Source organism: Marmota monax, unplaced genomic scaffold (assembly GCF_021218885.2).
Source record: "Marmota monax isolate L192 unplaced genomic scaffold, Marmota_monax_Labrador192_F-V1.1 WCK01_AAM20220418_F8-fsc00002, whole genome shotgun sequence".
Taxonomy (NCBI): Eukaryota; Metazoa; Chordata; class Mammalia; order Rodentia; family Sciuridae; genus Marmota; species Marmota monax.
The window spans coordinates 10,967,544-11,111,722 of record NW_026693571.1 but is presented as its reverse complement, the minus strand read 5'-3'; the positions used below and the strand labels follow the sequence as shown (position 1 = coordinate 11,111,722).

General features: G+C 36.0%; 1 protein-coding gene and 1 non-coding gene across 2 annotated transcripts; one reads left to right on the top strand and one right to left on the bottom strand.

Moving 5' to 3' along the window:
• Window positions 1-26,994: 26,994 nt before the first annotated feature.
• On the bottom strand, window positions 26,995-125,491 carry Dkk2 (dickkopf WNT signaling pathway inhibitor 2). Its single transcript, XM_046458958.2, has 4 exons — window positions 124,544-125,491; window positions 33,690-33,840; window positions 32,024-32,179; window positions 26,995-29,648 (listed from the first exon to the last, which is right to left on the bottom strand). Exons 1-4 carry the CDS (start codon window positions 124,763-124,765, stop codon window positions 29,398-29,400), a joined length of 780 nt encoding a protein of 259 aa, XP_046314914.1. The 5' UTR covers window positions 124,766-125,491; the 3' UTR covers window positions 26,995-29,397.
• Window positions 76,400-76,515, top strand: LOC124102775 (U5 spliceosomal RNA). Its single transcript, XR_006854974.1, has one exon. It is a non-coding gene; the product is annotated as a U5 spliceosomal RNA (small nuclear RNA).
• Window positions 125,492-144,179: the final 18,688 nt, after the last annotated feature.

Genomic DNA, 144,179 nt, shown 5'->3' with positions numbered 1-144,179 from the left:
AACAGTTTGGAAATTTCTTAAAAACATAAAAATATACTCCAGCATGTCTCAGTTCTTAATATTACACAGTTATGTAAAAATCTGCATTCATTTAAAACCTGTATGTCGGTATCGATAATAGTTTTATTCATAGACACTCAAAATGATAACTAGCACAAATGTCTTAATTGCAGAATGTGTGAACATACACTGGGATGCCCAATCTATGGCTTGTGACTCAGCAATAAAAAAAGAACACTCTATTGTCTCAAATAAAAGTATGAGAAACAAAAGAAGCCATTCCCCCAACTCTGCGCACTACATGATTCCACCCACATGATGCCATGGAAAAGGCAAACTATAGGGACAGAACAGGTCAGTGGGGGCCAGAGGCTGGGTTAGAGCTAAGTGGCCAATACAAAGGAAGATGAGGGAATTTGGGGGTGGGGGTGAATTTGAGCTACATATCTGTTAGAGTGGAAGTTACATTGAAAGTGTGTTTGCCAAAAATCATAGAATTCTGACTCAAAAGGGAAACTTTCACTGCTTGTAAATTATACCCTAATATACCTGACAAAATGTACAATATAATAAAGCTGTAGTAATGGCAAATATTATGAAATCAGCATAAAACAGAAAACTAGACAGAAGAACACCAGTGAGAATATAGAAAAAGAGGTATATATGTAAAAACTGGATTGATGAATTATCCCTCTAAAACAGTTGGGGAAAATAATGCTGAGAACACTGTTCACGTGTGTGGGGAAATACAGCTCAATCCCTACTTCACATCACATAGAAATGGTGGGCTTCATACTTACAGGTGAAAGGTAAAAACCACAGGCAAATAGAAAATATAAAAATATCTTATGATCCAAGGTTAAGAAATTCTTGAAAGAGACTTCAAAACAGAAATCTTAAAGTGAAAATAGCACTTTATCACACAAAAATCAATTATTTTGGAAGAGTGCATGGGAAACTCAAATGGCTAACAAGTTTATTATGGATTTTGAATGTTAGCAGTGAGCAAGTGCAAAACATAGGCACATTTAATACATATTAAAATATAAGCTTGTGAGAATGTGGGAAGCCAAGAATTCTGCCTGTGGCACATCTGTAATCTTAGTGGCTCAGGAGGCCAAGGCAGGAGGATCATAAGTTCAAGGTCAGCCTCATCAGTTCAGTGAGGTGTAGGCAACCCTGTATCAAAATGAAAAATTAAAAGAGACTGGGGATATATGTCACTGTAAATCACCCATGGATTCAATCCCCAGTATAAATAAATAAATAAATAACAAAACAACTCTCTGTAAAGCTACAGACACAAAAGCTACTTAATCTGGGTTCCTTCACCTACAAAAGAGGAAATAAGAGTTATTGAGAAGACAAATAAGTTAATTCAGTATACATAAAGACTTTAGTTATCTGACAGAATGATAAGTACTCTAGTATTTACTATTATATTATTGCATAAATATTATAACACAATGATTTCTAATAGTGTTAAATGGAAAAATTAGAATTAAAAAGTTAAAAAGAAAAAGAAAAAAGATGCATAATTCCTACTACTCCAAAGTCAGCTAATTTTATAAGTTGAAGCTAGAGTATCTCAGAAGTTCATTTTCTTCCTTTCTTATCCTTCTATCACCATCTCAATAAACCCTGAAACTTCTAAATAACTTATCACTCTTCAGTCACAAACTCTGAAACTGTTTACAATAAATTCTGGCTGTATTGTGCTTGTTTCCCCACATTTGTTTCCCACAGATTCTTCCACCCACAGTTGTGACTGCGTTCACAGCGGAGCTGTAAGTGCACACCATCGCCCTCTGCTGGATGAACGTTCGGTATCCTACTAAGGGAGGGGCCTCTGAAGTTAAAGGATGTTATGATTAGCTCATCAAATAATATCGATGATATTTAATCTCATCCTTTAAATAGAACTTGGACTCTGGATTACTTGGTTCTTTTTTTCTTCGTTTTAGAAAAGAAAATTTTAATGAATTTCAGTGGAATATAATCACGCAGTGAATTTATCTGCTTCAGATGCTCATGCATTTATGTGGTGAATTTTGTTTTGTGACTGTTTGGGATGTTGATATTTTCCCCTTTATACAGAATTGTTTTAGATGACCTCTTTAAAAAATAACATCCACACTAATTACAGCTTTGAAATCTGAATTTATTCTTCCCATCTCATATGCATTAATGTTTAAAGCAGTATGTTCTTTATCTTTCTGCTTCTTAAATTATTTTCTGACACTGAGATTTGTTCAAAGATGGCATTTTGTTTCCTGAGAAAAGCTAATTTTCAGGAATGATAGTATTCATCACGCTTCACAACTATTTCAATCATAACTTTTCTTTGGATTAGTGTCAGCTGCTTATCTAAGGCAGAAAAATTCTATTGTATTGGCTATCAAATACTATTTAATAAATGGATTGAAAGGTAAAGAATTTTGACACTTTGGGGACTTTATTTATTTATTTATTTATTTTGGGACTGAAAATTTAATCCAGGGCTACATCAATAGCCCTTAAAATAACTGTTAGAATATGTTACGCTAAAACATGTTAACTTGAGATAAGTAGATAAGTACATAGTTTTTTCACACAGGTTGCCCATTGGCTTGCTGTACTCCTTTTTTGGCATATAAAATAATTTATTTATTTATTTATCTGTTTATTTATTTATTTATAGATATTTTGTTTTAGTTACACGTGATTATAGGATTTATTTTGACATAATTATAAAAGTATGGAATATAATTTGTTCTAATTCAGTTCCCCGTGCTTCTCCTTCCCCTCCCCTCCTTCCTTTCCCTGTTCCCCTCCCTCTAACCTACTGATCTTTCTGCTATTGATTTATAGGTGTTTTTTTTTAATTAGTGTCTTAGTATACAGATGGTGAGATCCACTGTGGTATATTTATATATGTACATAGGAAAGCTGGGTCAGACTCATTCCACTGCCTTTCCCTATCCCATTCCTCCTCCCTTTCCTTCACTCCCCTTTGTCCTTTTATCCAAGTTTTAAGAAAGGCATGTTTTGAGCTCCTCTAGCAATTACATTGTAGGAAAGGCTTACTCTTCTCCCCTCCCACACTCAATCCACAGTGTCACAGTTGATGAGGGTTCTCAACACAGTTGCTTTAGTTCTATTAAGAATTCATTATAAAGAAATAGTTCCAAACCTCTTCCATGAGTTGGGAGATGATCAGTGCTGTGGTCGGGAAGATCCATCCTCAATAGATATACATTCCAAGTACCCAGAAGCAAATCTCCTTAGCAACAAGAAAAAGGCAGAAAGGGCTGAAAGGGCTCTGAGGGGGAGTGGAGTGAGAGTGTCGGAGGAAGCTCCTTTGAGAGGATGTTGTGTGGGCAAATAGGAAGCCTCTTTTCCAGTGTGATGCCAGGGAAACAGCACTGGGAATGAACAGTTATGAGATGAGACATTAAACTTCCCACAGTTGTGAGACAAAGTAAGAGAGGTGAACTTTGAATCTACTTGATAGAGATCTTTCTAGGGTGTCCGCATGAAGTTCTATCTACCTAGCAAAAGGAAGATGATTTTACAAAATCCATAAATGTGAAAATAACACATTTTAGAAGTCACCTATCACAGATCTCTGACTCTACCTCAGTATACCTGAAGCTTCATTGGCTGACAGCCAGGACAAAATGAGTCTACTAAAATTGCCAGAGATTTATTTGCATAACTTTAAAGAGGGAGTGGCAGAAATCATACCTTATATAATATTCTTGCTGTTGTTTGGGTGACCCCCTTTGGTTATCTAGCTTGATATTGCTTACTTATTGAAAGGCAGAACTTGGGGGACAGCATCCATACGCAAATGTTATGATTTTAAAAGACATTATTTTTGTAAAAGGCATTGCATTTATAGAAAGAGTATTTTGATGTCATACATTTTTTTTTTCCAGTATGTCTAGCAACAAGCTTCCTAAAGCTAGGGGAGGGAAGCTTGAGAGAGAAGGAACTGAGATTTCTTAGAAGTCAGGTGAAGGACTCATCTAAGAAGGAGAATTCAATGTTCCAGTTTCCTTGTCATTAGCAACAGAGATACCTGGCATTGAATTTACTGACTCTTCTCATACCTTCTTATTGATGGTCAATTTGTATTCCTAAGTCTATAAGATAAATATAAAATGTCTAACTTACTGTGTGTGTGTATGTGTGTTTCTAGAACTATAATGGAAACCCAATTTAAGCATTTTTTGTCTTTTATTTCTTAGTAGCAGCTATTTCTGAAACAGGATTATGACTAGATCTTATTCTTTCTTCCATATTCCATGACATGAATTTATTTGTTGTTCCATTCGCAACCAGGCCTCCTGGCATTTCTACCTGCTCCTTTGCACTACAGTTGCTCAGGGTAAAGGGCTCTGAGTGAGGGTCACCCTGCTCTACAGTAGCTGAGTGTCAAAACTTTCTATTATTTTTCCAGATTCACACCAAGTGGAAAGTTAAGTCACATGAGTCTCTAGCATCAATAGAAACCCTCTAACATCCAGTCCCTGAATTGATACTGGTCAAACTTGTTAAATTGGGAAGTGTATTTCCCAGAATCTCCTTCCTGTGTGGTGCAGATTAGAATTGTATAAAGGAAAAACTTTTAGTAGTAAGACCTAGAAAGCAGAAATCAAGCAGATCTCTTTGCAATCGGGTATAGTCAGGGTCATATTTAAAGATGCGTGGTGGATCCAATTTTCCTCTCTGTTCTCTCCTCTATGTTCATATCTTCCCCATTCTGGGTCACACTGAGCAGCAGTGGGTTCAGCCCATCAACAGATGCTTGATTGTAAACTGGGAATGCCCGGGATCTCGTGGCAAGCCTGCAGGGCATGAACTTTCTTTAGCTGCTCGTCCTTCACTCCATCTTCCAGATCTTCATTTCCCAATTCCTCCCACAATTAACTAAAATACAGTCTCTATAATAAATGTTCTACAACACCCCTTGCATCTCTGCTGCCCCCAGAGGAACATTAACCAATAAAATGGAAATTTGCCCATCTTGATATTTTGAAAAACTGGCCCAACTATCTTTTCACATTTTTTCTTCCATTTCTTCAGAGTTTCAGATTAGTCTTTGTGATAACTCCTACTCAATATTTCCCAAGAGTTAATTAACTCCCTAAGACTAAAATAAACAAATGAAACAAAACAAATTGTCTTTCCTAAAGTCTACACCTGTTCTGACGAAACTTTTTACTACATAAAGGTTAAAAGTCAGAGTTTTTAGATTCATGGATCTATATTGATGTGTTGGTTGACTGACTAGGATGAACCAATTTTTGATTGAGCAGATAGCAATCAATGAAGACACAGTCATTACTCTCATGGAATTTAAGATCAAAGGATTGATTACTGACAAATAGATGAGCATGTGCAATTTGAGCACTGTTATGCTGGGGCAGGTACAGAGGAAGAATAGTATCCTGGACTAGCAGAGGAGAGGGTCCAAGGTATTTCCTAAAGGAAGTGGGACCTTCCCTGACATTTAAAAGATTTGTAGACATTAGCAAGATAAGAAAAAAAAATACACATTTTCCATGGAGAATAAATAAAATATGCAATAGCCCACACTGAGAGGGAAATGATAAAGTTCTTGGAGAAACTGAATATATTTAGTATACTGAGAACATGGTCTGAGGGGTGACAAGTAACAAAACATTTAACTGGAGAGGTTAGCAGGGACTTTTCAAACTGCATTATTTTAAATGTAAGAAAGAACATTAGTCCAAGAAATTAAGCAATTGTATTTTGTTGTAGAAATATCGCTGTGATAAGAAAAATGAATTAGAAGAATGGATAACTGGGGGTGAGAATAAGAACAAAGCAACAAGTCCTCCTGATAGTCATCCAAACTAATAGGTATTCAGGATCTGTGGGACTTAACAATTCATTTGATATAGGGGATAGTAGAAATGAATGCCTTCCCAGTTGTTTTACTTGGGCAAATGCAGATTTGGTGATGCATTAAGAAATACAAGAGGATATCTAGTATTGGCCAGGAGAAAGAAAGGAGATGAGAGCAGTTTATGTGTTAGGCTGGGAGTGTCTATGAGGTATCTAAGGGGTATTATCCTCAAGACACATGACATACGGAGATCTTCATGGGAGATAAAGACTTTAGATTTGTGGTGGATGCATCTTATTTTGGCTCATCTAACATCCATTCTTCCCACTCTTGTAACAGAATACCCATTTCTCTTTGAGGAACCACCACGGCTCCACTCCCAACTTAACATTACTCAAATTGACTGGTCAAATTCACAGGCTTTGAAGTTGAACAGCATCTAAAACTGGCTAATCAGAGCCATAATAACTGGTTCTAGAATAGGCAAAGAACTTAACTAAACTAATGAAAGACATCCTAAAACTTCTAATAAAACTAAGGAAAAAAGGATTTTCATTTTCCATTTGTCTGTTAATCTAGAAAGATAGATGTTCCTGAAGCTGAAGCTTCAGGTGACTTTTTTTTTTTTGCACAATATGCAGAAAGCCTATCCATAAAGAAATCAGAGCTTGGAGATCAAATCCTGCTGTATGAGGGAGAGGACAAGTTATTTCTCCTACTGCCACCTTCTCTTTTTAGGATATTAGCAACTTCATCTTTCCGGTTACTGGAGGCAGAAACATTTGTGTGAATTTCAATGCTTCTTTCTCTCACATGCTACCTTTCATACTTCAGTAAATTCTCTTGGCTCAACCTTCAAAATATAGAAATTTATTTATTTAAAGAAAATATTGTTGTTCATTGACCTCCCTACATAACTTTGCAATATGACTTTGCAGCTTTTCCCATAAATTGGTAGAATGATTCCCTGTCTTTTGTTGAATTGTTGGCTGACCTTGTGACTTACTTTGGTTACCAGAATGTGGAAGTGGTGACTGTTGCAGTTGTACCACTGGATCACAGAGGCTTTGTGCACTCTCACTCCCTCTTGAAATTTGGCCACCACCCTGTGAACCAGCTGGGGCTAGCCTGCTGTGGATGAGGAAGCTCGGAGAGGAGATCTCAGTCATTGCAGCTGATGACCTTCCAGTTGGGTTTACAGTCAGCCAATCTTCCAAAAGGAGGGATGGCTGAGATGAACAGAGTTACCTTGTGTCCAACCACAAATACACCAAAGTTCAGCTGAGGTCATGAAAAGAAGACATCCAGATGACCTGAAGATGCCTGAGTGATAATTAATGCTTCTAGCTTTTAAGTCCCTGAGTTGTGTAGTGATACATCCATCAATTAGTCTTCCTGATTCCAACTTTTCTCCCCTTATTTTAACAACCAGAATAATCTCATCAAAATATAAGTTATGTCATGATGCTCTTTTTTTTCCCTCAAAATAGCAGTGGTTTCAATTTCATTCAGACTAAGGACCCAGGTTCTCACAAAGGCCCCTCAGGCTGCCCACTAGCAACCCCGCTGTTTCCATCTAAAACTAACTACCTCCGTCACTCCTGCAGTCACCTGAGGACTCCTTGCAATTCTCTCACTCTCTAGACTTACCCGACTCTAGGCATTTGCACTTGCTGTGTCCTCTGCCTAGAACGCTCTGCCATTGTCCACGTGGCTCGCTCCTTCAGCACCTAATGATTTTGTCTCAAATACTACCTTCTCAGTGAGATATGTGCCTATTTACAATAGTAGCACCAATCTCTCCTGGGCCTCCCTATCTCCTCTCTATGCCTTATTTTTCTTCTTAGAACTTACCAGAATCTAACCTACAACATTATTTATTTATGTGCTCTTTAAAAATGTGTTTATATTTGTTGATCAATCGTATTTCTTCTTCTGTGAAGTGTCCATTTATTGATTGGGTTATTTGTTTTTGGGGTGTTCAGTTTTTCGAGTTCTTTATGTATGCTAGAGATTAATGCTTTATCAGAGGTGCATGTGGTGAAGATTTTCTCCCAATCTGTAGGCTCTCTCCTCACTTTACTAATTGTTTCAATTGTTGAGAAAAATCTTTTTAATTTGAATCCATCCCATTTATTAATTCTTGATTTTACTTCTTGTTAAGGAAGTCAGATCCTAGGCCAACATGATGAAGACGGGCCTATTTTTTCTTCTATTAGGTTCAGGGTCTCTATTCTAGTGCCTAAGTCTTTGATCCACTTTGAGTTGATTTTTGTGCAGGGTGAGAGATAGAAGTTTAATTTCATTTTGCTACATATAGATTTCCAGTTTTGCAGCACCATTTGTTGAATAGGCTATCTTTTCTCCAGTGAATGTTTTTGGCACCTTTGTCTAGTATGGCATAACCATATTTATGTGGGTTTGTCTCTGTGTCCTCTATTCTACTGGTCTATAAGTCTATTTTGGTGCCAATACCATGCCGTTTTTATTACTATAGCTCTGTAGTACAGTTTACATTTCACAGAAGAAATACAATTGATCAACAAATACATGAAAAAAATGTTCAACATCTATAGCAATTAAATAAATGCAAATCAAAACTACTCTAAGATTTTATCTTGCTCCTGTCAGAATGGCAATCATCAAGAATACAAGCAACAATAAATGTTGGCGAGGATGTGGTGAAAAAGGTGCACTCATACATTGCTGGTGGTACTGCAAATTGGTACAGCTCATATTGAAAGCAGTATGGAGATTCTTCAGAAATCTGGGAATGGAACCACCATTTGACCCAACCATCCCACTCCTTGGTTTATACCCAAAAGACTTAAAATCAGCATACTATAGTGACACAGCCACATCAATGTTGATAGCAGCTCAATTCACAATAGCTAGACTATGGAACCAACCTAGGGATCCCTTAATAGATGAATGGATAAAGAAAATGTGGCATATATACTCAATGGAATATTACTCAGCTTTAAAGAAGAGTAAAATTATGGCATTTGCCAGTAAATGGTTGGAGTTGGAGAATATCATGTGAAGTGAAATAAGCCAATCCCGCAAAACCAAAGGCCAAATGTTTTCTCTAATATGCAGATACTATTTCACAATAAGGCAGGGGGCACTAAGGAAGAATAGAGTTATCTTAGATTAGGTCGAGGGAAGTGATGGGAGGGAAGGGGAGGCCTGTGGGGATAGGAAAGACAGTAGAATAAAACAGATATTATTACTGTATGTGTATATATGACTGCATGACCAATATGATTCTGCGACACATACACTCAGAAAAATGAGTAACTATATTCCATCTATGTATGACATATCAAAATGCATAAATGTACTCTACTGTCATGTATAACCAATTAAAATAAATTAAAAATTTAAAAATGTATTTATGTACTTATTTATTATAAATGACATGATGACAGAGATTATTGTCTAATTGGTTCACTTCCCTCTCCCTAATCTTTAAATTAGTTCTTGGTGCAGAGTAGGCCTCAATTTAAAATATTAAGTGAGTGCATACATTGAGCACCTTTGTATACTTATGCCTAGAATTTTCTTTTGTGTGAACCAGTGAGAATACATTTTTTAAAAAATTAATTCATTTGCTTTAATTTGGGTTTCTGCCACTAGTCTTTGGCAGATTCTTGATAAAGTGAGAAATTACTCAAGTGAATGGAATCTAAAGCCAAAAGGAAGTGCCTGGGTCACTAAGGGGAAGGAAAAGGATCTAGATATTTGAAGCCCAGCAGATTTTCCAGGTACAGGGGTCTCAGTATAAAGGCCTGGATAGGAGATTGTAGTATATATAAAAGGAGAAAAGAATATTCCAAGAGAAAAGTTTGATAAACCATGTCAGATTTTACCAAAGGGTAAATAAAATAAGACAAGTTGGAGGAGAGGAGATGACTAAATTTCCATCTTTCACCTTCTCGCTCAGCATGTGACCTTTTCTTTTTGTGAAAATTGTCCAGGGGCTCTTTCTCCTCTCTATTATAGAATCAATTTTGTGATTTGTTCTCTGATCGCCTGTATCTTTTTCACATTAGGATTGAATCCCTCCAAGAACTTCTGAGCTCTGCACCATTCTATTTTAGATCATCTATTTGGGTTGGAACACCAGTGGAATGGTGCAACTATAAAGACCAGAATCACTTCACCATAATCTAGCCTTGCATTTTTTCCATATATATTTTTGGAGCTTGATTCATGAACAAGAATCATTTACCCTAGCTGCTTACAATGACTTCAGGGAAGAGTTTCTTCCTTTAGTAATTTTAGAAGCCATGGGGACCACATAAGGACTTTATAGATGAATACCATGAATTAAAAGAAAGAGGAAAGCCAATGGGGGTGCAGGATGGGGGGGGACACTTTATAATGGAAAGTGTTAGCATTTTAAAGATGAGCAGCTGGGATTTCTATATCAGGCAATCAGAGCTAAACCCCTGTGTATTAATGCACTAATGCATTCTAAAGATTTTCTAAAAGTGTTTTAGAGTCAGGCTGTACATGCTCTCTCACTCTGTCTGGGAGCCTTCATGTGCATAATTTCTAATAAAGATGGCCGCGGCTCACTTTTCCCCATACCCAAGGGAATAGTTCTGCTGAATGAAATTTCTCAGTTTATTCATCACTCTACCTTGTGGACTCTGATATGAAGGCTGCACATGCAATCATTCTATCTTTCCAAGTGATAAATTTTATGTTTCTTTGTGTTCCCCAAAGATAGCATTAGGCCTTGAGAAGGAATCCTTCAAAACTGGAGTCCTCTACAACCTAGGGTCAGAGTGAGAATAGGGTCCTGGCCACCACTTCTCTAGAGGTGACCACTAGAGTCCCGTCCACTCATTCAGAGATGAAGCCTGTCAGTAGGAAGGAAAAAATGTGTCCCCATGGCCCATTTCCACTCTGAGTCTTTTTTGACAGAACGAAGACTGCCATTTGGACCAAAGCTGAAGTCCTTTTGTTATGTGCTGGGAACTTGAGTTCTCTGGGAATAGTGCCAAGACCACCAGACATATTGAACTCACAACTTTTTACCATCACATCATCAGAATGAGTTCCAGTCCCTCTGGTCAATTTTGGATTCTGACCAATGTGAGTCAGGTGAAAGGTTACTAACTTAAAAATTACTTTGATTTTTTCCCCCTCTCCCTCCAACCCTTTCTCATTGTCCTGGTAATTAAATCGTGTTTATCATTCCTTAATACAAGTTTATATGTCATTGTACACTGCACTCCAGGCTACTGGTTGACAAATGTTTGCTTATCTCTAGATGACTATAATGGTTGACATGACCATTTTTAGCCTTATTTAAGAGGGTTTAGTTTATAGGAAACTGTATGGATAAAAATTTAAAAGTAACTTTAAAATCTGCTTCTCATGTTGTATATGTGTGCGCATATATATACACACACAGACACACACACACATACATACACATACTTCTGACTCCTCTTTTGGTCTTGCCTTTATAAAAATAGAAATGGACATGCCAGTTTCATTGCTTTAGCTAATTAGGGTTATGCCAACAGGGAATAATTACACGGGGTAGGAAAGTGGAGTCAAATTCAATGACACATTAAATTCAATAGTGACACCCATATCTGCGTGAGTGATGATATATTTCAAAATGCTTTCTGTAGCAGATGTTATCAAATATTTGTTCAGCATTTCATGAACTACCACCTTTCTCATTAATAGTCCACTTTCCCCATAAAATGAGGATGAGAAATAGTCATCCTTTGTAGGCTTCTGTTTTGACAGAATCTGTTACTGTTACAGTCAAGGAGTATTTACTGAGAACCTATTTGGGGTCAAAAATACATATGGGAAACCAGTTGTTTTTTCTCTTAATGGAATGTTCTCCCCCCAGCACCTACTGGTGAAAGATTAACAGGCAGAGTGCGGTTATACTGAAGCTTTCAGATTCTGTGACTTGAATAATTTCAAAATAATTAAGTTTAATAGTTCCAACCACAGTAGTTGCCCCAAATTGCTAACACAAAGAATAGCACCAAAAACATATTAATCCCTCAAAGTAAAAGGTAAGTATATTTTCTCTTGATGTTCATAGAGGTACATATTTGGGGTTTTGTTGATTTGTTTGCTTGTTTTGATTTATTTTGTAAGTCAAGGAGTATATTTATTATTTTCCATACAACGCAATGCTTCTCTTTCAGTCTTTCATACTCTTTTTTAAATATCAATATCACCTCCATATTATCATCAAACATGGAATGGAATTGTCTTTACATAGAAACAGTTACTCAGCAAAGGTCACAGCTGCCTAAGAACCAATACAAAGGGTTGTATCTTAAAAGGGGCTCTCTTAGAACTGAGGAAGCTCTGACTTGTGCTCTCCCCAGCCAAATCGTTGGTCTCCAAGAAAGTGCTTTCTTCCCTGAAGAAAACAGGCCAAGCATTTTCAAGTTGGGACACTGTAAAGAGTTGGGGGCTTTTGGCTTCTATTCCCAGTGACACCATCAGTTCATAGAATGACCTTCCATAAGTCAGCTTCTCCATGGAGCTGAGTACCTGGTTAACTAAATTCAAGAAAGAGATAGATGCATGTGCAATATTTGCTCCAAGCATCTTGTCTGAAAGGTGTTGCATGCACTTTGAGAGAGGAAGGTTAGCGTGTGATGTCATTGCTTCCAACATATGTTTAAATGTCAAAGAAAAACACGGGGGAGGGAGGATAACTAAAGCAATACTATTTTCTTTGAGGGTGTTGTCAGGGATTGAATAAGGGGCGCATAGATAAGTAGGTGGCAGATTGTTTTCCTACCATAAAGCACAACTTGTGTATCATGTCATTCTGACAAGTGGAATTTAAAGACTATTTCCAGCAAGGTGTGATGTACACTGGAAATGTTTGATGAAAGAACATGGGGAAGTGATTGGGGACCTAGAAATATGGACTTGATTTGAACCCTTGGATGAAAAACCCCTTTTCTGGGTTGTTTCCATGACTTGTAATATTACAGTGATGACATTTGCATTCTCCAGCCCAGGATTAGCTGGAGGGGAAGGAAGGACTCAATCCAATTGCTTTAGTGAACACATAAACCATGACATCTCCCGAAAGATAATTCTAATTAAAGGATAGCAAACCCTAAGACTATTTGCCTCTCAACATGGGTAACGAAATTATACACAATTGTGACATTTGCCTGAATATGAAGAGGAAATTTTTCTTCATTGTCATCTGCATCCTGGTTTTCAGTTGAAAGAAGTCATAATTTTCAGATGGTGATGTCAGATCCATTCCCACAACAGAGATTAGACAATACCACAAACACAGATTTATGGTTTCATGGGAGAAATCTCCTGTTTTCAAATATTTTTATCTTTAACAATAGGCTACTGGCAGGGAGTGAAAGCTACCAGTCTCACGTGAGAGGTGGGGTATCTTGTTGTCAATGATAGACAAGACACAGATCACTGGTTCCTTTCTTTGCTCCCACTTTTGTCCAAGACCAACACTTCTCTTACGTTGGCCATTTTACACCAAACTAGCATAAAATAAATGGCTCATTTGCATAGAAGAATTATCAAAATGTTTATCACAGTTAAAAAAGCATGTAAAGTTACCCTGTATTTCTACTAAGGTAATTTTTTTTCTTGCCATTTTTTTTCGGTACTGGGGATTGAAACCAGAGACACTTAACCACTGAGCCACATCCCCAGCCCTTTTTCATATTTCATTTAGAGACAGGGTCTTGCTGAGTTGATTAGGGCCCTGGCTAAGTTGCTGAAGATGGCTTTGAACTTGTGATTCTCCTGCCTCAGCCTCCAGAGCTGCTAGGATTACAGGAATGTGCCTAGTTCTACCAAGGTAATTTCTATATCAAGGCCTAAAAAACCCTTTTAAAATCCATATTTGATAGTTGAAGAAACTAAAGCAAACTCATTGTAACTTTACCTTCCTTCTCTATGATGGCAGGATTTGGTTAAAATACTAAAACTCCAGCTAGCTTTAGAATTATCATCTTACAAGTTTCTAACTTGTTATAAGTTGTATTTTCTAATAGTATGATAGCACTGCCCTGAGTAATTTCACAATAAACAGCTATAAGAAGTCACTGTCTCCATCTCAGCATTCTATGGTGATCTAGTGCTTTTCTGTTATTGTTTCTTTAAATACTAGATTCTTTTTTATTCTCAAAAGGATTCAAAGGGATCAGTAAATAGGCACAAAATAATGTAACATGAAATAAACTTATAATGAAAGTAAAGGGAAAAGGAAATAAAGGATGGAATTAGAAAGAGGGTAGTGTGGCTGATTAAGACTTTAATAAAGTTGGCTGTTTCCCAGACATGAATCTCATAATTGGATCTCATCTTTCCAAATGCTGGAAATTTTGAATAACACTAATTGTAAGATTCTAGTTTCTCTAAAGCAATAGTTCTCAAAATGTGACCTGAGAATACATGAGAGACCCGCAGGTCCTTTGAGGGTCTGTAAGATGGAAATCATTTTTATTCAAAGACTTGATGGCCTTCACATTCCCACTCCTTCATGATGGTGTGGAAGAGCTTCCCAGAGGACAAGTGGCATGCAGTGGCACTGTCACCCTGAGGGTCAGTGGAATGTATGCTATATCTGATTACTTTAAAATTTTTCTGTTTCAAAAATAATTGTCTCAAATCCTAGCATGGCAAATATTAATAGAGCTAACATAAGCAGAAGCACTTCAGGGGACCCCCATCATTGTTGATGATATAAGGGTCCTGAGGACAGTTTTTAAATGAATGAACAATTTCTTTTTTGTTTCCACTTTCCTGAAACATTTCCTTTGCATAGTTTGATATTAGTGATTCTATTTGATGATGAATAAAACAAAAACTGGGGTAACTTATGATGAATTATAATCATTGGAAGTGTGATAGATCCCATTGTCCTCTGGTTTTGAGGCTATTTGACAAAGCCCCTTTGAGGAACTGATGAAAACTATGAACCTTCTCACTTCAACATAATGGACACACAAAATCTTCACAATGTTTTTGAACACCCTAGAGTCTGTTTGTTGACACCAGAGAGTTCTAAGACTCCTGCATAAGGACAAAGAAAGTAACAGATATCCTGGTTTCCTATGACTGACTTGTTTGAGTTGCCTTAAAACACACTTTTAGAAGTCTAAAGCACCAGTGAAACTTAAGCAATAAGAAAGACTCAGTAAATGGTGATTACTTTTCTCTTCTCTGTCCTGGGATTCTTGTTTCTCTCTATAGCATCATTTAAAGTGAAGTGCATCTTTGTTAAACTCTCACTCATTATATAGCAGAAAGAAATAGTGGTCTGGTCATGTTGGTGTACTGAAGCTTTTGGAAGTTCAGCTTTGCTTTTATTGGATTCTGAAAATAATTATCTCAATTAGATAGCATAAATCCATTTCCTTGGAATACTGCAATGACCTCCAAATATTAATGCATAACTTTCACAGATCATATAAACTTGTCCCTATTCAGTGAAGTATGCTAGTGTAGGACTGTAGAGATGGTCATCTAGACTGCTAAATTCCAATTACAGTTTATGAATTCATTAAGATATGTGTACTTAGTGTCTACTAGAGTATAGAACTAGGCACTGAAAGGGCTGAGTATAGTTAGACATTGGGCTAAGACTCAAATAATTTATAAAGATATAATTAATAAGTGAAAATAAACATGAATACATACAGATGCTCTTTAATTTAGGATGGAGTTACATATACTGGTAGACCCATCATAATTTGAAAATATTATAAGTTAAAAATGCATTTAGGCTGGGCATGGTGGTGCATGCCTGTAATCCCAGCAGCTTGGGAGGCTGAGGCAAACTGAGGCACTAAGTAACTCAGTGAGACCCTGTCTCTAAATAAAATACTGAGGATGTGGCTCAGTGGTTGAGTGCCTCTGTATCAGAAAACAAAATGCATTTAATACTCCTAGTCTACTGATCATCACAGTTTAGCAACACAGTACCCCATAGAGTGTTTGTCATTTGCCCTCATGATGATGCAATCCACTAGGAGCTGCCTCTCACTACCACTGCCCAGCATTGCAAGAAAGTGTCCTACTCCATATCACCAAAGATCAAATTTCAAAACTCAAAGTCTGATTTCTGTTGAATGCATGTTGCTTTTGCACCATGGTAAAATGGAAAAATCTTATGTCAAACCATGGCAAGTCAAGGACCATCTGTAGATGGGAAATTGTGGAATGTGATCAAGCAAAATGGCTAAGGAAAAGGTCTCCAAATTCAGAAACTTGGGTGGATTCTAGCATTTGCTGATAATGGCTTGAGAAAAATACTCAAAGCTGGTGTATTGAACTGGCATAAAGGCCATATCTGATGCACAGTTATGGTGAGCATTAAACTAAGTAATATATATTAAATGCAGAGAAAAGCATGTGTCATATAACAAGTGCTCAGTCAACGTTATTACAGCAAAGGACTGTGGAGTGGAGTTCAGTGAAAAATGCAATATGAATTTAGAAGGAGGAAAAGCTCACCAGGGGTCAGAGGGTCTAGGGGAAAGTTTGAGGGGGAGGCAAGTCTTCAGCTGTTAGGCTACTAAGTGAAGCGGGGAGTTATAAAGTTCTTGGTGCACCATAAATTTAAAGTCTAATGGAGGAGAGGGGATCAGCCCCAATATGTATAAGCACAAGTGTCAGAAACATGGAAAGAATGCTCAGGTCTCTAGAGATATACATAGAAGTGCTAAAACGCAGGCAAGTGAAAAGGATAAAGAGTGGGTGTGAGTTATTAAAATGATTGGAGTGGAGCTAAGTATATTGCACTACTTATGGGACCAGATTGTTCCATTCATCCTTCCCAAATTAAATTTCACTTTTCTCGTAGGAATCTTTTGAGGGTAATGGTTCCAAAGGGAGGATTTGTCTTTAATTTTATTTATTTCTGAGGAAAACACACCTTATGCAAATGGAATACACACACACACACACATACATACCCCCCAAAAATGAAGCATCAAACTCTATGTTTATGTGCTTTTAAAGTCATTTATATTTTTTGCTCTTCATTGAAAGAACTGGAAAAAAATAAAAAGATTTCGGAAGGAATTTTGGAAAAGACTTACAAGTATATGTTAATGGAAACATTTCTACAGACAAATTTCAAGGATATTCTAAAGTAATGGTTTTGTGATTCTTTGTCAATTTTTTTTAATGGTCATGATGATATATCCTGGCTTTGTTAGTGCACTTTCCCTGATTAAGAACCCCCATTACTCTAATTAAAATAATACCATCTGGTTTTCATACTGCACAATAAGTCTTATACCCCTTAATCCCAGGGCTGAAGCAGTATTCACAATCTGGACCATACTGAGGTCATACAGTGTTAGTTCACTTGCTGCTACAATTTATGAATTCACTGGTAGATGTGTCTGGGAAGTAGTGGAGCTGGAAATTTTTAAAAATGTCGAGAAGCCGGAAGAAAGAAAGATCAGGACAAAATACTGGAGTCCTATGCATAATACTAGATTCTTCTGTCAAAATGGAGACCTTCGGGTTTTAGACCCAGGACCTTTTACAAAGGTAACACAGGATTATCCTCAGGAAGCCAGTCATGACATTTGAGTAGAGATGTGTTTGTGGAAACTATACCAGGCTGGAAGAGCAAAGAAGAGATGAGTTTGATGAAGCAAGCCTGGTGAAATCAAGGAACAGAGGAAAGAAAATAAGCTTGTTCAGAGTGGAGCAAGAGGAAATGGGAGAGATAGGAAACAGGTCGAAGTGATGAACCAGGTCATGCCAGACTTACAGGCTATCCTAGGAGAATGGGAGGCTGTGGAGTACTTGTAGGTGAGGAATGTATGGCAATTAATTTTTTCCCCTTAATATTCAAGAAGAAAAAGCCTGTACTTGAAGAAAAAAAAGTGGTAAGGCAGGGGAATGAATACACAAAACATCAGGGAGTGGTGGAAACTAAAAAGGAAGAGAACCCTAGCTCTCTTAGCATCAGTGGATTATCCATAAACAGAACTTCAAACCAGAATCTTCCTAGAATTTGGAGTGTTTTGTTTTGTTTTGCTTTGCTTCACTTTTCAGGAGAATCTAAAAATCCACATCTTATACAGTGAACTTTCCATTTTTTAAATGTTGGCAAATAATTAAATTTTTCCTAGAGTCAGTATATAAGCCAGCCCTCTGACAACAAAACTGAGCGTGTTTGAAAGCCAGATGAAGCCCTGACTCTGATCACTTACCACTGTTACGCTGTTACATCCCGACTCTCACTGATTGCAAATAACAGTGAGAAGGAAAATCAGATTAACAGGTCAAGTATCAGTCCAGTCTTGGGAGGACATAGGTGACAGACAGTGGTAGGGTGACTGAGGGGAGATGGATGAAGGGACTCCTTATGATGGCGTCAGCAGACTTAGGAAAAGGCAACAGGAATGTTGAAGCCCTGGACTAGGATCTGTAGGCATTACCACCTGAAGGGGCTTCTCCTGAAACCCAGAACAGCTGCTCGTCCCAATCCACAGCCTGGGTGCAGAAATACAGCCTCTGCCAAAATGTGCAGGGTCAGTGCAAGAGCCAAGAGGATACATCCTCTGATCCCTGTGTCCTCATTGTGAGAGCTTCCTCAGGTTTCTTCCTTTGGACAGACCCAGTGAGGAGCTAAAGGTATAGGGAGCCCGACCACTGAAGCAGTGTATAGAAGATAATCTCCAGAGACACAGGAGGACAAAGAGAGAACATCCCACACAAATCAGGTACCTTTTTAATTTTTCAATATATTACTTGTATTTCAAACATAAATGATTTCAAATATATTACAACATTAATAATTATATCAATCCAGTAAGCAATAAAGATCTCTCCAACTTGGGCCATTTATATGGAAACAATTACAAACTGCTTAAAATCAGTAAAAAGTTACAATCATTTTCTTTAAACTTGCTTATTGCTAGTAAATTATAGTCATTATGCATTTTTTTATTCAAGTTGTTGATTTGTTTAAAAGAAAAAAAAATTGTTCCAGAGAACATTTCATAATTTGGTAAAAATCACTCTTCATATCCATGTTGTTTTTTAATGACCAATAATCAGCATCACTTTCCTCTTTAAGGACCTGAACACAATGAGTTGATGACATTAGCGAAGCCTTTGTCATATAAGTAATCCATGTCTTCCAGAAGCTTATAAAATTCATTATACCACACTACACAAAGAAATAAAAAATAGTAATATTTTTAAAAAATACATAAGAAAACTTGGTCAACAAACAAGCACAGGTGTGAAATGAAATCTTACTGGTCGTGGTTTGGGCAAACCTCCACCTCTATTTCTCTGACCCCCAGTGACCTTGGCCAGTCTTTTTGTTCAGTCTATTTTTATATTTCTATCCCAGGTGATTGGACATTTAAAAATAGAGATTGATGAACAATTTCATCATGTTTAGTAATTATGTATATTATTATAACAGAAATAGTGTTTTGGTAAGGGGCAAAGAATAAAGTAAAAGGTCAGAATTTTAAACTGACTTTAAAAATTTTTTTTTCAAAGAAATGGTGGTTCACTTTCTACTCTGACCTCTGTTTTCACAGCAGAATGTGAGTTGGGGTGGATTGGCAATTTGATTGCTATCAGTGTGTTAATTATACTAAGGCTAATTCCAACCACATACTCCCCATGTCCTGTTTGAAAAAAAAAACATTTCTCTTCTTATTCACTTAGTAAAATGTTGAGCTTTTATCTTTTTATATATACATAAATTATATATGTGTGTGTGTGTGTGTGTATAGTTGGATACAATTCCTTTATTTTATTTATTTACTTTTATGTGGTACTGAGAATGGAACCCAGTGCCTTACACATGCTAGGCGAGCACTCTACCACTGAGCCACAAACCCCAGCCCAATTTTGAGCTTTTGAATCACCTTTAAATTGCCCACATATCAAATAATTATAACCTGCAGAATGTTACATATCCATGAACCATTCTTATTAACATCATCCAACTAACAGGGGAATTTGTCCCCTAAAAAGAAACTAACAGGGAGAAATATCTGCTGGGGGAGAAAGTGATATATTAGGCCATTATTTCAGCACTAGCTACTGTGATTTTGGAGAAATTTAGGGAAGTGATTTAGGAAAGAACCCAAAAAGATTGTAGTGAATAAGTGATTACCAAAGATAGCTGTTATTCTCTGTTCTAATTCTCATAAACTCTGTGTCATCAAAAAGCTCTAGAGTACTCCACATTATAAAGGAACAGTTAATGAAAGCAGCATATACTAATGTTTAAGAGTGCAAACTAGGGCCCCAGGCTGTCACAGCCTCAAATCCTGACTCCTTTCCTCTTGGCTATAGAGTGGCTGCCGTAAAGAGTGACCCAGGATGATACAGAGGTACCAGTAAGCCAGCACCTGGCACACAGTATACATTTAAAAGAGACAGGAGTTACAAGGTTATTGTAAGAAATAAAGTGTGGAAACACATTTGGTGGCACTCTGAGGCAAAGCAAAAAATCTCAATAAATAAGATTATTATCATTACTATTATGTTTGTATCCTACAGGAGAATTCTTAGGAATGATCTTTCTTGGCAACTGACAAAATAAGAGCTAGATTCTCAGTAAAATATTGGACTAGCACAGTATTATTTAGATAGTCCCTAAATCACTGGCTTTTCTGTGATGCCTTCACTCCTAAAAGTTAAGTTTTTATTGAATAGATTCTAGGAACTTCCTTTATTTGTCTTAATTCAAGGCTAACGAAACTGTTTTTCTAAGAGGAAATTCCATGTCTCCTGCTCTATGAACTTTTTTTCCATATTTTTATTGGTGCATTGAATTGTACACAATGGTGGGATTCATTGTGGAACAATATAAATTGACCAATGTCATTTCCATGAACATTTTCTTGCCTTTACCTGCCCCTTTCTTCCAGATGGTCAGTCTTTTCAACCTATCCTAAACCTAACACTGAGTAGTGCTTTCCTGGGGTGCTTTTTCCCCCCTATGAAATCACAGATACCTATTCTCTTCTAACCTTGAAATAGTATTTTGAGCAACTTCATAATTTTTTAAAGAAATAGATCCTAAGCACTACAAGTTTTCTTTACCCCTTTTATTTTTTATTTCTTCTAATTAATTATATGTCAACAGAATACATTTTGACACATTTTACATAAATGGAGTATAACTTCTCATTCTGCTGGTTGCACATGGTGTAGAGTTACACTGGTCATGTAATCACATATACACATAGGGTAATAATGTCCAATTCATTCTACTATCCTTCTTACCCCCATACCCCCTCCTCCTTCTTAACTTCACTCCTCTCTGTCTAATCCAAAGTACCTCTATTTTCCCCTAGCCTCCCGCCTTATCATATCAGAAATATGTGGTTCTTTGGGATTGGCTCATTTCACTTAACATGATGTTCTCTAATTCTATCCATTCACCTGCAAATGCCATAATTTCATTCTTCTTTAAGTTTGAGTAACCAAGTTGGTTCCATAGTTTAGCTATTGTGAATTGAGCTGCTTAAACATTGATGTGGCTGTGTCACTGTAGTATTCTGATTTTAAGTCCTTTGGGTATAAACTTAGGAGGGGAATAACTGGGTGAAATTGTGGATCCATTCCAAGTTTTCTGAGGAATATCCATACTGCTTTCCATAGTGGTTCACCAATTTGCAGTCCCACTAGCAATATATGAGTGTACCTTTTCCCCCACATCCTCATAACATTTATTGTTGCTTGTATTCTTGATAATTGCCATTCTGACTGGACTGAGATGAAATCTCAGTGTAGTTTTTTGATTCACATTCCTCTAATTGCTAGATCTGTTGAACATATCCCTTTTTTTAAAGAAATATTTTGCATAGCATCTCCACATTCCTCCACAGCTAACATTGATTTTCATGGTTCCAAATTGAATCCTCTGGTGTACTTGGAAGTTTATTCCCAATAGAAAATTCAAGGTTCCTTGAAATATATACAATGGAGTTTCTCTGTGTGTTCCTCTTAGGAATTATAAAAGCCAACATCACTTGGGAAGTTATAAGGCATGGACACATGTTAAACAGCTTGAACATTACCATTACCAGGGGAGCTCCATAGATGTTACTTGGTCTTCATGTTATCTAAAGCAACTTTAAGTATGGCATACAACTGGGCACAGAATCAGTAACTGTTGGGACAGATGAGAACACAGCTGGAGTGAATGATAGACAAGGTAGAAAAAGAAATGGAAGACAAAAGCATCTCTATTTCAAGGTCTGTCTGAAAAGCTTAAGTAGGACTGAGAATATCTTACATGTGCTAGCTGATCTGATGTTCTCCATCTGTTATGAGGCCCTGGAGGCTGACTGGCCATTAAACACAGAATGATGACTGGTGTAGCAGGTGCAGTGAAGTGGGGAGGTGTGGAGCAAATAAAACAAGTCCATGGCATCTATAAGAAATGTTGACCCCAGGAAATTTTAAAAGGTTGTGTGCTGTGTTATCCATGACGTATGTGTGAGAAGTATGATGGCAAGTGCATTTCTCATGCAAGTGCTTCCATTATATGCATACTGTTATTCCTTTAGAATTCCCAGGCCCTGTCCTATACGATTACTTAATTCTCAAAGAGAACCATGACTGGCTTTGACAAATAGGTTTTTAATGCAACTCACTGGCCCAATGTCAATGGGAGCTTTTGCCTGAGCTACACCCTTTGCTAAAGTAATTTTCTAAACCTACTGCTGTGAGTCAACTATTTTCTTCCTGTCAGTTTTCCTTGACATCTGTATCAAATTGAAGCTTCTTATTAGCACCTTTTATGACTTCCAGCATTCCACTGATGCATCTCTTTCTAATACTCCCTCTTGAAACTTTGCTCAGTCTCATTGCTCCGTCGGTTCTCTTCTGCACACCATCCTGCGGTCCTCTCATCCCTACACTTCAAAACCTCTTCTCCCAGTGCAGCGAACAAACTCTTTTTGTGAATGTAATCTCCTCTTCACAGAGTTCCTTCTTAAGATCTCAAGATGGCTGGTGAAACATGGAGGGCAATCTTGTAAAAAATTATTGGCATTCTGCTGAGGACAATTCTTCCTTCAAAATAAAAGGACACTATGCAAAAGAGAGATTTTTTAAAAACTTTTCTTGTCCGAAATTTACCTTCCTGTGCTCCTGTTGTCATGCTATACTTAGACTCCTTTTTTTAAATTTCACAGACTTTACCTATTCCAACAGCAAATTAAGTTGGATCTATCACCAACATACCCGAAATCCAGTCATGTCCCAGGGTCTCTACCATCCCTCCCTACTCCAAGCCACCAGAGGTTCTTGCCCAGATGCCCAAATATCTATCCTTCACACAGCAGCATGTGTGATCGTTAGAAAACATAAGTCAGTTAATGCTGCTCCCCGAATCAAAAGGCTCTGCCTACTCTATACATCTTTCAAGATAAAACAGGATTGTCAATAAGGTTCTACACAATCTGTCCTGTCCTCATTCTTGCCATTCCATTCTGCACCAAAAAAATTGTACCTATTGTCAAGTTTTTGCCTTTCTCTTCTTCTGCCTGGGTTGCTGATTCTGTAGACATTTGCATTGCTAACCCTTTAGTTTGCTCAGGTTTCAGCTCAAATCCTTCCTTCTTTAAGAGACCTTTCCTGACTAGAGTATATAAAATGACACTAACCATTCTTTTATTCTCCTTTATCCTGCTTCAGTCTTCTTTACAGTGCTCAACTCTGTCAACTATAGTATTGATTTGTTTGCTATTTAGCTTTCTCTTTTCCATCAACTGTGCTAAAAAATAACTGAAGTGTAAAAATGAGAGCATGAATTTCATTGGTTTGATTCTCTGCTTTTACCCACTGCATGTACAAAGTTTCTTAGCATGTAATCGGTGCTTGGTGAACATGCAAAATGAAGAAATGTAAGTTAGGAGTTGTATTAATATGTTTTGCATTATTATAACAAAATGCTTGAGGTATGAACTTTACAAAGATAAAAGGTTTATTTAGCCCACAGTGTAGGAGCTTCAAGGCTATGGTGCTTACGTTAGCTCAGTTCTGATAAAGACTTAATGGCAAATGGGAGCTCTTCAGGTAGGACCATCTGTCAGAGTGAGCAGTCACATTTTGGGCCAGGAAGCTGAGAAGATGACAGGTTTCATACAACCCCTTCTGAGGGCATGCCCCCAGTGAGCTAAGGACCTCCAAGTAAACTCTACCTCTTAAAGGTCCTTACCACAGCTTGAGGACCAAGTTCCCAACACATGAACATTTGCAGGGGACATAAAGCATATTTTAAACCATAGCATGGGTAACTTCTGGGCTTTTAGGAGTGTATCCTTAGCTAGTATCAGTCGCAATTTTGGCTCAGGAATCTGTTGATGTCCTTCTACAATGAGAACAAATGCAGGGAAGAAGGAGTAAATAGTTCCACACAGCATGAAGCAATGGAAACCACACTGTGACACAGACCTACAAAATGCTAGCTTCTAAGAGACTATGGAAGCGACATCACTGGACAGAGCCTATTCTCAATTAAGCACTAGTGGCACTTGCATATGCTAGGTATGTAAAAGAAAAATGAGGCTAACACCATGATGAATTTCTAAACTTGACCAGTTGTACATGAAAGAAGCAAAACCTCAAATACCACTCGTCCTGTAAAAAAAGACAGAATGCACAGGTGGAGTATTCACCCACACTACCATGTTGAAATAACAGTGCCATATTTAACTTCTTGATGGGACATTTTTCCCAAGTAAGCTCAAATTCATAGGCCACATATTCCATATATCTGGTTTAGATTTTTCTCCATCTGTCTTGCTTCACTTGGATTCTGTACATTTCTGCTATGGTTTTGGTAATACTAAGTCTTACGTGTATTAATAGCAATTTGCTTAACATATCTGCTCTAAGAACAAGAGATTAAATATGGTAGCATCTTTTGCGTAATTTTTTGTGTCCTACACATCTACTGTACTTTGTTAAAGTGAGCAATATCAGAAATTGTTGTCAAACTAACAAATCTTCTGAGGCCCTATGGAACCTGCACTCAGTCCAGTAAGAGACTGTCCAGGCATTGTTGTGGAAGGAGTTCCAGCTCACGGAAGTACCAGCACTCCTCTTGTTGAGACAGAGAAGACTATGGAATAATGAAGGAATATAGTAGCCCCCAAATGGAAGATTTTGAATTTTGATTCCTTTGGATTCATTTAAAAGAGAAAGATAACAATTACAGACTTTAATTCCTTTGGACCTCAACTTATTTTGACTTTAATGAGCAAGAAGATTTCATTTTTGTAGTTCAGTTTCTCCTTATGGAATTGTCAATAGAGGAGGAGTTACATTAAAATGAGGGACATTTCTATATTATTGAGACTTTATTTTCTAAATGAATTTTTATATTGTATTATCAGATACTCAACATGTCATTTATTTTCACTGAAGAATCTTTAGTAGGATAAATTAGATAATATGACAAACATAATTGAAATGGTAAAAAGAAAGAGGAATTATTTTCCAGACCTGGTTAAAAAGAAAAAGGTCTTGGAGGTGATTTAATTTATATGCTATTTGTTTTTACCCATTTTGCAAATTCTTGGGAACAAAAATCTTCCTGAGAAGAAACACAAGAAGGAGTGATTGGCTGTGAGAGGATGATCTTTTGAGAGACAGCCTGTGTTAGTCAGCTTGCCATTACTATAAAGAAATACTTGACACAGATTATGCATGAAGAAAAGGGACTTATTAAACTCGTGGTTCTACAGGCTGAAAGTTCCAATGGTATAAGAAGGTTATATGGTAAGGGTATAGCCTATCTGTTGGGTAGATTACCTCATGACATGGATAGCAATCATGGGAACAAGCAAGTGATTAGATCTCCAACCAGGAGCAGCGAGAAAGACTGGGGTCCCCCCATCCCTTCTGAGTACACACCTCCAATGATCTAAGGACCTCCTGGTAATCACCACCTCTTAAAAATCTTGACCATCTTCCAATACCACCATCAGGGGGATCACATTCCCTACAAACATTTCCGGGGAAACAAATATTATTCAAACCATAGACTGTTCCAGTAGATAGCTGATGAGATATCATCATATATCTACTGATTCTAACCCAATCTTCATCATAAACAAATGGTTATGTATTGACTTAAAAATTGATTCAAAAAAAGTGATTCAAACTCAACCTTCATCATAAACAAATGGTTATATATTGACTTAAAAATTATCTGGGGAATGATGTATTTGTGTGGGAAGGACCAGTCCTTCTTTTCTAATCCTTAATGTTAGTTAAATGTAGAGTGGAATAATAATCTTGGTTGACCTGCATCCCTTCCTTGTTTTTCTTATATAATAGAAATTGTCTAGTTTGGTAGAAATTTGAACAAGGTTCTTGAATGAGAAATACATACTTCAGCCTCTTCCCTATGACTTCTTCTTTGGTGCTAACTGCCAGAATGAAGTGTGTCATTCTATCCTGCCCATCCATATTGTAAATTTTACAGGGAAACTCCCGTAGTGTAGAGCTGATGTTTTTAATTTGATAAAACAAATAACTAGGAAAATCCTAACTGACTGTTTAAAATGATGTGGAACTTACCTCAGCAATGCTTGAGGTATCTTCAACTCTTTCCTGTAGCTATGGGACTGGTTTAGCTCCATGGCTACACTTAATTTACCCCACTGTGTTACAGAATGTTTAATCTCTACATCTCCAGACCATTGGTATTTCTAATAAATCATGGCTTTTACAACTATTCTTGGTCTCATAATTGATGAGTACTGTTGGTCAAACCCTCCTGATATCTCTAGGTTCCAGGAAGTGAATTTGAATTCATCAGGGCCCTTACTTAGTCTATCACCATCCACATATAGAGACATCTTGTAGCTTCTTTGTGCTGTATGGAAATGAACCAATCCCTAAGCATGATGGCACCCCCACTTTGGAAAATTTTAGCCCAGAGAAGATTATGAGGAAGATGCTATCTTCAAGTATTTAGAAAAAGTCTGTAGATTCCTTGCTCCAAAAAGCTCCAAAAGAAGAATAAATGAGTGGAAATAACAAGCTGGAATACTTTTATTTAAGTAAAAATTAACTTTCCTACAATTACCACTGTCCTACCATGTAATGAGCTACCTCAGTAAGAATAAACTCCCTTGGATTACCTCATGGTGATATCATCCAAAGAATTCCCACTCAGGCTACAGAGTCAGACCAAATACAGTTAAACCATGAAAATTATGGATCCATGAGAATTTTCCCCATAAGCAAAACACAAGGAAATTTGAATTCAATTTTTTTGGAGAGAAAATTTTAATATATTTATCTTATTATACATTTCCCTAAATTACAAAGTCAACAGCTGCAAATATATTCTGCTACAAAGCTTTCTGTAAGAAATATCTCTATAAGAAAATACATCTCATTAACATTTCCTGTAAATAAATTACTTCAAATAATAATTTTGAAAGGGTGAACATAAGGGAAATAATGCAGAAACCAGATTGTAAATGTAATTGCTATATAGGAAATGTTTGACTGAAATGTTCCATTTTCATGTCACTAAGCTTATATAACTTGTTGACACAAACTTTGGCTCTTGGATAAATTAGCTTATAATTTTAGTTTTTGTAGACATGTGCAGAAAACGTAAGTCTTCATCATCCTAGTAAATGTGTGTGGGAAGCTGAAATTCTTAGTAGATATCCATGCTCAGATTCAATTTCTACCAGGAGAACTTAAATTTGAGATTGCAGATGGGGTTTAAGTAAAAGAAAATTAAGGTGTGACTTGCAGTCTATAATAGTTTAAAATAACAACTATAAGATAACTTTCTTCCTTTTATGCTGTAGACATAATATTTAGAACTGGTTAAAAATAAAAGTAGCAAAGTGGTTTTGAAGAATTTAAAACTGTGGTTTCTATAGGTTAGCAATATGTAGATTTTACAGGTTATTATGTTTTTTCAAACCTCAGTGGCTGCAAAACCAGATGCTATATCTTTGACAATAAAAGGCTGTTGCAGAGAGAGGTTGGTGCAGAAAAATTAGATAGCAAAATCAGATGGTTTATCGGTTGATTAGAAGCTTAAGAGGACAAGGAACCTCATGCACTGTCTATCTCATGAGTAGTGAGACATACTCATAATTAAGATTCTTTTAGTACCTCAAAAATATAAAATAAATATTTTGAGGATAGGAAGGGCAAGTGAATTCACAATGAACTCATCTGCATAGTAAGGATTCTAATAGCGAATACCATGGAGAACTTCCATGTAGGTTTGCAGTCTCTGGTTTCAAAGATGAAAAAAGTCAGCTTGTGCTTCAGACATATGATGTATATTTATATAGATCTATGTGTTGCCCAAACCTGGACAATTGACAAAGCTTTCCCCATTTCTTTACTGTGCTTCAGTGCAATATAGATATTACTCAAGTTCCTATTATCAGCTTCACTCTAGTCCATTGCAGAGCATGTAAAAAAGAACCATATTTATCAATCTAATACTATCAAAACTTAGAGTGTGTCAAACTTTTCAAAATAATGATGTCTCCATTAGCTTCATTTCCCACATATTTTGGATATCTTTAAACATTTTGCAATCTGTGAAAACTCTTCTCTGTGCATTTATTGCACTAGTCACAACTAATGGATACAGTTTGGAAAATAAAATGTACTCAGGGTAGGAATCTTATACAATCAAGAGAGATGCCATGTCATTCCTTCAGAATCAAGGAACTGTTTTTTATTTGTGCATTTAATTATACATAAAAGTGGGATTCATTATGCCATATTGCTGCAAGACAGATCATATTAAGGAACTGTTTTTTATTTTATATCAGTTCTTATTAATTACAAGTGAAGTTAAATTTTTGAAAACAATGTAAATAAGCAGTTTGAGGAAGAACAAGTTTGTTTTTTCCAAAGATCTTGATGAAAGACCTGGTGTTATTTTGAAATCATTTGGAAAATATTGACTGCTTTTTTTCCTTCTCTACCCAAGGCCTTTAGTTGAGCATTCAAAGTAGAGTAGCAAATTAAAAAGTGATTCTCTTGCAAATTAACTCTGCTTTATGTTTTCAATTCCTGTTTATCAATTCTTTCCATGTTTTAGAACTTATACATCAAAGTAAACTGGGGGTATTTTGTTAAACTAGAACTTTGAAAAGAAATATGGATTTTAGGTTATTTTTATAGGCAATCACCAACCTGAAGGAACTCTCTCCTCCAGCACAACCTAAACTCTTGGAAATTCATATGGAATTCAGTAATTTCCACTATGTGCTTTTTTCCTTATTAATAGCATTTTCACAACTGTGTACATTATTTACATAAACAAGTTGCATAATGGAAGCCTGCTGGTTGCGCTGAGTTTGACACCCTTCCAATTCATTCAGTCCTCCTTTCTTTCTTTCTTTCTGTGGTCTATATTCTTATCACCTTCATCATCTACACCATTCTTATGCATTCCAAACTTTATTTTCCACCATGCCATAATGCGTTAAATACATGAATTCACAGTCTCTAGTGGTGATTCTCCTCACTGGTGATCAGATTTTCTGACACACGTGGAGTCTGGCTTTGGAAGAGTAGGTGGCATCCTTCCACACTTTGCAAGACAAGCCTTTTGCACAGTCACACCGCTGGAAAATTTCCAGCCCATGAGAGCCCTTCTTGCGCTGTTTGGTACAGACTTCGCCCTGATGGAGCACTGGTTTGCAGATTTTGGTCCAGAAGTGACGAGCACAGCAGAACCCTTCAATGCAGTCTGATGATCGCAGGCAGGGGTCTCCTTCATGCCCTGCAGAGACCACCACCAAAAGATATCACTGTAAAATGTTCCACTTTGCAATCTGAAGCACATAAAATACTTTACTTATAGTATCTTATACAATTTACAATGAAAAGTCTTGGATTCATACCATCTGTCTCTCCCTGTGCTCATATAAATCCATTATTGTCTATTTCCATTATTTGCTATCTGGATATAAAACTTAATGATTAGCCAGGATTGTGCTTCATCTCCCCTTTACTTTATGACGGCCTTTTAGATAGTTCCCTGATCATTAACTATTTTTTTTCCTAGAGGGTAAGTGACAAAAATGTAAAATAACTGATCTCAAACTAACTTTGAGATCCACAAAGTAAGTTTATTCTTCTTGAGAGATCAGAACAAACTTCTGATTCAAGGAGAAGGCTGAGATGCTCAGGGACTCCTCTTAAGACTACTTTACTTATCAATTACAGTCAGGAAAACAGAAACTTTAAGTGTTCAAACCAGAAGATATTGTATGCATAGAATTGGTCACACAGTAGTGGTTGAGCTAAGAATCACCGGAGGATGGTGAGAAGATGCTACTACCACATTTAGGCTGGTTGAACCAAAGGAGGAGGTGATGTCAGAATCCAGAGGCTGGATTCAGATGCTAGCCAAGGCTGGCATCCTAACAGACATACCTATCAGGAGCTAAAGCGACAAGGAGACATAGCCCTGCCAGAAATACTACCTGAAGCAGTAAAAATGGGAGAATATGTTGGCTCAACGAGCCAGGTGAATCTGACAGGGAGCCCAGGCAATGCAGTCTATAAAGAGCTGCGACACAGAGCAGAGTAGAGAAAGGGCAGTTAATCCATCTGAGAGCAAACAGGCTCCAAGGAGCAACCAAGGACCCCTTATAAGAACATGTGGAAATACAAATCTTGGTATTGTATCCAGAAGTCAGCGAATAGCCCACCCATACATGGTTGAATGGATCCGTAATCCATATAAAGCAGGGTTTGGCAAACTTTTCTGTAAAGTGCCATATTGTAAATACATTAGGGTTTTGAGGCCATATGATCTCTGTCACTCCTCAGCTCTATTGTTGCTTTGCAAAAGCAGTCACAGATAAGACCCATATGGACAGATCAATCTGTTTTCCACTGAAACAGGTAGCAGTGCAGAAGGGGATCACAGGACATAGTGAAGTCGTCTCTGCGTCTGAAGGGTTATCTGTTATCCAAGATGAAGCTAGTCCCACTGTGAGATCTGGGAACAACTCATTTACCTTTCAACCTAAGATTTCTATTTGTCATTCAAAAAATTTTACATATTATTAAATAAAAATGATTAATAATTTTAAACTACTGTGAAAAATAATTTTAAACTATGGTGAAATATGTATCTGTTAGAATCAAGAAATATACGAATGTAACAGTAAGTGGATTTGGTGGAACAGAAACAGGAAAAGAATATAGGACCTCAATGAGTGTAGAGAAAGATAACTGAAGGGGGATTATTTGTCAATATGTTTAGCACTATCCATGTGATCATTAACAGTCTGAGTCAGACTAATGGATCAGATATTCTCTGGGATACTAGCTCTACAGTTTTTGTGGTCAAACTATAGAAATACTGTGTTTAAAAAGTTAAAACCAGGTTTTCTCATTGCTAGATTTCTCAGAGACTTTGGTATACCCATGTTTATTATAAATGTCCTGGAAAGGGGAAGATGTATTATTATGAAATTCTTTTAGACCTAGGGCCCTTTTGTTCAGTAACATTTTGAAAGGGGGTACTCCACAGAATACACTTTAGAAATGCTGCATTTTATAATGAATATTGAAAACTTAGGGATTCGTGTTTTCAAAATTTTACTATTAATGATTCAATCTCAAGAATTTCATGCTTTCCAAGCAATTAGGTTTCCAAAGTATTCTGATGCAAGGAAGGGGATCATATGGCCATACAAAATCTCAAAGTAAATCGACAATATGGGATAAGTTGGTTTATAAATAGCACATCATATGGTTGCTTAGTGAAATAATATTCCTGAATCTGCAAAGGTGAGAAAATGGCTCATAAGCTTAGTGGTTTAATCATGTAGCAGCAAAGGATTTTTCATTTATTTTTTAATGTATGTTTGTATAGAATATTTCTCCTAAATTTCATATTAAAAGGAAGGCCTGCTTAGAAAATGATCTGAATCATCAGGGTACTATGATTTTCATAATATTTATTTTCAAACAATTTAAGATTGCTAAAGAAACTCTAGCATCTTCAAAAATAAGAATGAATTCATTTTAAATATTGCCATTACTTTTTTCTGAAATCAATGAAATTAATCACCTATAGTTTTCTTTTACTTATTTATGGAAACAAGAAAAAGTAAGCACAGAGGTACAGATAGACCCTACCTTTTATATGTGACATCTTGGTGTGTGGTCTTCCGAGATTCTGCCATCCCAAGTCATGGTTTGAATAATGACCATGGCCTCGGTCTCTATGCCTAGTGCCATCCAGAGCTGGGATGTGAGGGGTTAAGATGCTCTCAGTGACCGGGATGCAGATACCTGAAGATGTGATGCACACATTTAGAACAGCTCAATTCTATAAACTTGGCACTTACCGAGAGATGAAGTATTAAGTCATTTATCTGTTTACTATCTGTCTCTCTGCATATTCACCCATTCATTCATTCATTCATTCATTCACTTATTTACTAAGGTTGGGTATAGCATACTTTGGCCCTAGAGCCAGGCTTTCTTAATTTGAATGTTATCTCCTTCAAAACCCAAGTAACCTTGGACAAAATGAGAATAAAAACAGAATTGGGGCTGGGGCTATAGTTCAGTGGCAGAGAACTTGCCTAGCACAAGTCACATACTGGGTTCAATCCTCAGCACCACATAGAAATAAACAAATAAAATAAAGGCATGTTTTCCACCTATAACTACAAAAAATTTTTTTAGAAAGAATAAAAACAGAATTATCTTCACTGAGTTACAGTAAATATATGCAAAATGTTTAAGTTATCTGCTAAAGAATTAAATTAATGTTAGATATCGTGTTTTTAAAATCATCTGACCAGATGACCTCCTTGGGGATTCAGGGTTGTTTTTGTTGTTGCTGCTGTTGTTATTAGCAGTACAATCTCTGTCTAAACTGCAAACTTCTCTAATGATATAAGCTTTTTCTCCACTTACTTTCTGTGCAAGGTACGCAGAGTACGTCTATGCTAGAGGTCAGAGCATGCATAGTGATATGAACTAGACTCTGTTATTATGCATGACAAATTATATGTTTCTAACTACCTTCTGCTATTACTTAATATTTTTATGTATTGTGATTCTTCATTTAATTATTAATGCTGAATTGTCTACTTCTAACTTCATTGAAATTGGATGAATTCAGGCTAGGGGATAGAATCTCAAGTCTATTTTTGGAGGAATTTTGTCACCATGCCACATGACATCTTCAACATAAGAACTAAAGCAGGAACTGGCATGAAGCTGGAAGAAGGACTCGCAACTGCATTACTAAATTACAGCAGGTTACCACCTTTTTTTTCTTTTTTGCATGTATTTGCTTATGTGCTTTGCAGAACAGAATATCTATCTATCTACGTGGCAGTTCCATTTTGCAATATCCTAGATCAGCAAACAGCAGAAAATACAGATGGTGGTCAGAACCCAGAAAAACTAAGATTTCAGAGGTTATCCAGGTAATCTTATACTACCTAAAGCACAGGTATTCAGAAGTCTGAGTAAAAAGTTAGACTAAGATGGACACAGTGGCACACACCTGTCATTACAGCTGTTTGGGTGGCTGAGGCAGGAGGATTGCAAGTTCAAAACCAGCCTTAGCAATTTAGGGAGGCTCAAAGTAACTTAGAGAGAGTCTGTCTCAAAATTTAAAAAATTAAAATAAAAGAAGGCTAGAGATGTGTTTCAGTAATTAAGAGCCCCTGGGGTTCAATACCTGGTACTCAGGGATTAAAAAAAAAAAAAACAACTAACTTGTAAGACAGTATTCTTAAATGAAAACCATAGAGGCCCACAAACACTTAATGCAATCATTTACCATTATTGCAGCGGTTACCAGGGCAACACATGCCATCTCTATGACAGCGCTTCTTTTTCCTCCGACATGCCATGCAGGCTGATGACCCTTGGTGAGGACTGTGGCAGTATCTCCCAACTTCACATTCCTTATCACTGCTACAAGGATAGGCCTGCAACACAAACAGTGGAACAACACAAAAAACAAAGGATGAGGTCCTGTTACCCTTATGGTCTTATAAATGTACCAAAACTAAATCCCAATACTTCCCTTATGAAAAGAAATATACCATTGTAAAAATGTTCGGAACAGAGATCCTCCATAGTGACACTTAATTGAAAACTTTATAACTGTTGATGGCTGATGGTAACAGGGATGAAGGTGACACTATTTATGCATTCTCACTGACCCAATCTTGGGGTTAAGATTTATACTTTGTGCCAATTGGTGAAACCCTTAAGAGTGACTTTAAGGACTCAGAAACAGCCATAGTGTTGTATTTTCACTAATTAGTACACATGAAACAGTCATCCCAGTATCTCCAGTTTTCATCCGCTAATGGAAGATGGGGAAGGTAGTAAAACAACAAAGAGATGTGCTAGAAGCTGACACTCAACTCCTGTCCAGTTAGGGAACAAATATTTTTAGAGCAAGTCCTCACAGTCCCAACCTGTGAAAAGCAAAAAGGAGAAGTACTTCCAGAATAGTCTGAAACAATGAACTTAGGGCTACAAATAAACCAATGAGCAGAATCCTTATTCCTGCTGCTTCCCATGACTGGCAGTAGTGTTCTGAGTAACCAGAGAGATGCTTGACACCAGTTGCACCAGCACATTCTCAGGAAGCAAAAAAGCACACTCTTGACCACAATAGTCTATGGGTACTACATCCTCGATTCATGCGGAAAAGACTTTCTCTGCCAAGTGGTATATTCTGAAAGCTACATAAGCAGTGTCAGATAATATCTCAAATATATTTATATATATACATGTATATTTATACATATATATATATATATTTGTGTTTATGTGTATGTATATATATATATATATATATATATATATATATACACTATATATATGTATTTGTCAATATATAACTGGTATGTGTGTGTGTGTGTGTATATGTGTGTATACCAGTTACATGCTCCTTGCCAATTGCAAATTTGGAAACATCTAAAATGACACTGTTTTCCCAGATTTGCATATCATACCAATCAAACTTACTCATATTTTAAGACAGAGAAACTTATTTGTAAGACTTTGTTTATTTTAAGTGAAATTTTTTCCTGATTTTCAGAGTAATACATTACTTTTATTTGAAAAATACAAAATATGTTTTTTTCAAAAGCCATGTGCCTATTTTTAAGCAAACATATATGCTGTGAAAATGAAGATATGGATAATTTTTTTGTAACTCTCAAATACTTAGTGTGACCGGATGCCATAATATTAGATTTGATAGCCTAACATGGTATTCATCGCTCATTCTGCTGTCCCTGTTTTCTCCTTGTCCTCTTTCACTCTCCATTCTTCCAGAACATTTTCTTCCCCTGTCCATCTCATGTATATATGTGGACACATTCATCCCCTACATATTTTCCATTTGATTCTGATCATATTCAGTTAGAAACAGGAACTAAAGATGAAGTTTATGTATGATTCTGGGTGAAAAAATATATATTTGCTCATCATTACAATGACTGGTTAACCCTTAAAAGAATTACACAGAAAAAAGATGACCTGCAAATCAAAGGGATTGTAAAGAATTGCACAGTGGCAATGTTGAATGCATACATTATAATTGAAATCAAATAAAGCTGTAAAATGAGTTCACGTATTATTATTCCGCTCTGCAAGTCCATCATTAGACTTCACACAATCTGAATGAAGTTGAATTCATAGTACAAGGCCATGTTTCAAGAATCCAAGACTGATGAAAACAAAACAAATGTCCCCTCCAGCCCGCCTTACCACACTCTTTCCCTCAAGCACTTCACCCCTTCCTATTTAAAACCAGTAATTCGAATTAAAATACAATTCACATGTTTCTGATTCATTTACATTTATTTCACCAAATTGTTTTGCAAGAAACATTTGATGTCTTACAAGTTTCTTTCTTTCTCAAAAGTAGGACATGTTCTTTCAACGGAAATAAACACGTGCCCCCTAATACATCACGAGCTATTTACAACTCCAACAACAAATCATCAAATGATTCTGAATATAGAATAGTACTTGGCTCCATCCCTCAACAATAGTCTAAATGGTAGAAAGAAAGTTGTTTTTGCTAAAAGTAGCAGTTTGTTTATGCAGAAAATTGTAAAGGGGCATCATCTTTTTCCCATTTTCGGTTGATGAGACATGGAAAATACTGAAGTGACAAATAATTGATACAGATGACATTGAAAAAGTGGTATACACAGTAGTCTTACTTAAATGGGATTACAGTAAAAGTCTCAAAACCTAATTTTTGATAGAGAATCCTATTTTGTCTAAGACAGAAAATATATTAGAGGATATGTAGTTTTATTATGTGTCAACATATTTTATTTAGGATAAAGTCAAAAAGACCCAGGCAAAGACAGTACTTAGGAACTCTTTTTAAAAGTAAAACATTATGAATGTTGTGAACTTGTACTTGGCATTTAATCCCAGAACATAAATTCTAGGGGGGATTTTTTGGAAAATTTCAAAAAGTAAATGTTAATAATTTAAATGCAAAGTTATATTACACAGCTTCTAGTACGCTTAAAACTCCTGGCTCCAATAAACAATTTTCATAGATGAATAAAAACAAGAATGAATAGAACAAATTGATAGAAGCAAGTTTTTGGTAAAAGAAGTGATATTTGGAGGCATACTCACTTTCAGAAATCAGTGTCCCCTGGCACAAATTTGCTCAGCCACAAGGCTTTTGTTCATTTGGTTTTGCATAGCCATGAATAAGAAAACATAGACTATGAGAAAGTGCATATCTAACCTAGTAATAAAAATTCTCATGTCAGCATTAATGCATTATTTTTCAGTAAAGATTTTTAAACAGGGCATTTTCAACTCAAAAATTACAAGGGCTTGGTTTTTTGCCTGAAAATCCTCTTAAAGTGTCTGGGAATGCTATCACCACAGGACAGTGAGAGAGAGACACAAGGAGCCAGGGAGGCAGGCACAGGGTTAACAGTCATTAGGAGAGACTTGGAGGAGGCAATGACAGTGGCAATGACTGGACCACTTGGTGGGAACTATGTATGTTAATAAAGTTGGCATTTAGGAAATTCTATATGGGGGCTGGGGATGTGGCTCAAGCGGTAGCGCACTCGCCTGGCATGTGTGTGGCCCGAGTTCGATCCTCAGCACCACATACAAACAAAGACATTGTGTCCGCTGAAAACTAAAAATAAATATTAAAAAATTCTCTCTCTCTCTCTCTCTCTCTCTCTCTCTCTCTCTCTCTCTCTCTCTCTCTTTAAAGAAAAAAGAAAATTCCATATTTTCCTTTACTTTGTTCTCCAAAGGCTGTTATGTGGTACCATCTGATGATGGTTTTGTGACAAAAATGAGTTTGAGCCAGGCACTGTGGCAAAAACCTGTCATCTCAAAGAATTGGGAGGCAGAGGCAGGAGGATCACAAGTTCCAGGCCAGCCTCAGCAACTTAGCAAAATAAACTATCTCAAAATAAATTAGGTTGGCAATAATAGTTAAGGGTAAAGCACTCAAGTATTTTCTCCCCAGCACAAAATAAAAACAAAGTGAGTTTGAGCACTAAATTTTCACTTAACAAAATCAACCATCATGTTCATCTGGAACTTATTTTAGAAGTGAATAAAAAGGCTGATTTTTTTTCCACTTGCTATAAGAATTGACTTTATGGCTGTTCATTTTACTTGGACTATAGGTGAAGAGATTAGATAACTTTTCTTTTTTGTCTGAAGATCAGTGATGGTCTATGTGAAAGAATGAAATTTAAGTGAAAGAGTTAGGGGAAGACTTCAGAACATGTCCCTGCTAAAACATCCCACAATTAAATCAGAAATTCTGCCTTGTGAATATCCAGAGAAATTTAGCTTCATGCAAAATAATCCATTAACCAGCCTTGATCACAGTGAGAAGAAAAATTAATTTGGGACACGTAATAATAGCAGAAGATTAGCCATAAATTAAGAATGTATGAGAGCTGCCTGCGATCAGGCCAAAAAAACAAAGTTTGTCCAACCCCCCCCTTCCAGGCTAAAAATAATGTGGTTTCCATAAATAGCAGTGCTAGTGATCATTACAACCATGACATGAACTAAAAAAAGAGAGAACACATTGGGCACAGCTTGAAAATAAAGTCTATCAGAAATTAGCATTTCTTTTCAGTAGAAAGTATTTCTTTTAAGTCCATTTCCTTTGTGCTAGTTTGAAGTCATTATTCAAAATTTTAGCAATGAAGCAAAAGAGAGGTTCAGTAACTTCTGGAATCAAGTAATGCACTCAGTGGCAGAGAACTGGGGGATTCTGAGCCCTGTCCTGGCTTTTAGGTCCCAGTGTGTCATGACAGAGCGTTTCCTAGGGAGGGCCTGAGGTTCATAGAGACAAAGGTGATTGAGTGGAGTCCTATGTGCCAAATTTAGAGATTAGAGAAATAAGCTTGGCCACATCTCTTTCTAATACCAACAGCATGTCCTGCTGCAGCTGTTGGAAAGACAGAATACTGGCAGGAATCTCTGACAATGCTGTAAACAACATTTTCTCGCTCCATTTCTTGACAATAGTTTTATGTCCATTTAAACTCAGTGTAAATCAGAGTTAAAAGTAGATGCTAATCATGCAAATCATGATAATTAAATGATATTCTAATAAGCAAAGTAAAATGAAATGTAGTTGATCCATTTCATTTGAAGTAATTGGTCTTTATTTCCCCAGTTATTCTCAAGACAATAGACTGAATCGGACATAACTTTCCTGTGTTCATATATGAATACGTGACTAGTGAAACTCCAAATCATGTACAACCACAAGAATGGGAAGTTATACTCCACGTACGTATAATATATCAAAATACGTTCTACTGTCATGTAAACCTAAAAAGAATAATAACAACAACAACAACAAAAACTGCAGGCAAAAAATACCTAGTAATTCAAGGCTTACATTTAGGATTTAATTTATTCTTATTTTTCAGCAACTGCTCGTCCCTTAGAATTTGCACATGCAGTGAAGTAATCAGATCCCCAAGAATAATGAGATGAGGAAAATTGTTGCAGTATCTGAGCAGCACTGAGCACTGAATATAACTTTGTATATGGCTAGAACCTGTTTAGTTCCTAAGTTGTCAAAATAATGATATTGTTCTGTGTAATGATTAGCTGATTAATGATGAGGAGGGACAAAAAAAGAAGAAGAAGAGAGAAACATCACACAGTGTTCATGTGGGATGGCCACCCATATGGATGCTTGCAAGACCGCCCTAGTTTTGTTGTTGTTGTTTTAATAGGGACAATCCTTGTCCCCGCAAGCACTGTTTGTAACAATCTCTCGGAAGTTTTCTGGAGCCAGAAAAACGTCATCAATTGGTCAGGCAGAAGAAGCCTGCAGGGGACAACCCAGCTGTGGGAATAAATAACATTTGAGTGGACAGAGAGAGGTAACAGCAAAGGGCTGAGGGTGGGAACATATTGGGGGTTCTGGGAACCCAACAAAGGTTGGCAACTACATTTGGGAAACCAGATCAGATTGTCTTGCCCCAAATCCTCAGAGAAAACATTAATTTCCCTTTATGCTATTCCACATGGTAGAAGTATATTTCCACAAACACACAGAGTACAATACCCTTAAGGTGGTCATTTTGAAATCAAACAGTAAAATTGCAACCTTGGAAGGTGCAGGGACCTAGAATTCAATCTGGCCATGTGCAGTTGTATACTGTCTGCCAAAGGCTGTGTAATCATATCTTTTCCTATATTTTCAATTACCTCTAGGGGTTAGAGGTGTATTTTATGCATCTTTGTGCATTCATGAACATCAGGCCAAGAGGCCTAAGCCACATTAAATCTGAGGGGAAAAGTTCAGATATTTCATGATGGTGTTCATAAAGGTTCATGAAGGCAGCTGCTTCAGTATCAGTTCAGCTGATAAATATTGATTCAAATTTTAATTATTGAACAACAACTATGACCCAGATATTTTTAACAACTAGTTCAGTGATCTGCATATTTTCCCTATTAACCCTAAGATAAATTTGAAGAATAGAATCTCATTCATTGGAGATCTAAAATTTTTTGGCATGTGTTTAAATTTGTTTTATTTAAAAATATGATACCTAATGTTAAGCATTTTATAAGATGAAGTTCATAGCAATTTAATATGATTCAATAAAATATCTTTTAACTACTTAATTATTTACTGATCCTAAAATTAATCACAAGATATATACCCATAAGCATTTTTCCTTAAAAAATAGTGTGAAATTATTAAGCTAAATTTTGACATATACAAATCACCACCACTATTTTGAATGTTTGCATCAGAATTTCCAATGGGGGTTAAGTGTTACTTAATAAGGATAAGCTAAGGAAAGAGAGTTTAAGACAACTCATTAATAATATATTTATGAAAATAAAAATTCCAGATTTTATTTTTGTTTGACATACAAAACAGTTCTTGTTCCTTTTGGCCAATGCAAAACTTGGAATGTGTTGAGGGATTTTCTTTTAATTTTTACTGACAAAATGAAAAAAAAAAAAAAAGCTCTCACAAACTCAGGCATATTCCTGGACAATTTTAAGAACAAATAACCATGCAAATTGAGAATCTGGAAATTGACTCCATTAAAGTAGCTAAGACTGTGCGCCCCATGAAAAATCTTTGAGTACATTTTACATATATTTATTTTAAAGATAAGAAAGGTAAAAAAAATCTTTGATGTACAAGTTCAAAGCCAAGAGAATATCTACTGATACTCCCTGGATTACAAATGATTAGGAATGATGGATTTCTCACAATAGTTCATTAGCTTCTCTAATGTATTCAGAATCTGAAGAAACAATAATTATATGAAATAAAGACATGTGCTCTCTAATTTTGGTTGCTTCATTCTGTTCTCTGTATATTATTAAGCAGAAAGGATATTCTAGGGACTTTTTCACTTTGAATATAGATCATGTTCTCAACTGTGACATGATTGATCATGGAGTGAATGGGGCAAGCTAACCTCTTCCATATAGTGGTGATACCAAGAGAAAGCAAAAAGATGTGGTTTACCTGGCTCCTACTTATCTTTGTTCAGCTTTCAGCCATCCCCCAATTTAAAATATATAGAACAAAACACTTTCATGCCATGCTCACAAAGCAGTATCTCAGAACTTGCAGCAGTGGCTGGAGCCCTTTATCACTTGTATATAATTATGAAGTCCTTCAAAATTCTGCGACTAGTGAAGTACAACCGTCCTGGCCTAAACAAAGGAAGAAATTGCACAATTTTAAGTTCTCTCCCAAATCTGGGATTGATTGTCTATAGTAGAAAATTTTCTTCATAGTTTTACAAATTTGACCTCATGATCTTCAGAGATATATCATGGTAGGACAAATTTTGGAGTCATTCTATGTTTTAAATTATGCCTCCAAAATTAATATGTTTTGGTATCCTTATCTAAATTACAGAGTCTCAGTTTCCTCCTGGTTAAAGTGGATGTAGCATTTCTAACTTCAGCTATATTTCCATACTTAACTAATTGTAAAAAATTCCATGGAGTCTCTTTAAAAACTACTTATTCACAGATTACTCTCCTAGAGATTCTGTAAGACTGGATGGGGTCCAGGAATCTGTATTTTAATTCTCTCTTGTTGACCATACAATCAGGTAAGATAAAGAAACACTGCTTTAAAGAATTGTTGCAAATATTAATGATAGACAAGGCTCTAATGGGGGTGGTGGTGGGGGTCCCTGACAGCAGGAGTCTCAGTAAAAGATTCCCTGACAACAACCACTATTTCCAGGAAAGTTCATCTTTGCTCCTAGGGCTTAGCCACTGGGCTTAAGGGCAGGCTTGAGAATTTCTAAAGCTATATGAAAAAGTAAAATAACACATAACAAACACACCAGTGCACTTTAGCAAGAATGCAGTGTGGACTCAGAGCTGTCAACACACCCATTATGGCTGGATTGTCTCATATCCTCATGTGGTATACACCTGTGTCTTGTTGGCAGCACATAACTTTGCGGGTTTTTCTGTATCATATATCCTGTGGGTCTTTACAAAACAAATACTTTTCCTCCCCATACCAAGTATGATAAATAGATGATGTATGTTTTTATTATTTTCTATTATTTGTACATAGAATCAATCTTTCCTTTTCCAGTGGAAATTACATTCAAAATCCAAAAGGTGATATCCAAGTGTATATGAAAACATATACTTTCAAACTGTTGCTTAGAAAAGAATTTCTTTATGATAATAGAATAGGTCAAGGTTGGCAAATATTTCTCTGCCCAAAATGTAAACACTTGTGTTTTTAACATTAGATTAGTTTGATTAACTTTTGCTTGCAATATCATGGATTTAAAAGTGAGGATATGAGATTCCAGTGTGTATGTGGGGTGTGTGGGAGTAGATATATGCACATATATATGTGTGTATAAATTACCTTAAGTAATCTCAGGAAATATATTCAAGAAATATGTAACAGAGTTTGCCTGTGGCAAGGTGGACAGGATTATTGAGAACGGAGGAAAGAGAAAAATTTAGTTTACATGGAGGCCTTTAAAAATATTTTATTATTTCCACTATATGCATGCATTGCTAAATAAAATTAATACAATTTTTTAAAAGAACTAATATTTTAAGACTCCAAATAAATTTCTTATTTGTTGTTAATTTATGCTTTATTGTTTTATATTACAAAAGCTTGGAAGAACTTGGGCTTCCTGGAACCAGAGCTCATAAAAGCGATATTAATTTTTCATATTAGTTTTTTAAATGTCACACTATCAGCAGAATAAGGTTTTTCAATGAAATTTACAAAAGTATATACATAAGCACATGCAAGCATACATTCACACGTGTGTGCGTGCACACACACACACACACATACACAAAATGCATGTTTAGCCGATTATTCAAGTGAGCTAATGTTTATTGTCTTGGCTGATTTCACTTAATATAGACCATTCAAACTGTAACACTTCTCTCACTTCTCTAATCTTTAATTTTTTTTTTAATTTCCTCTAGGAATTATGCCAGACTAACCGTCAAGTGACCATTGGCCATATTTCTATTCTGATTTTGAGAAAACAATTTGCAGAAACAGATAAAATTTGAAAGATTGGTCTTTTAAGGTCAAGAAGACGGGAAAAGAGCACAGACAAACATAATCTGAAGTATTCATTCTTCAGTAAAAGGAATTTTTAATTTCTGTTTAGGAGATATGCTAAGCTTGAAGCACATATTTTTCAAATGTTATAAAATGTTCCCATGTGAGCTTCGAGGACTTTGTAAACAAGAAGCTAGGCAGCATTTTATCCTCCCAGGTGTGCCAGTGTGAAGATTTTTGTGGTGGCTTAAAGAAAGGCTGACCCCCATGATCGCCAAAAGGGTTTCAGCAAGGAGTTTACTTGTAGCAATCAGCACACAGAATAAATTACTAAGAACATTTTGATTAAAAAAGTAGGACAAGGAGGTGGTTCAAAGTGCAAACACAGAACTCTGCCAAAGTAACCCCTCTATTTCTGCCTCTGTCATTTGGAAGAAAATAAACCGTAAGTCTGTGAAAAGTACTGGAGTGGAATTATTATAACATCTCTATATGAGAAGAGGAAGGACTTAAATTCGAATTGTAACTGCAACAGAATGAAGGATTTTAACTCCCAAACTTTGAGAGAGAAAGAAAGAAAGTTATCTCTTATGATCTGTAATTCTACCATTCTTATTCTTTGCCATTTTTGAGCCTGATTTCTTTGCTAGGTATCTCAATCCTGCACTTGTATAACCTTTAAAATAATTAGAGATCTGTGCTCTGTGCTCATATTTTATTCTCATTTGTTTGGAATGTTCAGTTGACAAGACAGACCTCCAGATAAAAATTTATGCAAGGAGCACTCCAAGTACACTTATATTGTCAATCTCGTCATTTTTCTTTTGGAAAAGCCAAGATAAACCATGAGAGAGACTGAAGCAATCTCACAGTCTCAACATCATTTAGGTGAAAGTATCCCAGTGGAAGAGGGACTTGATGTCCTGACAGATGAAATTTTACCAATAGTTGAGGCTGTTCATTTATTTCAGACATTTTCAAAGTGATTGAATCGAAAAGCTTTGGCTTGGAGAGTAGTTTTAGTTTTAGTTTTTGATAATAATAGTAATATGGCCACATGTTGTTTATTAAAGTAAAATATTTTTTTCAAAAAATAATCAATATCTCAATACACATATGGATTTGCTTCTCAGCCTTCTACCCCTCCATGAACCAATTTAAATTTTTTCTGTGTGGAAAGAAAGGTCAGCACAAAAGGACAGAGGAAATTTGTGTCTAGAGAACAACATGGTATAAAGACATCACTCTTTGTTTTTTTTTTTTTGCTATCAAAATATTCTATTTAAATTCTTTGCTGGAGGATCAGAAAGGAGAGAGCGATGAGCCAGAGGATGATGCTTTGTATTTGTGTGACCCTCATGTTCAAATATCAGCTTCGGAAATGTGGTGCATCTTGTGATGACATACTCAATGTGTTAGTAATCCCAAAGAGAACATATTGAAGACGTTGGTCCCCCACACCACCCACACCCCAGTCCATCTGCTTTGGTGTGGTGACCAGTACTTTCTGAAGAGTGCAGGAGAGGTCAGAAGACTTGTTACCAGATGATAAAAAATGAAATCATGTCTCTGGGTTTCAGTCACTTTCCCTCTGTCCCATTGATTCTTCCTGCCTGTGCAGAGTAGACTCCTGTGGGTTTCTGCTGATTCTCTTGTAGGCCCCTATTTGTTACTGAGAATCCCCAGACACATGGGCATTGGACACTTTTAACACTTTCATGTCTGGCCTCTGATTTCAGTAGGCTTTGCAGCAAATATGGGGCTTGAAAATGTGCAATGGAGGGAGAGTAGGAAAGAAAAGTGGAGTGCAGCTAAGAGACCAAAGATCCCCACCAGGGACTAGGACAGACATGTCCTACCTCAATACAACCCAAGTGCTATTTTGGTTCATAGAAGTCTAGACAAACAAAGTGAACAAAATTCATTAGCCAAACGTCTAATGAAAAGTTCTAGACAACGTCGCTAAGGTCATTCTGTAATCCTACACTTTATTCAAAATATTTTCCCCCTCTCATCAAACATTAAAGTGTATCTGGAACTGTGTATAGAATGATATTGTGTCCAGTTTTATGTTTGTTTGGTTGTTTTAACCAAAGAAGAAAGCTACATTACAAATGAGATGACCCCAAAGTGTCCTTGTTATTGGCACAGTATGTGATCCGTGTAATTTCTACCTTTTCCCCCAACTTTTGCATTATATGCTCCAGCTACACAGGGTGACCTGTGCATCCCTTAGTCATCCACACCCTTTCATGACTCAACGTATTTTGCAAGCATTTTCCCTCCGCCAAGAACACCCTTCCTCCATTCACTTCATCATCAGAATATTTCCAACACATCATCCAGAGATTATATCAACTGACTTCACGTTTGGGAAATCCACCAGGCTGGCTCTCTAAGCCCAGCTGAGTTAGATGCCCCATGCAACTCGTACCCCGATGATACTCCATGCTTATCTGTACCAGAATATAGATCATGCCTCATTGAATTCTTCATCTGCCTCCTTGAGTAAGGAAATCTTTTTTTTTTTAATCTCTGTATCCCCAATGGCTATACACTTTCTGAAATAACTTAGTATTCCACTATTTGTTCATTTATGAATCAAGGAATGAGATTTTGTTGCAACAGTAGTAGGACATTTATGGCACTGAATTGACCAAAAAAAAAAAAAAAAAGCACCAAGAAGTGGTAAAAAGCAAAAGCTTGAAAATTAAGAGTGACTTTGAAGATATTTTGAAATTATTTTTAAAAAATCAGTCACATCCTCTATGAGCCATTTATAATTGCAGCTATAGAGAAAAAAGCAATATATGTATTTAAGAAGACAGGAAATTGGCTGTTGAGTAATTTTCTGGCCAGCAACTTGGCTGCAAATGTTTCATGTTAAACCACTATATTCACATTTTTTAGTGCTATCATCAGTTCCTTACCTTACATTCCTCTGCTGAACATATTTTTCATGTATAAATTATATGAAGAGAAAAGCAAGCTCTTTCATGTGTAATATAGATGATGTCTGCTGCAGCAATAATGGTCCTCTTACAGTCATCCAGAGGAGCAACTGCATTTAATCTCTTTCCTAATTGTTTTCTGGAAATGGTTTAAGCCACTTAGCAGATGGGAGCTGTGACAAAGGGTACTTCCAAGGACAGGAGAGAGCTGGTAACACTGCCCTGCCAACTGCTTCTTTCTTTTCTTTGCACTTGTCTATAAATACAGTTCTGTTGGTGGATTATATCTGATAGTCTTCTTTCTCCTAGTCAATCCACCCCTAAGAAGCACTATTGCAAAGCAGTAACTAACAATGGCTTCCTTTCGACATTTTGGTGGCACATAGATTTAACATCTTGGTGGTATTATAGGGATCTGATTTCTCAATGCACCTTGGTCACAGCAATATAGTATCCAGCACATAACTAAATATGGCATGTAACAAATTCTTGCTTCATAGAATGCCATCATCAAAATATTTATCTGATATCTGTTTAAGATCCTAAAGTAATTGAATTAAACAAGGTTTTCAACCAGCCACATTAAATTAGTTTAATCTCATTCACCTGCCAATTTGCAACAAAAATGTAGATTGTGATTCTAGGTTTTGAACAAAATTCATTTCAAATATTGTCTATGATTCTTTATACAGCTATCCAACTCCCATAATTATGTCCACACTTATTGAAATTTTAGAAACACCCATATGTTTTTCAGGTTTAAGAAAATATAGAAATCTGCCTAAAGAACTTTTTTTAGCCGATGTTGGGTGCATATTTAAAATTTTTGGAAAGATGATATGAGCCTATTAATTGGGAAATGAGGTAAGAAGAAAGAAGTCTACTTCCTAGGTTAAATTCCCTAAGATCCATGTTTGCTACATGTTTTGAGTCCAGGCAGGGATGTCACTGTGCATTTGAAAAGGTTAAGACCTTGTAAAACTCCTATGCAGTCTGGCTGCACAGATAAAGGCTAGAGTGATTGGATTCCCTTGTTGTATAGGAAGAGGAAAGATACAGCCACACCTGGGCACAGCAGGTATCAGACAGGATGGATTACGGTCTGACTATAACATTTCCTGGGTTTAAATGAGATCACCAGAACTTTATTCACACAAACAATTCAAGTTGTTTCCACATTAACATTAGATGAAGTGATTTTTATTACAAAACCCAGCACTAGCCAGACCCTGTCTGAGGGCAGATCAAAAGCACAACAGTCTGCTCATGGGCTGCTTTTCATCTGCCCTCCTGGAACATAGCACTGTCTAATACATGCTGATCAAATTCCACCTGGGATTTTAAGTAGGATGGTTTGAAAAAGCCAGGAGTGGGCCCTTGAACTAAGATGGCTTATCCCATGGTAATAAGAAAGGGAGCTGTACTTTTTATCAATGGCACATTGAAAACCATTTACAACTTGTAAATGATGCTTTCAAGAAACAACAAAATGCTTTTCTTACACAGAAACATTAATAAATATCAGCAAAATTTGCTAAAAAGTCTATTCCTGCTGTCTGCGGAAACATTCAGTAAGAATTCAGAGATCTTCAAAATACAATGTCCCAGAACGAATCAGAGCAGTAATCAGCCACTTACTGATTATATAATAATAATTAATATTAAACAGAAACTGCAATAGATCTTTGTGTTTTAAAAGTAGTGTTCTGACTCTCTCTGATGCAAACTGCCAATCCATGTTTGGAGAGCTCCAAGAACTGTATTTAACATTCATGTGTCCTGTCCTGTTCATATCTGCAATGGCATCCTTCCATGGGTAGATAAACATACTTGGATGTACAGAGGTGGGGTAAAAACACACACCCTGTCCCAAGGTCTGACTGGATCAGCGCTAAGTTCTCAACCAATACCCAATCAAAGACAAAAATAGGTTTTGAGTGATAGAGAGGTATGGTTTTCATTGAGGACAAATTTAGCTGAAAAAAAAATACAGAAATTGACTGGGAATTTAGGTGCATAACCTGGGTATGGTGAGGATGAGCTTTCCACATTTCTTACTAGAGTTCAGCAACTCTACACATAACCTCAGCCCAGCCATGGATCCTTAAACTCACCATCCCGCCAGCCAAGAAGACTCCTCCTGCTAACAGATGCCACAGTTGCTACAGCTTCTCTACAGACTGCACATATTTCTATGAGACCCTGAAAATAACAGGCTCCTGGAAACTACAGATAATTTGCAGATGTGCCTTTTACAAAATGATTTCACAATTTGCCTAGGCATTTAATGTGTCACTTTACAGATGAAAACAGACCAACCACTGATCTTTATTACAAAATACACATTTTAATTGTATCACACTTTTCCTTGGTGATTTCCAAACTTGTGAAAATTCAAGAATTTCCTGTACTAGATATCTAAAGATATGAAGGAATTACTGTTAATTCTTAGTTTTGATGGTAGTATTACATATTTTTCAAGTTCTTTCTTTTTTTTTAAAGAAAAAACTGAAATATTTATAGATGGGATAATAGGATGTCTAGAATTTATTTTAAAATTGCTTCCTGGGAAGCAATAATAAGGTAGAGTGTGGATAAAAAAAGATTAGCCATGAGTTAAAAGTTGCTGGACCTGCAGGATAAGCATGTGGGGTTTCATGAATACTATTCCCTCTCCTTATGTTCTGCTTGAAATTTCCATTTAAAAAAAAGAAAGAAAGAAAATCTGCAGTATAGGTAGAACTTCACAATTAATTTTCAAGGAGCAGCCAACTCTAGCCATGATCTCAAATCACTTGGTTTCTCCACAGAGCATGGGCAGCATCCGAAGAATGTAGAATCAAATTCTCTCCTGGTTCCACCTTGTGCTTGAAGAAGCTAAAAAGTCAACACTTAACAGAGGGCATCAGGCTGAAAAGACCTCTGAGCTTCCACCAGATTGATCATAATCCATTGCACAGAGGTAGCCATGAGTTAACTGGTCTGAGATATTGGTGCTCCAGCCTGTGTTCCTCAAATTCCTAAAGACCAGGTTATTCTAGGAGGAGCCAAGAGGAAACACACTCACTCCCAGCCATTGCCATCCATTGACTATTTACCAAAGACCTAATGCAGGCATCTCAGTGCAGGTAAAGATGCTTAAGACATTGTCACTGCCATTAAGAGATGATATAATACAGGGAAGAACCAAGACATTGATTTTGTGTGTAGTCACCCAGATGGTGATGAAGCTCTCAGCCCATCTTTTCATAGAATGCACAGGAACTCCATTCTCTTAGAGTTGGCAGGCAAGGGAAAGAGAAGAATTACTATAATTAGACTGAGTAAAATTTTCTAGCTATGTGGAGTGTTTTCATTTTTTAAATTTATTTGTTGGTCTTGGAATATCTGGGGTGTATATATGACCTGGAGGTACAGGATGGCTTTTCTCAACACTATCCATACTAACCACATCCCTTGCCATTAGTGTCCCCTTCTGCCTACTCCAGCTTCACCCTAAGACAGATGCCTATAAGCATTATAAAGCAACACTTGCTAAATGTCTGTCTAATTGAAACAACAACGCTCTCTGTTTAAGAAGAATGAAAGCATCTAAGTACAACTACTTTCAGAACATAGACACATCTGTATTGCACCTTCTGATTAGCAAACAGCCTTCATCCATGTTCTCTCATCTGACTAGGAAAGTGAATTGAGTAGGTTTATTTAAAAATATATATATTGGGTACAAAATGCACACAACACGTAATTAACCATTTTAAAGTGAACAGTGGTATTTAATAGATTCATGCACTCACAATTATGCAACCACTACCTCTATTCATTTTAAAACCCTTTCATCACTCTAAAATAAAACCCCATGTGCATTAATCAGCGTGGGTAGGCCTTGACAACTTCATTTACAGGTGAGGAAGCCCCCTTAGAGACTTTTATGTGACCTGTGGTTGGTAAGTGTGAGAGTTGCAAACAGAACCAGGGTTTTCTAAATTCATTACCAGAGCAGAGGGTTCTTAAACTTCAGTCTCCATTCAAATCCTCTGGAGGATGTGTCAAACACCGATTTCTGGATTCCATCTACCATCTCTCTGATTCAGTCTGTAGTCAGGCCTGAGAATCTGCATTTGAACAACTTCCCATGTGTTGCTGATGTTGGTACCCTGACACCTGGATTTGAGAACTGCTATGCTGTACTGAGTAGCCCACTCCTTACTTTCCTAATTATATGTTTTGTTAAATGAGTCAAGAATGGTAATATAGTCTAACAAATTAGGCTTATAGAAAGTACATGATTTCTCTACCACAGAGGGTTTTTGGCTATATCACCATTAAATAAATAAACAATATAGGTAAAAACACTTAACAGTTACCAGTGGATTAGAATCTTATTTCTTGCAGAGGATCAATGATCCTTTTCCCTAAGTAGCTGAGTTTATTTATACCTCTTCTAGGACCTGTTGAACTCTGTGCAATCGTGGGTCAGAAACCAAGGTTAGGTCCTGGAATGAATGTGGGAACAGTGCCCGGCACACAGTAGTGTTAACTGCTTGTTGACTGAATTTGCTTACGTAACAGTGAAGGTAAGAGGGCTTCTTTGGTACTACTTGAAGTGCTTTGAAATACATGGCTGTGAAGCAAACTTTATGATTCATGTTGTGGGTAGAGGTTTGTGAATATTTAATCCTCCAGCAAGTCTGGTTCAGGCCAGAGTCCTGGTCTAAATGCACTAAGAAGCCTTCCTCGGGGCCCTCATTACGCTGCCTGGGGCATCCCCTCTTCTCTTGAATCCCTGTATAAGTTGATGCCAGTGTTTGAAGGTTCCCGGGTGTACATACATGTGTATAGATAAAGTTATAAAATAGCCAACAGATATTCCAACATCTGCCCACCAGATCTGTGAGTGCCCTCCTGGTCACTCAGCTTGAGATTGGGGTAAGGTGGAGCAGGCAGGAGAAGCCACAGAGGAGCTGACAATGTCTTGTTTCTAAAGTGCTGGGATCCTTTAATCTTCTCTCTTCCTTTGATGTCTGAGATTTCCTTCTTCAGGCAGTGACACTGGGACTAAATGCAACACCAGGAAACCATTTACCGGTAAAGGGTGTGTGTTACAAACACCTGCAGAGACCGTGGTACCAGGTGACTTGAATTACTCACACATTTCTAGATCTCTGCTCTCTGGGTGGGTGGCAATTTTGACTTTTTTTTTCCTTGGGTAAAAAGATGATAGCTCTGGTCATACTGCTATGACTTCTATTTACTTGTTTGCCCACACATCAAATAAAGGCACAAACCATCAGGGGGAAAACCAACCTCTGTAGCGCTTATGTGTATAAAAACAGTTCCTTGCAAACACATCGAATCTTTTTACAAATGGTTTGTGGATTCAAACCAGAGAGAGAACATTTTGTGGTCAAAGTTGCTGTGCAGTGGGAGACAGAATTTGGGGTTCAGGTTCTGACCATCAATGAGCATGTAGGTTTTGCGCATATCACTTAACATTTGTGGTGAAACCTGGTTTCATCTACAGAATAAAGATCAGCTTCAAAAATGTTAGCTGTTTGTTTTTGTTTTAAGCAAGCTGTCTTTTAAAATTGATTAAAAATTACCATATTCCCAGGGTCTATTTTTCATCATCTTATTTTCTTTTGCATTACAGAAATAATGGGATGTAACCTCCTTTTTTTTTTTTGTACTGGAAATTGAACCCAGGGGCACTTCACCACTGGGGTACATCCCCAGCCCTTTTTTGTATTTTATCTAGAGACAGGGTCACACTGAGTCACTTAGTGCCTCGCTAAGGCTGGTTTTGAACTCGTGATCCTCCTGTCTCAGCCTCCAGAGCCACTGAGATTATAGGTGTGCACCAGTGCACCTGGCTTATGACCTCTTTTGTGTGTTTTTTTTTCCATCTCATAAAACAAACTGGACATCTAGGTAAACAGAAAAAAACATCAACTCTGTCCACTTAGCTGAGCACTACAGAAAATTCTAACAATTGCCAATTTGTATTGTTTTTTTTTTAATTTTTTTTTATTGGTTGTTCAAAACATTATAAAGCTCTTGACATATCATATTTCATACATTAGATTCAAGTTGGTTATGAACTCCCAATTTTACCCCAAATACAGATTGCAGAATCACATCGGTTACACATCCACATTTTTACATAATGCCCTATTAGTAACTGTTGTATTCTGCTACCTTTCCTATCCTCTACCATCCCCCCTCCCTCCCCTCCCATCTTCTCTCTCTACCCCATCCACTGTAATTCATATCTCTCCTTGTTTATTTTCCCATTCCCCTCACAACCTCTTATATGTAATTTTGTATAACAATGAGGGTCTCCCTCCATTACCATGTAATTTCCCTTTTCTCTCCCTTTCCATCCCACCTCATGTATCTGTTTAATGTTAATCTTTTCTTCCTGCTCTTCTTCCCTCAAGACGCCAATTTGTATTGTTTACAAGGTCTGGAATTATGCAAACTTCAAAATTCAATGCCATGTTTTAATGTCAAAAAGCTACAGGTAAATAATATGATTTGTAAAACAAAAAAATCCTTATATGTAGGAAGGACATTATAAATGCTATTTTATTTCTTATTAATAATTGCCTTCCTCATCACAGTAAATGGAAAGTTTGTAATAGCATTTGCTCAAGCCAAAAACCTTGGAGCTATTTGAATTTCTTTCACTTCTCATTTCAAATCCATCAGCAAATCCAGTGAGCTCAGTTTTCTTTTCCCACCATCGGCCCTGCTTACACTCCACTCCAAGACTCTTCATCCTTGCCCCTCCAAGCCTGCATTCTCCAATATCATTTTATTCTCCACACAGCAGCCCAAGTGGCCCTATTAAAATGGAAGTTCCACTGTGTTCATGAACTTGCTGAAAATCGTCCACCAGCTTTATGTTTTGCTCAACATGAACACCTGTGTCTCTTCTGCTTGGCATAAGCTGACCCTGTGCTGCTTTCTCACTACTCACCCCTTGGCTCACCCTCCTGCAGACACACCAGTCTCCTTGGTACACACCAGGCATCCTTGGAGTGAGGTCTGAGCAATAGCTATTCTCTTTGCTTGAAAGACTTTTTCCCAGAGAATCACATGGCTCGTGTCCTCCTCTCCTTCATGGTTCCATACAGGTTGCTCCATAAATTATTTTTCCATTCTCTTGTAAAAAAAAACTCACTACCTAAATAAATTGATTGTTTTCCTGAGTTTGAATAATGAGTTTAGTTAGAAAGAAGTAGTATATTTATTTCTCTCTACTAGCAATTTTTCTTTTCCTTGCAAAAATTTCATATTGAAAAAAATTTCTAAATTTACTCATTCTCTCATCCTCTCTGGAAAGAGGAGTTGACACAGAAAGCCTCCTGTTTCTGCCCACTAGTATATTATATCATTTAATATTCAACCTGAAATCTAAGTCCACCAAGGTACAGAGGAAAATCACCACTCAGCGCTGGTTATATTTAGCCTCCTAATGGTTAAATTCAAAGGGTTCTCCTCTACTGTATCATCCTCTCCTCTTTCTATAGGAATTTACTTTGTGGACAACCATTTCCCCTCAGCTAATGGTGCAAGTCTTCTGGGTTTTCACCTGTCTGAAGTGAGTCCTCCATGTTCCTTCACCTTTCTAACAATAATTCTTAATAGGTTTGGTCTTGGATTTCTTATTCTCCTATAAAAATTTTCAAAACTCCAGAATTTCATTCATTTATATGGTTTCAAGTGCCTTATGTGGAAGGAATTCTAAACAATAATGACTGAAACTTGTCTAAGATTCTAGACATCCCCCATTCATGGCCTCAGGTCCTCTGGATCTCTCCTGATGTCCCAAATGCCATGTGCTTACATCCATACTCATTAAGATCAGGTCAAAACTCACCTCTTTTTCATGATGCTCCTATTTCTCTCTTTAGAGAAAAAATTTGGGAAGGTCTGAAAAGGTTTCAAAGGAGACCTACAAAACCCATAGCTAAAGGTATGGGGATGAGATTGAGGTTGGTGAGGGAAGCAGTGCTCAGAGTATTCTTAATAATAAACATGTTAAGCCCTAACATTTTATTTTTTCAAGCAAAATGGAAAAACATTAGAAGTCTTACTTCTAGTTGGTGGGAATCAGGGACTTAGTTATTCTTTCACATATTTAGTGTTTTAAAACATCATCAAACATAGGGCTCTTAAGGAAAAATTAATCTCTATGTCTACCATTTAGGAAAACATTCATATTACATAGAAAATAAAGCAGCCAATTGCTTTATTTTTGAATGCCATTAAATGAGAACAAATATCTGGTTACCACCGCATGTTTGGTGTGGTGTCGATTAAACCACAGAGCTGAAGAATCATAGCTTCATATGTGAGCTCTGCAGTTTTTTTTTTGACTCAACATGAATCTTTTACACAGTGTCTTATATATGGCTTTTCCAGCCTGGGCTCCAGGGAGAAGCCATGACCTCAAGGGGCTTTCATTTCATTTTAAAAATGAATTTCTGAACTCTCTTCTCTATGTAAAGGAAAAGTCTAATTCCCTTTCAAGTACTATCTAGTTTTCCTGGTGCTTTGTAGTACATTGAGCAGAATAACTTGCATTCCTCTTGGTCCAGAGATTTCATTCAACTCTCTGAGACTTAAATCTTAAAGTATAAGAAAATCTCCTGTTAGTTTGGTTCAATTTGCTTATAGGAAAAGACTTTCTTCTATTTCAGCCATTCTTACGTGAACTCCTCTGAAAGTAGATAGTAAAGACTCTTTGAACACTAAAAAACGGGCAATTTAATAAGCTTTTCAAGTTAAAAGAGAGCAAGGTTAAGAATCATGTTTCATCATGCCTAACTTTTTGTACATAATCTAACCCTACTCTTTTTAAAAGGATGAGTAATATTATAGTCAATATTCTTTATTTGTATTAAGGTTTACAATGAGTGCTACTTCAATGTCAATATGTATTCAGTGATTCCATGGAGTAAAAACAACCTCCTCAAAAATAAAAATATCAGGGCTGGGGTTGTACCTCAGTAGTAGAACACTTGCCTAGCATGTGTAAGGTAAGATGCTGGGTTGGATCCTGAGCACCACATATAAATAAACAAACAAACAAACAAACAAATAAATAAAGGCCCATTGACAACTAAGAAAAGTATTAAAAAATAAAATACAAAAATAAAAATATCATCAAATCCTTAAAATAAAATGATAATATGTTTAATTTTACAAATAGAAACACAAAATAAAAAGCTATGCATTAATCACTTCTAGAGAAAGACCTGAATATTTTCTAATCTTCAAACACCTTACCACAATGATCAAGATATATAACTCAACTGGTGAACACAGTTGCCACTTCTGTTAGGGTCTGAAGAGACTCCAAAAGACAGTCTCTTTTTATTAGTCTAAATTCTCCAAAAATGGATCTTTCTCTTTCCTAACATGTGGTGGTCAATTTGCTTATAAAAATAGTGCAAAACTTTTAAGCACAGAGTCTTCATTTTACATTTCAGGGACAACATTCTCTTTTATCTATTTTTTAAATCCCTGATATATTTCTTTCTGTCTTTTGCAAGTTGCATCTAATTTCCTGCCTCGGCTTAGCTATTTCTTGGTATTCCTCCTAGGTAACCACTTTTTATTTTGTGGTATTCCCATTTGTGTTTCAACTCCTTGTTCAAATTTTTCTGTAGACAGCCAGCTGTTACACTTAAGAACACCAGATGTTAGTGTAAGATTGGAGATGCTGTTACCAGGGTAACCAGCACAAAGTGCTGGCCCGCCCTATCACTGTGTTCACTACTCCAAAGGGGGATTGGACTTCACCTTTCTCTATGGAAATAAAACAGACAAATAAAACATTATAGAAGGGAGATCAGAAAAGTAGAGGCTGAGAACCAAGGGTGAGGAGGCGAAGGGGAGGCAAAGGGGAAGAATTGGGGAATAAAGTTGACCAAATTATGCTGTGTGCATGGACGAATTCATGGAAGTGCATTCCCATTTTATATATAACTCTGATGTACCAATTAAAAATTAATAAGCAAATAAATACAAGGAAGATTAATAGAGTAGAAGAAGGGAACCAGAGGAAGAAAAGAGGGAAGGGATGGGATAGTACTGGGGAGTGAAATGGAGAAAGTTGTGTTATATGCATTTATGAATATGTCAAAATGAGCCCCCCCTATTATGTATAACTGCAATCCACTAAAAATAAAAATAATTTTAAAATACAACTTATACCACAAACTTAGGCTAAACCTGCTCTTAGAACCCTGCTCCTACTCTCTTTTATGTTCTTTACATACAACAAAATAAGTGTTCTATAAAAGGAAGGGGCAGAGAAGGCTTTTAACCATTATCACTTGGTGGGTCAATTGCATTTTGATTATTTTCGAGGTTATAGATGTGGTGTCTTACTCTGTAGATGAAAGGGGAAAGCGTAGAGGCCCCCTATCTTCCCTAACCTTCCCTGAGAAAATTAGAGGACATTAAGAATTTTTGTGTGTGTGTCCTTGTAAGGCAGTCTATGAGATTCAGGATGTTCCCCACAGAAAGAGCAATACTTCTGTCTCCTCCGACATTTCAGAATCATACAATCCTAGGACAAAGAGCTTACGGTAATGTTGCATATTTCAAGTAATAAAATTCACTTTCTGGTAACAAATATTTTAGCCTTCAAATTTCTACTCATTGACTTTATGATTCTAGTCAATGTTAAGCTCTTGCATCTAGTTTTCTTATGGTTTGAAATTCCTGCTAGGCAGAGCAGTGAGAGAAATCCAGGTTTTGGATAAAATCTAAGTATCATCTATTGCAAATTACCAGGCAAGCCTCAGTTTTCCACAAGTATACAATAAATATATTAGTCTCTACTATTTACTATACCATATAGTGACCAAATGCTGTTAAAGTACATTGTAAAATGTTACAAAAATGTTCTTATTCTCACTGGAATAGAAAATAACCTGCATGAGAGAAAGTTGTTTCTTTGTCCAGATGTGGCCATTGTTACAGCTGTGCCAGCTAAAAGTTCACAGACAAAAGATTTAGAAACCACACTGTTATCAAAGGCTCCTAGGACTGTGCATATGAATTTTCAAGTTTTGAGCTGCTGTTTTGTTTATTGATTCATTTTGCCTGACCTAATATTATGATCACTTGCTTATATTTCCATTTAAACTACTTGTTTGTTTTATCATAGGGAAATGAGAGAGGAAAAAGAAATGACTGTTACAACTGCATTTTAATCAAGAGCCAATGCATTCTTCAATATACCACTCATTATTTCCAATGACAGCCTAATCAGGTTTCAAAGGTGTCCATTATTATGTGACCGAGAAAAGCAGGTCATTAGCAGTTCGTGGTATACAGAAACCACCATCAATGTTAAATAGAAGGAGAAGGCCACGCCTTCAGGGACAGGAAAGGGTACAGTTCTGGACAATGAGGAGGGGTTTCCCCATTGTGTACTATGACTTCCCAAGTCCGTAATTAATAACACTGCTTTCCTCAACTGGAGAGCCTTGGGAAATTCTCAGTGAGGCAGCTTCAAATGTCTTCTCAATGGAAATTTGTTTTATTCATAAATCAAGTAACAAGAACAAGACACAGTGTGCTAGATTTTCATGTTAATTATCTTAAAAATAACAGCTTACGGGAAATGTAATGGGATATTTTTCTCTCTCTCTCTTAATGTTATACTGATGCTCTCCCAACACTGAAGGGAAAGTAGCTATTTTATCCTACATCCTTCCCCTCCTCCTCCTTCCCTGCCTCTTCCTTCCTCACTTTTTCCTCCCCTGCCCATTCTTTTTACCATATCTTCCCTCTGAAGTTATAAAGCATCTAATAGTAAAAACTTTCTGGAAATAATATAGAGCGAACACATTTTTGAAACATGCTCTCTGCTGGTTCCATTAACTAGCCTAAAGCATGAATTGAGGTAGGGAATCATAGGCAGTGTGTTTGTAGGATAATGGTTTTCCCTCTGTGGACTCACACCTAACACACACATCACATCACCTGGGAATGCAACACAACTGGTCTTTTCACATAATACAAAAATCAAATTATTACTGTTTTCCAATGAGGGCCAACAAATATGGGATATGCCCTAGAAAACTTTGGCAAAATTGCAGCTGAATCTAGATATACAAAATGGATTTATTTGCCATAAACAGAAACACAGAGAGCAAATGAAACACATTTCTCAGCAGTAAACTGTTTTATAAGAATGCTGATAAAAATAGAAATCCTATATTTAAGTTACAACACAACCCAGTGAAGATTTCAGTGACCATTACCTTTCTGTGCAGTCTGCTCTTTCATGCCCTCTTTCTGCAACCCAGCCCCAGAAATAGAACCTGGTCCATTGAATTGCTTCATGCTGATTACAACATTTATCACATTCTACTGTAGCTGTTCAGAGTTTCCCTAAGGACAGCTCATCTCAATATAAGTGCACATTATAATTTCTGGTGCATGTACAATGATTCAGGAGTAATTATTGAGTGCATTCAGGAATCTGAACTCTAAAGATAATTTAACCCAAGGGTTAAGCGGAGTCCATATATGTTCAGATGATGCTCTAATAGCATTTTGAAAGAGAACAAGAGTTTTTCCAGAAAATTTAACTAACCACATCTATTGAAGTAAAAAAATTGAGAACTCAGAATTGTCTGCATTGCAAAACTACTAGTTTTACAATTCCCATGAACTATAATAGAAGTGATTAATGGTATGATAACATGTATTAAAAGATATATTAGCACACAGTCTCAACTGAGTAATAAATATAAATCTATCAACATCAAAACTCAATATGAGTAAAACATTACTTCTGGATCAGTTAAAAAATATATATTAGGACATATATTAAAAGATATAATAGGATACAGATCATATATAATTATGTTAAAGAATCTAGGAATGAACTGTTTTACTATCACCTTCAAGAGCTTTATTAATAAAATTCTAATGATCCCAAGTTCAAGTACAAATACTAGTCACAATCTCTTCTAAAGGGATCATTCAAAAATAGGTGCAAACCTGGGAACTATGAGAGTATGCCTAATGTGTAAGATTTGCAGTCTTATTCAAGAAACAAGAGTGATAATGTCACAATTAAGCACCATTTCATAGAAATTGAATAGTAATAATAATCCTACTGTACTGTATATAGAGTAAGTAATGTGAAGTAAATCCAAATTCATGGATGCAGACCTAGAAACATTTTCAAAGAACAGTTGATAAAATCTTATTTAACTAAGAAGGACAAAATTCATGCACCTGAGCACAATTACTCCTAAATTTTAGTATCCATTTCACTAATTACCCTCATTCCTAACAGATTGTTTTCCTTGCATTCTTTCCATTCCTTAAATAAAATAAATAAAATGATAAGAAATACCATTTTTAAGAATTTAAGAAATAAAAAGATATTGAATACAGACAAGTTTAAATTTCTTAATAGCTGATCATATCAAGCAGATAAGATTTTGGAAAAACAAAAATATAAGTTCAGTTAGTGTATTTGACATTTTGAAATCACAGATTTTTAAAAATATCTTTTAGTTGTCAATGAGCCTTTACTTAATTAATTTATTTATATGAGGTGCTGAGAATTGAACCCAGTGCCTCACATGTGCTAGGCAAGTGCTCTACCACTGAGCCAAAACCCCAGCCCCAACAAGATTTCTTTAAAAATATTTTTATTATCAATATGGGAAAATATTTCCAACATATAAAAAGGTTTTCCTGGTAGATTAGGAATGAAATATCTCAAATCTTCACATCACAAAAACTCATTTTATCAAGCTGTTTTTATGAGTGCCTGTTTGCCTCACCTAAGTTTATGTTTTTGATTGATCTCATTCTTCCTTGTCAGGGACTCTAAAAATTGATCTTCCATGCCATTAAGAAATAGTAGAGGCTGTACACAATGCAAGGAAATTGCCCCTTTTCCTTTCATGTAAATCTTTCCATTTGTCTGAGAAGTCTACTTGATTCTTTATGCCTATTTTTTTTCAAATGTTCCCTAAGAGGATATAGACATTAAGTGGGACCCAGATTCTCAATTAGTAAAATTCCCATAAGTAACTCCATATCAGAAAGAGAAAGATAAGACTTAAATGGGAATTTCAAGTTTTTTAAAAAAATTTAATATTAAATATTCTTGAAAAAGAATACAGTAAAAATCCAAAATGTGAGAAAATCCATAATAACAGAATTTTGCAAAAAGTGAGAGTTATTGAAAAAGTTATGGAAAACAAGGGCCCACATCTCTTTCACTTGCTCAATTATGCATTTATTCACCAGATACTTTTTGCATCTTGTAAAACCTGTGAAATTTTTTGCCCTTCCTTCCACAAGATATATGAATACTCAATTAAGTTTTTACACAATGAAGCTTAGGTAACATTTGAAATCCAATTTCTGAATTCTTTTCAACATGTCAACTCATGAAACAATTTGTTCACTGATACTAAAACTCAACAGAAAGGTACCAACTTAAAAGAAGGATAAAGCAAGTTAAGCAAAGAAAGAAAAACTCGGATAACTACATATCCATTACAGATTCATTTTATAAATAATGACTTATGTTTTACTAAATCAATGTTTGCCTAGCTCTTAAGACACACTGCCTGAAATTCAAGATGTTTCATATTACATCACTATTGTTACAAAATGTGTTGACTTTCCCCTGTAGCAGTTTTAATTTGTAATTAAAAGAAATGATTATAATAAATAGAATTCTCTTTTTCTACTAAGTTGGTCTTCAGTAAAAGTATGTGACTAAACTTTAAAAGAACAATGAAGTGGGTCAATTTATAGATTTACTATTTTCTTTTTTCCTAATCATTTGTTCATTCTTTTGTGAAAGGCCTGCTCTGGATGAGGAAGTAGTTTAATAATAAGGTCATTGTATATTTATTATAATTATGCATATTTAGGGAGAACCAAGCATTTGAATTTTAATTTTTCTTATCTTATAAGTTAATACATAAAGAGATTAACTTCTTTTAAATTATTTTTCTATTTCTTTCAAGCTTAGCAAGCATTTTGATAAAGGAGAATGATAAAATCAATATTAAATACTAATTTTGACCTGACACTATATATGAATCCTTTTGCCATCTCCCCTCTCCTTTCTCTGAAAAATTAAGAGTTGGCTAATTTTCCATGTGTTCTAAAATAGTATACTAAACTCATCAAATCTTTCAGAAAAAAAAATGTATTTTGACCATATTGAAATGAAAAAGTGGTACAAGTTATGGGTTGTCCATTTTGAAAAATTTTCAGAGCTGAAAAGTATTTAATATTTAATTATAATAGCCATGTCTTAACACAGTGTTAATTTTCCTAAATTTTAAATCTTATTAAAATCTGTAAAACTTTGTCGTTTTCATGACAAAGTGGTTCTAGAATCCCAATAGAGTAAAACAACCATATAACAATAAATTTTAAAATGTTTTAACCTTATTCAGAATTTCAAACTCTTCAGTTTGTAGCCACCAACAGCCTGTAACAACAACAACAAAAAAAATGTGGTAATAGTTAAGAGTCATAGACTTTCTTTGCAAGCATAGTCATAGACTTTTCTTTGCAAAAACTTTCTTTGCAAGGTTTATGGGTTTCTCTTATGCATCTGACAGTAACAATTTAGTTAACAATCATTTGGAAGTTGGGTAGACAATAATAAACATGTTATGCAAATTTAGAGATATTCAAAATAAGCTTCATAACTTTTCTTACTAACAAAATAATCTCACATAATCCTCTTCCATCATCTGCTTTACAGCTCTGGACAATACACAGAAGCCAGCAGTTAATTATACAGTTAAAATATCACATACTACTCGATTTCTGGCTCTACCAACCTACAAAACTCTGTGCCTTTAGGCAAGTTACTTGGCCTCTCTGTTTATCTGTAAAATCTCAGCCCCATGGAGATTTTCCAAGAGTGATGAGATGCAACATATGTAAAGCACTTAGGAAGATGTCTGGCACTTAATAAGTGCTGTAAGTGTTAGCTACTGCTATTATTATGCTTGTCATCAGGACAAAGCTTGAGAAAATAAACCCACTGATAATTCTCAAGTCTCAGCTGGTCAAACCATCATTTCTTTCTCATCCAACATTGGTCTGATTTTTAACCAGAAGTCTCTGAGCTCAATTGGAAAATTTTGACAACTTTATATTCACTAACCTCTAACTACATGTCCTTCAATTGTGAATGTGCACAATGGATCTCTGAGGTATTAGCAGTGTCTATGACATTGTCAGCAGTAGACATCACAGATATGTCCATATCACATTACGGCTATTTCTGGAGCTCAAAATATTGTTTTCACTCATCACCATTTAAAAATTGTGGTGGTTATTACAACCAGATCTTGTTATTTAGTATGTAAGTAAATGCTTATCTTGCTGTATCATAAACTTGGTTAATCATATCTCATAGATGATGCTCCTTTTTCCATTTTTATGCTAACTTTTTTTCTTTTTATTGGCACACTGTAATTATACATAACAGTGGGATTTGTTATAATATATTCATATGTGTACACAATAAGACAGTATAATTTGATCAATTTCATTCTCCAGTACCTCCCCTTTCCCTCTCCTCCCTCCCTCTGATCCCCTTCTTCTATTCTTCTGGTCTTCCTTCTATTTTTTTTAAATTTGGTCTAACTAGTTATACATGACAGTAGAATGCATTTTGACTCATTGTACACAAATGGAGCACAACTTCTCGTTCCTCTGGCTGTATGTGGCGTAGAGTCACCAGTAGTGTAATCATGCATATATGTAGGATAATAATGTCTGTCTCATTCTACAGTCCTTTCCATCCCCACAGCTCCACCCCTCCCACACTCCCCTCTGCACAATCCAAAGTTTCTTCATTCTTCTCTACACCCATCCCCACTATAGATCAGCATCTGCTCATCAGAGAAAACATTTCAGCCTTTGGTTTTGGGAATTGGCTTATTTCACTTGCATGATGTTCTCTAGTTCCATCCATTTACCTGCGAAGGCCATAATTTCATTTTTCTTTAAGGCTGAGTAATATTCCATTGTGTATAAGTACCACATTTTCTTGATGCACTCATCTGCTGAAGGGCACCAAGTTTGTTCCATAGTTAAGCTATTGTGAATTGAGCTGCTATAAATATTGATGTGGCTGTGCCACTGTAGTATGTTGATTTTAAAACCTTTGGGAATAAACCAAGGAGTAGGATAGCTGGGTCAAATGGGGTTCCATTCCTCCATTTCTGAGGAATCTCCATACTGCTTTCCAAAGTGGTTGCACCAATTTGCAGTCCCACCCGCAATGTATGAGTGTATCTTTCCCTCACATCCTCACCAACATTTATTATTGCTTGTATTCTTGATAATTGCCATTATGACTGGTGTGAGATGAAATCTAAGTTTTGATTTGCATTTCTCTAACTACTAGAGATGTTTAACATTTTTTCATATATTTATTGATCAACTCTATTTCTTCTTCTGTGGAATGCCTGTTCAGTTCCTTAGCCCATTTATTGATTGGGTTATTTGGTTTCTTGGTATTAAGTTTTTGAGTTTTTTATATATCCTGGAGATTAGTACTATATCTGATGTGCATGTATGCAAACATTTTTATGGAAAATGATCATAAAAGGTCCCTAAGCTTCACAAAATTGGTAAAAAGGGGTCTTGCATACCTGCCTATTGATCTTTATCTACTCTCTTCTTTTTGACTTTCAAATAAAGATGCAAGATACAAAAAATGATGAGAGAGTGAAAAACTAAAGGAAGAAAAGACACAGTTATTTACAGTTATATCCAGAGTTTTCTGAACAGCTATATTTTGAAGTTTGAATTAAGAATATGAATTGAATGAACCAAAAGGGACAGATAAGAAAGTTGAAGGCCAGCAAGCAACTTGGTTTTTGTGATGATTGGTTTTTTATGTCACCTTTGGTAAGCTCTAGCCCAGATGTTGCTGTAAAGGTATTTTTTGCATATGGGTAACATTACCAGTTGGTTAAGTTTAAGGGTAGGAGCTACACTTGATAATGGATGGGGGCCTCCTCCAATCAGTTGAAAGTCCCTAAAGGCAAAAAAAAAAGTTTCCCATAGAAAAAGCAATTCTCCCTTAGGAGTGAAATATTCTATATTTCCAGGCTACAGAGTTCAGACTTGCCAACCCTACAATCATGTCAATCTGCTATTGATTCTGTTTCTCTGGAACCTCTGACTTAAGTTAAGAGTATTCATTTCCACTGCACCTACTTTATTTCACAGAGTAAAGGGAAAAGAAGAAATGTATTTTTCTTTCTCTTTCCACATTTTTTGTACTTTTACATTCCTTTATATCTTATAATTTTGCTTCTTGATATTTAATATTATCTATTGGAACATTTTTGAAGATACAAAAATGTTTTTTGCCTTGTGAATTATTCAGATAATTCATATGTCATATTTCTTGAAATAGCTAATATCAACCATTATGTTAAAACTATGGCAACATGCCATTTTTGTGAAACTAATGAGTTGTATCTCAAAGTTTGTCAGGAACAGGGTTCTCAAGAGCACCAAAGTCAAGAGCCACACAGGTCTTCCTAACCAAAAAGCAATAAAAACTGCAGCATCCCACCAAAATAATTCAAATACATGTCACCTGCCTGGTTTGTTTTTAATCTATCCTATAATTCTTTCACTTTTCTTCCCAAGAAAATTAATTCCTATGAAAAGAGGTTCTTGTTTGTATGTAAAGTCCAGTGGTACGTATACTAACATATAGTAGCTTAAGATTTAGAAATAATTGGGGAGAACGTAAAGGATTTTAAGTGCATGATTTCAAGTGAACATAGGTTTGGATGTTTGTCATAAGTCACAGGCAATTAATCTTTACTCATAAGGTAATTTAAATTATAAAATAATGACTAACAAGTAATCTAACACCATTAGATTGCCAAACAGTAGCCATTACACTGATTCTAGTAAAGAGCTGGCCCTTGTGATGTTATGGGGAGCTGCTTCAGAAAACACTCTAAATCTGAATTCAAATCAAAGAGAGCTTTATTTACCTGGCCAGGGACTGTCACCCCCCCATAGAGACTGAAGCTCTGTGGGAGAACAGCAGTTTCCTGGCCTGTGTCTTGGGAATTTAAGGATGAAAACCACAGCTCAGGGACTTTCCTCTAGTGTCATGCAAGCAAGTCAATCATAGAAGCTAAGACAACAATTAGCACAGCAACTCAAGAAAATCGCATCTTGAGTTTGAGCAGGTGTTAGACAACCGAATCCTGAGTTCAAGCAGGTGGTTAGTGAATCTACTTCAAAATCTTGGGTCACCAAGACCATCAAATCCTGGGTTGAGGACATTTTCTGGGGTACAAAGTACAGAAAACAATATAATATAAGAAAACTGCTTTGATTTCAGTTTCTCAGAAACAGCTCTTATAACAGTTTTTTTATAGAGAGCAACAAAATGGAGTCTTAGGCCTGTCTATGACAGTTCTTGCTTTATAATTATCTTAACTCACTTATCAAAATCTTATATCTATAATCTAGATTTTCACTAATCTGTAACCTATAAGTTACACTCTTATTGATTGTATTTTATCAGTTCACACCACAAACAGTGATATAATATGCAATCACCGAAAAGTCCTAATAGAAGTTTCAAGACTCTTCACTTGGAGAAAAGCATGTAATTCATTGGTCCTTTCACATACCTTTCACCTGGTGGAGTTTTTGTTAGACTCTGGCTTAAAGACCAACATTTAATGCAGCATTTAGATCTAAACTCCAGTCACAAGAGAGCAACTGAATACCAACAAAATCAATTGCTGAGGGTTTTCTCATTAGCAGAACTCTTCATCCTTGCTAAATTTTTAACCATTCTACTTTTCCAAAGAATGTACTTGTGTTTTTTATTTAAATCTCATCTGTTAGGAAGCAAATGAAAGGTCTTGACCATTGTTCACAAATAGTCAATGTTTGAAAGAGAATTTGTAAGCCTCTGTATTCTTTCTTTCTTTAAACAATATGCATCCTAATGAAGAACCTGGAAGTTATAATTTTCTGGAGACTGCCTCACAACTACCAGGCTTTGCAGCCATAGGTTTTTGGTTTAGAGTACAAAAAGAAGAAAGGTCACAATGTGAAATTTTATTCAAAGAATTATGTTCATTATTATAGTCTAGGTATTACAGGAGCACAATTTTTTATTTTTAAGTTTTTAATTTGAAGGGAAGAAATGCTTTATTGGAAGACTTATAATTACTAACAGGAAAAAAATTGATGGAAATGATGTTCCTTGGTGGCACTACCCGTTCATTACATTGTGCCATCTGTCAACTAACAAATACTGAGCACTTATCATGGTTCCAGCATCCTGTCAGGCACTGGGCAAAGACAAGCATAACATTAGGTCCTATGGAGCTTGCCACTTTGTGGAATAGATAGCAATGCATACAATAAATATGATAAACTTAGAAAAGTACTCTGAATAAATGTGGAACAGTGCCATAGAAATGCAGAGCAAAATAACTCAATCTAGATTAAAGGTCAGAGAAAGATTTCCTGAAGAAGTGATATTTGAGCTGAGATCTAAAGGATGTATGGAGTTAACCAGTTGAGAGACCCAAGCTAAGGAGAAGTTTTCAGAAAGTGGAAATGGCTTATGAGAGTCCCTGTGACTGGAGATGGCCCAGTGAAAAGGAAAGCAAAGTGACCCTAGAAGGAGAGAAAGGTGGGGCCAGTGTGAGATGAGGCCTGCCCAGCCACATGCAGAGAGGCTCTTCATCCTGGAGGAAATGGAAAGTGACAGAATTGTAAGGAGGGTGATGACATGATCCCAAGCCATAGATCTGTCTTCGCCAGTTAAATCTGATCACTAGCACACAATGCCGGACACAATAGAATTGACATAGAAGTGACATTTGTCAAAGGCAAGAGGAAGGAAGGAAGGAAAGCAGGAAGAAAGAAGAGATGGGGGAGGAAGAGAGGGGAGAAGGAAGGAAACCTCAGAATGTAAGACATAGTGTATATATAATATTTGGAGCCCCTAACTACTGTTGGGCTCCTTGAACTTTTTCCAGAGCTTCCCAGGTAATCTTATTTTGGTTGTTATCACTATTTTTATGAATGGGGATAATGAACCTAGGATAATTAAGCAATTTGCTTAAGGGCAACCAGTATTCACCTCTAGCCCCAGCCCTCTTGTATATGATTTTATTTATTTATTTATTTATTTATTTATTTATTTATTCTCTCTTCCCACTGGAGTGGTCTTGTGGTTAAGATTTAAAATGAGAATCAAAATGATGAGACAATGCTTCATATCTTCTTAAAATTATTGCAACTATCATATCTACTTTTAAAGAAAGTTGCTGTGAAACAGTGTGCCCAAAAGTTAGCAGAAATTTTAATTAAGCATAAAATGACCTGATTAATGAAGTAATTGAGACTTCATTTTCCATATGGCTTTCTGGGTAAGTTGGGCTTTGAATGTTTTGGCAAAATTCTTGAGCTGTTGTCACATATAGGGCTTACAGAAAATTGAAGGACTGCCTCTGGTTGTAGATCCTCCAGGTTAAGAGAATAATATCATTGACTCCCCCACTCAAGAGATGATAAAGAGACACTCTTTCAAAATGCATGCTTATCTTCTTTCTCCTTTCTCCATGTTTCCCATTTGGATTTCACAGAAGCATAAGTGGTTAACTGAAAAACACTCCCAGAGTCAAAAGTACTCAAGAAGAAATATTAGCATTTGATCTAGTACAGATTCTAATTTCTTTTCTGGAATTAAGTTAAGTGCTAAGTTCCTGGAGGATAAGGCTGATTTGCGCTTCTTGTTTTGTTTTTCATTTAGCAGTCAATTGCTTCAAAGAAGCGCTTTTATGATCTTTGCTCAGAAATGAAGCTAAACTTTCCTTACTCTGTTTGACTAAAAATGTCAGGCTCCAGTTTGAGACCCTCTTGCCTTTCCCATCTCGCATATCTCAGGGTACATCCCAGGTTTTCCCACTTCTTGTGATTCATAATAATTTTCCTAGGCTCCTCCACTCTCAAGATGGGTTCTCTCTTTTCTCAATCTATCACACCCATCCTTCCCAAACCTCCAAAAAAAAAAAAAAAATTCTGCCTCATTTCCACTCCAGTACTACACAAAATGTTTACTTTGAAAATCAATAAATAACTTTCACCTAGTATCTAAATAGGGGAGAATATGAGGTGAGCATTAAAAAGAAAAAGGAAGGATATGTTTTCAACTTCAATAGCTTTCACCTCTCTCGAATTCTTCTTGGTCTCTGATCATATAATCTTTGAAAGCTTTTCACGTTTATTTTGAGTGATTGTTTTAGGTGTGAGAAATATTCTACTGCTTTCTAAACTAAAGGGTGGGGGATTGGAAACCACTGGAAAGGAAAGAGCCTGACCAAGGGAAGACACAGAGAACCCAGAAATATTCTCAGAATTTCAATTGGTCAGAGATTTCCCTCACCCTCATAATTCCAACCTCCAAATTCAAATCTATGGTTTTTAGACCAGGAGCACAAGATTTAGAGAACTACAGAGTAGCTGAGAAGTAAAGCAGAGAGATTCTTAATACACAGTCTCAGTGATACCGAGTTGATTAACACTTAATGAAACTCTATTGTCATCATTTTCATCAAAGCAAATATTCTGAGCTTGAATCAGACTTCAATACACTCAAGCCAGGTAGCTTGAGTGTGTGTTCTACCATTTATGAGATGCATGATAATTTGACAATTTATTAAAGCTCAGTTTTCCATTCATAGTTCTACCATTTATGAGATGCATGATAATTTGACAATTTATTAAATCTCTGTTTTCCATTCATAGAATAGGGACAATATAGCTACTTCCTTCACAAGGCTATTGTGAAGATTGAATGAATGCAGTAATATAATGAACTGAGAAGATTTTCTGGTACTAAAAAGGATTGTTTAATAAAAAAGATAAATACATATCTGGTGAGCTTTCTGAATGTGTATAACTGCAAGGATGCAAGTTTAATCCACCTAATAGAGACTAGTGGTCATCTAGTTTTGCCATTATCACCAGAAAGGTTCAGTAGGATGATGCATGTGAAATTCTCCTAAAAGTGCTTGGTGTAGAGCAGGCACTCAACAATCATTACTAATGTCATTATCATGATAATTATGATTTTATGATCACATTCTTTCCCATGGCACAAAAAAAACATTCATCAATAGTAACTCCATTGTCAGTCCCTGTTGCTACTATAGAAACTCTCAAATGATGGATTCAAAAGGTGTTCACAACTTTTGGTTAAAATTCAATTTTCCTGCTACTGCTGTGGCCCAGTGTGTGAGCCCCTCTCTCGGTAGAGGGTTTATTGAATCTAGGCAATGTTAGAACTGTGGCAACATTGGCATAGCTGGTAACTGGAAAACCTTTAATCCATCCAGTATAATTCCAAAATTGAGGGTCAATACTTAAAACTCATATGGTTACCTTGTCCCCAAAGAGGAGGAAACTGGTGTTCACAATTAACATTTGACGGTATTCCTTAAGGAATCTTCCTGTTAAATTCAATCAACCATGTCTTTGAGAAGGACCAGAGAGGTGAAGTTTCTAAAATGTCAAGACGACTATTTGGAAACAGAAAAAAGGAATCAAATAACTGCTGTTGTTATGTTTTAAACTTTTCAAATATACTAAATTAGATTTTGTTTTGTTTTGCTTTACTTTGCTTTACTGAAGTAAACATTTATTTGGGTGGCCATCTTAGAATCCATCCTAGCACTGACTTTTGTCACAGTGTGCAAATATTTTCTTGTTTTGTTTTATCCCTGGGTAAACATATAGAGAATGTGATTTTCCTTATGTGCCCTGTCGTTTGCATTGCTTTGGGAATCTGATTAGCGTGAGATACACAACATCCATGAGTCAGGATAAACTCAGACACTAACTTTCTAAATGACACTGAGCTATTCCCTCTAGAAACATAAATTCTTTGTATTATGAATTTATCGCACCTAAAAGAAAAGTATTTTATGTTCTACCTTACACTCTCTGTACCATTAAAGCAGCAGTACCCACCTAATTCAATTTCATATATCTCAAAACTAATTATTAAGCAGCTTATATCTACACTCTGTTTAGTGCTGGAGGAGGAAAGGACAATGAGATTAATGGCACACTGAAGGGACAGAGCAGAGACATTTCTACTCCCAAAACCATCAAACCAAAGACATGCACACCACTACCTATAATGCAGAGCAGACCACATAAATGCTAAGTGATGCTTTCAAGTCCTCTAAAAGAATAATGCTTTAACCAAACAAAATCAACCTACATCCAGAGTATGAATGATGCTGTTGTTACTTATGTCTACTTGTCTTCTATTTTACAGTGCTCTTTGATCCATTCTTTGCATTCTTCTTGTCTGAAAGTAATATTCTCGATACGTTTAATAAAGAGACCCCTCCTTTGTTCCTAGAAGCCTTGGCTGCTGATCAACAAAAGCCCTCGACAGACTTAATCCCCTGTGTTTGGCACCACATCAGTCTGGAAGTAGTTTACATTCAGAGCCCTTTGGAGTAAATACTCATTAGAGGTTCCGTTGGCTCATTTGGTCACCCACATTTTGCAGTGGGTGGCCCAGTTGGCATCCTCATTATTTTATTTTCCACCACTGAAAATAATCCAGATGTAGTAACCCGACACTGCTTTCTTTGCTACTCTTATTCCATTGTAATGGAGCATCCATTTATTTGTGATACTAGCTAATAAGTCTGGATAAGTAAAAACCTCAGTCTGGTAATGCTATAACAAAATTTTTCATATACTTTTTTCAGTGCAACTTATTGAAATGCAATCTGATCATTCCAAGTATAATTTACTGGTAATACCTCATGTCTGAAACTTAGAATTATTCTCCTCCCTCCTCCTCCCTCCTCCCCACAACTTTACACAAATGAACAAACCAATTCACAGAGGTAAATTACCAAAATTATTGACAAATTTCACAGCAAAACTCTTGCTACTTTGTTTATTCCTGAGATAAATCTTTACCACCAAGTTTCTTAATTAAAACTTTTAATTTTAACAAGACAATCACTGTATAGACAGTTCTTGTATCAAAGAAGCTAAAGTTTCTATAATGTTATTGTCTTTCTAGGTTTAGCAATGAAAGTCTCAAAATTAAACAAAACAAAACAAAACACTTTCCTGAGTACCTATTAAGTTCAAAGTAAAGTATTGTTAAAATTCAAGGAGGCTAAAACATGTCTTTTTTACAGGGCTTATATTCTTGTTACAAAGCTAGTATGTTGATACCTTTCCCTTATGAATATGTATCTGAAAAAATGCTTGTAATAATATCTATTGAATAAGATACTTATTAATACAAGGATTAAAATCATAACATACACCAAGTTCTTAAAACAAAGCTGGGTTTTTCCTATATTTACAGGTATTTGAGAAGTTACTGTATTCTTACCATATGAATTATCATCAGCCTTCCATAAGAAAACATGTAAAGGTTTTTTGTTTGTTTGTTAATTTTAGAATTCCTACAACTCTGAAATGTTTTATTAGTTTCAGTACAGATAACAGGGAATTGATGTGGTATTAGAAGGTGAGGGAATGTGATCACCTAATAGATGTTGGGCATGATATTAGTGTATTCGTGTCCATCAACTCAATTAATACTCAAAACAATCACCAAATGTATACATTGCTTTGTCTGTTGAATAAAAATAACTAAAGTGTACACAAACAAGGTTAAATAAGGAACTGTGATTGAAAGCAAACTCTCTAAAAAACTCACATTCTTTCCATTCATTCCCTGAATTCTAACAAGACTACTTAATATCATTTTTTTTCAGACAGGAAGAGTGTAGGAAGCACCCTGTCATCTTGTGCAAAGTCATACTGTATCTTGGATTTTAACTGCTGCAAAGATTTAATAACTGTGGGAGAAAAACAGAAAGGTATCCTCCTGTGTACTATAAATAGGCCACTCAGTGGTAAATTACATACTCCCGGTTTATCCTAGAAGGAGCCCCACATCACCACTGGACAGTATTGCTGACCATGGCCAAAACCACGAGGGCTTGCACGTGTTCAGGATCGCTCTGCTAAGTGTGCAACACACATGCAGAGGCCGTGCTATTCGTACTACCGACTTACTCAAACTCTCTGCACTCATGCACAGATGCAGTTTCTGTCTTTTCTCATATATCACAGTATCCAGGTGTTTGTTTGTTTGTTCAACCTTAACATTTAGCCACAAGACTTTTATAAACCCTCAAATGGATCCACAGGGGAACAATTCATAATACTACTCACTTTAAATAGTTCACTACCATCAGTCTTAAGTTACTCATCCACAACCTACACGTAAAACTTCATCTTGGTGCATGTGCTGTGGTTAGTGCTACACCCTCTATATCACAGAGAGCTTTTCCCATAGAGGATGCCATAAAAACTTGGAAAGAAACTTTTAATTTTAACAAGACAATCACTGTATAGACAGATTTATCTTATCCTACTCTTTTGTTTTGTTACCATGTTATTTGAAACAGACTATTCTGAAGCACGAATATTATTAATTTCAATTTAGAATATATAGTTTTATATTGATAATACATCTATACATTTACTTATATTTAATATACCTATAGATATGTGTATGTGTACATATTACACAGATCAAATTTTAAGCATGAAACTCATCTTTTAAGTGAAAATAAAATTTAAGCATAGTATGTATTGATTATATCATGTATACTGTTTGCTTAAATACAAAGGAAAGCCAATGGAAGACATGAAATTTTGATTTTTATTCAGCATTACTTTAAATGTTTCTTACCAGAAATAGAACAAATAATGATTCTATGAGGATTGTTTGTTTGTTGTGGATACAAGTAATATAACTTTTTTCTGGTATTGGAAATTGAACCTATAGATGCTTTATAATTGAACTACATCCCCAATCCTTTTTACTTTTATATTGAGACAAGATCTTGCTGAGTTGTGGAGGGCCTCACTAAGTTTCTGAGGCTAACATCAAACTTATGATCTGCTTGCCTCAGCCTCCCAAGCCTCTGGGATTACAGGTGTGCACCACCAAACTCAACACAAGCAATATAACTTCTTAATTCTGGGTTAACTGTGGTTTACTATGATTTCACAACACATGATGGATTGTTTTAAAACTAGGGTTCATGTAAATTCACTCACTTATTAACTAACAAACTTATTAAACAGATTCCATGTATAAAGGAAAGTAAATACATATGGTATTGCTGCTATTTTCAATAATGCTACCAATAATAACTTGGTGCTATGTGACAGGTACAGAGGTGCTTGGAGAATGCAAAGATTTATAAATAAGGGCTAGTTCAAACCATCCAAAATTTATTATCTAAAACGTTAGAATAGAGTTCTATTTTTAAAAACTCACAGTCCTGTTTTTTCCTTACAACAGTGTAAGTATTACTATTACCTTACACTGAAAGAGGGAAATTGATGAGCAAGAATTTAATATAGATAAGGACTCAACTTTTGAACATGCTCCCCACTTGAAAAGTCAACTGGGTGAAAAGAATTTACTCATAATTTTGTCCATGAAAAATTTACACAAGGTTCCCGACTTTTAAAGGCTTGAATTTTCATTTTTGGTGCAAAAGTGCATTTAATATAAAAATACATTCAGAATAAAGAATATTTTAAATTTTAGTTTTTTCCTAGGCTGGCAAGATTTGATAAGACACTCTCTCCCAAAGCTAGGCAGCAAATTCAAAGTGCACCTCTGGGAAGCAAGGGATACAGTATACCACGTGGCTAAGTTGTCATGTTCTTGGTGGGTCAGGTGCAATAAATGCATTTGTAGATGCAATAGTTTCAATTTGCAGTGGGTTTTTCAGGACTGTAACCCTATCATAAATACAGGAGCATCTGTAATATAGTCCTTCAAAAATAATTTAAAGTGTCAGGCATGGTGGCACATACCTATAATCCCAGCAGCTCCAGAGGCTGAGGCAGGAAGACTGCAAATTCAAAGCGAGCCTCATTAACTGAGAAAGACCCTAAGTAACTTAGTGAGAACCTGTCTCAAAGAAAAAATAAAAAGGATTGGGGATGTGACTCAGTAGTTAAGTGCTCCTGGGTTAAATTTGAGGAGGAGGAGAAGAAGGAGGAGTAAAAAAAAATGAAAAAAAAAATTTAAAGTGCTGATTCTTCTGGTATTTAATTATCAGTCTATATGAGAAAAATGGATGCAATGAGAGTAAATCAAAATAATGCCTAATGGACATTTGAAAGGGTACTCTAAATTAAAGAGTAAAAAATAATTAACAACAAAATTATTCTGATTTTGGTTGACATATTAAGCGAATAATCGTCTCTAGTCTATAATTGAGAAAAATATTTTTCACATAAAAATAGCACCTACTCTTGGGCTGGGGATGTAGCTCAAGTGGTAACGCGCTCGCCTGGCATGCACAGGGCACTGGGTTCAATCCTCAGCACCACATAAAAATAAAATAAAGATGTTGTGACCACTGAAAACTGAAAAATAAATATTTAAAAATTCTCTCTCTCTCTCTCGCTCTCTCTCTGTTTGAAAAAAAAACAGAACCTACTCTTTAGTCTGAGATCTTAAAAAAACAATTGCACATATCAAAACATTCCCCTAATCTATATAAAGTCAGTATCCTTTTTTAAATTCCTTTGGAAGCTGTTGAGAGTATGGGGTCTAAGGACACTCAGGCACCTCTCCACTAGCATCCCAAATTCCCCACCATTTACTTGTTCCCTCTGTATTTGAATCTCTCCCTTTTGAATCATTATGCCCAGTTTTTCCTGTTTCCTGAAACAGGGCAGCCTCCTGTTCTCTCCATGCTATGCCCTTTTGACAGCAGCCAGTCATCTTATAGATTGCTATAAGATGACTGTCTGGTCTTTGAATTTATGTCAAATCCTAGCTACCCTGGGAGGCTCACTACAAATTTCATCTTTCTGATGTTGCTTCAAGGATGATTTCTACTCTCACTGCAGAGAGAAGGGATTTTTTCTCATCACTGAACTAGTTTTGTTTTAACTCTATTATTTCTCCTACTTATATGATGCTGATTTAACATGTTGTGTTTATTTATAATCTCATCTCTCCAGCAAAATTATAAATTCTTGAAGATTAGAAATTATGAAATTTGGGGGTGGGGGAGTTACAGGAGTGCATAGGATGCCCGTTTAGCCATTTTCCAGTGCACAATTCAGTAGCACTGAGCGCATTTCACTATGCTCTGTAGTCATCACTACTCTCCATTCCTAAAACAAAATCATCATCCCAAACAGAAACTCTGTACTCAGATAATAACTCCCATTTCCCTCTCCACCCAGCTCCTGGCAACTTCTATTCTCTCTGTCTTTAGGAATTTACCAATTCTAGGTCCCTCATATGAGTACAGTTATACAATATGTGTCCTTATAGGTCTAACTAATTTCACTTACCTTGTTTTTGCGGTTTACTCATGTTGTAGCATGTATCAGAATTTCATCCTTTTTAATGCTAAATAATGTTCCAATATGTGTGTGTGTGTGTGTGTGCGTGTGTGTGTTCTGTGTCTGTCTCCACCTTTTGACTAATGTGAACAATGAATATTGATGTCCAGATATCTGGAGCTGCTGCTTTGTTCTGGAGATGCTTTATTCTTAATAGCCAAAAACTGAGAATGAACTTACATGTCTTTCAACAGAGGAATGGTACATCAATACCACAGAAAACTATTTTTAAATAAAAAGACATAAATCATCAACACACATTAGCACAGCCTACAATCCCCAGAAAAAAATTGTTGAATGAGAGAAGTCAATCCCAAAAGACTATATACTATGTGATCCCATTTAGATAACATTCCTGAAATGACAGAATTAGGACAGGAGAAAAGTGAAAGTAACTGTGAAGGCAACTTGAGACATCCTACTGGTGATGGAAATATTCTGTCTATGACTCTATCCATGGTGGTATCCTAGTTGGGATGTTGTTCTATAGTTTTACAAGATGTGATCACTGAGGGAAAGTGGGTAGAGGGTCTATCTTATCTCTCTGTATTATTTATTACAACTTCATGTGAATTTACTATTATCTCAGAACAAGAAAAGAGGGAAGGACAAGCAGAGAAGAAGGGAGGAATGAAGCTCACCAAGAAACCAGATCCCAGTCAGGCAGGTGTACTTCATATCACCTCCTAATTGTGGCCCAGGCACAGTCTGAATACTAAATCATTTCTAGAATGGAAAGGGTGGTAACTCCAATGGATTTGAATATCTACAGTGTCCTGTCCAGAGTGAAATTATAGACTGACAAAATTTTCATTTCCTTCCACTCTTATTTATTTATAGAATTCCCTGCAAAGTTTTGCCAGGCACTATATTTTCATGCCAAATGGCCACCATCAATGCACTAGGAGCTTCTCTGAGTTGCCATGTGTCATGGAAGCAAAGGGTATACTCTGATTCTTTTTCATATTGTATGAATATTTGGCCTTTTACTAAAGATTTCCAAAGAGGGAAATAACTTTCAGTCTTACTTTAATTGTTTGAGGCCTTGCTTTGACAGGGATAATTATTTAGTTTTAATGAAAGACATTGTTGTGAAGTGAAAGCAGAAGTGTAAAAAAAAAGAGAGAGTTGGTTCCTTTTAAGTTCCTGGGGTTGTCATGCAACTCTCTCTTGATGTTCTTTTAAAAAGTCACAAATTTCAATGCAGATAGGCAATCTTAGTGGAGAACAGCAGTTTACCACAGAAAATATTTCTCTGTAAAGTAATATTTCAGGGAATTATTCTAGATTTTCTGATTACACACAACTGAAGTGACATTCACACATCATCATCATCATCATCATCATCATCATCAATGAACTCATGTCAGAAGAGTCTACAGTCTCCCTAATTTGAAGCAGCTGTTACATTCTAAATATGGATAGCCCAGTCTTCTGAAACTATCATTAAGAGTCAGAATCCTCAATTTAAAGGTTCTTTATTATTCTCTCTGTAGGGGGATTTATATCACATTGCTGTTGGCTCTCCCCCTATTGTTCTCAGACTGTCATACATAAGATGTCAACAAGGGTATATTTCATTCATACTCTAAAATTAAATTCTTTCTCCCACAATTAGACATAATCATGATCACATACGACTATGATTTAACATAACTAAAATAGATGGTGTAAGATTTATTGTTGGCTTGTGTTTGAAATAATGAAGGCGGATTTTTTAATTTCATGCTAACTATTTGGGACATAATTCCTACTCATTTTGTTTCCATATATCTCCACCTAGTTCGATAGCACATTGCTAAAATGCCCTTGTAGTAAACTTTTAAGTGAAATCCAAGAAAATGCTGATAAAAATAAATATTTTTCAGATATATTCACATATGTGTCTGTATAAAATAAGCTCTTTGAGGACCTGATCACTCTTAGTAAGAAAAACAAGCTGGATTGTGAGCTCTTTCTTCTTTCTAATGATAACTTTAAAAATTATGTCAATTGCCAGGCACAGTGGTGTACGCCTATAATCCCAGCAGCTCGGGCGGGAGGCTGAGACAGGAGGATCAAGAGTTCAAAGCCAGCCTCAGCAAAAGCAAGGCACTAAGCAACTCAGTGAGACCCTGTCTCTAATAAAATACAAAATTGGGCTTGGGCTGGGGCTGGAGCTCAGTGGTTGAGTGCCCCTGAATTCAATCCCTAATATGCCCCCTCTCAAAAATTATCCTAATTGTACCCATGTCAATTATCTCATTTGAACATCATAATGACTCTGTAAGCCAGAAGTCTGTAAAACACTTCTGTTTCTTTTACTTGTTCTGAATCCATGCCCTGTTCCTACATTACACCACCCAATGTTTTATTTAAATACTTGGCCTCCAGACTTGACTGGAGTTTGATGGGGCTGTGCCTGGGAATAACCTGCTTCTCATGCCCTCCTCTGACCAAGGAGAAGAGACATGCAGGACCCCAACTAACCACCCAAATGTTTTCTTAAATGTGCATTTTGAATAGAAAGATGGGATGCAATCTGAAGACCTCTTTAACTTTCTTTTTTTGTGTGGTGCCCTAATAATGCCAATGCACCTTGTTCCCTGCAAGCCCAGAGCCCTTTGGATTCATATCCTTCCATGGCTAGTTCTGTCCTTTATTTGGTTCCATTGGCTAACACGTATCCTTAAGAGCTGACTTCCATTACTGATACCTGAAAAACCCCTAAGGGCTATGGTGTTTCCCTCTTCTTGATGATGAGGAAATTGAGGTACAGAGAGGTAAAGAAATTAGTCTACTTAGTTAACACAACTGAATACAGGCCTGATCCCAAGCTTTGCTTTTAAACTCCACGTTACCTGTTTCCAGTTTCTGAAAGGTTCCAATGAGAGCATGTCTAGGGTCATCATACCATGATACTAAGTTAGATGGAAAGTATAAAATGGATATGGTAGGAAGCATCCCTTCCTTTGTTACACTGAATTGGTCAGTATTTATTATACACCAAAGGATTCCTTGCACTAAATAAGGAGTACAAAACCAGGACCAACTTTGCAGTGATCCTGGAGGTTCCTGTAACTCTCTTTTTAGTGGTTAATGTCACACAGCTATGCACTATTCCAGACTTAGCATGGGTTCAAGAACAGGACCTACCTGCATCTAAAAAAATTTATTTCACATTTATTTAGCAAAGAAGGATACATAAAGTCTAGTGCAAAGAGTGCTAATGTGTGTAAATATCATTCTAAACCTTCCACGAAGAACTACACCAGTCAGTCAGAATCAAATGCAGGAGAATCAAATCATGACTAGATTGAAAATGAGAATGGGCCGCAACATGTGAAGTCTTCAGCCCCAAGGTCAAGATCCTTCATCCCATTTGTGACCTGGGTACAGTTTATATCTTTGAGACTCTGTTTGTATATGCTTTTAAAGCATTCTATAAAGGAAGCAAGACTATCTCATGGTCCACTTAGCAGTAAAATTAAGGATCAAGATGAGGTGGAACAAAACCACAACTGCGGTTGGGGAGAGCTCAGCTGAATGCCAGATGCCCACATTAGCTGGACTGATTCCACCAAACCCCTGGCTGTCCCTTCATGTTCGTAACCTGAAAAGCCACCCCTAGAAACCACATGTCATGGAAGTGTTAAGCCATGGTCTTTCTAGGATTACTTCAAAGTGGTTACCCCTGGAGCCAAGAAAGAAATAGAATTTGGTCTGAGGCATTGGTGGGGGAAACACACTGGAAACCCACTTTTATTTCGAGAAGAATCTTAAAATCAATATCTAATAAATCAACAAATTTCCTCCATGACTTTTGTTTCAAATTCATTGGAATAAGAAATCTTTATTGTATGGTGTGCTGGGAAAATCCTGGACAGTAAAGTCAAGAGAACCTGATCTTGATTCTGGCCTCTATTTTTACCAGGTGTGACATGAGCAAGAAATTTCTTTGTGCCTCAGTTTTCTGATCTGTAAAATAAGGTATCTCAAAACACTCCTATCTCTCAGGATGACTGAGTTGAATTGTATATTCAAAAATTATTGATAGATACTTAACAATAGGATTATTTCCTTCCATTCAGGAAATGTTTTTAGAGGATAGTCCACTCTAGTGCACTACACTACAAAAATCCTATCAATTGTTAGGAAACATCATTAAAAGTTAGTGCCCACTGAATGTATCCCACATTTGGGATACATTTGGCTATTGTTTAGAGTGGAACTTTCCAACAATAGGAGCCATACAGTAATTAAAAATTGTCTTATTTAAAGAAATGAATTCAAGTAGGGCATGGTCGCTGAGGCAGGAGGATCTCGAGTTCAAAGCCAGCCTCAGCAAAAGTAAGACACTAAGCAACTCAGTGAGACCCTGTCTTTAAATAAAATACAAAATAGGGCTGGGGATGTGTCTTAGTGGTCAAGTGCCCCTGAGTTCACCCCTGATACCCCCCAAAAAAGAAATGAGTTCAATGACATTAATAATTTATTTAGTTCAATCCAACATATTTTAAATGTTATTTTAATAGAAAATGAATATTAAAAAATTATTAGTAAGATTTTTTTCATTGTTTTCACAGTAAGTCTTTAAAATCTAGTATATATCTTATATTTACAGCCCATCTCTGTTCAAATAATAAATCCTGAAGTAAAATGAAGTCCTATCAATACAAAAAAAATTATTTAATGAAAAAAAAGTTGTTTAATGAAAAACATTTAAGATATTTTTGCTTCTGAATTTTAATATTAATTAAATAAATTTTAATATTAATCTTAACTAAATAAAGTACAGAATTCTGTTCCTCAATTACACCACTATGATAGTCACAATATCAAGCGGTCAATAGGTAACTAGTAGCCATAATACAGGATGGTTCAGGTTAAGAGAAGATGTAGTAACCTGAGAGGTTCAAGTCAGATAACTATTATCTTCTTAAAGCTGTGAAGAGTAAGAAGAAAAAAAATGGTGAAATTGATGAGAGTTACTTATATGGAGAGAACCCCATCTATGTTCCTTCAGTTGAGATTCTCAGCCAACCTGAGAGCAATCTGCAGATGGAGCCAAAGAAAGAAGTACCTAGAACCACATCCCCAGTGGCATGCTGATAATGTGACTTTCCAAATATGAAAATCCCAATTTGTAGCACTTGCTCATTTTCACAATATAAATTCTCCCACTATGACTGATTATAAGCTAAACATCTGTCACTGAAGTCAGAGTTGGGGGAAGCTATGCCGAATTGGCTTTCTTCAAAACATTACCACATTGCCTCCTGCCATTAAATCTCCTGGTAGAATCTCTCTCTCTCTTTTTTTTTTCCTTGTTGGCCAAAGTCAACCGGTAACCAGAGGCAAGGGAGCCTTGAAATGTATTTCCTACAGGCGACCCTCCTAGGGTACTGAACAAGATGGAGTAGGATCAGAAAGGGCGAGTGGAAAACAAACTCAGTGTTCAGAATAAAGAAAAACAGTCAGCTTTTTCTCTTTGTCTTCTGGACACAAAGCAGACAACAGCTATAAGGAAACTGAGAGTGACAGCACAGACTTTGGAAACAGAATGCTAACTAGAGCAGACATCACGTTATTTATTTCTCAGATGATTTTTTTTTCCCTGTGAGTATAGAATTTGTGCAAAGGAAGATACCTCTTCCAAATTTTTTGAAAAGAATTTTAGCAATTATTAAAACACGATATTTTAATATGAATCAATGAGTTTATATCAATACTGTAATTATTCAATATATTGACAAAACTGATGATAAAATTTTATTTCAGTTAATTATTTTAGCTTCGGTTTTAGGAGCCTGCATTCTTCAACAGCTGTCTTCCCCCTTACACCCAGTGGTCCCTCAAACATTTCCCTATAGTTCCATTCCACTGCAGTAAGCATGCAGGTTTTCACCATATGGCCCTCAATACCACCTGCTTTACCTTTTCTCCTTTCCAGATCTCCCCACATGGCACCACTAAGAGATTCTTCCTATAATACCACTTTTTATGTGATCCCACTTCCCAAGAACCTTCGAGGACTCCCTATGGATTACCAAAACTAGTTGGCATTCTTGATCTCGCCCTCAAAGAACTCCATAACTTGAATTTAACTTACATTTCTGAATGCTCACATGAGCACTGCCATGGGAGTGAGATCATGTTATGGCTGTCTACAGAACACAGGCCACATGTGCCACAAGGTTTTGTTGCATGCTGACTCCTTTTGCCCAACCTCAAACACAGGCATACCACAATACTACTTTTATATATCTATATCTGTATTTTTGCAAATCCCACCCAGCACTAAGGCTCAATCTCAAAAACTGAAGATTTTCTAAGCATTCAGGCTACAGCATCTGCTCCATGCTCTGAACTCCAGTGGCATCTGATCTTTAGGCATGTTTCATCACTGGGATTTACATTAGGGTATTGCAGAAATGTTAAAGGTTTGGTTTAAGTACAGCCTGTAATTAAGTGAAAAAATTAATTGTTTCTATATTTGCCAACAACTTTCTGATTGGCACATGGAGTGCAGCCTCGCTCACCTGAGCCCAGTGTCTCCAGTGTCCCCAGTGTCTCCCTGGAATTTCTGGAGTAACACCCCTCCATGCGTGCTGCCTCCTCCCTACCTACTGGCCATTGAAAGTTTGCTTCTGAATTTAGGATATTTACTGAAGGCCCAGAGAAGGAACTTTCAATTTTTGCTTTGAGCTATCAACAGGTCTCAGTGAAGATAGACAATCTGTATTAAAATTAATTTGGAAGATACAGGCTAGAACAAAGATAAGTTTCTTTGCTGCAGGAATTCTCTGTTTTTACTTAGCTAATTAGATATGTGAATCATTAAGAAAAAACATAGTAGGTAGAATTGCACACAAATATCTGAATATAGAAATTTCTCTTCACAATACCCTGGCCCTAAAACAGGCTGACCCCACAGGGTTACTTAAATTAGTTTACTTGAGTTAGTGTGTGGAAAGCACTTAGAACAGTACCTGGAAGAAGAAGAATAAAGTTCTTTGAGCTTTGTTGGTGGTGGTAGTGTCACATAAAGGTCTAACTGGTACCTACTGTGTGTCTCAGGGAAGAAGCAGAGTTGCATATAGATTGAATCTTTCCTAGCAGATTTAAAGATGCCACATGGATACTGCACAGCATCAGAACAGACTTCTCTCTGGGGTCCTATGAGTCAGACACTAGTTCAAGTGCAGAGAAGAAGTTTATTCATTTCCACTCTTTCCAAAGCCTAGCTAGTGAGGCCTTTAGCAAGGGCTTAATTAAGTACTGCACAGTAATAGATCAGAGTACAACCTGAGTCTTACTTAAATTTTGGTTTTTCCATTAGTGACCATATAAACTTGGGCACATTGTTTAAAGGATCTAAGTCTATAAATCTATAAAATTTGAATAATTTTATTTACCTCTCTGGATTATTATCAGGAATTCAGGAAAAATGTCTATAAAATACTTAGCTTTGAATCTGTGGTAAAATGATAAATTTATTTTTCTGGCTTGTGAAATACCAAAGGTTCACTAGTGAAGCCATTGCTACAGTATCCATGAGGACTTCATATCTAGTAGACATCTAGTGAATGTGTTGGCTGCTTGAATGGCTAAAGTAGGTCTAATGGAGTAACTTTCCACCATTAGGAACTACAGAGCTCTCAGTGGCCACCACTCCGAGCAGCCAAAACAGAAATCAAACTTCCCAAGATCCAAAAGTAATTTCTGAAATAACTCTGGGGCTCCTTTATTATGTAAAACCTTTAAATAGTTTCTAATATTATGCATAAAGATTTGGTTCCTAGTTAAAATAAAAAAGTCTTCCCATGTTCATTGCTTTGATTGTGAACACTGTGAGTAATACTTTAGTTATTCACAATCCAGTGGTCGGAAGCTATGGGAAAACTAATTTTAATTTTAGATGTTTCATGCAACACTGCTAATGTTATCTATCCTGTTTGGGCAGGGAGAAAACTGGCAGGAGCCCGTGAGATGGGAAATTTATGTGAGTTAATGGAAATGTTGTGGCTGACCAACAAAGGAACTTCCCCAGCCAAAATCAAAACAAAGATATTAACTTGGAGGGAGGAGAAAGCCTGCAGCATAATAATATCATGCATTGTAACCTTATCTAGTGGTTGAAGTAATTGGGTTTGAAGAACTTAAAGAGCATTTTGTGGTTTATGTCAACTGCCAGCAGACACTGTATTTAGCAGCCTCTCCACTATTAAATTCACATACTCCTCTCACCAAGAAGGGCCATTTAGCTCTATCTCTGGCTTATTAACAATGTGCTTGAGACCTCCTGAAGACAAAAGCTAAGCTTTCAGAGCCTGCACTAATGCCCATGCATTGCTGGCTACTTGTGAGGAGCAAAGTAGCTGCAACACATCTCAAAGATTTGCTTATATTCACTTGAGATATTTTTTCAGAATATATTTATTTTACATCTAAGATTAAGACATAATCATCCCTCTTTCCACCAGAAAGATATCTTTCGAAGCACTCTCTCTCTCTCTCTCTCTCTCTCTCTCTCTCTCTCTCTCTCTCTCTCTCTCATACACACACCCAAAAATGACCCTCAGAATAAGTTTATAATTTAAGTTTATAACAATTGCAAGTTAAAGAATTCAAAGAGTGAATTATACTGAGTGAATTTCTTACTTAAGAAAAAAATAATAATTTGGAGAGCAGAGAATTTTTTTCTGTTTTATAATACAATATTATGACTTTCTTTGTGTAAATAACAAGACAATAACAAGCAAGAACAAGAGGACCTTGCTAAGAAACTTACCAGTTAACCTTTCCATGCTACCTCTGGTCCACCTGTCCCCAAGTGGCTCTTCTGGAGTCCAGATGCTCTTGTGAGGAAAGTTCTAGGCACTCAACACTAGAGAAGCACTGGTGGGGTTCCTGTTGGACCAGAGTCTGGGCATTCTCAGTTAACTCTGTTCCAACGCTTTTAGGGAGATGGCAAATCTCATTTCCTCATTTTTTTCTGGTAAAATAAATTCATGTTCTACCATGGAAAATTTCTTAAGGCTGGAATATTGTTTCATAAAAATATGATTTCAGAGGTTACAGATAATACTTTTGATACTATTAATTATATATAATACTAGAATTACTACCTTAAATATTAATTTGCTATGGCCCAATTTATTTCCTTTTTAATAATTACTAGAATTTAATATTATGAAATATGATATTAAGATTAATAACATCCCTTATGTTGTTTCCTAGGGCAGCTCCTTGGAGCACTGAGTCAGGAATTAATATGTATAGTATGTTTGTTAATCCTTTTATGTCATTTCTCTTCAGCTGTGGACACTATTGGAAATGTGTTGATTAGAGCTCTGGAGTTCCTTTTCTTATGTGAATTACATTTTATAAGAGTTTATAAGTTAAAATTGAAGCCTTATCTCAGACTTCAACATGTCCTATTTGGGTTATGCTTTTAGATTATATTTTCAATGGCTATTCTGTTGCTTGTCAGGAAATAAGAAAACAAGAACTAAATTTGCCAATAATAATTTACATAATCTTTCATTAGGGTAAGCAAGAAAATTAATCATTTTCATGACCAGAAAGTTTTACTGAGAGATAGGACCATCCATACTTTTCTCAATGAGGAATCTAGGAGAAACTTTGCTTCCGTATTTTACATATTCAGCCTTGTGAATATCTGTCTCGAACTTTTAATTATGTAATATTGAGAGATTTCAAAGGGTAAAAAACTGTCCTGAAAAAAATTTTTTTGAAGACCACCTTTTTTTTTTGTAATGATAATCAAAGAGAATATGTATGGGCAATGTCTATTTGTTATTCTGAATCTTCGGAGTCACAAACCTCTTAAATGACAACAGTGTCCAGATATAAAGCTGTACAAACATATAATATTTCTAAATCAGTTCAGTTTAAGGAAGACATAGAATATACAACTCAAAGGAAAAAGTACAAACTTGGAGATTTCTTATTTCAAAATTTTCTCATCAGGAATCCATCTTATTTCCAGGAAACATCATTAAACACCTCTCATAGACAGCAGATTGTGAGGTTAGTATGCTATTCAGAAAGTTTTCAAATGGAATTCTTTTGAGCTAAGGTAACCTCTATGAAATCATATAGATTTTGAAGGTGAGAGGTCTTGGAGGACACAGCTACTCTTGTGCCCCATGACATCAAAGAAAGAGCAGTAATGTCAGGTGATTAACCTCATGCACAAAATTACAGGGTCTTGGGGTGAAGACAGGTTTTCACAGTTCCCTTGGTGACCTGTTCTGCTAGTCCAAAACTTAACAGGACAAGGAAAAACAGCTGCATAAGATTGGCTCTCTCTTTTCTAAGGCAGTTGTGACAGAAATACAACCAGTGTGTTTATTTCCTACTTTTCTGAAACCTAGTTTAGCCTTGCTCTGTAATCCAAGGTGAACTCTGAAAATATAATCTTAATTATAATACAAATAAATTATATTCTATATTTTAAAAATCACTAAGATGAGAAGCAATTTAGGAATGTTTAACAACTAGCATAGACTAAGGATTCTCTACAAATTAGCACTCTCCTAAAAATTTCTATAACTCAATATAGCCCATTTATTTTTATAAAATCTGTGATGTCTACAAATTTTTTACCTCATGCAAAATTTAGGTTTGAATTACTCTAATGTTCACTCATTAGTCACAGTTCTTCCAGTTACAAAGAATAGCTATTCCCATCATACTAACAAGCAGAACAGGAACAAAAGACTCTTAATAAATATTATTCAATGAATAAGTGGATGAATGAATAAATAAATTATCTCTTCCTATCAATACTTAAAATGTTGCTACATGTTCTTTTCTGATTAAAAAGTTTCAATTATTTTATTTGCTCTTCATGTTCGAAATGTCTTCCAAACATTTACCATCCACGTGTTGTGTTTGTAGCATATACAGATCATTCTTACGCCTATAATGTCAATATGAAAATTGATTAAATTCCTCCCAAAATACAGGAAATCACCAAGAATATCAGCAAAATAATCTAGAGGCAATCAGGTATGCAGGTACCCAAGAGATAGATTTCCAAATTTTCTTAACATTCGACTCTTTTCATGCCAATAAAAAAAAAAAAAAACTTTCTTGCCAATTCATCCCCAAAATGTTAATTGGAGAAAGAAACATGGTCCTCAAACCAACATATCCATGCTATTCTGGTAATTTATAAATTGACTTTTCTTCTCAAGAATATCCAAGACTTCAGGTGTATTGAAAACAAATTCAGGTTTACAATTATGTATGTATGGGTAATCAGTGATTCTGGAACTTTAATAGTTTTACACTGGCTTTTCTCATTTTAAATAGCTGCTTCTTTTTCTCTTTTATGATCCACCAAATTACAACTGACTAAATGTACCTATTTAGTGAAAATGGAGTCCATTAGAGTGTAATCTTACCCAACCATTGTTTTCTGCTGGAGGAAATAATGGAGAACATGTGTAGATGCTTAACATCAGGCTCCTGTTTCTAGAATTACAGTCTTAAAGCTGTCAGAACTGTTAAAGAATAAGGATGATCCGGACCTCATTGGGCACATGAAACACCCTTTTTGTGAACATTTAAATAGGTGAGGCAAGAGAATGCTAAAAAACTGGCATGGAGAACTTCAAATATCCAAGCAAAGAGATTTTTTTTTCTTTTCTTCTCATTTGCCAAGACATCCTGTTTTTCCACAAAAATAAATGAATCATATTTTTCTAATCTACTTTGAATGCACTGGTTTTTTTTCCTAGTCCATGCTGTTTCAGTCTCAAAATATGGTAGCCCTCAATCTGGCCCCAAAACAAGATTATTGCTTAAATTTCTCTTGGAAGAAGAATGCATAAGTGTATTCACATTCCTCATCAAATTGCTGTTATCACTTTGGTTACACAGGGCCATAAGGATTTATTTGAACACCATCCTTTACTCCAATAAAGATAACCCAGTCAATGTTTCTTCCAAAAGCAATCACTGATAAAGCAGTTTATGATGAGCTCACTTAATTCAGTAGCTCAAGTCAAAAAAGAGTAGTGGTTTAAAAATATAATAACTTCAAATGAAAATCTCCAGTGGATTCTCGAGAATAATTCTATAAAGTATCAATAATCCTTCTTAAAGTATGTGTTTAAAAACTGCATTGTCAGCTTTTATTAAAATGAGCCATATCAAAATAGCGAGAGCTATTGAGGAAAAAAAAAAAGGTTCTATGTTTGTTCTGTATAAAGAAAATTTTCTGTGTAAAGAAAATGTTTTAAGAAAATCTGTTTGTTTGAGCTAATTCCAGAAAATACAGATTACTACTTCTTATTGAAGACCTTAATAGAGAGCCTACATTTGAGGCAATAAATTACCAGGTAATTTCATGTTATCTCATAAATCAATCATATTGTATGTATATGATTTTACAACTGATCAAAATAGGTTTCTGATTACCATGTGGAAATTTCCAGAGAGACAACTAAGACATCAGAAATGGGCAATAACTAACTTAACTAGTAAGCTCATAAAGTAACTTCTTAAGTTCTGCTTAACTTCCTTTAGGAAAAAGAAAAAGAATTGGATTCAATGAAAGAACACAAACCTTAGTTTTGAATTCTTTGGACAAAAATCTGGATTAATATCTTGCCCCTGCCCATTAGTCTTTCTGTCCCTAGAGAAGGGTCTCTACTTTCCTGATGATAATTCTATGCTTACCTTCTAGGATTGCTCTATCTCCACTGAAGTATGTAAACCACCCAGCAGGAGGTCTGGGTTATTATGGATTGCAGAGTTCTAGAATGTATTCATAGTGACCCTATTTTATAAAGAAAATTTATATGTATATGGTTTTAAGTGAACATTTTTTTTCTAATTAAAGTTGTATTTCCTTAATTAGAAAGGATAAGTCTACATAACAAGAAAACAATTTTAAAAATCTGGTCAAGTTTTTGTATATTTTAATTTTTTTGGACTGTTTTATTCTACAGTCATACATATTAGTAACACAAATAAATTTTAAGTACAAAATAAAGTATTTAAAGTATCTTGAGGTTTAAACTTTTCACATAATTATGGCAGAAAGAACTGTGCCTGTGAAAGGAAGGAGACTGTTTTGAAATCTTATCACTATGAAAGTGAATAAATGTGATAATGAAATATGTACTGTGAAAAGAAATACAGAAAGAAGTGATAAGAGCGTATGTAATTGAAGGAAAGTGTGTAAATGGGTGATAAAATAGAAGTATAAACAGCCACAGGCCAAAATGTTTAAAACAATGCCTAGTTTTATGAATAATCCAAGATAAAAATCCACTAAAAGCATTTACTAGACCTAAGATTTGCTCTAACCTTAATACATTTTTCAATTTCATAAGCTTCCTCCTTGATTAATAGCAGTTTTTGCTTTTAGCACGGATTCCTCTTTGCTGGTAATGCCGACTGAAAAACACAGTTAATAGCTTTAAAATGATGTTAATGATGAGAGATTAAATTAGTGTTTCTGTTTAATTCATCAACAACATAGCACTTATTTCAATTAGGATAAAGAATGTTTACAACATTTGGACAAAATGATTATAGGTTTTCAAGCTAAGCAAAATTTATACCATCCATATAAACACTAGATTCGGAGCTGCTGTTAAGCACCTGAAGACTCCTAATGGAGTTGAATTCAGGGAGCAAAGGGGCCTGCTTGCCTCAATTTGTTAGAAGCACTTGGTAATGATTCCATATCTTTCTGGTCTGTGCAATGGTAATCTTTTTCCATTTTACTGTTTCTCCTGTTCTATATGTAAATCAAAGATTTTTTTTTATTTTTTTATTTTTATTTTTTGGTACTGGGGATTGAACTCAGGGGCACTTGACCACTGAGCCACATCACCAACCGTATTTTGTATTTTATTGAGAGACAGGGTCTCACTGAGTTGCTTAGCTCCTTGCTGTTGCTGAGGCTGGCTTTGAATTTGCAATTTGCCTGCCTCCGCCTCCCAGTTCAAGATTCTTAATTATGACCCCATTGAAGCCTTATAAGCCAGAGGACAAAGAAGGGGAACAAACTACTCTGGTCTATTGTGTGTCAGGGATGGTGTCAGACTGTGTACCTCATCTCATAAAATCATTGTGCAAGCTTTATTGGCACCATTTCACAGATAAAGAAACCAAAATGTGAATTTTCTTCTTGTGCACTGTCATACAGCTGGGAAGTTCAGATTTCAGTAACTTCAAATATTCTAAATTCCACAGCTACTTGAACCGTTCTAGTTTTAACTTAATCTCAGTCATAGTCTTTATGCTTTCTGAGAGAGGGAAAAAGAGGAGTTGACCATTTTCACCTCTCACCATGTTGTAAGGATAGGATTCTTCTCTCTGCTGAATGAAAACACATACACTCATACCCTTACCCTGGCTGAGAAATATCAAACCAAGAAGACCAGGCCTTAAAACTTTCCAGCATTATACATTGATGCCATATACAAAGGAACACCCAAAGCCAAGAATTGTGGACAACCATCAGAAGAAGCTAGGAAGAGGCAAGCGAGGATGCTCCCCCACAGCCTTCAGAGAGAACATGGTTTCACTGACTCCTGGATTTCAAAATTCTCCCCTCCAGCCCTGTTGTTTGAAGCCACCTAATTTGTGGCTTTTGTTATAACAATCCAAAGAAATTGATAGGAAATTTGGTAATTCTAAACCCTTCTTCTCTTCTAAGGATTTTCTAAGCAAACAATGGAACCCTCAGATGATAATAGTCCTACTTTGTGATTAAATTAAGGAGATAGGTTTTTGAGGCAACTGACCTGAAGTCGAAATCAAATAAGTACTATTGTTGCATTAAATAATATACTTCAGGCTCTTATCTCAAAACAAGGGACGGGTCTGGAGCTCAGTAAAGAAAAGTACATTGTCTTTCCATTTCTCCCCTTTTATTCCTGATTATTTGCATTTGCGGGGGTAGTTATTTATTTATTTATTGTGGCACTGGGGATTGAACCCAGGGCACTCTACCACTGGGATACATCCCAGCCCTTTCCTTCCTTCCTTCCTTCCTTCCTTCCTTTCTTTCTTTCTTTCAGATAGAGTTGCCAAGGCTGGCTTTGAACTTGTGATCCTCCTGCCTCAGCCTCCTGAGTTGCTGGTATTAAAGGCATGCACCACAATCCCTGGCTTCATTTGCAGGTTTTAAAGTCCTAGAGTACAAATAGCATGGCTTACCACCTCTCACTCCATTCAGCACATTATCTTGTTCATACTTTGTATGTATAAAAAGGATGAAGAATTACAGAATTATATTTTTAACTTAAAAGAATAAAAGACTAATTGTTTTCCATAAGAAAAGGCATGTAATGATGTATTGATGCATTTAAGACTATTACTGGAATAATTAGGAAGAAACCAAAATTTAAATTTCACAACAGAAATAAGTCATTATCCTTTGGAACATGAAAGTCTTACCATGACATGATCCCATTGACTACTACACACCTCAGCCTGGAAAACTCACTTGTCTTTCCTGACAAGAAATACACTCACCCAATCAAAGTTAAGTAGGAAGTGAAATGTTACATTCCATGAAAATCTTACTCCAAACTTAATTTTTTGCACTTGGTACATAATGACTTTTCCATCTTTCTTCAAAGAAAAGAAATCTTTGATTTCAAAACCACGTGTTAGAGAAATTAAAAAAAAAATCTGTCCTGAATTATCTCATTCTGAACTAGCTACAAGACTCTTTCTTCACAATGCCTGATTTTCCAGAGCACAGATATGCAAACAAATTGTTCAAATCTTTTAAGTGTACATTTTAGTACTGCTGAACTCTTAAGTATCATCCCGTGGCTCTAGAGTTAGCAGACCTACTGGTTGTCTCTGCCTTTTACTTGCTTTTTCCATGAGCAGAAGCTGGATCTAATTTCCAAATAAAAGACCTCTTCACCAAAAATTTATTTTTATGAAGGAATGGCTTTACAGTGTTTGCCATTTGGGTTCTTTTATTTGGCTTTTTTATTCTCTTCAAAATGTGAATGGAAAATGTTTATCTGCTGGAGGGCTTCACATGCTTCTGCTTTGCGGGTTCCATGAATTCTACTTCCAAAAAGAAAAAAAAAACTACTAGTCACAGAACAAATGTTGAGTCAAAAGCAAATTCAGTGCAGCCTAAGAATGTTATAAAAAAATTTAAAATTGATCTCATTCTAACATTCTGTCTGCTGGGCCGAGAGATCTAGGTTTTCTCCCCATTAAAAGAGTTGACATAGTACAGTGTTGACATAGTACAGTGATTAAGAATGCAGGTCCTTGAATACTGTAGATGAACTGTGCCACTTCAGAATCATGTGAACTCAAGCTAGGTGTGACAGTTGATATATGCAATCCCAGCGACTTGGGAGGCTGAGGCAGGGAATCACAAGTTTCAGGTCAACCTCGGCAACTGAAGACCCATGTCAAAATAAAAATCAAAAGGACTGGGAATACAGATCAGTAATAGAGTACTCCTGGATTCGATCCCAAATATAGAGCAAGGATCCGGGGGATCATGTGACCCTGGACAACCGTTTAGCTTTTCTTACCCTCACTTCTTTTTCTGTAAACTGAGGATAATGCTCATCTGTAGGTACTATTATGGGGATTAAATAGGATAGCATATACAAAATGCTTAGCATAGCATCCAATAAGTAATCCCATTTCTTTGATGGATAATAGTACCTAGCTCATGGTACCTACTATAAGATTATGGGTATAGAGACTCTTAACTCAAGTGCACTAGACTCTTGCTAATTAAAAGTGTCAGGACAGGTTCCTTTTGAGGAAGTGGGAGTTGGGAGAGAATCTGTCCCATGCCTCTTCCCAAGTTGGTGGTAGTTTACTAAGCAATCTTTGGTGGCACTTGGCTTGCAGATCTCTGTCTTCATTATCACATGGCATCTTCCCTGTGTATGCCAGCTATCTTGTGTAACATTTATAGGGAACCAGCTACAAGAAGGTTCAGTTTTTCTTTGCATACCTAGGTCAAGCTTCTAATCTGCACACCAGGACCAATAAAGCCCTCCATGAGAGTTTACTCCGGTTTCACCCTACTCAAGCATAGTTCACCATCTTTTGGGCCCTAATATTGTGTCCATTCTATTGTCCTTGGAACTATGGAAAAGATTTTTCTTCCAAATGCACCCCTAGCTGATCAGAAAGATCTGAGGATCTCAGCAGGTGGCCCCACCAGCTTACACCTTCACTGCATCATGAGCTCTGAGTCTTAACTCAGAGCCACTGCCCTAAAGTTCTGTTTTGGAGGGATTCTGACTTAAGAGTGTTCATGCTCCAGCTTTGGCCCATGAGTTCCTCAGCCAAGTACATATACCAAATGCCTGAACCTACAGGTTCCATTCTTATGGAACAGAATTACTGTGGCAACAACATATCATCTATAGAATAAAACGAATTTTATCATGACTGGGTCTGGCATCATCATATCACCTGGGAACTCATTAAATTATAAAATAGTAGACTCTACTCAGACATGCAAAATGGCAATAATATCTTCAGGTAATTTATATGCACATTAAAATTTGGGGAAGCACTGTTCTGAAGTTATATAAATTCTGTATCCCAAGCTGAACTATGAGATGGGCAAAAAGTCATCAATATGAAATTCATATTCCTTATTTGTTTATTTACAACTTGTCACAAGGGATAGTAAAAAATTAGAATTTAATGAAGTAATATGGTTCAATATGACTTATATTTATAATTCTGTGTGGAAAGAGATTGAGGGAAAGGGTTAAGGATAGGGAGAGAGGGAGGAAGACAGAGACAGAGACAGGAGATACAGTAGAATGCAAGAGAAAGAACAATTTAAATTAAGTTCATCATGTCTGACTATTTAATCAGTCATTTCTGGAGTTCTTCTCAAACTGTAGGCATTTTACTTCACTGTAATTCCAGTGCTTAGAGACAGGCATTTTTAATCTCTAACTACCATAGCACCAGATGCTTAGCCAGATCACAATTCTAGTGATCTATTCCAGTACTAAAAGAAGAAAATAATCATTGTGTTGAATATTATTGATAGACCTATGCTGGAATTTTCAATAATGTCTTTCTAAGAAATGTTTCAGAGTTATTTAGAATTCTAATTATGAATCTATAACATCTGTTCTACCACAAGTAGAACACAAGATACTTTATTGTTTACTGTTCATGCTATTGCCAAGAAATACTAATAATAAAATTTTTAAATTTACCTCATTAAATAATTTATAATCTGTAAAATTATACAAACTGGGGCAAAACAAAGCAAAGGTCACCTATATTATAGAAAGCAGAATAATGGGCCATAAAGATGTTTCTGAATCCTGCAAATGCGTTACCTTACATGGCAAAAGACATTTTGCAGATGTGATTAACTTAAAGACTTTAGAATGTGTTGATTGTTCTGGAATATCTGAGTAGGCCCAACCTAATCACATGAGACTTTAAAACTGGAGAAGTTTTCCAGGCTATAGTCAAAAGGAGATCTGCAAAGGAAGGAGGGTTGGAGAGATGGAACTTAAAGAAGAATCGATCTTTTGTTGCTGGCTTTGAATGAGCAGGAAAGAGGCCTTGGGGCCTAGGACTAGGGGCACCCTCTAGAAATAGGAAAAGGCAAGGAAATAGATTCTCAGTAAGCACCCCCAGCAAGGAGCTCAACCCTGCAACACCTCCACGTTAGCCCAGTGAGTCCAGTTCAAAGTTCTGACCTCTAAAACTATGAGATAATTTGTTTGGCTTAAGCCACTAAGTTGATAATTCATTACAGCAGCAATAGAAAAAAACATAGGAAATGAAAAAATGTGAAAAAAGCAAAAAGCTTACATCTGATTCTACCTTATGGATGCCTTTTGGGCACAATTCTCCCCAAAGAACTGGAGATATTCTGAAGGTGCTCCAACATTCTTCTCTTCTTTCTTCCCTGAGTGGTATTTGGTGTGGATCATTTTCTTAATTCACTTATGTACCTTGTGAATTATTGCATTATTGGTCTGAACTTGCAATTATTGGTCTGAACTTGCAATTAAAGAAATGGATAATATTTTTCAAGATTTAAGCAAGGGGATAAAATGAGATTTTTCTTATCTTGTTATTTTTAGTTTCTACTGGACTTATATTATTAAACTATATTATGATCATTCAATTATCAGAAAAAAAACTCCATGAAGCACTTTCCCTGATTAAGTTATCCTTATTAGAAGTTATTCAAGCTCATCAAATAAACATTTTGTCTCTAGAATAGCAAATTCCCAAATCTCACAGATGCATATCAGAAACACTGGAGAAAATTCTCAGAGAAGGCTATTGTCCTTGTTTTAAAACAGCTTAATTAAACAAAAACTAGAATTGTAATATCATTGGAAATATAAAATACATAGCACCCTTGTGGATGTAAACCTGTCATGACTTCAGATACCAGTCCCAACATTTAAGAAATTGTTGAAAATACAAACGACAGTGCTAGCAAGTAATCAGGAGCACAGAATGTAGTTAAGGAGCTAGAAGGTAAATGTTGGGAATCAAATTCAGGAGATGAGTAGTTTTCTTGTGTTTTGAACGACAATCGTGTTTTAATGTATAATTTAGGTAATGGGAGTAGATTGTTTCAGCATGATTCAGAAGGAATTATTTCAACACCTCAAGAATGAGTTCAAAGCAGTTAGTCTTTCTGTGTCTTTCCAACCCCTAGGCAGGAAGTCCTCCTTGGTCTCAGATCCTCTTTCCATTCTTAGCAACACCTGGCTGTGGGGAAAAGAATACCTTTAGCAAACAATCTTTTGGTAACCAACAAAGTTTGTTTGTCAGGGTAGAATTTCTAGACTCTGGTTGAAATCTTTAGTGACTCCAAGATCATGTTAACTGCACATATTTGTCAAGTGTTAAATTCTATATGATTCATTTGATGGCTGAATTGAGTGCAGATGGTTTTCTTTTTACTTTCTGCTCCCCCTTCCCCACAACCCACACTGCATACCTCTCAGTTGGACTCAAGTGAAAGACAAGTGAAAGGACAGCTGAGAATATTTGGCTTGTGTCCTGAAAATTTGCAAAACAAATCAAAAAGTTAAAGAAATGTGTAACTGTTAAGTAAGAACCAAAATGTTGTTCTCCAATTTTGGTTGGGAGATGCATCATTATGAGAGCTAACTGAAATAAATGTTAGCCTAACTTTAAAATAAAATGCACCTATTTTGGAGGGGATACTGCAGGTAAGTTAGCAGTGTTAATATGAGAATCATGTCAAACATTGATAGAGTGAGCAAACTTTTCAAAGGAATGCTAATGGAGAGTAATGCTGATCATAAATATTCAGAATAGCAATAATTATAATGAAACCAAATGCAAAGTGCTACTGGAACACCTAGAAGGGAATCTCGTTTTGTTTTGAGAACTTTAAGAAAGGCTTTCTGGAAATAGTGACAATAGGATCCTAGACTGTACAATGGGAAAGAGTTATCCAAGTAAAACTGTAAAGGGAAAATTTTAAACACCATGGTGCTAGCCAAAGATAAGTAGTCTTGTAAATCATGGGTATGTAATTCATATTAGGGCAGTTAAACTTTTATCTTAAAGCAGAGAGACACAATCAAAATTGCAATTTTGAAAACAAAATACCAAAGATCAAAGGGAGGGGGTTAAGTTTTCTTCAGCGTCTCCAATGTACAACATACACACACACACACACACACACACACACACACTTTCAAATTAAACTTCTCTAGATTTCAAGTAATTTCTTCAGTGTCTAATTAGACTTACAGTTGTTTCTACGTTTTTAATTTTAATAGTATAAAAATTATGAAATCAAATAAACATACTTTAATAATGGTAATAAAATAGAGGAGTGTCCTAAATTTGCTCTTATATGAAGCAGAAATCCTCAACAATAGATAGAAATGAGTAAAAAATATAATCAAAACTGGATTATTTAACAAAAATATAAAGTCCTTACTCTAAAACCAAGAATATTTGATCATCTATAATACCTTTTAATAAGCTGCCAAATAACAAGAACTTTTCTGTTTGCAAATTTGATAGATAAATGGAAACAAGCTTGGAAATTAAGGGCTAATTATAATAGAATAAGTGTATGTTCTCAGCACCTGAAATGTTTTCATACTAACATTTTTTAAAGGAAGGGATTATAGAATACCACAGGATCAATTTGAAAGGTAGACAGTCCTACCATCTTTGAAAATAGAAAAAAAAATTCCCTTTTATTTCAACACTAGAAAATTGTAACATAAACTTCTTTGGCTAATGCTCATTTTGTAATGTTTTGAGGTTCAAAGGATTAAAAAATAAAATAACTATAGTGGAATTCAAAAGAACATTGCAACTGAAGGGGGGCCTGGGCTAATCGCCACTGGCCGTTACCAGAACAGAACCACTGTGCGTTGGTGCAGCAGTGCAGGCTTGGAAAGAAGTATCAGAGAATCTGAACTTTTGTGGTGTTTTTGAAATATTATTGCAAACAAAAATATTAAAAAATAAAAAAAGACAAACATAAAAGGCTAGACCTCTACAGCTGGGAGGGGATAGGGGAGAAGATGAATTCTCATTTTATACATATTTATTAATTATTACACATAACTGGGTAGGAGTTTGCAGCTGGAAGAGGTAGAGCAGAGGAAAAATGAAATTTTGTTTCAGGATAAATTTATGAAATCATACTTCAACAGAGGAACTTGCAGCTGGGGGAGGGCAAAGGGACAGCAATATTTTTCAAGCAAGTCACTCTAATAAAATACACAAGCCCTCACTTTGACACAGCATTGGAAGGGACATTGTTGAATCAGTATCAAAGTGGAATCAGGCATTTTTTATTAGGCAAAAAAGCACTTTTAGGCTTCTTGGCTAGCAGAGATTTTTCTTTAAATGAGTATTTGCTAACCAGTTTCTAAATCTCTATAATTCTATGGGAATTCTCCTCAAATTACAGGGAATAGGAATTTGGCCCCAGGTGACTGGTCCTCAATTCCTCAAATTTGTACTTCAAAAGAATTTATTTTCCTCTAGGGATCCCAAAGCATTTTGCCATCTGTGAAGTTTGCCATTCTTTTATGTCCTTAAATTATCTGCTTTGCACAATTTAAAAAAAAATAACCAAAAAATAATAGAACAAAAAAACTGTGGGCGTTTTCCTTTCATTTCAATGATTTGATTTACCTATGCGTAGACTGATTTCCTGAAAGGTAGAAAACAAGTAATGACATAATGTCCACTCTCATGGAGTGCGATTTTAGTTAAATCACAACCATGATTCTTGATTAAAGCTCCTGTCAACTTACAACTGTAAAAATCCAAGGTTTCCCTTTTAACATCTTGGTTAACATTTATTAAAACAGCTAGCTATGAAAGTCATTAGACTTCAGAATAAATAATACGTTTATTCCTATTTTCTAAATTGAAACGGTCTACTAAGCGGACACCAATGTTTTCACACAATCCTTTTACTATTATAAACTTAAGCTAAATATTTAACTATCCCCTTTAAGAGAAGACAGGAACATTTGATGGCTTTCTGTATTCCCAGTTCTAGGACAATACTTATTACACAGGAGGTTCTCATTAAATATTGATTACAATAATGTAGAGTCCAGCCATAGTATGAGGTGTTAAATCTCAGAAACTGGAACATCCAATTAAGAAGAATCGATCAAGTGCATTTTTCTTATCCTTACGTTAAATTCTAAAATTCCTAAAAGTTTCTATTTACTTGAATTCTAACCACAGAAAAAAGAACAAGAATTTATCTTCCTTAAAATTGTTCTCAAATTATTGAGTTATAAGACCCTGGAAGAATCTTAAACTATTGAAGACCTCAAATTATTTTTGTTTACCTTAGTTTTATCAATCCATAATTACTATATTAAAAGAAAAACCTGAAAAATTATAATTATGAAATTCACTTAAAACAATAACCATATTATCATTTTTAATGAAAGGACTATTTTTGATAAGCAAAATTGTCTTTAGAACCATGGCATTATTTTAGAATTTAAAAAATCTCTTTAACATCTGAGTTAATAGAAGACAGCTGTATACTGTTACCTGCTTCTGCATTCAATCTCTGGTAATACGTTGTTTTGTTTGAAGTAAAGAAAATCTGACCTCATGCATATACAAAGTTTGAATTTTAATTGCTCTTCTATATAATTGTGAATATTCTTTGATAACTACACCAAAACTACAGAAGATAGTTCCTTAAATGTTAGCGGCTATATAGAATCTGAAATCTTAACAGTGAAAATTTCGTACTCTGTGACAATAAAATCCTTTGGTCTACTTTGCACTATGATTTTGCAACATCACCCATTAATTATTAGAAGATGTTGGTTCGTATTATTATGTAGACCTTGAAAGCTCAGATCTTACCATGGCAACAAATATTGTGAGTTGTTCTCTTTGAAACAATAGATTCGATTTGTTCATTTCTGAGAAAATACTTGCTAAACATTCAAATCTGGATAACCACAGTTTATTTGTCATTCAGGTATAAAGAATTGTATTAATGAAAAAAAAGCAGCTAGTTTAACTCACTGTCCAAGTATATACAATCACACTTTGGTATGCAGCAAAAGCAAAACACACTTCCCACCCATGACACAGAATATTTAAAAGATGTGCACTCAAGGGTTAAAATATAATAAATTAACTTTTCTGTCTGGTGTGGTGGTGCTCCCCTGTAATCCCAGCAACTCAGGATACAGAGGCAGGAGGATCCCAAGTTCTAAGCCAGCCTTAGCAATTTAGCAGGGTCCTAGGCAACTAATCAAGACCTTATCTTAAAATAAAAAATAAAAAAGGACTGGAGATGTAGCTCAGTAGTACAGCATCCCTGAGTGCAATACCCAGGGGCAAAAAAATAAAGTTAACTTTTTCTGCTTCATCAAGGATATATGGGAACTGTTTTTTGTTGTTGTTATTGTTGTTGTTGTGGTGGTTGTTGGGGGTGTTTTGTTTTGCTTTGTTTTGTTTTGTTTTGTGTGTGTAAAATTTCATTATGAAGCCAGGCATAGTGGTACATGCCTGTAATTCCAGCAGCTTGGGAGGCTGAGGCAAGAGGATTCCAAGTTCAAAGCCAGCCTCAGCCACTTAGTGTGGCCTTAAGCAACTTGGTGAAATCTTGTCTCAAAATATTAAAAAGTGCTAGGGATGTGGCTCAGTGGTTAAGTGCATCTGGGTTCAATCCCTAGTACAAAAAAAAAAAAAAAAAGAATTCATTATTAGTGTGTTGACGAAAAATACAATGTACAGAAAGTACAACTGGGTGCCACTGACTTGATTCCTGCCAAGACATCAGTAGCTTTATGCACCATTGTTTAGCACCATCAACACAAATGTCAACACAGTGAGAAAAAAATACATGACATCTGAGTTTTATTAGTGAAAGAGTTTTGACCTTTTAGACTCCTTGAAAGGATCCTGGACACACCCAAGAGTCTGAGGACCAACTTTGAGAACCACTGTCATAGGCAATTTTTTTTAATCTCAATAAAACAGAAATGGTAATTTTCTACCTTGCTCTTAAAAGTATAATAGCATTTTTTCTCATCATCTTTTCAATAGGAAGTTTTTTGCTAGATAGAATTTATCACTTAAGTAACACAAATCATTTTAACCACACACTTCAGGTACAGCAAAAGATTTCACATGCCATGTGTATAATGTTACTAAAGGTCAAGTTTATACACAGATTTTAAAGAGATCTCAGTCTGTATTACTACAATTTAAGAATTACCACCCATTTTATAAATAAAGAACCCAGGGAGTAAATAATGATTTTTGCAATAGAACAATTCAGCAACAATTTTTGTAAATACGATGAAAATAAATTTCGCCAGTGTGTGTGTGTGTGTGTCAGTTTCAGTGTTGAGAACCTAAATTCATTGTTCCCCTCATTTATCACAAGCGATTTCATGTTTATACAGTTTCCCAGGAAGTTGCAGCAGCAGGGTAGAGACATGCTTTTGCAGAAGGGGTTGTTTCCAGGAGCCATGAATGCTTTTGTAAAAGAAAACTGTTTCCAGGATAAGGTATAAAATATTCAAAACATGATGTTTTCAGAGATGGTGATGAGGCCGAGTGAGTGATAGAAGGCCCATCTGTCAGGGGAATGTTTCTGTGGGTGGGGATGTGTGAGTGGGAAAGGGGCTCCACACTGGTCAGGGAGGAAACTAATAAAAGCTTTACTGCCTTCTCTGAGGTCCAAGTTCTTTTACACAGCCTTCTCTAATACGTTAATCATGCTATTGTCAACATATGGCCTCTAAAAAATTACTTGTAAAATGATGACACTTTTTAAAGGATGTGCCTTCCAACTCTCATGTGCAGTTACACCGCCAGAATAGAAGATCCCCAGGCTATCCAGAGGTTCCCAAGCCCTCCTTTGTATAACCTTTTAAGTTTATATATTTTTAAATATACTAAAATGTATTTGACATGTGCAAAATATATTTAAATATATTAAATTTAGGTTAACAAATAAAACCTAAACATAGCTTTCAACCCAAGAACTAGAAAAATACGAGTAACTTGCTTCTATTTCATATATCTCCCTTATCCTAACTCTTTTGCCTCCCTCCAAAATTAACACTATCCTCAATATTACTTATCTTTTCCTAGCTTAATTTAAAAAAAAATTATGACACACACACGTACCCAAACACACACACATACACGCAACCTCCCATCACTAATCATTGTATTTCAAATCTTCAACACTTCCAGCTCTAGTTCATTTATTTATCCTCATTCCCCCATAACACTCCATAGTGTTAATCTAGCATAATACATAGACATTCTCTTGTCAATGAATATTTGGGTTGTTTTCTGTCTTGATATTATCAGTAGTGCTGCTTGGATCCTTCTAGTAAATATTCTCGTGCATATGCTCAAACATTTCTCTGGGTTATATTCTTAGAATTGCTAGGTCATAGTGTGTATGAATGTTCAGAGACACAAGATATTGCACAATGTTTTAGTGATTTCACTCCCCTAAACAATATGCTAAAGTTCTACACATGCACCTGTATACTTAGTATTGTCAATGTTTTTAATTTTTGATAATCTAATGTTATGAAATAGAGGATCAACATCTTAATTTGCATTCTCTACTAATAATAAGATTGAGACTCTACTCAAATATTTATTGGCTATCGATTTACTCTTCTCTCAAATTCATATGTTTTGTCCATTTTGACTGGATTATTTATCTCCCTGATAACTCTTTATTGCTTTACAGATATTTGTTGTATATTCTCGACACAATCTTTAATCATATAAGATTTGGGTTTGTATATGTACTGCATGCACCTCCCAGTTAGTAGCATGTTTTCTGCTTCTATTATGGTGTACTGAATAAATCAGTCCTCATTCTTTTAAAATACTAATCTATTGTATTGATTTTGTACATAGTAAGGTACTGTTCCAACAAAAATTTTTTCCCACATAGTTAAAAAATAATTTTCATCATGCCAATACCAGATAAGGACACATCAAGGAAAGAAAAATACAGACTAATATCCTTGATGAACTTAAATACAAAAATACTGTTATCAAATTGTGTTTAACAACATATTAAGAAGATTGTACACGATGACCAAGTTTCATTCCAGAGATGCAAGGATAGTTTAATATATACAAATCAATAAATGTAATTTATCACATTAACAGAATTAAGGAAGAAAATTACCTAGTAATCTCAATAGAGAAGACCTTTGACAAAAATCAGCATCCATTCATGATAACAACAAAAACTGGGGATAGAAGGAATTTATTTCAACATCATAAAGGCTGTATATGAAAAACTCAGAGTCAACCTCACAGTAAATGAGAAAAAAAATGAGAACATTTCCTTTAAAATCTGGGACAAGACAAGGATGTCCACTCTTAACACTCCTATTTAATATAATGCTAGAAATTCTAGTCAGAGCAATTAGGCAAAAGGAGAAAATAAAAGGGATTAAAAATTAGAAAGGAAGAAGTCAAATGATCACTGTTTTTGAATGATCCTATAATTAGAAGATTAAAAAACAACTTTACCAAAAGACTGCTAGAGCTAATAAACAAATTTGGCAAAGTAGCAGGTTACAAAATCAAGGTACAAAAATCAATAGCTTTCCTATATACCAACAACAGATCTTCTGAGAAAGTAATCAGAAAACAATTCCATTCACAATGGTCTAAAACAAGAAAAAAAAAGAAACCTTTGGAATAAATCTAACCAACGAGGTCAAAGATCTCTATAGTGAAAATAGAACATTGAAGAAAGAAATTGAAGAAAACCTCAGGAGGTGGAAAGACCTCCCATGTTCATTGATAAGCAGATTTAATATTGTTAAAATGGCCATACCACCAAAAGCCATATACAGATTCAATGGAATCTCCATTAAAATACCAATGACATTCTTCACAGAATCAGAAAAAAACAGTCCTAAAATTCATTTGGAAGAATTAAAGACCCAGAATAGTCAAAGCAATGTTAAGCCAAATAATGCTGGAGGCATCACAATACCTGACTTCAAATTATACTACACAGGTATAGTTACAAAAACTTCATGGCACTGGCGCAAAAACAGAAACATAGATGAATGGTACAGACTACAAAACACAGAGACAAACCCACACATGTATAGTCATCTGATCCTTGACAAAGGAGCTCAAAACACACTTTGGAGAAAAAGCAGCCTTTTTAACAAATGGTGCTAGGACAATTGGTTATCCATATGGGATAGCATCAAATTTAAAAGTTTCTGAACAGCAAAGAAAACAATTAGGAATGTGAAAAGAGAACCTACAGAATGGGGAGAAAATCTTTGCTAGCTACTCTTCTTGACAGAAAATTGATGTCTAGAATTATAAAGAGCTCAAATAAAGTTACACCCCCAAATCGAATAATCCAATTAATAAATGGACAAGTGAATTAAACAGACACTTCTCAAAAGAATAAATACAAATGGCCAACAAAGACATGGAAAAAAATTTCATCATAAGCAATTACGGAAATGCCAATCAAAACTACACTGAGATTTCATCACACATCATCCAGAATGGCAGTCATCAAGAAGACAAATAATAAATGCTGGAGAGGACGTGGAGGAAAAGGAACACTTTTACACTGTTGGTGGGAAAGTAAATCAGTACAACCACTATGGAAATCAGTATAGAGACTCCTCAAAGACTGGCACAGAACCACCATATGACCCCGGTATACCATTTCTTGGTATTTACCCTAAAGAACTAAAGTAATCTTAATGCAGGAAGCCATCCGTGAAATACATGAGGACCTTCTCTTGGCATGGAAGCAGGGAGGGATAGGCCTGGCACTGGGAACTTTCCTTGACTCTCCCAGGCAATAGATCAACCCATGCAGGTGACCTTTCTCTCTGCTCTGCTAGAAAGTTTCCTTGTAGTAGTAGTATCAGAGATGGGCATATCCCGTTAGAAACTGAACAGCCCACCTTTATTCCATTTTGGTGAAGAAGATTCTAGGGAAGGCCTTTGATGTTTACCAGTATGCATAAAGCAGGCATAGTCTCCATTTTGGTCCAGAAGGTCCATCTGTCTGATCAGCTTTCCCATCCTGCCCCAGCTTTTGAAACTACTTTCTGTGTTCTGTGGGTTTTTTTGCTTTTTATTTCTCTTAGCTTTTATTTCTCAGCCAGCCCATTCCACCAAGGGGAACTCTATTCCCACCACCCACGCAGGACGTAGGTGGGGTTTTAGTACAGTGACATATGCGCACCAATGTTTATAGCAGCATAATTCACAAAGCCAAGCTATGGAACCGAACCAGCCTAGGTGTCCATTAACAAATGAATGGATTAAGAAAATGTGCTATATATACACAATAGAGTTTTATTCAGTGATAAAGAAAAATAAAATTATGGCATTTGCAGAAAAATGGACGGAACTAGATTCCATTATATTAAGAAAAATAAGTCAAACTCAGAAGATCAAGGGTTATATGTTTTCTCTCATATACAGAAGCTAAAGAGGAAAAGGGGAAAAAGAAAGATAGGGGTGGATCTCATGAAAATCAAAGAGAAATCAATAGAGGAAAGGGACCAAGGGTTGGAAAGCAGGGAGGGAACAGGAATGTGAGGCGGAGTGGTACTGGTCAAATCGTGTCATATATTGTGTACATGTATAAAATGTAGCAACAAGCCCCATCAATATATGCAAGTATAATTTACCAATAAAAAATATGGGAAAAGAAATTCCCAGCATCAGTTTTGAAACAGTGCCTTCTTCCCTCAGTGATCTATGTCTCAATCAATATCTAGGTTCTCTAGTCTGTTCTATTGGTTAATATGTTAATACATAACATCAATTAATAAGCTTTGAATTTTTCATCTCTCTTAAGATACAAACACTGATTTCTATAAATCATACATAGCATGATCTACATTGGAGCACAAGAAGATGCTCTTAGTTGTTAGAAAAGAAGTATAATTTTCCTCAAATATCTAGGTACCAGCATGGTACATAAGTCATCATATTGATGACATGAGTGAAAATTAAAGGAGAGAAATTCAATAGTCATGGTAAAAATTGGAACCTATGATAAATGGCATGATAACAATATCCTAGCACTTCCTGTGTGACATCATTTCCCTTATCCCTAAGCAAAGAATAAATTCTGCTTCCAATAAGTCAATACAGCAAAGACATTTGAAAAAAAAAATGGTTTGGGGAGCTGAGTCACATCTCATTGTAAGACCTTTAGAGAACATCATAGAATATCTAAGAACTCATTCTCCTTGTCTCTTTAGCTTACATTACTATCTGTATGTTAGCTACCATATTTAGAAACTAAAAAACTGAAAACCTTTTAAAAATTTTGGAAAGTATCAAGAAAATGACTAATACAGAGGTTTTGATGTTGCCTTGTCTCTAAAAAAGTATTTGAGGAATCCTACTATTAGTGAGAAAGGACAAGATTCACAGCTTTTTATTTTTCTTTTATAGGTATAGTGTAAAAAAAAATGTTATTTAAGTACTTCTTCCAGCCTTGGCCATGGCACACTTGGTGATTTAATTGGTTTCTAGAATACCATTTTTGAATGTTCTAAATGTATACAGATAAAATAGATCCTAGTCTATAAATTAAAGATATTTCTCATGTTAGGATGAAGTTGTTTTCTTAGGAAGGTCTGCTTTGCCTTGTGTGTATCCTTTTCAAGCCAATTTAAGTTCCTTTTATTTTCTGTAATCTACTATGAAATCACACCTTTCTAGGAATGACCTTTTGGATCTAAGGATTTACTTTGAGGATAGATCAAAAGGAGTTAGTTAGGCCTCTCCCAAGAGCTTTCCTGATGGACTGAATGACAGCATGAAGGAAAGAGAAAAGCTACAGATAAATCCAAGGTTTTTGGAAGAACAATTTGAAAATCAGCCTTACTATCAATTGAGATAGAGAAAACCATGCAGAGAAAGCACGTTTGGAAAAAGGAAAAGATGGGGTTTGGATTTGGAAATGCTAAGTAGTCCCTTGAATTTATTGTTAAGGAGGCACTGAAGCTCAAGAGAGGTTTTGCCTAGAGATACAGACATGGTGGCTGTTGGTATATAGTGGTATTTAAAGCCACAAGAGCATTAACTCATGAAAGCAGCACCTACATGCATCAAGGACTAAACATCACACTGTTACCAGTCCCCCTGTTCAAGAAATAATACAATTAGTTTGCCCTGGTTTGTTGTGAGTAAACCTATATTGTTTCTTAGGCACCTCTATTTCCTAAGTACTTAACTTTATAATCGTCTCTGGAATGTGGCCTCGAATCAGTATTGAGTTCATCATTTTGTAAAAATAAACTTCATTTTTTTGAAATCAGCATCTCTCTTCAACATTATATGATTCCTTTTAGAGTAATGGCAAAGGGAATATAATTATTTCAAAGTAGTAAACTTTCAACTTCCTACTGGGCTGAATAATCGCTTCGGGGGAGAGCCAATTAATTTTGTAGGGCATACTTGAGTGGAGATGAGTAGTTTTTAATAAATGAGACATAATTTTCAAAATTATGTTCTTGTGAAGGAGAGAATCAGAGACAGGGAAAGAACACTGTCTTTAGACGTGTCTCAAATGTGGTAGGATCTCCTTCCCTCATCCATTTCCACTTTCCTTACTTGGCCATCCTCCTCAGAAGCAGTTAGAAGCAGCTGTTGCTAAGATGGAAAGGACTGGGAAAGTTCTTAAATATTGCTTTCTTTAAAAAGAAAGAAAGAAAGAAAGAAAGAAAGAGAAAAAAACCAAACTTCAAAACATCTGGGCTCTGCACTGGGAAATATTTTTGGTGAGACTGAAATGATTATGTAAAAGATTATGCAGAAGGAAAAGCAACTAACTCTCTTCTTTATTGCCTACATTTTTGAAATCTTCTAGTTCCACAGTAGTTTTTGTCAAATGCTATGAAAACTTTAATGAATTTATCTTCTTTCGTCATTTAAAAATGAACCATATTTTAAACCCTTGAAGACTCCTAAACTTTGGCACGTGGTTGCTCAATATTTACCAATAATTAGGAAACCCACCCATTCCAGGACCATTTTTAGCTTTGTCTGTCTGTTTGATAACTGCAACTTTTTCCCCCTCAACTGGACATTTCCACCTTTCTGAGAAGTACCCCCAAATTCTGAGAGGTGAAGGGAGGACTCATGAATGACAATATGCAATACAAAAGAGGAAATCAAAACCAAAAAGTTGGCCCAGACTCTCAGAACAAACCATCCAGCCACAGTCCCAGCTCAATCTGAGACAGAGGGTTCTGTTATCACCTTACTTAGAGCTGTTATTGTTAGGAGGTATATCTGTTGTCACTGGGAAAATAGCAAAGCCAAGTTGTGCTTCCCAGTGGAGGAGAGTGTGGTGTCAGAATTTCAAGAAGGTCCAAATCAGGACACCTGCGTGCCAGATCGGCCCAGCTGCACAGGAGGGCTGGCCAGTGCTGCAGAGTTCCATCTGCTGAGCACATGAAATGCCAGTTTCTTTGCTGAAGATGGGTTTGAAGGATGGGATTCTTTAAAGAGAAAGCTCACAGCTCGGCTGTGACATCCTTAAACTTTCTCACATTTTAAAATAAACAATTTTAGGAAGAGGGGATTAAAGGCTTATGTCTGAGAGATGACAAGTAGGGTATATTGCAAGCTCCAGAAGAATTGCCTCAGAAGTCCTTCTTCAGATCGGCATTTGGCTTTTCACTCGGGTGACTGATGAAGTATGACTATAACTCTCAGAAAATTCCAGGTGTTAAGCATGTGCACATTCCAAAAATGCTCTATGTTCCTGTTGCTGGGTGTGTAACAATTGGACCAGCCAGGGGATCTCTCTTTTCCCTAGCTCTTCTAAAACATAATGAGACATTTGGCCCACACCTTCACTTCCTGATCAATGAAAATCCTGTCAGAGACAACATGGTGGGCAATCCAGACTCTATTAAAATATTAGTATTTAACTGCTTGTTTCCCCCTCACAAAAACTAAAAGTATAGGAAAAGTATAAGCTAACACTCCTATAAATTTTTTGGGGGGTTGGGGGCTGGATTTCCCACAAACTATCCTCAAATTCTTGTTTAGCAATCTATATCTTTCAGTAATTATCAATGAGTATCAGATATTTAACATGTTGGTTTGGGTTGATGGTATTTGGGGGAGGGGGTTGTCTGCTTTGTTGTTTTTAATGGAGATTTACAATCTGCACCCATTTTAGATTCCTCTGCAGAGATGAGAACTTCAACAATGTTTCCCAAGTGTGCAGGTACAGTTCTATAAAGTTTTTAACCTCCAAAAAGTAATCAAAATAAAATTCCAATATGGCGGAAACAATCTCATCCACTTTTACAAAAAGAAAAAATAAAATTTAAATGGTCTTCTTACTGAACTCAGCAAGGCAAAACATTAAACCGAAAACAAATAACCCTGAGTGTGAGGCTTAGTCATTATGGGACAAGAGATCCCAAACACTGAGCTTGTTCATAATATGGTCATGCTTTTAGCATCTTCCTGCCTGCCTGAGTACTCTGCACATGACAGAAGCTCATATAGTATTGAGTGACTGATATTAAAATAAAAAAAATCCTAGCAAAAAGTAGGTGTTCAACAAATGTTAACTGTCCCTATCTTCTAGAAGTAAACATGGTTCCAACCATCTACCTTCCAACCCACAAATGCTAGATATAGGATATTGCTAAGAATAAACAGGAGAGGTATAGGGAAGACATATTGAATATCAGACTGTACTTTCCACAGATAAATAATGACTAGGATTTGTATATTCTACTTTATTTTGTGTATGATTCAGTCACAAGTAGCTATCAGCGGTACTCTTCCTTCCCTCTCCATGCAACTCAACTGCAGAATATCACACTTTCATGTCCTTGCGTTAAATTTCACAGTGATGATTACTCTTACATTAAGTGTGTAATTCTTAAATCTGATGGCACATATTTGAAGTCAATCATTTGCTCATTGCTTTGGCCACTTTCCCTCTGTTTCCTAAGATATTTTAATAGCTTTTGAAAATCCAGAACACCTTGGTCACACCATCAGAGCATTCTGTGTCTGTCTCTGACTCCCCCAGAATTGGACTTAAAATTAAAAAAAATTACTGGTGTGGTTGGGTTGCACTCTTCTTTACTGATGTTTACTAAGAACCAGTGTTATATTTTTAGGTCTTCATTTTGTAAGCTCTGGGCCATCAAATATAGTTGTTCTTTTGTGTTGAAAGCTTGTATTTTCTAACAAGAAAATTCACAGTGCACACTCCAATCCAATTCGTAATCAATCTCTGGGGTGGCTGTGGCATAAGACCTGAGCATTGGTCATTTGTGCTTTTAACAGTAACCAACAGAGGCTAAAATTCAGTTACAATGCTTCACAGCTGCTGTGGCTAGGACCCCCTTGGAAATGTAATTTCAAGGGGATTTTTCTTATTAAAAAGTCATTTCCTCCTGAAGAGTGTTGGGAAGATAGCAGCAGGACACATAGGCAAGCAAGAGAATTTACAAGGATTTCCAAAGAGCATTTTGGAAGCATTGTATTAATCTGAACAATTGCAAAAGTGTTTTTACTGAGTTAAAAAGTTTAAAAGCCTTTTCTCTGAAAATTTAATAGGATATGTTTGCATTTTTAAAAGTAATTTTTGGCAGACTTTTTTTTTTTTGGTCTCAGTGCATGCATTTTAACAAACAAGTCACACATGAAGTAATGTGTGTCACCAGATTGGACTCCAGGGAATTGCACTGGGCATGATTTGTTCCTGCCTCTTCTTTCAGGAAAAGAGTGGGCTTGGGATAGAGAATGTACCGCTGGCCTACACTCATCAACTACTTCCGGAACAGTGTGATTCTCTCAGAAATAGGAACCATCTTACATAAATGCTGACCAGGTTCTTCCAATGGTGAAGACCTGATTGCAAGATAATACTAGACATTTTCTTTTTCAATGTTAAGATTTATAAAAACAAATGAAGGTTTCTATCTTAAAGTCAATGAGATTGAAAGACTTATAATTATATTCATATTACTGTCTTGGCTTAGAATGTTCTTTGGAGCTTTTTGGATTTTTTTTTGAAAAATTACACCATATTTCTTTGATCTTCTTCTGTGAGGTAGTAGGTATATGAAAAATCAAAAAGCCACTCAGAACCAAGAAATTTGGATGCAACATGTTAATCAATATGCACAACATTGTTTATGGTCATAAACTATGACCTAAAAGAAATAAATATATAAATTACTTTTGAAGTTAGTTTCCAAAAATGGTCTACATGACAATAACAAAGGAATGAGTTTTTTTTGCAGTGACTAATTTTGAAAAATAATATTGGCATATGCCTGTCTTAAAACTCTGTGACAATGTTTTGAATGTGTATTTTTATCAAATTTCATTTTTCAATATATTTCAACATGCATTCTGTTTCTGTGCCCTCCCTGTAGCAAGATCTCATCTGCTTGACTTGACATTCTTCCCACCAATCCATGGTGAGGTCACCGCTGACTTCAACACACCATCTTTGTTATTTCTTCCCATACTTCTAATTCCTTGTAAGCCTGCCTTTTCCCACTAATGTTTCTTTAGTCCTTTCTAAATTATAAAATTAGAATCAGACTTCCTCAGGGAGCTGTGAGGTATTTACAAAGGAAAAAAAAAATCTCAAACTTTAATTCCTTCTAAAATACTTGGAAAATAAAATTTTGACCTCATTTCTTTACATTATTGCCATAATATCCAACACCATCATCCCCCTGCATGACTTTTTATGGAGATAATCACCCATACAGGCCATCCTGATTTCCTGTCAATGCATGTAGAGTGTAATCGGTGAAGAATAGCTTGGTTATATTTTCTGTTTATGAGGAAGTGTTTTTGTGTAGAGATTGATATGAAGCTTTATGTTATTAATGAGTTATTAATCTACAATAAAAAACAGAATGCTCTCTATTTAAACATAAACAGATTACTGAGAGGCAATATAAATGTCCATCCTTAGAAACTTTTGTGAAAAAGGAAATTTCATTAATTCGTCCAGTACTAACACTGAATTAGAAACAGAAGCATGAACTGGATGATTTTTTGGAGCCTCTTTTAACCTTAAAAGTTCAACTGAATTCCTCAAGTACATAGTGTCACTACTACATAGGCCCAGGACCCAACATAACATATATGCCTTCTAAATATTTGTTGACCATAATTATAAGTGTCTAATACACCTAAAAAGTAAGCAATTAGCCAGCTGATTCAGGTAAGTTAACTTACCTGCAAAAGTTTAGTCACATCTAAATTCTGCAAGGTACAAATAAAAGTTCTATAGTTTATTTCTCTGGCCTCTGACTTATATGAGTGGCATGGCACAGTAACTGATTATACAGAATCAAGTAAAATGCTTGGTTTTAATCCTCAGCTCTGCTACACATGAACTATGTAGCTTGGGGGACAAAGTCGAGAAAGAAACAAGATAATTGATGATGTTGAGTGGCATGCTGAAAAGTTGAGACTTCATGTGGGAGAAGTGGGCATAGATGCAAAATGGTCTGATCAGATTTTTACCTTAGGAAGTTTACTTCAGAAGAAGCGTGGAGGACATTTTGCAGAAGTGCAAAACTTTTATAACATTGTATTGGTCTATTGAGAGATAGTAATGCTACTGTATGAATCAAGACAGTGGCAATCAGGATGACAATAAAGGAGCAAAAGAGATCAATATTAAGGAACAGGTAGGATCTTATAAATAAGGGAATAATTGCCTTAATGGAAAGACAGAAAGTGGGGAATCTAAACTTCTGAAATTAGACAAATAGTTGGGTGCTGATCCCAGTCTTCCTCAGGGAGCTGTGAGGTATTACAAATGACTTGTAAGGAATATATAGGGGAAGCAAGTTTTAGAAAAATAAAGGTATTTAGTTTTGAGAATTTTAGTTGTCTGCCAGATGTCCAAGTGGATTTAACCCATGGGAAGATTGACATATGGATCATTCCCTGAGAATCTAATCATATTATTAAAAATCTCTAAGCTTTTGCCTCACTTTTGTTACTACAGTCTCTCATTTTGCAGTTTTTAGGAAATTGCAATCAAATTTTCTTCATTTTATTAAAGAACAATAATCATGTATACAAAATTCATTACTTTTGCTCATTTACCAAGGAAACTAGAAGTTAACAATTATACCCAGAGTTGGCTAAATTAGGACTATTCATTTATATTGGAAAGTAATTTAGAGTAAAAAAAAAAAAAGAATCACCATGAAAACATATGGAAAACCCTGTATTATGTAGGTAACATACTATAATTCTAACTATGTGATATCCTGGGGAAAAAAAGACAGTAAAAACTTGTTACCAGGGCTTAGGAAGCAGGAAGAGAAAAATAGGTGAAGCACAAAGGATATTTTAGGGCAATTCAACTATTCTGTGTGAATACAATGGTGAATACATGCTCTTATACATTTTTCTAAACTCATAAAACGTATAACACAGAGACTGAAACCTAGGATAAATTATACTTTAGTTCATAATAATGCATCCACTCATCAATTGTAAAAAATATACTACCCTACTGCAACTTGTAAATAACAGGGGAAATGGGAAAGGGGGAGGAAAAGGAGCTCTTTAGAGCTCAACTCAATTTTTCTCTAAACCTAAAACAGTTCGAAAAATAAAGTCTATTAATAATAATTTAAAGAAAATCACACTAGTTCTCTGAACACAGTTTTTGCCCTAATATTCTAACATGTATTTTTACTGTATTTACTAAACTGAGATCCCTACACATGTAACACAAATAATCAGTTATTGCATTGCTTGATAGGAAATGCTGCTTAGTAATATATTAATGTGTTTTTAGCAGGTTTGAAAAATATCTGCTTTCCTGTTTGATAAGTTCTTGACAAAAGATATTTCCTCTGTCCCAGTCTATGTGGTTCCAAAGCAATATGACTTGTCTTTACTATTACTAATGTCTCTAAACATTATCCATTATGAATCCTAACCCTATATGTCCAAACTATGGTCCTCAGTAGTTTCAGAAGCTTAACAATACATTGATTTCTATTCCTGAGTCCCTTATCACACTTTTCCAAGAGGTTTAAAAATACACACACACACACACACACACACACACCCATCCTGATGATGATAGGAAAAAAAGGCCTGGGGCTCTTCTTGAATGCCATGGGCAAGATATTCTAATAGCATTTCAAAAAAAATGAAAAAAAAAAAAACCTAACTATTCATTAGAAACATGAAAACATTACTACAATACTGAAATTTTTGAAGAAATCTAAGAAAATCAAAACAAATAGACCAAAAAAGGGGGAAACAAACCAAAAATAGAAGAAAGAAAACTACTTTCCACTTTCAATCTCTCTGCTTTTATTTTTTTAAAAAAGGCAAATCAATCAAAATGGAAATTATTTATGGCTTTAGAATCACAAATTATTCCTGGGTTGATGCAATCCAGTTCATAGTTTGCTTTCATAAATTCAGGGTGAAAAGGTCTCAAATTTGCTTTTGGTAAACAAATGTTAATGATTTTGGCACAAAGAAGCAATGTTTTATGGTTTCCAAAGTGACAGGAAAATATACTACTATTATGACAATCATTATACCGATGAGAAAATTACAGCTTCAAGGTATTAAGAGATTTCTTCAATATTCAGCATATTAAACAGTAGGCTAACCAGGTCTGCTGAATCTATATCCAGTGCACTCTCAGGCTCACTGCTGTCCTAGGCAGAAATTATAATCATCTTCAACAACAAATTCTTAGAAACTAAGTTATATGGTATATATGGCACTTACCCAGAGGGAACAATAATCATGTTTAGTAACAGATGCAGATTAAATATGCCATAAACATTAAATGTCACATAGTTATTGCTTGCATACTGCTGAAAGTGGAGAGACAGGAGAAGAGGTTAAGCCACCTGCACAGGTGAAGAGATCCACCATATCCCTTCCAGAACTAACCTGAAGTTACAGAAGAGAAAGTGGAAGGGGCCTGAGAAGGTGGACACTTCTCTCTACGAAGGTCTGCTTGCCTCTAACATCCCTACCTGGCAGACTGAGCATCTCCTAAAATAATGCTGATCTCCAAGCATGGTATCCCAAGATCCTGCCTAGAAAAGGCAATAGTCTAATGGGCCAGTAGTATTTAAACTGCAGATTTTGATCAATCAATTCAAGGAGTCACCAGCATAAAGAAGAAAAAAAATAAACAAACAAATAAAAACCCAAAACAATAGAAGATCACGGAGCAGAATGGAATGAAAGAACTAAAATTTTAAAATGTCAAATTGCATTACCTATCATAAGAGTATTTACATTTGAAACTGTTTTCAGGAGTGTGGGGGTGGGGGTAATACTGATCACCATGTAAAATATATTTATTTCTCTGGCAGAAAGTTTTAAAGCCTTTGGCCTCCATCTCATGATGTTTGGACCAATGCCAAGCAATCTGCATTTGCAGCAGGCTGCTATGGCTTGCCTTCCTTTATGCCTCCTGCCATTTCAGAGCAGCTCTTCAGCCAGGATTCTTGCTAATCACATCATTAAAGTATCAGAGCTGAGAAAGTGAGCAAGGACAGCACAGTCAAAGCCACTTCCCATCGTTAATTTTGTTTAAAACCTACTGACATAGTTGTCAATATGGCATTCTAATCTTTGATAGTATATTTGAACATGCACAAATGTGCAGCTAAAAATGTTTTATATACAATTTATTTCCCATCATCCTTTAAATCAACTCAAGACAATTGAATTGAATTCTTGCACAGAGCTTTGTTGATGTAGATTTCACAAAAAGCATTGCTTTTGGATTTTGAAAGGCTTGCTTTAGGAGTCAGAGGATTCAAGTTCCAGCAAGAATTCCTTTGTCATGGGAACCAACTATCTTAGTACACTGGTCAGATCAATAAACATCTCCAGGCCTCATTCCCTCAAGTATAAAATGAGTGAGTTAAACTAGATGACTTCCATTGCTCTTGCAGGTCTAACCATATCCTATTTAAGTCTGTCATACAAGTTTTTGAAATATTTAGATGACAAACGATTCCCTTGGTCCCTTCTACAACTCTCTCCATATTGAATAACAATGATTAAAAACATTTGAAGAATTTTCTTACTTGGTTATTAAATATTCAAGAATTTTTAAAAGTCCATCAATTTAAAGTAAATAGTAAGGGACTTTTTCACACTGAAGGTAAAATCATCATTTATATATAGCAATTAGCACATAGCAAAAAAAATACTCTTCAATACATAGTGCAAGCAATAGAAATAAATATTGCACACTCTTTGAAATATGTATGCATATTTTATACTATGTAACATTTTATGAACATAAAGCATAGTTACTTGCATAATCCAGTCAGGCCCAAGTCCTTTAACCACAGATTTATCAGAGAAAAAAATTGGTCATTTAAACTCCAAGCATTCAAATAAATAGGGTTAGAAAACAAAAGTCTTGATGGGGACACAGTGTTCTTTCATAACCAGAAAGTGCTGAACTAGAACAGAACATGGGAATAACTGTGGACAATAACACTTGATTCTTATAGTCTGCGTTAATCTGCAGGTTTAAAAAATAGACATAAAAACTCAATTACCTGGATTCTGAGTTTAGACATAAAAGATTGATCTTTTGTTTTAGAGGGTTTTTGTTGCTGCTGCTTTTGCTATAGCTGTTATTTCTTGAATGTTTTCTAAAATTTTTGCACAAGAAATTGGACTCAGGAGTTTGTTAGGCTAAAGGCAGGTATCTGTGTACATGACCAATGATTTTTTAAAAAGGAGAACAATACCCAAAAAGGAAAAAAAATGTGTCACCAAAAGAAAAAGAAGCTGTGAGAAAATGTCCATGTTTATGAATAGATGATTGGAAAGGAGTTAGTGTGTGGAATAAAGAAGAATGAGACAGAGAAGAAAACAAGTTAACATAATAGCATAAAGTAAATGAATCAGGTATAAAGAACAGATGACAGGCTGGGCACAGTGGCCCATGACTATAATCTCAGCAGTTCAGGAGGCTGAGGCAGGAGGATCACAAGTTCAAAGCCAGCCTTAGCAATTTAAGGAGGTCCTAAACAACTCATTGAGACCCTGTCTCTAAATAAAATACAAAATAGGGCTGGGAATGTGGCTCAGTGGGCAAGTGCCCCTGAATTCAATCCTTGGTTTCCAAAAAAAAAAAACAGATGACAGGTGAGAGAGTACAGAGGATGATTATTGGGGAAAAAAAAGTTGTGGATTTCAAGACACTAACACAAAGCCGGGAGCCAAATGTCCACGGGTTCAGATTAAGTTAGGATGAACAGGTGAAAACTGTTATTGGAAAGTGACTATAATTTCAGGTCATTGAAAACAGTAACCTTCCCCTCTGCCCTCCCATTTGGATGAAGTTTTCTTGTCCAGACAGAAACATTTACTGGAAGTTTGTTTCTAATGTTAAAAGAAACTTACTCCACACTTTCATGAGATGAATTTCACTCTCAAACATTCTTACAATATCCCAATTTACCTAAATCATGAAAAATGTAACTCAAAATTTAAAAAAGTAAAGGAGATGAAGGGATAGGATAGAAATGAGTCTCCAGTTTTTGAGTCCTTCCAGAACAGATGGCTGACACTCAACTAGGATTGTCAACCTTCCAAATTCCCTGCAAACTATATGGGCCCAGACACTCTGCAGGGCCTACCTTACCATGGACAATATCAAATTAATGCTGTTGAGAGAAGATGCTCCCATGTTATTTAATTGGTTCTTGTGTTTAGAAAACTAAAGGCAGGTATCTGTGTATAAGACCGATGATTTTTAAAAAAGGAGAACAGTATCCGAAAAGGAAAGAAAAAGTGTCACCAAAAGAAAAAGAAGCTGTGAGAAAATGTCCAAGTTTATGAATAGATGATTGCAAAGGTCCTTGGTTCTTAGGGCCTCCAATTTACTGTGATTGTATTTTTAATGTCTGGGGTACCTTTGCCTCTACGCTCTTTCTGCATTTTCATCAATTATTCAATTATGTGCTCCTTTGCTTATTTTCTACAAGACAACACTGATTTAGCATCCCCCTTAATATTAACACTCAATATGAGGAATGTGATAGCAAGCGTGTGGTGTGTGTGGTTATTTTGTCTTGTTTTGTTTTACAGTTCTTAGTTTTGGTGTAATTGAGTTCATTTGTTTCCTTCATGAACATCATATGCACTAGTGTAGTCAGCCCTGCCTTACTTTCTAGGGAGAGTAAGCAGCCACGTTTTATTTGGTGCATGAACACTTAACTTACTTCCGTAACAGTGGTAGAGATAAATGATATCAGTACATTAACTAAGTGTGCTTTCCTCTTAAATATTTTTTAAACATTATCTCGTGAGATTCTCATTATTGCCCAGTAAGCTAAATATTATTAGGACTATAGTTGCTGTTCTTATTGTTATCATGTGATCCCTATTTTGCAGATTTGATGGGAAAAAATCGCTAGGGATATTAAGTGACTTTTCCAACACCATAATCTAGCTGGTGGTGAGCTAAAATTTGGAACCTATTAGGAAACTGTAGTGCTATAATGTCTGCACAGACCATCTGATTTTCTGAAAGTAGTTAGGAGGGGACAAAGCCAAGGAAAAAGCAAAAGCAACAGCAAGCTCTAAAACATGACAATCTCCCCCGTATCTGATGAGGGTGAAAGGAATGCAGCTTGATCCTGGTAAAGAAGCCATCAGGAAGGCCTGTATGCATGGCGGTGCTCAAGTTCAGGGAGATGGGCATTGGGAAGTGTGCTGTTGGCATGAACATAGAAGAGTTCATCCAATAGGATCCCCTTCTTCTAAGGGAGACGCCATCCTTCAATCAGAAAGAGATGTGTTGGGGTGGGGTGGGGTGGGTTTTCCTTGACAAGAGTGAAGTCCTCTGACAGGGTGATAAGTGGAGGCTGAGATGAAAATCATGTACTGCTTTGTATCCGTGGAATTCTAACATTCTTTAGGCTACCCAGAGTAGCTTTTGGCAGAAATAGTGGGTTTGGGTTTCATTATGGATTTCAATAAACCTGGAGTTATACCCATGTCATTAGGAAGTAAAAGAAAAGCCCAATGTTCCTTCTTAAACCAAGAGTAAGTTTACTATGTTGCAGCAACATAGCCAGGTAATTGAGTATACAGGTTAAAACACTGAATTGCTTAGGTTTGAGCTTTAGCTTTCTTACCATATTGCTATGTGAAGTAAACAAATGGCATAATCTTTCTCTGTCTCTTGAAAATTAATGTTTCCATAATTTATCAAATATTTCATTTATTAAAAGAAGAGTGAGATTAGGATTAGCCTCAAAAGGCTGTTTACAGGATAAAAAGAGTTAATGCAACCTAAGCATCTGGAGTAGTACCTGGCACAGAGTAAATGATCAATCCATGGTACGTCTTACTATAATTTAATGTGTACCATAACCACTTGCAAGTCAGTTTAAGGAATAAAACATCTGAAGATCACTCAATTCATCCATTCCCCAGAAGAATGAACATGTGCTTTATCTTATTCCACAAGATAAAGTATTATATGGAAAGCAAGCCTCTCTTAGGATAGGTTTGGGGCAGGGGTGTCAACCACATTTAAAAGCCACTTCCCCTAAATGTAATGCTTTGAATTGTTTTGCCATTTAAAGTGCTTATTTATTCATTAATTTTTAAATTCATTTTAGACAGGGTAAGGGCAGTTAAAAGTATCATTATGACACCTTTAATCTATTCTGTGTACCAAATTATAAATACATCAGTGAATCAACTAGATTATTATTGAAAGCCACAACTAATAAAATTAGATACTGAAAAACATTTTTAAATATATCTGATATACATTGTTCCACTTCAGTGAGAAAAATAAAAATATTTTTAAAATTTACTATTTTTTGGTATTTGCTGATTTCATTTCTGCATTTGTTTTTGAAGTAAGTAGATAGATATAAATTAGCATTAAGAACCCACAAAAGTAAACTATTGTACAGATTCAATCATTGTAGAATATGTGCTAGAATTGCAATTTTGTTTTTAGTGCTGCACAAGTTAATTACTTGAGTTAAAATATAACAATTTAGATACAATATTGAAATTCCTAGTCTTAAAGGTTTATCTGATTTGATTTACTATCTCTCAGAAAAGAATTTATGAGATAAACTCTCCAAAGGACATCTGATTAGATATTGGTGTTATTCATGGCCTTCCCATCATTGGTTTGAACCCAAAGTGGGCAGTGACCCAAGTCAGCATGAGACACTCATTAGAAAGCCACTCTTTAAATATTTCAATGGTGACTTTTCTTCCTGTGGACAGATGTTCCTATCCAAAAAAAAAAAAAAAAAAAAAAAGAAAATCTCCCAAATTTTATATCAATTGACCTCTTTGTTTGAATGGTTTATATTTATCCTAACAAAACAATCAGAGAAAAATATGATGTTTTGCTCGAATTCCTGGCAAAAGTAAGAGAAAGAGAAAAGAAAGAGAAAATTGACCTCCACTCACCTTATATGTAATATTAAATTTTTGTTATGCATTCCATATTTAATCTTTCCAGGTCATCTTAAAGCAATGTCACAAAATGCAAATACCTATCCACTAATTATTATTAATCTTATTTTCTTTTGGCTTTTGCTTCAGATTTTAAAAATGACTCAGTACAAGGTTCACACAGACACAAATGTCACAGAAATCTTTTCAATAATTAGATAAATAGCTACAAGCAGTTTTTCTTTTTTTTTTTAAATAGATGAACAACTAGAAATATAATGAACTAAAATAACTTTAACAGATTGTCAGGGAGTGACAAGTAGAAATAAGACAATAATTCATTTTGATGTTACTTCAATATCAAAAAACGTGTAGCCGTGACTAAAAAAAGTAAATATATTAAGGGTATTTCTTCTAAAACTTCACAAATGACTTTATCATACATTTAAATTGATTATGGAGAAAAAAGAAGAGTAAGTACCACTATTCCCCTTAAATAGAATGAACCCGTTACCCTTCATGTTATTGCCTTATCTTTATAAAACTATAGATTTGAAACATTCTGGGAATGAGGACAGGGGGCAGAAGTTTGTTCAGAATGAAAACTAAAGAAGACTACAGTAGGGTCAGTGTCACAGCTGGAGTGAGTTAATGCACCTTGTCCTCTTGCTCTCTTGAGTCTAGCACAAAAATAAATTAATGGATACTTAGATTATGATTAAAATTCCTTTCTTTCTATTTGTGAGGTAACCTTCCACTTGTATCAACTATCAATCTCCATGATTTAGAATGAAAGAAAAGGAATCATAATGTAGACTGTTACAAAATATTTCAAGTTCTTTTGAAAATTTTAACCTTAAAAATATTTTTTTTAATGTCAGTGAGTATCCAGAAAGAATAAGCAGATTATTTACTCTTTAGCAGGGGAAAATTGACTGTGGCTTAAAAAAAATGTCACAAATAATTTCAGAAAGTGAAAAGATCACTTACCAAAGTAGACTGCTTAGGGTATTTCAAAAGCATTTTATTTCAAAGATGCAATCTACAAATAACAATTTTTTCTAATAACTCCCTCAAGTTCTGTTTCAATATATTTTAAGAATTTATTCTAACACATAACTCCTTCTAATCCATTGTTCTTCAAGTGTCCAAGTTATATTAGAAAATCATGAAATCTGAATTTACTTTAAACAGTTTCAGATTCTCTTTAAAGATACATGCCAAGATGTTTGCCTACATTTAAAATAAAGTTGTTTTGTCATTGTTCTACTCATCGCTTTTAAAATAATTTCAAAATACTACATTGTATTCAAATTAAATTCAGCTACTAGTCTCAAAAAAAAAAAACGAAGCAATGAGTAAAGAATAAGAAGTTAATAGAAAAACAACTCTAGAAAGTTTTACAGTCACATAAAAGTGTGAATTATAAAGGCAAAATGATTTTATTCATTGCTTGGACATTTTTAATAATTAGTTTCAAAGGTTGCCTAAAAATTCAACACCTCAAACTCCAGAGGTGATGTTAAACAACGGTATACTCAATCAAATATATTTATCCATGTGATATTGAAAATTTTGTTTAAAACTAGTTTTGATTTTGAACATTTGAAATACTTTCTTTAGGTGTTGAAAAAAATATATATATATATACACACACACACACACACATATATATATACATACATACACACACACACACATGCAATAGTCCTGAAACTTAATTTGTCCCAATATATATATATATACCTGCATGCACTACCTTTAAAAACCATTAGCAGTAGCTGCAAATGAAAAATCAAATTAAAAATTAATGTAAATTATACAATAAAGTATTTTTTGCTAATTCTGTATCAACCATTTGAATGCTACCACTCTCAATTTTCTATGTCGGTTTCTGTTGTAACTCAAAACTGTATCTTTGAAAGAAAACCTAAGAATGAGAATTTTAATGCCTTTGGAGAGCAATATGTCTTATCTCTGGGCCCTATAAATCTTTCTTAAAATTTAAGGACACATTTTCTAGGAGTAATTTATAAATAATCCACCATGACCATAAAACAAACAGAACCCCTATAAATAAGAATGTTTCTCTTCATACGAAATCAGTCTAGAGCGAATCAAACAAATTGTGGATATCATTTATTCTCATTTTCACTTTTGAGATTAGGGAATTTTAAAATTTCTTCAAAAAATTTCTTCAGCAATGGCACTAAAATTTTTATTTTAATTTTCTATCCTGAAAAATTAAATTAAATATTTGTTAAATTTCCATTTAAGACAAAAATGATGAAAGGCGAATCTTTTAACCTGCCAACTTGAAGTTGCATCCTAAAGTTTCTTATTCCTGTATCTCTGAATGGCATATATTTCAACATCATCAATCATGGACAAAGGGGTTGGGAAAATCAAACTCATTAGGCCTCAGGATGACAACATATAATTAGATACTTCGATTATTTGACACTTGGCTTCCAATCTTCTCTACCATATTTTGTTGTTATGAAAGATAAAATTCAGAGCATTTTAATTTCAAGTCAAGAGATTTCCCTATAAATGGAAGTGCCTTCTTCCCTCTTTTGGTATGCTTATCATTTATATGCTGTTTTTGAAAATAAGAATACTAAGAATTTGGATGACTACATAACTAGTGGAATAAAAAAGATAGCAAGACTAATTAGTATTCAAATAATTCCTCTTTCTGCTCCAAAGAGAAAATCTATTTGGTTCTTCACAACAGTACATGTTTTAGATCATCTGCTAGACAAGGTGGGGAGGTGGAGTATACGAAATGTAGTCCTCCTATTTACCATCTATCCTCCTGCTATTCAATCCAACATTTTGTTTTGCTTTGCTGTTAACTCCAATATGTTACAATCTTCTCAAAACCATAATGTCAAATTTTAAGGACCTGCTACATAAGTATATATAATGAAACATAATTCATAGAACTGCCAACTTATGGAGGACATATCAGAAATTCATCTCATTTGTAAAATAAACAAATAAAACTTCCATTTGAGGAGAGGCAAGTAGAGTTAGAAATCAGAAGCCCTCTGCTTTAGATTAAACTCTAAGCAACATAATTAAGTAAATCCTTGGAGGAATACCAAAATAATTATACATAGTGTGTAGCTATTTACAAGCAGGTATACTACAAAATGGAAAAGAAGATGCGACGTTCTGAGATGTGTGCATTAGTCTACTCTGTAAGGCCATGGCTAGTGACAGTGCTAACATAACTCATCAATTGACAGAGGAACATTAGGTATTGGGGTCCAACTGCATGACAGAAACAAAATGAGCTTTATATGAAATCCTGGAATATACATGGAGTAGAATTGAAAGCAACCTCAAAAGATAATCGGGTTCCTATCTCTTTGTAGGACTATACATACCGCTAGGTTAAACTGATAACGTGGAGTTAGAAGTGAGTAGCGTTAAAAAAAAAAAAAGTCCTCTGGTTTAGATTAAGAGTATACATTCTTTCTGACCATTTTCCATTTCATGATGGACTTCCAAGAGTCCATTAGGTTCATTGCTGTTGAAAGTGTCAGGGTGTTTCCCAGGAAGAGGAAAGGGGTATGAGCGTGGTCATCCAAGAGCTGAGGCATATGAATGTGTGTTAGGATGTGCAAAGGTTTCATAAGTATATGCCAAGGTTTCCTAGTAAGTGCATATGTACATACGTGTATAGCTTATTTTCCTTAAGTCCCTAAACGAAATAAGAAAGAAAGGAAGGAAGGAAGATGGGAGGCAGGGAGGGAGGGAAGGAAGGAAAGAAGAAAGGAAGAGAGAAAGACTGTAATTACAGACCTTGCAATCCTTTGAGAAAATAGCCGAAATGTTTGACATTTTCAAACCTGGGAAACATTCTCAAACTGCAAAACTAACAAAACTGTCCCCGTGAGAGGGCAGTAGGGGGCCAAGCTATGATTTGAGTTTCCCTGGCGGACCAACCAGCACCAGGCTGGCTGTCATCCTTCACCCTGCCGCCTGGGCTGTAAGCAGAGGCGACGGAGGACTTTCTGCATTCAGAACCACATTTGCAGACGCCTCTGAGGAAGCAAGGAAACAAAGATCTACTGGGCATGGGTCACCGCTGGGGCTGACACGTGCTGTGCGAGGTGCGTGTGCTGTTTGCCAAACTGGCTTTTGGTTTTGGCCTGCCACAAAAGGAGCAGAAGGTGGAGCTGTTGTGATTCTCAGTACCCACAGAGCCCCCTCTCCTGGCCGCTGTGCGCCTGCCACAGTTGGTGCCCACAGTGCACGCTTGCGGCTCTGTAGGTATCTATTTGTGTAACTGTTTGTCAATGTAATTGTCTGTGTGACACAGAGACTCAATCGCCCGCAGGATGTTCCCTCTCACAAAACGTCTCCTTGTTCTATCTGGCGCTTAGGACTCTGTCATTGGCACCTCATCATTTTGCTTCTTAATGGTTGATTTATTTACAATTCTACAGGAGTGAGAAAAGTGCATCTATGGAGCTTTTTTCTACCAGTGACTTTACTTCTTTGAAGGAAGAAAGTGGTTGGGAGAGGAGAACCTGAAAAGAGGTAAATCCCTCTTAAAACTGTAACATGTAATGGGGGCCCAGGATCTGGACTCTGCCCAGTCTGAAATTCTGCTCTGCCACTTACACCAGCTGTGCGCCTGGGGCAAATCACTAATCTCTCAGTGACTCAAATACTCCATTATGGAATAGAAAAGCAACAGCGCCTGTCGTATTGAGTTGTGAACACTGAACTAGTGAACATGTAAAGCGCCTAAAACAGTGCCTAGCACGTAATAGTTGCTATGGGACAGATAATATCTTCATCAGCTGCATCCTCTTGGAACGCACTAGGTCTTAATAGGTGCCCACACCCCGAAGCAAATGTGAGGCGGAACCCTAACCCACCCACTCCATGCAAGCAACAAACACCCAGACACCCGTGCCAGTGCAGGCGCAACTTTGGGGACACCCTCCCCAGCGGTGGGCGCGCCACACCTGAAGTCGCGCTCCGACTATTACCAGGCTTAAAGGCAAAGGGAGCGCGCGCAAAAGCGCTGGTCCCTATCTTCCCTGGCTCAAGAGTGTGTTTGCATTTTCCTACCTGCCCCAGGTTTTTGCCCTTCTTACTGCCGCCGAAAGCCAGTCCTTGGTATATGCCCGCAGATCGATTGGCGGCCTGGGCAGGCGTCTCCCCGCCCAGAGAGGACTTGATAGAGTTGAGTTTGGTCCGCGAGCTGCCGAGCTGTGAGCTCTCCACCATCAGCACCGCGGCCAGTAGGAGTAGGCAGCGGGACGAATCCTTGCCCCGCATTAACGCGGCCATCTCCCGGCGAGGTGTTCCGGGGAGGCGCAAAGCCCGGAGGGATGCGAATGAAGGGGTAAGAAGGAGCCCAACACCGGACCCGTCACGTGGGGCGCAGAGGGCTCGCAGACTCTGTTCCCTCAACCCTTCCTGGTTCGGGGACCAAAGACCCAGTGAACTCAGTCTCACGCCTTAAGCCTGGAGCGAGCACCACACCCGCGTCTCCACCAGGGCAGGAAGTTTCTGCAGTAACTGCAAGCAATCAAAGGCGAGGCGCCTTCTCGCCAAGGAGGCGTGACTCAAGGTGCTAGAAGACCCAGCCCGGCGGATCGCACCGCTGGGGTTGGTCCGTGCTTTGCACCTCAGAGTTCACTCCGAAATCTCCGCGGTTCAGTCCTTCTCTTAACTGAGCAGCAGGTCTGCAACAGTTTCTTCGCCTTTGGTCTCGGTTGGGTTTCTCTTCTCTTTTGTCCTATTCTTAATGTCTCAAACTTTGCAGGTTATCAGACTGTATAACGGGGAATCAGAATCGCCTCCAGACCGGACCCTCGAGATCCGAGAGGAGCTGACGTCCCCCACGCGCGATCTCACAGTCACTCTGAGGCGCTTGCTTCTGGTTCACACAGGGTAACCACCCCTGTGAGCAGCGACACTGCGATGCCCTGGGAGCCCACTTGCGCTCCGCGCAGACTAGTACTCTGGCACTCGGGCGCTCCCTCTCTCTCTCCCTACCTCTTCTCCCTCCCTCTCCCTTCCCCTCTCCCTCTCTCTCCTCTCCTCTCCTCTCCCCCCCGCCCTCTTTGCTTTTTATAGCTTTCCACAGTGGGCTTTTCCTCCGCCCCCAATTCAAGAGTGACAAAGAGTGAAAACGTTTCTCTCACCCCCGCCCGCTCCCCGCCCTCCTTACACCCTACTGCTGCAGCTCCTCTCGCGGCTTCCTCTACTTGTTCTCCCGCTCCTCAACCTCCCATTCCTCTTCCACAGTTGGGGGGGAAAAAAAAGAATTTACCCCTAGAAGAATGTGAGGCTCCCAATTACTGACCACAGCTTCAAGGAGTAGATGGGCCTTTGGAAACAGGCGGAGGGCAAATGTGTTAAAGGAGAGGGGCAAGCTGTCCCCACGTGTCATGACCGCCACTCTCCTTCCTTACTATACTCCCACACATCCTCAGTCTCTGACTAGGCGAGGAGCGCTAGAAAAGCAGTATAGAGACTTTAAAGAAGCAAATTTATGGGCGTTAATATTGTGTTCTATGTGCGCTCAAATTTGATTTTAATCTGTCCCGCCCAAAGAGCGTATAGGGCTGGCGCCATATAGGTGCGCTAGCAGGTGCCCGAGGGATCCAGAGGGAGATTTGGGGATGGGGAAGGAGAGAACCAGAAGGGGAAAGATAATTCTCCTGCTCCAAAGAGTTTGGTCTTTTCAGTTTCCTCCTTATCCATGCCTAACCCCACCACACATAGTGTATCTGTGTATCTGAGGGACTGTGAGGAAGAGGTGCCCAGGGGATATGTTCCAAGAGATTGGACTTCGCAGCTTGAAGGGGCATCTTCACTGTTCTTGGTAACTGCCCTCTTTGCAAAGAGGAAATCCCAGGCAGGAATGGACGCGGTGGTAAGGTGGGGACTCTGGGGTTCTGACTTCCTCTGTTTTGTATCTCCTGCCCCCTGGGAAATTCTAAGGGCAGTCTTTGCGGTCCATCCTTGAGGCTCCCCAGTTGCAGTTCCCTTCTTCCAAGGTGGAAGGTAGTAAACGCAGGCGCCAGGCGCTTGGGGGCGCCAGTGGCAGCAGTGAGACCGGCGGGGGAACTCTATGAGACTAGCTGTCCTGGAAACTGCTGGTGAGCTTTGATTAGCAATTGTCAAGGTTTCCAAAGTGATGCAGGGGGTTGTTCAAAAGTGGTTGCATTTCTCCTTCGCAGAATGTCCTGGAGCAGAAAAATCGAGGGATTGAGCCACCACTTGGTGTTGGTGATGGCTAGCAGGGAGGACAGGATTCTAACAACTTTCCCTTTAGAATTTTCAGACCTAACTTTGACAACTGATTCTGGCAAGCACCAGCGTATTTAGGAACACGAATTTAACAAGTCACTCAGTGAAAAGGTAAGTGACTCCTTTATTTTTCACCAAACACTGCTAAAAACCTAAAGTGAGCTTTTTAGTGTTGATCTGTCCCAGACAGCTCCGATTATACATGTTTCTCTTCCTGACCTGCCACCAAACCCTGTAATCAATTGTTCATTTACAGCAAGTTGTGAGGTTTTTGATTTGTTTTGTTTTGTTTTAAGTACACAACTAAACAGGGATTAAAACTTGTTGAAGAAAAATTCAAATGAATGAAGAGAAAGTTTGAAGATACTTTGTCTATTTCTGTCACTTCCCTCTTTCTTTACCTCCAACCAAAATAATATTCCAGGTACACACAGGACTAACTTCTTGTAAATACTGCTAAACAAAAATTAATATCAAGTACAGCATTGACTCAAGAACTTATCAGTATAAAAAGATTTTCTCAAGACACCTATGCAACACCCTACAAGCTTCCGAAGCCAACTTTTATAAATACAGTTAAAATCAAAGTTTGCATGAAATGTAGTTGCTCAAATATTCTCCCATGTGAAACAAAACTACACATATGGAATCAATTGTTAAAACATATACAACTACACCTTAGACTAAAAAAGAGGTAATGACTAATTTTGTTCATGATCCAAATGCTTTCTGTAAAATTATTTGACAGACAGACACAAACACACATAACCCATGTAGACAAGTAGATATGCATACACAAAATCAACTAACTGCAAATAAACCTAATCCTTTAGATTACTGTCATAATCCCATGCATTCCCCCCACCCTTGTGTGTTCCCCTGAGTAGGAAGACACAAGTTTTATATTTTATTTGGAGAAAAATTAAATTTTATGTCATTGGTAATAACATAGAGAGTAAATATATAAAAACAAGATGTATACAAGTAAAAACACCATTATCCTGGGCAGAAGGAAACTGCTGCGTGGATATTTGGTCTTTGACTGAACATTTCCTCTTCTTTCTGTTTCTCTGTGGGGTCAATCTGGTTCCAAAGAAAAGCCACAACTTTCTCAGTGGGTGTTTCAATAACCTGGTTTCCTTCTGAATAACCAACTCCAAAGGTAAGTTAAATGCACATTTTGTCATTTTAATCTTGTTTACTACTTCTTACTATTTTTCTTCCTACCATCTCTCTCTCTGAATAAGTACTTCCTACAATGGTCTATTTAGCAGTTGTTCATGCATTCACTTCACATTTTATTAAGCGTGGGGTTCTGAGATGCAGGTGTGGGGTGGAGGCCTTAGTTCTGGCCAGGCATAAGCTCGTGGTCAAGGCCTTAACTCACTGATATTTGCCTCTAGGATCTCTCAGAACTTGTTGTTTAGATCTTTCCTCTATTCTCATCCAATACTGAATTTTGACACTGAGTTCAATCTTTTTTTGATAATTGCAACTTTCCAAGTAGCTCAAATTCTTGATACTATGGAAATGAAAAGATTAAAGATGTTCCCAGAAGCATATTTCAGAATTTATATGTACATTTTGATAGTGTGCATAGAAACAATGCTTCTACATTGGAGATCAAACCAAAGAAATGACCCATGCATGGTCGCTTAGGTCAGTAAGAACAGAAGTGTTATACTGGGGCAAACTTAGGAAGAGAAACTACTATCTGATAAGTTCTATAGGACCCCAAATCAATTTGCGCACACAGAATCCTCCATGATGTGGATAGATCTATGGATAGATCTTGATAGTTAAGGATCTGGAAAATAAGGTTATGTGAGTTCCCCCTATCTGTAGCAAACCAAACTGCCTGGTCCCATAGTCTAGTAGTATTCACACTGTGGATCTTATCTCATAGGAGTTCTGTGTTTCTTCTCCTGCCTAAAGAGAACCAGTAGCCTGTGTTGCTTTCAATTACATTTTTTTTAATAGAGGCACACTATTACTGTTACCTTATAAATCTTTTGTGTTTCTTGATGGGAATAATTTCCATATCAGATATGAAAAATTATATCTCATATTTGCTCCCTGTCTTAGTTCCTCTTAACTGTCTCCTGCCTATCTTATGGACAACAGGACCAGCTGAAGAGAATAATTCTCATTGCTTATATTTGTGTCACCAGGTGTGCTTGAAACAAACATTAAAAAGTGAAATGGTTCATGGGATTTCATAGTAAATTAATCAGAAACATAATAATTGCTCAGTAAATTATTTTTGAACCTTGAAAAAATTAGTCATTTTCCCATTACTTTACCTGAAACCCAAATGAAAGAAACTTATTGGAGAAGATCTTTCATCTATAGCCTGAACAGAATTAACAAAAATGTAAAATATATAAACTGAAACAGACGTTGATGAACTTTTCATGATTCTTGTGCATGTAAGTGACTGCATTCAACACCAAAACCTTCCCTTAATGAGACATGATTTCTATGGGTTCTATGTATTGTATCTCTTTCTCTGTGATCCATTTATTTTCCCTGTTGAGTTCTGGCAGGTTCACCTTTGGAAATAATACTCAAGTACCGAATAACACTTGGACATGAAAAGGAAGTATGTTTATTTCTTATGTTTCAGTTACAAGATGAGATCTCCTGGATTTTTTAGAATTCACACAAAAATGCTGAAAGCCATAGTCTTTGATAAGACCTTAGAGGAGAGGGATACAGCAACCTTAACTTTTTTTTAATGTTCTTTTTAAATTTTAAGTTTTAAATGCCCATTTTTGTTACTGTTGTTATTTGAGGGGGGATCATATTGGTTGATTAGTTGGTTTTAATCAACGATTAATTGCTCGGATTTGGAAACCACAGTGAGTTGAGTATGATACTCTAAACCCTCAACCTGCCAACAACAGGATGGATTGATTTTTACCCTGTTGTTGTTATTACAAATATTTCCAAAACAAACATTACTCAAAAGGGGAAACTATTCAAAATGTGGCAATTTAATTCAGTCAGAAATGATTGGGCTCATTTGAAGTGAGGAATATCTAAAAATATTTTAAAATAGGAAGACTTAGGGTAGCTAATCCAATCATGGTACAATAATTGTTATTGATTGGTTATCTGAATCCATGACTAATGAATATGGAAAAAAACTATACTCACACCACAAATAAAATAAATTGTCTTACATATGGAAAAACTATTTTCAAAAAATAATAGACTCTCAAATGGTGACTCAAAATCTGTGTGAAAGTTTAACTGGGCTTGGCAACAGAAAATATAAAATGTGTTTAATATATCTTTGGAAGATTATTTATAATGGATTTGACTTTTTGATACTCTAGCAATAGGAGTTATAATACCTAAGCTCAAAACAGTTTGGGATATGAAAAAGTCAAGATAATAAATTTCAATCAACCTAAGGAATTTTATAGGTAACTGGTTTGTAATACATAGCAATAATAAAAATAATGGCAATAACCAAATATCTTGAATGTTTACTATTGTACTGCCAGGATTGTTAAATAGTTTACCCGTATTATTTCTTATTTGTACCCTATAACTCATACCTTTAAAATGATACGTACACAATCCAATGTTAAAATACTACTGAGCAAAGAGTAGCTTGCAACATGGTAAGTCCCCATTTATGGCAAGAGAAACCCAGTATGGCAACGTGTAAAACGCACAGGAGGGAAGGGAGCCATCAGAAGATACTGAGGTGTTTGGGGTCCTCACCCCAGGAACCAAAGCTGATTCTTCTGAAGAAACTAAGAAAAGTGACTTGGTAATGGGCTGCAAATAACATAAAATAATATGATAAATAAATACATGTATTGCAGCTTTTCTAGTGTGGTACACATCAGAGAACTAAATGATCACTTAGCAAAGAATCTAAGGAGGTCATTTGCTCTAAGAATGCTCCGTTCAGTTTCTACAGCTTCCATGACAAAGCACTGCCATCACTGACTTAGTGGTTTAAACAATAGAATTTTATTTTTCCACCATTACACAGGTTAGCCGTCCACAATAAGATTAGCAGCTTTGGTTTCTTCTGAGGACTCTCTGCTTGGTTTAGGTTGCTGTCTCGTCACTACATTCTCACATGGTCGTACGTCCCTCAGTCTGTGTCTAAATTTCTTCTTCTTATAAGGACACCCAGACACAATGGATTTTTCCAGGTTTGATGACGCACACCTGTAGTCCCAGTGCTTGGGAGGCTGAGGTGAGGGGATCGCTTAAGTTCAGGAGTTGGAGACCAGCCTGGGCAGCATACTGAGAGCCCATTTGGTAGTAAAGGGAACCTCATTTTAATTAAATTACTTCTTAAAAAGTTTATGTCCAAATATGGTTACATTCTGAAGTACTGGGAGTTAGTGCTTCACATATAAGTTTGGGAGGTGGGAGATGCAATTTAGCCTCTAATAGATGGATTTATAGACAGAGTACATATTAAAACATTTGGGGGAAAAGTAACATTTACATACAAAAGACATTTCCATATGGCAGTTTGCCAGTTCCTAAACTTAACAAGGGAACTATGTTATATATCTACCTAAATTAATTATTTAAATTTTTCCTATTACCATTTAACTTCTGGGTGAATGTTAACGATATTAACTATCTCACCACTGCGTGGGCCCTCTCTCATCCAGCGAGGAGGGTAGAGGAGAGTGTGGCTGTGGAGTAGCTAATCAAGACCTCCAGAGACCAAGCAGGAAGTAGTTACCATGTCTACATACACAGGCAGTAGCTAAGCAGATTATAGGCAGCCGCCAATACAATTTCTTGCCATCTGTCCTTGCAGTGACCAGTGGAGGAGTGGGCCCTGGAGCAAATGCAGGGACTATAACATGTGGCCTCATGCCCAGGGCTGCGCCTATGGGTAAGTGGTTTGCAGCTCACGGGCCTACCACGAGGCGGGTGGTTTGCCACTCAGGCGCCCTTCACATATGCCACGTATGCAATACTCCACGCACTTGTCCCCACACACCTTCCCTCTCTATGTGACTTATGGCTAAATTTGAACTCAGCTAACAGAGTCTGAATGTGGCTGTCAGAATTCCACTGGGGCCCTGAAAAAGAACAAATAATAAGTGCTATTTGCCAACGAGATAAGGTCATTTCTACATTTTTTAAAAAGTACCTAGTTAATGAAAGATGGAAACAATAAACCACAAGAGTCCATGATACAAAAATAAAATTATTGTAGATCAAAGGAAAAAGAAGCAGCAACCAAAAATGGAGTGATGGAGCAATCAGCAAGTTGTTCTGTTACTAACTTAATTTGTCCATTTATTTAATTTGATTTGTTCAATTTACTCAGTAAATTAATAGTCACTTGGAATCACAGTACCTTTAATTAATTCAAGACAGTGCTAAATGTATGAAAGCAGTGGGAATATCTAATTTCACTGAAACTGCTCATGAAATCATTTTTTAATATATGTACTCTTGACCATTTAGTCTTTAAATTATCAAGAAATCTGTGTTGGAATAAGCTCAAATTTCATTTTTTTATTGTTGTTCATCCTGAAATCCATAAAATGCATTTTGGTTATTAGTGTTGAGAATATATGTGCAGGTTTGTATATGCCATATATCAAAAATCTTCTAGAAAATTACCACTGTTTACATGTTACAGCTAAAATTGTGTTAGCCTTGTTCTTCAATACTAATGTTGTATTTTTTCATTAACAAGAAACTGATATTGTTAAATCTGGTCAATTTGCATTTCATATTTCAAATTGTATAAATAATGATCTTAGCATATAATAAAATTACTCGGTTTGATAACTACATTTTGTTTCATAATCTTGAATATATTTTTTTTCACTCCTCTAGTGCTAGGTAGAATTGGATATGTAAAGTGGGAACTTTTCTAGAATCAAAAGGTAAAATGCAGTTAGGATCTTCTGAGTACCAGTTTGAAAATCACTGAATTACCTAATTTTCCTCTTACATGTCAACATAAATTAGGAGGTTATTTATTTAAGAAGGCCACAGAAGGAAAGTCCAAACAAAACTTATATTTGTTACACTCCAACACTCTTTATTCTCTTAAGCCAAGTATAAACACAGCTTAAGACTGCTAATTTTAATTTATACAATATCTGTCACTTACTTATAAATAGGGCATGGTCATCTGATTTTCTGCTTCAGTGGCCATTTACTGCTAGAATGCCTCTAAGGAACTCAGTCTCAGTAATGCCTCTAACTAAGTAAATCCATATATGTGGGAAATGGTAATTATGACCCATCATGGTATTATTCTTTGACAAGAGTTCCTGTTAAATATTAGTAATGGGTTTAAAAATAATCAGTGATCTAATATAGTTATTAGTAGTCTATAATACTAGAAAAGGTCCAAGTATCTGAGAACAGTAATGCATACTTGCTTTGGTAAGAAAGATGAAGAGCTGGACTTGGAGATGATTACAAAGTAATTTTTCTGGAGAACAATGTTTAAAGGTCATTTCTGTACCAGAGTTATTGGAGAACCAGTGAATAAATTCACCTATTCCTCCTATGAAAAGGCTGCAATAATCCTCAAATAAAAGATTCCAAATATATTCTTTATCTTTCTTTCATTTAATTCGTAAGTTTTTCCTGTATCCAACTATAGATAAGAAGTCAACTTGTGTTGTCAGATCTATGCAGGCATTGGTTATCTGGCATTGTAAAAACTCTTCCAAACTATCCAAAAGCTAAGTTAGGTATATGATGTTGCAAATAGTTCAGTGAATGTTCAGGATGCTCTGGAAATGAACACCTACTTAGTCTCACTTACTATTACCTTAGTATCTGACTTCTTCTAGCCACCTGGAAATAATGCAACAAAATCCAAGGACCTTCAGTACTTATACCCATTAGAACTATCTATCACCCTAAAGTGTTTGTATCTTTTTGTTCTAGTTCTTTCAAAATCTACTTCAATGAGCTGTTTCTATCCAGACTTGCTTCATCCTGTCTTTACCTCTTTATGAAGAACCATCAATTTAAGCAGCCCAACCCTGAGTAAGCAAGCAGGCAGGAGGGGTGTAACAGGAGGAGCTGCTGGTTTTAAAAATATTGTATCAATAAAAATCTGAAAGGAGAAGCTGGAAACTCCTGATGGCGTAGTTTTTCTAATTCCTATGGGGCCACATAAATTCAGAATAAAAGACCTGAAGACAACAAAACCAAAAACAACAACACAGAGAGACATCCTGATAAGATTAGGTAAGAAGATGAAGGAATGAAATCACTCACCTTGAGATCTACTTGTATCCATTTCTGTGAAAGAAGGAGTTTGAAGGAAAGTCATGGGATTCTAAGAAGAGATTCCTCAGCTCTCTAACAGGTCCACAGTGGAAATCATACTACTAAGATGAGAACAGTAGAATGCAGGAGGAAATGTTTCCTGTGGGCCCTAAATCAAGGAGCAAAGCCCCTCAGTGTGGAGAGATTGTTGGGAATAGAATCCAAATGAGCAGACCAGGGACAACACGGGAAAAGAGAAACAAACTCTACATAAAATTGAGCAGGGGGAGGAAGCAGAGCTCAAAAACAAGAAACCGTGTTAAAAACCAATTCATAAGAACAATATAAGAGGAAATGCCAAGAGACATAGAACTAGAAAAGTTGTTCTGTCCCAACCCTCTTTGCCTTTTATGCCAAAGAGCAAAGATAACTTATTTGACTTAAAAGTAGGCAATCAGAGAGGACTGTGGCCCAATCCTGTATAAATTTAATATGAGCAAAAGCAGAATAAGGACTAGAATGGCATCACTAGAGGCAAGACAGACCAGATGCCCAGAAAACACTCCAAACCAGCAACTTAATGTTTCAGAATACTCTAAAAAAATTAAGAAAAATATTAGAGCTATGAACAAGCATCATAAATCAAACTTAGAAAAGTTCTAATGGTATGTTTCTAAAAAACAAAGATTTGAAAGGGGATGTCACACAAAAAGCTTTTACAAAAAATGAAGATTAAACTGGAAAGAACAAAAAAGCAACATAGAATGCTTTCAGAGAACTATAAGATGCAAAGGAATAAAATTAGAAAAGTTGGAAATAAATAAGGAAAAGAAAGAGATTTTTTTAAAGCTTAAGAAAAATAATAAGTATGAACGAAAAGGAAGATACAACACGGTTATAATAGCTTTGCCCAAATAAGATACCCAAGCAATAGAACAAAACAAACTAAAAACAAGATTAAAAAGTTTTTCCTAAAATTACACAAACAGAAAGACTCGAAATTACATATTAGAAACTTTCACAGGTTAAAATAAATCCAATGTCATAACCTACTGTAGTTAAAATATTAAATTTCATAAAGAAAATCCTCTGGGTAGGGGGGAGAAAGATTCAACCACCTACAAGTGATATTTCAATATCTATTTTTTTATCAAAAGACAAGTAACATATTTAATATATTCAAAGAAAGAAAGTGCGAACCAAGGGTTTTGAATTCAGCTAAACTGATCTTCATGTACAAGTTTCCAAATAAAATGGTTTTTGAATGTATGACAAAGAATACTATCACATAAGCCCTTCATTAGAAATTTACCAGGAAACATAATTAAGACAATCACAGTGACTGGAGAAACATTGAAAAAAGTATTGGTATTTAATATGCAATTACCTGTAGGACAAAGACTACATGATGGTCTTCAGAGAGAAACATGATATTACATAATTACTATATGAAGTAATAAATTATGTGGGAAAGAGAGAGTAAAGAGACCAGTTTTCTTGTGAATATTGATGTGATGCAATTGTAAGGAAAATAGTAATAAAGTAAATCCAATAGCCCTCTTAAACAGTACACCATGACTAAGGAGATTTATTTAGAAAAGTAAATTTAAGAAATCCATAAGTATGTGCCACTAGTATAATAGAACTAAGGAAAAAAGTTACATGAATATTTCCATAGGTGCTGAGAAAGTGTTCAGATACATTCAATGATATCATTCATATTAAAATTACTCAATAAAATGAGGATTTATGGATATGTATACATGGATATATGCCTCATTATAAAAGTTACAATTGTTACTTAATAGAGATTCACTTGATGTTTAAATGAGAAAGTCAGAAGTAAGTCAAGGAGGTCTGCCATCTCCACTAATGTGAGAACTAACGTTAGAGGTAACATTGAATTAAACTAGAAAACTTAATTATGGCCATAAGAATTAGTAAGCATAAATAAAATTACTTTTATTGTATATGACATAAGTACATATCTGGAAAACACCAAAAACAAACTTACTAAAAAAGAGTTTTGAATACTAAATATTTAATATTAATAGTCCTTTCATAAAAGAAAAAAAAACATGTAGAAGTTACAATAGAAGATAAGACTTCTTGTCAATCTCCAAAATTTAATAACATAATAAACATAACCTGAAGCATAAAAGAAATCAACACAAAAATAACAGTACTACTTATGAATGATGAAGACTATAAAAATAAGCAAATAGAAAGTTATGTTCATGGAGTAGAAGAATTAAAATCACAAAGATGTCCATTATCCCTGAGTTAATGTATCTGTAATTTGATACAGTTTCACAAAATGCAACAGGTTTCTTTTTCCTGAAATTCCTGGGAAATTTTATTTATAAAATGTATTATATTGCATCAATATCTTTTGGGAAAGTAACAATGTACAATCAAGGAAATTCTAAATAAAAAGAATACAATTTGGAAGGATAGAGACATACCTACCAGAAATTCAAGCCTTCTGAGAAAGAGGTTTATTTGTTATTGGTCCATAAACACACACACAGACTGTATCAGCCAGATCCCTGTACTATAACAAATACATGACATAATTAACTGGTAAAAGCAAAGGTTTATTTAGTTCACAGATTTGGAGGTTTCAGTCCATGATCTAGGGACCTTGTTCCTTTGGGCCCTAGGCAAAGTGCTGGATAGCTATGTTAGGGAGTATGTGGTAGAGCAAAACTGCTTACATCATGAACCAAAAAGCAACAGAAAGGAAGAAGGAGGGCTGGATTCTATAGTACCCTTCAAGGGATGTCCCCAATTATATAAAGGCCTCCCACAAGGCCCCACCTTTGACAGGTTTCACCACTTCTCAATACCACCACACTGGGGACCCATCCTTTAATACATAGAACTTTGGGGATGTTCAACCTCCAAACTATAACACAAACAAACATTATACAATAGAAAACTCCAAAATAGAGTCAATTGCATATAATCATTTAATATATGTGATAGAAGCAACTGATAGACGTAACTGTGGAGGAAGGATGAGTTTTTAATAAGAAGCATTAATTTATATGAGCAAAGTTACAAATGGATCCATTTCTTCACACTCCAAATACTATATTCTAAAAACATAAAAATTTAAATATAGCAGAAATGAAGCAGTGTAAAAGGTAAAAAGAAAACAGATGAATTTCTTTATAAAGTGAATTCCTTCTTAACAGGGCATTCTTACTTTTGACTTAAGATCCAGGAGAAGTAAAGGAAAAGATTAGAATATTTGATTTTATAAAAATGACTTTTTCCCCATGGCAAAAATCACCAAGTCAAGTTAAAAGATTAATGACAAACAGAAAAAAAAATTCATTTTATATCAGGGACAAGTGGTGAATATCCCTAATATATAAAGAGCTTTTAAAAATGAAAAAGGAAAAGTCCAAGAAAAATTTTAAAAAAGCCTAGATATATTAGTAGCAAGTCTAGACAAAAAAAAAAATAGATTTAAAAAAATATATTTTAAAATGTCATATAAAATTAATGAAATTTGAAATTATACCAGAGTACCATTTCTTACCTATTGACTGTAAAAATCCAACAGTTTGACAATATCTCTGCAGCAAGGCTACAAAAAGCAAGTGCCCTCACCCATGGTGGCAATATACAACGGCATCACTTCACATGGAGGGGAATTTGGTTATCTAGCAATATTGCTCATGCATTTGCTCTTTAAATCAGTGTAATCACACTTTCAAGAATCTATTCCAAGATATACTAGTAAAAATAAGAAAAGACATAGACACATGGGTATTCATTGTAACATTTTGTAATATCTAAGGACTGTAAACAATACAAATGTTGATGGTGGAAGAAACTCAGGACATATTCATAGTACACAATGAAATACTTTACATCTATAAAAATAAATGAGTAATATCTTTATCTATTACTATTACATGACTTTCAAAACATATCACTAAGTAAAAATAAAAATAAAAACAATGGCACATGCCTGTAATCCCAGCGACTCAGCAGACTGGGGCAGGAGAATCCCAAGTTCCAGGTCAGCCTCAGCAATTTAGCAAGACCCTTTCTCGAAGGAAAAAATAAAAAAAGGCTGATGATGCAGTTCAGTAGCAAAACATTCCTGGGTTCAATCCTTAATACAAAAAAGAAAAAGAAAGAAAGATAGAAAGGGGGGGGGGGGAGAGAGAGAGAGAAAGAAAGAAAGAAAGAAAGAAGAAAGAAAGAAAGAAAGAAAGAAAACATGTATAAAACAAATATGTATGCTATCATGTATCTAGGAAAGAGTATGTTGGAATATATATTAACATAGCTGTATATGTCTTTGCTATAAACCACAAAACTCAAAGGGAACATGGATATAAACTAGACTTATTTCCTAAGAGTTGTCTTTGTAGTCATATTAATATTTTATGTAACTATGAAATAATTTTTCATTATTAAACTATTTTCAATAATCATATTCTAAGAGGTAGGGTTGCGTTGTTCTGTAGCTTCTATGGGATAGTAATTACATTTGTGCAGTCAGAGACTTGAATTTGGGGTACTGGAAAAAGAAGGGACAGATGTAAGCTTTAGGAGGCTAAATAAAAACAAGCCATGTATACCAGCACTTACATTTTTTATTACTTTAAACTTCCTGCTAAAAATTCCAGGGATTTTTTTGAGAAAAGGCTTACTGCATGTCTGATGAGAAATGTACAAAATTGATCTATCATCTTGATAAGATTGAGAGCAAGGAAATTATAAAAGACAACTGAAATCATGTCAAGATCTAGGAGCCAACGTAGAGTCTACACTGAGAAATTAAGCAGTAATTGGATGAAAACTGCAGTGTATTAAAACTGATAAAATGTGGTTGGACCATCATTCATCATAATATTTACAGATCATCCATCACCTCTGGAGGATACAAAGTAACCAGATAATTATTTTTAAGACTGATAAAGAGTGAAAAGTAAGCCTCTGTCCTCTCTTTTTGAAAAGTAAGTATCTATCCTATCTTTTCTATTTTCACGATTCCTCAGAATACCAAATAAATTGTTAAGAAGTTTTCCTTCTATAGAAAATTCTTTGCTCAAATTTCAGGTATTTCCATACATGAAAATAAATGATAGACTATTATCACATTGCAGTTGCTAAGGATTTGTGGAATCTAGGTCATCATCACATCACCAGTGTTTGATAATGCTACCGAAACTATGAAAGCCAACTGTTATGGGTTGCTTCATTAAAGTAGGTCACATAACCACCTTTCATACAGCCTTGTCATAGAATTTAACTTAAATCTCATCAATCCTCCAGATTGAAGTACCCAATTTCAGATATACAGGTGAATGTGATTGATGTGTTTCACTATGGGGATGGAACCAGTCAAATCCTATAGTGAGAAACTATATAGCAAATGACCCAGTTTTTATGAACAGCAGCAGCAATAACAATAACAAACCACAAGGAAAAAGGGTGTTCAGAGGAGGAAACTTGTAAATTCAAAGACAGGAGATGTATTAAATGATTGTAATGCATGGATCTTAAATAAATGGGTTCAGTTCAGGGGAGGAATAAGTGAATTAGAGCATAGGTCAATGAGGTAGGTTATGAGTTGGTAACTGTTGAAGCTGGGTCATGTGAACATTTCCAGTTCATCACTAGTTAGGTATTTTAATTGGTTCAGATCACAAGGCAGTACTCTATATAGAGGAAAATGGATAATGATAATATGAGCCCAGAAGCTAGAGACCATCTTTGAGAGGTAGGTTTTATCCCTAAATTGAGTCTTTAAAAGAGGAGGCTTACTAACAAGTAGACATTTAACTGAATTGAATACCCAAGAAGTGCATATCCCCATCTCTATCCCAGAGAAACTATTTCTTTGAGAACTGCCCGTCATCTGTTTCTTGTGACTGCAGGGTAAGGATTTGGTTGGTTATTTTCATACAATGCCATCTGTCTTCCTGAGCACAGTAGATGAATTTGGTATCCCATTTAATTCAATCCAGCAAGGCCCATGAGTTCTTGCATTGCTTGTGAAACAAAGTGTTGTCTTGGGAGTTCTTGATAGAAGAAGATACAAACTCAGACTGTAAGAGCAATATTTTCTGTCTTGTGAACTGAGAGAAAAAATTTGTCTTTGATTAGACAATATGCAAATGAGCAGAAAGAGATGGAGATGAATGATGGAGAGAAGAAACTTACTAGATAAAGTGAGGCAAACAGATATATTATACATGGATAGACAAGTATGTTAGTAAAAAAATATAGAGATAGAGCAATATGGATAAATAAAATCACCTGCAACTCTTTCCCAGTTAACTATATAGTTATATAAGAATAAAAAAACAAAACATAGTCTGTGTTGGTATACATGGGCACAAGCATTCAACATTTGAGTGAAAGTCAGACTCCTGAGGTTGACTCACCATGGGAAGGGAGGTTGGGTTGAGGGAAATGGGGTTGGCAAAGGGAAACTTTTAGTTTTTTATTGTATACGTTTTAATATTATTTAATTTTTTGCAGCTCATTTTCTCTTTCTGTTTTATTCATATGTATGTTAAGATATACTTTTATTTAAGTATTATTTGAGTAGATAAAAGCATAACTTAAAAATATCCAGAAACAGTGAGTAATAACTCAAGGTCTATTGTGGCAAAAGCTTGACTTTAAAATCAGTTAGTAAAATAATTTTTATAAAAACTGAAAGTCGATCAATCAAAAAAATTTTATCAATTCTCAATTTACTTCTAAGAGAAACAAATAATGGCATACGATCCATTTTGGAATGCAGTACTTTATTTTCAGCCACACACTTGTTTTCTTGTGTTTCACCTAAACATGAAATAAATTGCTGTCCCCTAGGCATTCGCATTTCCTGAGAGAAAGAAGCAATAATTGTGTCACTTGGTGTAGGGGAAGGCCTACGAATAAATTATCAGGAGAGAAAATCCAAACTATATCACAGTAAACAAAAAGAAAAAAAACTTTGATTTTCTGTTTTCATAATATTTTTTTCAAAACACTTTGACTCTATCCAGACTTTGATAGTGACAAATGTTATGAAATAAAGTATACATAGAATCTTAATTACAAATTGACAAGCACACATAGTACACTGATTTTAGATAAACTTCAGCATCTAGTAAGTTATGTCACAATGAAGGAATCAAACTTCTTCCCTTATTGAAAATTCTGATTAATAATGGGTTCCCCATTGCCCAGAAATTCAGTGGTAAGTCTCAAATTGAACTCTAGCCTGGGACTACTTCCAACACATTCCCCTGCAGTAAAAGTCGCACATTTTCCTTCTTGGACACTAGAGGGAGATTGTTTGCAGGTATCCACTCTCTTAGACATAATTTGCAACAAGGCTATGCCCTCATTATTGTCCAGTGTTGTGGCTGCCCAGTGACATAAGCACATCTGCATCCTTGTATCCTAAAGAAAACAGACTTTCTCAAGCATTGCTCTAACATGCAAGAAAGCAACATTAATTTAGGAAATGGTTTACATCTCCCTATAAGATGAGGTTCAAAATCAAGGAAGTTTAAAATGGCTAAAAATATCTAACCAAAGAAGATTATAGCTCAAATTTTGTTGATCTAGTTGTATTTACTAAGCAAAACACACTTTTAAAAATGTAGTAGCTAAACTTTTAGAACCTCAGAGGACATGATGATCATCTTCTCATAAAGTATTTTGGTATAAAATGTGTAATGATATCCATTCTGTTCTCTTCTCCCCCACTCTCTTCATTCCATCCAAACATCCCAATCCCCTTTCCATTTCTTAACCCTCCCGATACATCCTTACCTGACACCTTGGCACTGGCTTTTCATGTGGCTCTGCCTTCCGTGTGGCTCATTCCCTTGACAGTTTCAAGTCTTTGCCCAAATGTCATCTTCCCAATCAAATCTACTTTATTTTATATTGCACCATTATTTCTATAACTTACTCTATCCTTTTTCCCATGTCATTTGAAAGTTTTTGTTACATTGATTATATGTCCTCTACTATAAGCTCGGGGAGAGTAAAGTTTTTAGTTTATTTTATGTATCAATCTATCTTAACAGCCAGATCAGTGCCAAGCATGGAGAAGGCATCCTTACAACTTAATTAAATCCTCTTCAACCTTAAGCAATAAATCATCACTTCTTTGTGCTTTTATTCATAATATTTATGATCTCAACATCTGCTATTTTAAAATAAGTTTTTTATAAGAAAAATGTATAAAGATAATAACATTGTCTTTCTCTGACATGGAGTCCTGATCCTACAAACATGGTAGCCACTATATCTTGTCTTTGTCTTCTTGTGGTTTGGCACTTGAAATGCTTTTATTTTTCTCAACTCTTATGAATAAGAAATCTTTTTTTTAGTTTGTTTCTTGTCTCTTATATCCAACATAATTTGTCTGTGTTTTTTATTGAAATTGAAGAATTGTACAAGATGTCTTTTTTTCACAATAATTTAATTTTATTCATTTATTTTTATGTGGTGCTGAGGATCGAACCCAGGGTCTCACAAGGCAAGCGTTCTACCACTAAGCCACAACCCCAGCTTCACAAGATGTCTTAATGCAGGAATAATTATAGGAAAATTGTACAGTTAAATCAAGTAATATTTGATACTGTAACAATAAAAATTATCTAATATTCTGCATTCCTTAGTCACTTCCCTTCAGAAAACTGTTTTATTACTAGCTGTTTTAGTCAGCATTTTCACTACTGTGACTAAAAGACCCAACAAGAATAATTGTAGAGGAGGAAAGGATTATTTGGGGGCTCACCATTCAGAGGTCTCAGTCCTTCGACAGCTGCCTTCAATCCTCAGGGCTCAAGGTGAGGCTGAACATCATTGCAGAAGAGTGTGGCAGAGAGAAGTAGCTCATATGATGATCAGAGAGCAAAGAGACTAAGCTCAGCTCACCAAACATATACCCCAAAGGCACACCCACAATGACCCACCTCTTCTAGCCACCCCCTAACCACATTCAGTTATCACTCAGTTATTCCCTATGAGGGGATTAATTCACTGATTGAATCCAGATGGTCACAACACAATCATTTCTTCTCTGAAACTTCCTGCATTGTCTCACACTTGAGTTTTTGGGGACACCTCACTCCAAAGCATAAGGCTAGTGATCAATTAATCTCTGCTACAGCATAAGCTCAGTGGCTTACAGCATGACTTCCCTAAGAATACATTTGTGTTTAAATAAAACTGGAAAACTGCAAGACTCCTAAGACCAAAAAAGGTGCATCTCTGTGTCAGGTAATGGGAGGAAACATTTGGTAAAAGAAAGAAATCTGCAGGCTTTCTTTGAGTCATATCACAGGAAAGGTCTCAGCTCATAAGACTGGATAAATGATGTTTGAATAGCTGAATCACCTTTGAAAGATAAAGCTCTATCAGCAAATAAGAATGAGTAGGCCAATAGCCACTGCAAAACAATAAAAAAATTGAGTTGGACAAGGTTGCTCATGACTGTAATCCCAGCAGCCCAGGAGGCTGAGGCAGGAGAATCACCAGTTCAAAGCCAGCCTCAGCAAATTTGGAGGAACTAAGCAACTCAGTGAGACCCTTTCTCTAAATAAAATACAAAAAAAGTGTTGGGGCTGGGGCTTAATGATTAAGTACCCCTGGGTTCTGGGTTCAATCCGTGATATCAAAAAAAAAAAAAACAAATCAAAACAAACAAACTAACAAAAAGCTGTGAGAGCTGAGGTGGACACAGGAAGTCAGAATGAAGACTGAAATGGATGACATGTTGGGTGGACACAGGGGCTGTCTCTGCATAAGCCTCCCAGCCAACCTCCATTGCCCTGTTCTTACTTCCCATATCTCTGACAGCACACACAGGATCCAGACCTAGCAACATGGAGCATTCTATCCCTGCCTACAAAAGTGGTTCTTAGCAGCAGAGTGGAGCATTTGCTGGAAACTTTGGGAATAAGGAGGTCTCCTTTTGTCAAAAAAAAAAAAAAGTTTACCACGTACAAGCATTCAGGTTTGGTTGGGAAAAAAAGATGTTGGAAAATTAATTAGTGAGCATTTGACATGATCTGGTCGTGTGATGGATATCATGTGAAGACAGTTGCTTAGGGTTTCTCAATTGGATGTCCACATCAAGATTGAGAAGCTCTTTAAAAAATTGAAGTGTTTTTTATTATTCATACACTTTGGTTCTGGTGATATGAAATGAAACTGTAAG

What these genes read in the sequence shown, in the direction of transcription:
- Dkk2 (XM_046458958.2), bottom strand. Translation starts at nt 124,765, where the DNA reads ATGGCCGCGTTAATGCGGGGCAAGGATTCGTCCCGCTGCCTACTCCTA. An exon ending in AGGGCAAAAACCTGGGGCAG is followed by an intron (nt 33,841 to 124,543) that starts GTAGGAAAATGC and finishes TTTGTGTTGCAG; the next exon opens with GCCTATCCTTGTAGCAGTGA. An exon ending in CAAGATGTCACATATAAAAG is followed by an intron (nt 29,649 to 32,023) that starts GTAGGGTCTATC and finishes TGGTCTCTGCAG; the next exon opens with GGCATGAAGGAGACCCCTGC.